General features: G+C 42.8%; 3 protein-coding genes across 13 annotated transcripts; all 3 read left to right on the forward strand.

The window, feature by feature from the left end:
• Nucleotides 1-19,924: 19,924 nt before the first annotated feature.
• On the forward strand, nt 19,925-28,669 carry LOC114862635 (uncharacterized). Of its 3 annotated transcripts, none has more exons than XM_029163171.3 (5): nt 19,925-20,157; nt 22,561-23,249; nt 23,547-26,111; nt 26,213-26,278; nt 26,424-28,669. In XM_029163171.3, the coding sequence occupies exons 2-5, from the start codon at nt 22,784-22,786 to the stop codon at nt 26,450-26,452; spliced, it is 3,126 nt and encodes a 1,041-aa protein (XP_029019004.1). In that variant the 5' UTR covers nt 19,925-20,157; nt 22,561-22,783; the 3' UTR covers nt 26,453-28,669. The 3 variants fall into 3 exon arrangements, with proteins under 3 accessions (XP_029019004.1, XP_040928302.1, XP_040928303.1); XM_041072368.2 differs by having other exon boundaries at nt 26,213-26,266; XM_041072369.2 differs by lacking the exon at nt 26,213-26,278.
• Nucleotides 28,670-28,957: 288 nt separating this feature from the next.
• Nucleotides 28,958-82,669, forward strand: LOC114861407 (DENN domain-containing protein 5B-like). 7 transcript variants are annotated; one of them, XM_055511419.1, is made up of 24 exons: nt 28,958-29,306; nt 45,976-46,035; nt 56,017-56,126; nt 59,308-60,001; nt 68,730-68,917; nt 70,592-71,179; nt 71,325-71,556; nt 73,038-73,185; nt 73,287-73,377; nt 73,636-73,770; nt 74,339-74,470; nt 74,578-74,730; nt 74,907-74,988; nt 75,065-75,146; nt 75,319-75,447; nt 75,994-76,115; nt 76,484-76,629; nt 77,668-77,709; nt 78,195-78,313; nt 78,530-78,717; nt 79,019-79,101; nt 79,205-79,331; nt 79,659-79,833; nt 79,943-82,669. In XM_055511419.1, the coding sequence occupies exons 1-24, from the start codon at nt 29,198-29,200 to the stop codon at nt 80,124-80,126; spliced, it is 4,119 nt and encodes a 1,372-aa protein (XP_055367394.1). In that variant the 5' UTR covers nt 28,958-29,197; the 3' UTR covers nt 80,127-82,669. The 7 variants fall into 7 exon arrangements, with proteins under 7 accessions (XP_055367394.1, XP_055367395.1, XP_029016392.1 ...); XM_055511420.1 differs by lacking the exon at nt 45,976-46,035; XM_029160559.3 differs by lacking the exon at nt 77,668-77,709 and having other exon boundaries at nt 28,959-29,306.
• Nucleotides 82,670-83,434: 765 nt separating this feature from the next.
• caprin2 (caprin family member 2) lies at nt 83,435-93,138 on the forward strand. 3 transcript variants are annotated; one of them, XM_029160564.3, is made up of 21 exons: nt 83,435-83,591; nt 84,139-84,376; nt 84,455-84,517; nt 84,590-84,676; nt 84,845-85,083; nt 86,483-86,565; nt 86,700-86,810; nt 86,933-86,970; nt 87,049-87,273; nt 87,378-87,410; nt 87,490-87,618; nt 87,689-87,773; nt 88,126-88,175; nt 88,282-88,389; nt 88,467-88,535; nt 88,621-88,758; nt 89,260-89,401; nt 89,484-89,657; nt 89,840-89,901; nt 91,594-91,645; nt 91,781-93,138. In XM_029160564.3, the coding sequence occupies exons 2-21, from the start codon at nt 84,152-84,154 to the stop codon at nt 92,353-92,355; spliced, it is 2,688 nt and encodes an 895-aa protein (XP_029016397.1). In that variant the 5' UTR covers nt 83,435-83,591; nt 84,139-84,151; the 3' UTR covers nt 92,356-93,138. The 3 variants fall into 3 exon arrangements, with proteins under 3 accessions (XP_029016397.1, XP_029016399.1, XP_029016398.1); XM_029160566.3 differs by having other exon boundaries at nt 89,484-89,597; XM_029160565.2 differs by having other exon boundaries at nt 88,467-88,490.
• Nucleotides 93,139-101,084: the final 7,946 nt, after the last annotated feature.

A 101,084-nucleotide genomic window follows, 5' to 3' on the forward strand; every position in this document is an offset into this window, starting at 1 on the left:
GCTTGTAAAGCCATTCCACAGGAATCAGACGACGTTTGCTCCACTGTGGACCAATTTAGCGGATTTTTGAAAACAATGTATATTGGACAACATGCAAACATTGTTTACACCAGGGAACAGCTGATCTCGTTGCGTAGCGCGGTTGTGTTCCCCAGAGACAGACACGCAGAGGCCGCCGCACTGGAAGGAAAGTTCGCGAGAAGAGCCGCCGCTTCAGACCTGTCCTCCCCTCTGTGATCATGGGGAACGTTGAACGTTGAGCGACATTGAACTTTTAGCAGTTAGCATGCAGCCACACTATCTGCCACGGGAGTTTACGCACGTCATCGTAACAGTGGCGCACGTGCCCCCTCTGCTAATGCAGACACAGCCTGCGACACGCTGCTCGCTACCACCAGCAGGCTGCAGACACACACTGCCCCTCATCCTCATCTCTGGTGACTTCAACCACGCATCTCCCTCATCTGTCCTACCAACATACACACAGTATGTGACCTGCCACACCAGAGATGACAGAAGACTGGACTTGTTTTATGCTAAGGAAGCACATTCTTCATTCCCCCTCCTTCCCCTGGGGAGAGCTGATCACAACATCATTCATCTGAAGCCTGTGTATAAACTTATTGTGCACAGGCATCCTGTGGTGCCATGAGTTGTGAAGATTGTGAGTCTGCCCTGAGAGACTGCTTCAATACCATTGTGTGGACTGAGCACTGTGATCCACATGGGGAGGACATCAATGCAATCAAAGACTGCATCACAGACTATATTAACTTCTCAATTACCCCTGATATTAAGACTCTACTTGTTGTAAAAATACTGTTGGAATTTATTTTGCTCATCTGCTGAAACCTGGTTAGCTGTGCTATGGCCTTGAAGTTTTCTCCCTTCTGCTCTGCAAGAAATAGGGAGTACCGGTGTGTAGCATCCTTATCTGATGAGCCCAATGCTTGCTTTGTGCAGGAAATATTTCCCACGTACTGTGTGACTATGCACCTCCCAGAATGCAATACATATTATGAGCTGAATCCTTGTCTTCTCTTCCGTGAGAGGAAGTTGCCTTTGGTGTAAACTGCTCACTCCTTGCAAGTAAAATCCTGAAGAAGGTCTCAACTGTTTGTGTCTGCTTTATTTAAGATTTGCAACGGGAACTAACAATTTTCCTAACACTACGAAAGAAAAAGAAGGGCCTTCAGATCAGGGAACAAGGAGGAGCTGAGGACTGTACAGAAAGAGCTGAGGAGAAAGAGGGGAAAAAAAGAGGGGAAAACCAGCTACAGGAGGAAGATGGAGGAGCAGCTACAACAGCAGGACGTCAGTGGGGTGTGGAGGAGCCTAAAGACCATGTCAGGCTTTAAAGAACCCCACACTCAAACAGAGGGGAACCGACAGTGGGCCAACAACCTAAATCTGCACTTCTGTAGGTTTGATCAGGCAACCCCTCCTCCCCCTACGCTGCCGCATCCTCCCTCCCAAACACCTGGACATTGCCCCACTCCCTCAGCCCTTCACACCTCTGGCCCATTACTTCACCGACCACCTCACAGCTCCATGAACCCCCCCGCACCCAGACCCCCTGCGCCTCTCTGTCCTTCACAGCAGCTCAGGTGAGACGTGAGCTGAGGAGGATAAAAACAAGGAAGGCAGCTGGGCCAGATGGCGTCAGCTCCAGGTTCCTTAAGTCCTGTGCAGATGAACTGTGTGGCGTTATGGAGCATGTCTTCAACCAGAGGCTCAAGCTGTGCGCCGCTAGAGACGCTCTTGGGGTTTCGGTGTGGGCCTGTTTCCTGAGTTCATTTTCTGTGTAATTAGTTGATCCACCTGTCTTGAGTATTTAAGGCATGTATTGGTTCTCACACACTGTTGGTGTGTACGTGGTTATAGCTTGAAAGCTACACCAATGTTACCTGTTTAAGAAGTGGAGTTCTTTTTGTTTCATTTGATTTTCTGTCTCCTGGAATGTTTGAGTGTGTCTTGTGTTTTATGTTTCATGTTTAGGATCTTGCCCGTGGTACAGAGCGTGTTTAGTTAGCCTGTTAGACAGTGCTGTAGATTAGTTCTTAGTTGTCTTGAGTCTTTAGTAGTACTTTTTACCTGCACTGCCATTGGTTCCATGTTTAGGTTTCTGCACGTAGTGCTACGGAGCGTTTAGCTTGATAGTGAGTTTAGATTGTTTATTAGCGTTTCTCCTGCACTGCAGTGATTTTTAGTTCTCACCTGTGTTGTGTTGAACTGGAACCTGCCACGCAGTGTATTTATGTTTGTGTCAAATAAACTGTTCATTGTTAACTGTAAACTCTGCGTTTGGGTCATGCACTTGGGGTCTCCCTCTTGTTTCTCTGCGACCTGGTCAGCCGGTAGGCAGGTGAGCGTGAAGGGTTACTGAGGGTTTTATTAGCGTGACGGGTTTGCAGATGTGTGCGGACTGCACGTTGGCCGCAGTGCCAACTCCTCTGCTCAGTGTGAGTGCGTTCTCCTCCCGGCTCTGAGAGAGCTGTAGTCTACCCACTCGGAGCGGTTGCTGTCATTGTTCCATCTCCACCGCACCTCCTCTCCTGCCCCCAGGGTTCTGTCAAGTGTTTAGTAGGTTTCCTGTCAAACCTCGGTCGGTTCGGAACTGACGGGGCGAGTTCGTAATAGCTGGGGTGGTACCACAGCTCTGGAAGACTTCCTGTGTGGTACCAGTGCCCAAGACAACGCACCCTAAAGACCTCAACAGCTTCAAGCTGGTAGCTTTGACATTACACCTGACAAAGACACTGGAGAGACTGGTTTTACATCAACTGTGCCGCATTGTGAGCTCAGCAATGGATCCGCTGCAGTTTGCCTACCAGCCTGGCATCGGAGTAGAGAACGCCATCATCTACCTCCTCCATTGTTCCCTGGCCCACCTGGAGAAGCCCAGCAGCAGTGTGAGGATTCTGTTCTTTGACTTCTCCAGTGCCTTTATTACCATACAGTCGGCTCTCTTTACGGACAAATTGGAGTCAGCTGGCGTGGACAGTTACCCGACAGAGTGGATTATGGACTACCTTACAAACCCCTAGGTTGTGAGGGTCAGGGACTGCGTGTCAGACACTCTGACCTGCAGTGTGGGAGCCCCCCAGGGGACTGTCCTGGCCCCCTTCCTCTTCACCCTCTACACTGCAGACTTCAGACACAACTCATCTGTCTGTGTTCTGACACAGAACTTTGTGGACTGGTGACAGCGCAAGGAAGACCCTCTACACCCTCCCCTCCCGTGAACATTCATGGAATGAACATCAAGAGAGTGGACTGTTATAAGTACCTGGGTGTTCACCTTAACAACAAACTAGACTGGACTAACAACACAGATGCACTATACAAGAAGGGTCAGAGCAGACTTTACCTACTAAGAAGGTTGAGGTTGTTTGGAGTGAAGGGGGAACTCCTGAGGACTTTCTATGACTGTGGTGTCATCAGCCATCCTGTACAGTGTGGTCTGCTGTAACAGCAGCATCACAGAAGGGGGGGAGAAGCTGGATAAGCTCATTAAGAAGTCCAACTTAAGAATTGTGGGCTCTTTGCATCACACCTTTCTGATGTGTACACTAATCTCCCCAGCTGGTCCCCAGCCAGTTTATTTGCAGAATCAACATCCTTGTTTTTGATATGCTTTCCCTATTATTTTTCTTTTTCTTTATTTGCATCACACAAAAGACAACTCTCTCACACAAGACTAACGCAAGTGTCCACCAGTCTGAGAGACTAGGCAAAAGAGACGTCACTCATCGTTTGCTGATCCCACGTTTTGTAGTACATTCAAAGTGTGAGACTACATGATGAAGCTAGAGCTTCTACAAACCCAGTTGAGCGAGATCCTTGTAGTAAAAGGTTTGTCGTGTATTTTCTTTTCTTCAACCACGGCAGAGATATCACACAAACTCAACTTTGAAGTTTAAATCAATAGCATACAGGTTTATTATATGACAAATCAAAACAATTAGCCAATGATTACAAGAGAGTAATAGCAAGAGAGGCAGAGACCGAATTCACCTGCTTGTTCCTCTGCAGTGAGAACTGAGAGGTGGGAAAAGGTCCGCTGTATGCTACCAGCGGACCCTCTGCGAAGTGCTCTGAAAACCCCAGTCTGTGACGGCCTGCTTTTAACCACCACCTAAAATCTTTCCACATGTTCAAATAAGGACGTGTAGATGTTTTTCTCGGCTACTCGGAAAGTCCTGGCGCTTGGCCGTGTTATCTGTCCAGCTCCCGGATCCATCTGGCTCATCATCAACCTCCTAGTTCCTTTCCCAGGTCGGCGTGACATTTTGAATATTTCCTTAAGAACAGCTCGGATAAACATTGTTAGGCAACACCAGACTCTGCAAACCCAGTTTAAGCAAACTCTTTAACCCCAGTAACTGAGGACACACATGAACCCATCTAGCCTCTGTATTTCTCCCATAAGCAATGATCAAATTTACTGCTAAAAGTAAATGTAAATGTCTGTTTCCTGGAGTCTATCCCAGATGCTCCCCAGACAACGACCCTGCCCAACTACAAGGGTTGTGGAACAGTCACTGCATCTTAACATGACCAGAACAGATTGTTCACTACCTACATAATAATATATGATATGGTACATAAATATACTACAGGTTTGAGCAGCTACTGTACAAGAAGTGTGTTCAGTCTCTTTCCTTGCATGTCTGCCTGCAGAACTGTGTTGTCTGACAATGTAGTGCAGCACAGGTCCTTCACAGGGGATAATCCTGTCTCTTTTCCTCCTCACCTTGTATACCTCAGACTTCCCTCAGAGTCCTGTCATCGCCAGATGTTCTCTGATGACTCTGCAAGCCTACATTGCTAACGTTAGCCTGTACATTAGCCTGGTTGGCAACAACTCTAATACTAATAAAACAATTGTTTTCATCCTTTTGTAGGCAATATCAGCCGGTTGTGTATTGTCACAGAGACTCTCAGAAGGGACAACCGTCTGTTTTGCCAGCCTCTAACAGCAGATGAAGAAAAAAAGAGGGTTTTGGCTAAATGAGGAATCTGTGGCTTTCTGTCTGCTTTGATTTAAAATAAAAAGCTGCTAAATGACTTAGAAACAATGTCTTCATTCAAAAACACACTCAGATATAACCTTTTGTTAAAATGGTTAAAATTTGTTAAAAGACAATGTTTGTCTGTTAGATTCAGTTATGTGTGCTTTTTTCAGCGTAGAGACATGATGCATCTGGCTCTCGGCTGTCTGTTGAATGGCAGCCTCGTATTTGTCACGGCGTTCAAGGTGGCTGACCCACATGCACAGCAGAGACAGAACTTAGAGATTAACGGTGTTTAATGATTTCACACAGGCAAAGGTTGGTACACAGCAGTGGCAGCCTGGGAACGACCGTTTAGCGGATGGAGACACAGTAGGAGTAAGGCGGAGATGGTGCGAAGAGGTGCTTTAATTTTCACCCAGTAAACAACAGAAGACTAAATCAACCAAACAAAATAACACAAAATTAAATTAAAAGTACAAGCGGGCCATAGCCCCTGTGCAGCAGCCTTCCTGCAACAGCCTCCCCCCCTTGGTAACGAGGAGCCCGTCCTTTTATATTGTGCCTGCCCGGTCCAGACTCCTCCACTGGCTGCATAAGGAAGCTCTAAACTCCAACACTCATACATAAATGTGCCTGAGTACAAACTTGAGTTCAATGTCAAACTTCTAAAATCCAGTACCTAGAACAGGAAATGTGCATTGCAACAGCATTATAAAATTGTCCTTCGTATATGACAATACCTACGTAAGCACTTAACCCTTACGCAGCCTTCGAGGGTGTCAGTCTGACCCCACGAGACAAACTATGAAACTTCTGATTCCTTTCTTTTGGCCACGAGGCACCTACGCGTGGCAGGATCCACGGCGGCTCGGATCACCTTTCCCTTCGTCTTCGTCACAGGCCTGTCCCTCGTCCTCCCGTGGTTAGCGTTAGCGTTAGCGTCCCGCAGCGTTGGTCGTGGCTCTCGCTCCACGGCCTTCCGCACACGACGCAGACCATCTTGTAGCCCACACCGACATAGCCTTCCACAGCCTCCTTCAGCATCAACTCTGGGAACGCCACGTAGCCCCTTCTGTAACGCTCCTTGCCTACCATGGATTTCCGGACGCTTTCTTTGCCAAAGAACTTTTTCGCCAGGGAGCCGCACTCCTCCACTCCGGCAACATGCACGTGATACACGTGCTCTCTCACCCGTTATCACCCGCTACGAAACGGGACAGCCAGACGCCGCACGCATCACACACGTGAGTGTCGACAGTGTCCAGCTGATACGACATGCCCTCTCTGCTGCCGAGTTCCCTGAACATGTTGTCCGCAGTGCGAGGGCCGACCACGCTCCTCTCGCTCGGCATTTTCGTGTACAGCAGAGGCTTGCGCTCGTAGTCGCCGTCCAGCTCGGTGTGGGTCAGGTACGTTGTGAATCTCTCACAAACTTCTTTACATCTGTCGCGGTGTCGTCCCCCCTCGCCGGCACAGATGACGCATCGGTTTACATTTAGCAGGTAACATTCGCCACCGCTGGCAAATAAGAGGGCGTCTGGAAACGCCACCATGCCGTGGGCGAACCTGAGTTCGCCCAGGTCCAAGGCCAATTGATCCGTTGGCACATGGCGTTTTTTGTAATGAGCCTTGACTCGAGCACACCGTCCGTTGCTGGCCAGGATGTGTTTGTCCAACAAGGTCCTCAAGGCACCGCGCCTGCTTTCTGGTCTGGGAATCCGGTATGATCCAACGGGCACGGGGTTCCCTCTTCTACCCGAAGGCGCAGACAGTCTGTGGTCTGTTCGAGCCGCGGTGCAAACACCACGCAGCCGTCGGTTTGCAGGTCATCTTCTTGAGAGGCCATAGCGTTGGGACCTTTCGACGAGACTGTGGATAAACGCTCGTTCCAAGTTTGTCGGGTGAAGTGGTACAGAGATGTATTCTCTCTGTGAGTTTTATGTTCGCCGCACCTCCATCCTCGCCACAGGCACCAAACCCAAAATCTGAACCAGCGAGGGATCCTCCAATCGGCTCATCGTCATCTCACCACCAGACAGCTCTGAACCATCCTCCTCTTTGTCCAACGTGGAAAAATCCTCCGACCTGGAAATTTATATATAATTTAAAAAAATATCCAACCTGGGGGGGAGTTGGGACCTGTCACGGGTTCGTCCAATGTGAAAAATCCTCTAACCCGGCAGTTTATCCCACCAGAAGGATCCTCCAACTTGGTGGAGATTCCTCCAACTTGGAAAAAAAAGAGACAACTGGTTTTACTTATGAGTTGGTGTTAGGGAGACGCCTGCGTGCCCGCGTTTCCTGCATGCTTGCGTGCCTGACCCCCTGATCATTGGCCTGCCTGCCTGCCTGCCAGCTTGCGCTCTCTCTTCATGGCCGCTGCTCGTTTCACCGCCGCACAGGTTCGAGAGCAGATTTTTTTAAGCCAGTCAAATGACGATTTTGAACCAGAAGAGGAATCGGAGGAAGATGTGTCAAGTGAAGAAGAGAAAGAAAAAGGAGAAGCAGAAGCAGCAGATACAGCAGAACCAGAAACAGATGAAGGACAAGAAGACAGCGAGGGATGGGATCTAAGGCTGGACACTTCAGATGAAGAAGTTGATGATGAAATAATAGAAAATGTACAACAACATGAGCAAATAGAACATGAGGAGGAGGAGGTTGAAGAAGAAGAAGATAAAACTTTTATCTCTAAAGACGGGAAAATAAAATGGTCAGCGTTTTGCAACGGCGAGGGAGTGAGGAACGTCCCTCTTACTCCTCTTTTTGCCCAGGGCCTCCTGATTTTGTCCGGCGTCCACAGGTCCCGAGGGGAGGCCGTGGCCAGCCTGTGGGACGCCGAGAGCGGCAGGGCCATTTTTCGCGCCACGATGTCGCTCAAGGTGTTTCACACTTACTCAAAGCTGTTGCGTTTCGACGAACGCCAAACGAGACAATTAACGGACAAGCTGGCAGCCGTGAGAGAGGTCTCGGACGTGTAGGTGGAGCGGCTACCCAGCCTCTACGACCCGGGTCCTAACGTGACGGTGGACGAGCAACTGGTATCTTTCAGAGGTAAAGCAAAAAACACTACTACTATCTCACACACACAGACATGCAGACACAGACATGCAGACACACACCCACACCTACACACACACACACACACACACACACGCAGACGCAGGCACACACACACACCTACACACACACACACACACACACACACACACACACACACACACACACACACACACAAACACACAGACACACACACACAGGCACACACACACACACAAACACACACACCCATACACACACACAGGCACACACACACACACACACACACAGACACACACACAGACGCAGGCACACACATGCAGGCACACACACACACATACACACACACCCATACACACACACAGGCACACAGACACACACACACACGCAGACATGCAGAAAACACATAGCACGCCAGCTTTTTTTACCTCTGTAAAAAAATATATTTTTAAAAATCTTTCCTTTGTTTTTTGTAGGTCGTTGCTCTTTCAGACAGTACTGTACATGCCTAGCAAGCCAGCAACATACGGCCTCAAGTTTTGGGTGGCGTGCGACGCCAAGTCCAGCTACGCTTGGAAGATGCCGCTTTACACCGGCAAGCCAGGAGGAGGAAGAGGAGGAGGCTATATATATATAAAGCTAAGCATTTGAATTTGGGTATTTTGTTTTTTTTTCTGCAACCTGGGAAATTTCTCCAACCCGGGGAACCCCTCCAACTTGGAAACACACAACGTCACGGCCCTCCCTGTATTCCCCCCCTCACACACACACACACACACACACACACACACACACAAACACACAATCCAACCTGGAGATTCTCCATCCTCTGACCTGTGGATCCTCCAACCTGCACGTCAGGTGTCCTCCTGGGGTCGAGCGTGACCCCTGACCCACCACCCTCCTCCTAACCAGCACATCAGGGGTGTGTTCCAGAAAGCGGGTTATGTGACATACCCAGGTAAGTTTGAGGGTAAGTTAGTGATTAACCTCAGCTTTCGGTTCCAAAAACGGAGGTAACTTTCAAGGTATGCATGTAACAATAGCAACTAAGTCTCTGACCATGACCTGCTCCGGAGCAGGTTATGTTTCGGGGTAAGTTCTGCCCACAGCAGAACACGAGCCAAGGTGGAGATGACCACAGGCATCCTGAAGGCGAGGTTCTAGTGTCTGCGTGCCTCAGCGTCAGTCCAGAGAGGGCACGTGACAATATAGTGGATTATGTTGTCCTTACCAACATTGCCACAATACGAGGAGAGCCACCGTCCTTGTCCTGCTGAAGATGAGCAAGAGGATCCAGTAGTGAACCAAGTAGACCACAAAGATGGAAGACTGTTAAGACACATGATTTGTCAGAATCATTTTTATTAAGGTTTCTGCAACACCCATACATTTCTTCATGTCCTGAAAAATAAAATGGAATATTATTTACATTGCTTCACACAATGTCCCAGACTATGGGGTGCCGAATGTAAAAGGAGCACCTATAACTGGTTTTCTCACATGATGATCTCAAATGTGCAAAAGTCTAAATGTAAATGTTAAATGTAAATGTTAAACGTTAAATGTAAATGTTAAATGTAAATGTTAAATGTTAAATGTAAATGTTAAATGATCGCCGAGTGTAAACTGAATATTCATGAATGTGCAAGTAGACTCCACTCCTACCCTCAAACAGCGCTGGTCTCAGATCAGATACGCGAACTCAAACACCTCAAACAGTGAACGCAAACCCTGCCCACATCTGATCTGGAAACTTTTGTTTTTAGCCTGGACGTAACTTCAGCTAGCTAGTAAAGTTAGCCAACTAATTCTCCACCGGCGCCACAGAAATATTTTATTTAAACCTACTTAACTCCCCGTTAATGGTGTTTACGACAGAACAGCAGTTTGAAGCGGAGCCTCAGCCCGCACACCTGCCGTTACAGCCCGTTCAATCTCCACCACCCTCCTCCTAACCTGCACTTCCGGTGTCCTCATGGGGTCAAACGTGAACCCCGCCGCTCCCCCTCCTAACCTGCACTTCCGGTGTCCTCATGGGGTCAAACATGACCCCCACCGCTCCCCCTCCTAACCTGCACGTAAGGTTTCCTCCTGGGGTCGAGCGTGACCCCGACCACCACCCCCCACTACACATCCTCACCCACTTGTGGGGTCAGATTTAAAACCCTCCTCCGTTGCCCTCGTGGGGTTTAAAAATCAGGGCTGCATGAGGGTTAAGCATGTGGTTAGATGTCAGCACAAATGTCAATGTGGTTACAAGTTACTGCAAATGCAAAGCTTTAATGATAAATGAAAATGATAAATGAAAATATATTTTCTCTAACAACTAACCACCCAGCAAATAATTCGCCAGGCTGTGTTGGAGTAGGAATGAATGATAATTTCTGTGCATAGATAATATGGAGGGCACAAAGTGTTCCTTCATTCTTAAATACTACCCAACATCGTTTTGGTCAACCCCCATTAAAAATTGGTGAAGTTTTTCTTTAAGAGGAAAGATAGTGAGACAGTAGTGAGACCAGCTCTGCTCTATGGGTTAGAGACAGTAGCAAGATGTTAAGGGGCACAGCCCTTTTATCAGTCTCAAAGCTTGTGCAAAGAAGCTGTTCAGCAATCTGCTTGATCTGCATCAGCTGCAGATCAAGCAACGAGGTCAGTCTGGCAGCAGAGCGTAGGACGACCCGGGAGGGTCGTGCAGGCCACCAGGGGCTGAGGCCAACGTGGTCTCCTCTGGACCACCAGGAACCAAGGCGGGCATGGTCTCCTCTGCACCACCGGGAACCAAGGTGGGCATGGTCTTCTCTGGACCACTGGGAGACAAGGCATGCGTGGTCTTCTCAGGACCACCAGGAACTGGGGCTGGGATGGTCACTTCTTAACCAACAAGAGCAAGGCAGGTGTGGTCTCCTCCGGACCATCAGGAAACAAGGCAGGCGTGGTCTTCTCCAAACCAAGGACAAGGGCTTGAGAGGGCTTGGAGTCGGAGCAAGGGCTAGAAGGCAGTACAGGAACGTTAGCAGGACTTGAAGACAGTGCAGGAACGTAAGCAGATCGTGATCACTTAGCTGGCCTTGGGCTGGGCTTGAATACAGGGCAGCAGCTGTTTGAAGCAGGGAAAAGCGAGTCTATCTAAAGTGTAACTCCAACTCCTTAGTTTTACTGATGGTCAGTTGGAGGTGGTTCTGTCCACCACTTCCTGGTACTGTGTGACGTTACAACCCTGGGTATATCAGAGAACTTCTGGAGATGACAGGACTGAGTTGTACTTAGGTATACAGGGAGAAGAGGAAGGGAGACAGGACCCCTGTGCTGCAGAACATGGTTTCAGACAAGTGACACACAGTTCAGCAGGCGGATATACTGAGGGTGGTTGGTGAGGTAGTCCATGATCCATGAATCAGGTGGGGCTCCACCTTTATGTCCTTTAGTTTCTCTCCCAACAGCGCAGGCTGGATGGTGTTAAATGCACTGGAGAAATCAAAGAACATTCAATTCAATTTGAATGAATTCAATTATTTATCTAGTGCCAAATCTCAACAATGTTATCTCAAGGCACTTCACAAGGTAAGGTTTAAGACCTTACACAACTAAACCCAACACATCCCACATACAGCAAGTTTTTAATTACATTTTGACAGCAACAGTGGAGAGGAGAAAACCCCCTCTCTAACGAGGAGGAAATCTCCAGCTGAACCATGCTGGATGTGGCCGCCCAACTGCCTCGACCATTTGGGGTGAGGGATAGAGAGAGAGAAAAGCACAGCAACAACAGAGCACAGGCAGGATGGTTAGACCAGGGACTGGACACAGGCAGGATAGTTGGATCCGCAGCTGCCCATCACAGATACTCAATGATCCTCACTGAGGCGCCAGGCTTGTCCAGGTGGTTGTAGGTGCGAATGAGCAGATGTCTGATGGCCTCATTCACACCTAGTTGTGGTTTATATGCAAACTGGAGGGGGTCAACTGAGGGTTTGACCAGAGAACGCAGGGAGTCCAGGATCAGCCTCTCAAAAGCCTTCATAACGTGAGAGGTCAGGGCCACAGGTCTGTAGTTGTTGGGACGTGGCATCTTATTCACTCTGGTGGGACAGCTCACAAACTGGGTGAATGTAAGAAGTGACTTGTCGAGGATGGTGTGATTAAAGTCACAGGAGATCATATCATATCATATAATATCATTTGATTGTCTTTGATTCATGTTCATATAGTCTACTGCGGCTGTGAATGCTGGAGTTGGATTGGCTGTTAAGCGTATTGCGTCACTTCCTGTTACTGAGGTTTGCTGCCGCTGTGTGTGTACGGCGTTACTCTCCGCTATTTTCTAAATATTATTGTTCTATATCTGGTAGCGACTGCTAAGAGTTGCAAAACAAGCTTGTAACACTCATCTGCATCCTTTCCTTTCATTAAACGTCCTGCTAATTTTCACTGTTATCTAAGTGTTTTCTCCGCTAGCGTAGCTCCTAGCTTACTTCCTGCTATGGCTTCCCCCTTTTCCTCTCCCTCTCGCTCTGTTCGGTGCTCGGTGTGTCTTATGTTTAGCTTATCCTCTGCCTCCTTTAGTGATGGTAATGGTATCTGTAATAGGTGTACGCTAGTTGCAGGGTTGGAGGCGAGGTTGTTAGACTTAGAGTCTCGGCTTCGCACCTTAGAAAACAGGCCAGCTAGCCAGGTCCCTTCAGCCGGTGCGGAGCCTCTTAGCTTAGCTGCTACCAGTCCCCCAGCAGGTCCCAGGCAGCTGGGTAACGACTGGGTGACCGCTCGTAAGAAACGTAGCTTTAGGCAGGCGCCCACGGTTCACCACCAACCGCTTCACGATTCAAACTGATTTTCCCCACTCAGCGACACAGCCGCTGAGAAACCCACTCTCATCATTGGTGACTCCATAGTCCGAAACGTGAAGTTAGAGAATCCAGCAGTCACAGTTAAGTGTTTGCCTGGAGCCAGAGCGGGCGACATTGAGTCTTATCTTAAGCTCCTGTCTAAGGATAAGCGTAAGTACACACAAGATCGTAATACTAGGAGCTAATGATGCCCGGTTACGCCAATCGGAAGTCACTAAAACTAACATGGAGTCGGTGTGTTCGTTCGCCAAAACAATGTCGGACTCCGTAGTTTTCTCTGAACCCCTCCCCAATGTGACCAGCGATGACATGTATAGCCGGCTGTCATCGCTCCACCCCTGGTTGTCTAGGTGGTGTCCTGCAAACAGTGCGGGCTTTGTGGCTAATTGGCGCACTTTTGGGGGAAAACCTGGGCTGATTAGAAGAATCCCACGTTGAACGGGGCCTCTCTGCTCTCTAGTAACATGGCCATGTTGCTTAGCCTCCCCACTCCGTGACAACTCAGAGTGGAGCCCAGGACGCAGAGTTGCAGTCTTACACGCCTCTCTGCACGTTCTCTACAGCCGCCACCCACTCTTAGTCTTAGTTATCGCATAGAGACCGTGTCTGCTTCTCTACCACCTAAACTATACAAGTCACACACGAATCAAAGAGGAGTGACTTACCAGAATTTAATACACATCAAAACAGTTCCTCTTACGGAACAAAGTAACAGTAAGTTAATAAAGTGTGGTTTATTAAATATCAGATCTCTCTCATCTAAATCCTTGTTGATAAATGACTTGATAAGTGACCATCACATACATCTGTTTATTCTTACTGAAACCTGGCTGTCTTGTAGATACACAGAGAACAGTCACTTTAATCCTTATGAACAGGTTGACTGTTTTGTAGATGATCCTGCAGCTTCTCTACGTACAATGTTAGACACAGTGGCTCCTCTGAAGAAGAAGACAGTAATTCAGAGGAGGTTAGCTCCATAGTATAACTCAGATATCCGCAGCCTAAAGCACAGGACCAGACAACTAGAAAGACAATGGCGTTCCAACAAAATAAATGTAAACTGCATTGCATGGAAGGACAGTCTAATAAAATATAAAAAAGTACTTCGTGCTGCTAGAAAAACACATTTTCCTCCCTAATTGAGGAAAACAAAAACAACCCCAAGTTTTTTTTTCAGCACTGTAGCCAGGCTGACTAAGAGTCATAGCTGTGTTAAGTCTACTATCCCCTTAAATCTCAGCAGCAATGACTTTATGAACTACTTTACTAAGAAAATTATCGCCATTAGAAAAAACATTCAGCAGCGACCTCTTCCAAATGACAGAAAGCACTGTCTAGATCCATCAACTTTAAATTTACCATTTAAATTTAAAAAAACATAATTTAATCCTCTGTCTTACCTAGACAGCTTCTTCCCCATAACTCATATGGAGTTAACCTCAATAATAAACTCTTCCAAGTCGTCCAGTTGTCTTTTAGATCCAATCCCAACCAGATTACTCAAAGAGGTTCTACCTTTAATCAGCTCGTCCATATTAAATCAAATCAATGAATCTTTACATTTAGGATATGTACCACAGGCTTTTAAGGTGGCTGTGGTCAAACCTCTATTGAAAAAACCAACCCTGGACCCTGGAGAACTAGCCAACTATAGGCCCATTTCAAATTGACCCTTTATTTCAGATTAAGATTTAAGATTCTTGAAAAAATCATGGCTAAACAATTATCTGATCACCTGAGTGGGAATAACTTGTACGAAGATTTTCAGTCAGGATTTAGAAAACATCATAGCACAGAAACAGCTCTGGTTAGAGTCACTAATGATCTTCTATTAGCTTCGGACAATGGTCTAGTTTCTGTCCTTGTCCTCTTAGATTTTAGTGCTGCATTTGATACAATTGATCATAAAATTCTATTACAGACACTAGAACATAGAATCAGGAATAAAAGGAACAGCATTGGGATGGTTTAAATCCTATTTGTTGAACAGATTCCAGTTTGTTTATGTTAATGATGAATTCTCCACATGCACAAGGATTAGCTATGGAGTACCACAGGGTTCTGTGCTTGGTCCAATTTTATTTAGCCTATACATGTCTCCTCTAGGTGAGATTATTAGAAAGCATTCTATTAATTTTCATTGTTACGCAGATGATACTCAGCTAGTTCCAGTTCCTTGGAACCAAATGAAACAGATCAACTAGTCAAAATTCAGGGTTGTTTAAAAGACATCAAATCCTGGATGTCCCAAAACTTCCTTCAACTAAATGTTGGGGGACCGCATCTGTATAATCTGTCATTAACAGAATTATTATTAAGGTCCCACATGCTCAAACAAAGGAGGCACTGCGGCCTGCATGTAAAGTCCTCATCCTGATAGTAGTGAGTGAGAACAAAGAGATTTCAAATCTCAGCGCCAGGCTGGGGACCCATACCTGGCTCCCCCGCTGAAATCCAACTCCCGCTGAGACAAGCGACAAACGGTGGAGAAACTTGGACCTCAGCCGGAAGAACTTGGACATCAGCCAATAGGACGGGCGTGACCAATAACATGGTTATAAAAGTTGCTGTGACCGAAGACTCGTCCCTTCTTCTTTCTGACCCTGTACCGGTCCCTTTCCCCTTGTTCTCTTTGATCTCGTCCTCCCTTGTTCCCTTCTCTCCTCGCACCCGAGACCACTGCAGACACTTCTTCTCTCCGACCTCGTCCTGGTCCCTTGCCCCTTGTTCTCTTCGACCCTCTCCATTCCCTCCTCTCTTCGCACACGAGACCACTGCAGACCTGTCTTCTCTCCGTCCACCTGGAGCTTCCCTCTGCACCAGCACGCCTGGAGCCTCCACCGCAGCCAGCAGCTAAACTAACGGGGACGTCGTCACAGAGAATGGGCCTGATCACCCAGCTACTTCCAGCCACCCGGCAGGAAACCGCCGTCTTAATCGCCTCACTCGCCGCCGCATCAGCTGATCACGATGCGATCACCTCGACTGGACCGGACCGCAACAATGCAAGCACACTACGCCGGATCTTCCCACCAGGATTAAGCAGTAAGGCAGAGGCATTCTTAGGTCTGAGCAGAGTAGAACTCTTAGGGTATCAGTAATTGTTTTATTGTTGTGTTGTTTCTTTTCCTGCACACACGATCTGACCACTGTGCATTTCCGCGATCACGTGACTGTAACGCTGTTATAGAGCTGCGTGAATCTAAGAGATGCACATTTAAGTGTTGTAATCGGTGATTTTGCTAGCTTACTGTAAGTGCTTTATTGTGTTACTGTTGCGGTGCTCTGTTTCTGCTGCGACCACGCCAAGCGCACGTTTCAACCACTGCACGCTTCCGCGATCACGTGACTATATCACCGAATATAGACCCACGTGTTTGTGTGACCGCAAGCCTTATCCACGCTAGTCCCACTTCACACTCCTTTACACGCTTCTTTGCCTGTGAGCGCCAGACACGCGCGCTCCATTCAAAGAGCTCACCGGCACACGCGCGCAGCTGTGCCACCTCACCACGCCCCTAAAGGGGGGCGCTCTCCCTCCTCCTTCTCTCTCTCTCTCTCTCTCTCTCTCTCTTACACACACACACACACACACACACACACACACACACACACACACACACACACACACACACACACCCCTTTTACCTCAGGTAACACGCATACACATACGGTACTTCCAGACGAACACACCATAAGATTAAGTTGTGAGTTGCAGAGTTATCTAAGATAGTGTTGATACCAGAGTTAACATTAATTGTTTAATAAAGCCTCATAATTTAATTGGTCGTTGTCTGTGATTATTTGTATATGGTTTTGCAGCACTGGTGAATTGAGTCGGCTATGGTACGGAGCTTATCCTTCAACCAACTTAAATACAATTGAGACTGTATTGGCTATTCCAAATTGGTTATTGGTCCCTGGAAACAGGGTGGTGCCCCAAAAATTAAGTAATTATTAATTCTATTAATAATTATAAAATCAATAATAGTTAAGTGTTTCACTTATCAAACTATAGACATTTGTCATATAGTTATATATATTTAAGCTAATAACCAAGATTTGTGAATCTAAATTATAAACATAACTGGTATCTCCAATCAGAAGCTATAAATCCAATTATTATAATTTGAGCTCCTCGCATATCCCCAACATAAATTCAGATAAAACTGAAATTCTTATTGTTTGCCCTAAAAATCACAGAGAGACACTGTTGAGTCAGATAGCCACCCTGGATGGCATAACATTTGCTTCAGATTCTACTGTGTGGAACCTTGGTGTCATCTTTGACCATGACCTCTCTTTTACATCATACATTAAACAAATCTCCAGAACCGCCTACTTCCACTGTAACTGCTTACTCATAGGATGTCCTAACAGCTTCTTAAAAAGCCTACAGCTTATTCAAAAAGCTGCAGCCAGAGTTCTGACAGGACTTAGAAAGAGAGATCACATTTCTCCTACATTAGCTTCTCTGCACTGGCTGACACACTCTCCACCTTTAAGATTAGGCTTAAAACCTTCTTTTTTTATAAAGATGAGATGTTTCAGGTCACTGGCAATGATTGTTAGTCACAGGAACCATCTTTTAGTTAAGCTGCAATAGACATAGACTGCTGGGGGACTTAATTTATACACTGAGCTCCTCTGTTTCCTTCTACCCTTCTACCTCTTCTGTCCAATAACCTCCCATCATTGTTCTATTTTCAACTAACCTTGTCTCTTTCTCTCCAGTTGTTGTGCTTCTCTCTCTCTCTCTCTCTCTCTCTCTCTCTCACTCTCTCCTCACTTACAGGTATCATTGGACTCAAAGTTTGGTGTCTGTGATGGGCAGCTGTGGATCCAACCATCCTGCCTGTATCCAGTCCCTGGTCCAACCGTCCTGCCTGTGCTCTGTTGTTGCTTGTTGTTGCTTGTTGTTGCTTGTTGTTGTTGCTGTGCTTTTCTCTCTCTCTATCCCCTCACCCCAACCGGTCGAGGCAGATGCCCGCCCACATCCAGCCTGGTTCACCTGGAGGTTCCTTCCTCGTTAGATAGGGAGTTTTTCCTCTCCACTGTTGCTGTCAAATTAAATATTTAAATGGTTGCTGATAGTGCACCTGAGCAGGAGGCCTGGTTCCCCTTTATCTCATCCAGTGAGGCAGTGTCTGACTTAAGGATGAGGAACAAGATGCCCCTTGAATGTTGGTGAACGCCAACTGCACCAACAAAGGTCCTTTTTCCCTCTTCACTTATGCAGACTTAGCAAAACGAAATGTCAAACATCTCGAAAATCTTGATGGACGTTTTTTTCTGTTTCCTGAAGATGAGCTAATGTTAAATACTCGGGACAGGAGAAGGAGGGGGAGAGATCTTTTGGTGTGCACCTTGCGTGAGCATCAACTTGTCCTCTCCACCCAGGTGCCATTCTCTGCTTTACTTATTGATTTCTTCCTTAGATGTTTGTTTTACGCATACTGTATGCAGAAATAAAATTGACAAAGACAACTTTTTGGATTCTTCTCTTTATTGAGTCGTCAGAAGCCCTCGTAGTAATTTTTTTCCACAACAATCATAAAGAAAGCGTCAGGATGTCTTGACTGCAGGTTGGAGACAACTGTCTGTACGATATCACGTGCTGCGGCAGTGTTTGTGGAAGGGGTGGGGGTGGGTTGTAAACTATGGCATAGTAAACAGCGATGAGTACAATGTGTGGAAACTCTCTGGGTAAATAATAAAGATGGAGGCCCACAGCCAGCAGTTCAATGTCAGGGCTGCAAATACACTCTTTGACCGCCACCCCTCCTTTTCGATTATTCCTGGTCCCCACTCGGTCTCTGTCAAAGCACAGGGCGATGAACCCATCAATATTAACCACCACCTACTGTAAATGAGTCCTGCTTGCAAGAGGGATTCTTGTGAGAGGTTGAAGGGGCAGCAGCATATACTCTGAAACTAAGCCACTGTGGGTCTCTTGTTTTATACATTCACCACGGCTATCAGCCTATGTTGCAATAAGGCATAAACAGAGTCTAGCTGTTAAACACTCACCAACCGAGGTCGGGTCAACCTGACATGAGCAGATGTTCTCTTCCCATACTCCAACTTACAGACAAAACAAGCTCTTTACCCCAGTTACAACCAACAGACATTAAACATTAAATGTGATGTTATTATATACGATACTATAACAAAAAGGATAGACCAAATTCCACTACAACTGTGGGAGCTCTGAGCAGCTCCTTCAGTGGAGACTGATCCACCTACAATGGAGGAAGGAGCAGTACTGCAGGTCCTTCATCCCCACCACTGTTAGATTGTACAATGTAGAGATCTGACCAGCTGAAATCTGCAGTGTTTAATTATTATTATTATAGTTGTTGTTATTATTACTACTACTACTACTACAACTATTTTTATGCTCGTTTTTTTTTTTATAATCCTACATTTTCAATGCAATTTCTTTGCTGTCTGTTCCAGCATTCCAGAATTTCCCTGGTGTGAGATCCATCCATCCATCCATCCATCCATCCATCCATCCATCCATCCATCCATCCATCCATCCATCCATCCATCCATCCATCCATCCAACCATCCATCCATCCATCCATCCATCCATCCATCCATCCATCCATCCATCCATCCATCCATCCATCCAACAGTGCATTGTCACAGTTTCTCTAAAAATCTGGGTTCCTATGTTTTTCATTCTATTGCATCATGCCACTTACGTCAATTTACTTAGTAAGTATATGTTAACAGATTGACAAGGGCCTTAAACATGTCTCACATCGCTGTGAAAACTACACACGACCTGGAAACAACTCACATAATACATAACATACTTGTATTACATACGTACTACAGTCATATGTAATGTGTGCAAATGTACATGTTCCACAAAGTAGAAAGTAGTGGATGAAAGTTGATAATTCTTCTTGCTGTAAAACTGACAAGAATACGCTGTGTAACACGCCCATTGCTTGTATCCACCAATCAGAGCTCAGGGTCTTCTGGCTATAAACCCAATCAGCCTGAGCTGCTGAGTCTTCAGTTGAATAGATTCTGTGGACTGCAGAAGAACGCCATTACATTTCCGTTAGGCGTGTTCCACTGACCTTTTTCCCTCTTGGATACAAACACTTGCGGATTACAACCACTCGGATGGGATTCCCTCCATATGCTTTTGCTGTAAAGTCTCATTGGGTAGAAAAGGGAGAACATCTAACCATGCAGATGCGCTAAGCGAAGAGGAATGTGTAGTGACGGTAAGTAACAATGCTAGTTTTTAGAGTGGGTGCCGACGGAGACGTTTACACTGTTTTTAACGGTGAACGTTTTAATTCTCCCTGCACCAAACACAGATCTATCTAAGTAAAAGGCAGGTTAGCTTTGTTTATGGCGACATGCTTCGCTAATGCTAGGCCCACGCTTCTCCGTGCGGTTAATGGACTGTTAGCTATCTGCGCCTGCAGCGTCGCACTCACGTTTGAATAGAAGTTCGGCGCGTTGTTTCTAATACTGCGATCGGATATGTGTCGTGCCAAAAAGTGACTGCCAAAAATCGGTTGCAGTACGTGGGAGCGCGCTTCGCCTCGAGGAGCACAGCTCGGTATTTAAACGATTGCAGCGGCGTATTTCAGTTTTAGCCCGAATCTGGAAGCACTACCCGCTACACGTTTCCAGTGGTCGTGGTGAAGCCACGCCTTTTGGAGTTTCTAAAAAACAATCGCCGAGGTCTCTCCTGCCTATTTGCAAGTCAGGTCACTCACTTGCAAACAGTATTTTTAACGAGTATTGCACACATCACGTTTTCTACAGAAGCCCTCGTGCAATCGTCGTTTGTGGAGCCGTCCGCGCCTCCGTGCGCTCTCGCCATGGCCTCGGGCGAGTGCGCACGGAGGCGCCTGTGGCGACGTCACGGAAGACGGTGGAAAGAGGAAAAATGTATAAAAATGTTGAATGCACTCTGGCACATTGTGCTGTGCACGCATTCGCGCACTTGTCGTTTACTATAAGTGAGCAAATTTTTGCCCACCTCTTAAATCTTCTCAGGAAAAGGCCTAATTCTGGACCCCGGCCATTTGGCGCAGTGATTAGTGCTTTGCGCTGCGGAAGCCCAAGTCGCGGCATTAAAAACCAAATTATCACCTGATGAAAGCGGTTGTTTTTGGCTGTTAACCGTAGTGTGATGATGATAAGAAAGTATGTGAGACATGTATTTACATTTGTACATTTAGTATAGACAATTGCATCACTAAGAATTAAAACATTATTTTACTAGACTTTGACCTGTTGCTAGGTTGTTTTTCTTTTTGGCCAGACATGTTTATCGTTAAGCTAATTAAATGGATAACACTTAAACTGGATTTTCCCATGTAACAATTACTGCTGGTAATGTCATCTAAGGCGGTAGTGGAGGCTATAACTGCTTAGTGCAAATGTCCAGTAACTTTGCATTTTAAATATAATTTCCTTGGACACTGCTTACTAAAAGTTTCTAGGTTACTGGTGCATTTAACTAATCCATTATTGTCTGACGGACCTTTTTTTCATTTAACATTAATTCTGGCAGAAAGTTGAGTCAGGTCAACTGGATACCTTGTTTTCAGGGTCAACATTTCGCCATGTATCCAGGTAGCTTCTATAGTTTGAGGAAGGTTGGCTAGAGTGTAGGGCTGCAACAACAAATAAATGGTAATCGATGACGGAAATTTATCGATAATGATTTGCCTTTATCGGTTGGTCAGGCTGCTCATTTTACATCGCAGCGCGATAGCAAAATAATGCAGCCACTGGCGAAGTGGGAGATAAAAAACACACCAAGCTGCAGCAGGAGAAAGGCTGCGTCCTAATTTCTTATAAGCAAAAAATATGAAACAAAGATAATGTTAACCTGCTAGTCATACAAAGTTCAATTCGTGGTTTGTAACTACTACAGCGACACAGGAAAACGTAAGAATCAAACACTGGTGTTCAAGTTAAACTCGTTTCCAGTTTAACTGGTGACCGACTTCTGAATGCCTCACTGGTTGCTCTTTAGTTATGGCAGATGTTCGAAGCAGAGTAAAGCGGGTTGGCGGTCCTCGCCGATGCCTTGACAATGTTTTGTTGTCTGTACACGATCTAAACAGTCTTTTCAAAACTTGAGGGATAAATAAGCATATAAGGAACACATTAAATCTTTTTTTAATTTTGTGATTATTGATTAATCAAAAGATAATAAACAGATTAATCCATTTTTAAAATAATCGTTAGTTGCAGCCCTAGTGGTATGTATCAGCAAGTTGATATCTCGTTCGTGCTTGCCATACAGCATGATGTCATCAATGTAGAACAGGTGCCTTATGGTTGTGCTATTCTGTAGTTGGTACGAGTAACCAGTATTGTTGGTGATCTGGCTAAGGAGGTTCAGGCCTATGCAGAACAGCAGTGGGGACAGAGCATCGTCTTTATCCATATGGTGTGTCAGTCAGTCAGGTTCAAAACACTGACCATGGTTCTTGATTTTCTGTGTGACCAAGAAAGCAGCATTATCCGAGTCTAATGTAAGGGTACTGGTATGTGTGTGGTGTACTGTATATGTGTGTCCAACTGGTCTGCACTCATATGGAGAAAAGGGACAACATGAGGTAGCAGGACTGCTGACAAGCTTTTGTTTTGTTTCCTAGACCCAAGAATCGTGCAGCGGATGGCAAGATTTAAAAGATTGCACTCCATGCGACGCAATCTGGACAGCCACACAGCCAATCGAGAAATCTGCCCTGTAATTTTGTGCTCCATGCAGAAGCAACAATCATAAGATAGCAAGAAGAGGAGTGGAGGGTGCTCATTGTCCAGATCAAGGGAGGCGAACATCAGCACCAGCGCACAGGCATTCTTCTCATTTTTACCATGAGTAACCATCATATTCTGGATCATAAAGAGGGAACTGCTGTCATGTGCCCTCAGTTCCAGGTTTTGTCTGACTTTCTCAGTGCTCACTTGCCCAAAGCACCTCCTACAGATGAGCAAATATTGGATTTTATTGAAAAAAGGCTTGCACCTTTTAGAAATCCTTCAACTCAGCAAAAAGGAGACTATGGTGCCACGCTCTTAAATGAGGACTCGCAAATCGGAGAGAACGCTGACTGCAACATACCAGAATCCAGCAATGCCATCAATCTCCCCGCATCCTCTTTTTCTAATGAAGAAAATGTCCAGAGGCAAGGTCATAATGTGTTGACTGAGAGGCACACTGCCACAGGAGGGCAAATACTTGACAACTGTTCAACTAGCAGCAAGTCAAATGCTGTGTTAACGTTCAAGCCTACAGTGACAAGGGATTGTGCTACAGTTACATCAGATACACATTCAACAGGTACTTCTAGGTCTGTTTTGAAACACTCGCAGCATGCTCCTAAAAATGAATTTCTTATGGAGAATACATGTATAGGTAATGATATGTCTGTGAGAAAAGACATGGATGTTCTTCCAAATGCTGCTGGCGTACAGAAGGGCATTGTCACTCTTCACTATTCATTAACTGCACTGAAGGAGCTAATTGCTAGTTTGGAGAATGCAGAGATTGTGGCAAACGTGGACAACTTTTCTGAAGTCATTCTGCAACAGTATTGGAATAAGGATTTAGATAACGTTCGTCTTTTTACATCCACAGAATATCCACAGATTATGAGGAATGTTGCTGCTGCATGCACAAAGACTGAAGATGCCATTCCAGTGGTTCTGACAGCAGTGGCTGAAATGAGCCCCGACTGCTCATCTGACAAGAGTGTCAGTAAAAGCTTAGTCACCTGCAGCTCAGCAAAAAAATACAGCTCTTCTTGGTTAACGCTAAACAAGAGTTTGGATAACACAGACAAAATGCCTGGTTTTTCTTGGACTCAAAAATCCACAAATAACCAAGAGAAAGAAGAAACGGGCCCAGAAACGTCTGAGGATGTACAACTGGACAGTTTGAAATGTGTGACTAATACCCCAGTGGGTCAAACCCATTCAATATCAGTGGTATTTGAACACAATACATTGAAACCTAAAACACTCAATGGAGAAGATGCAAATGGAGAAGTAGGACAATCCACTGAGCAGCCACAACATTTCGAAATAGTTTGTGAGGATGTCACAACTCTGTCAAAGATAAATATGGGGAGGAATGCACATTTTGTTGAATTTCCTGATCAGAAAGCACCTTCTGTGACAGGTCTAAAATATGAAGACATTACAAATGATCAAGGCGTGTCCCACCAGGTAACAAACCAGCCATGTGTCCAAGTCCCAGTGTATGAAGATATAAGTGAAGATGAAGAGCCACAGATCAAAAATATAGCTGTAGAAACCAGATCACCTATACCCACAAACCATGAGATATTTAACTTGGAAAATGATGGTCCTGAAAAGGGGGATGACGAGGGTGATGAAGATGAGTGGCTAGTCATCCCTGTGAGTGTGGAAGACATAGATTTTGAACCTGAAAATCCTGATGAAGAACAGGAGGATGTGGAATTGATTGTGTTACATCCTGAAAAAGCTTCAGGCGCAGGAAGATGGAATGCCACAAGACTTGCACAATATCAGCCAGATTCAGACCCGGCACTAGCTGTTGTGCCTTCCCAGATAGAAGTGTTTGATACGTTTGACAGCTTTGTAAAGGCTAAAAGTAAACAGCTTGGTTTCTGTAAAAGCACACCTCCAGATGAACTGCACCCTAATACCACACTATATAATGCTCAGGACAATAAAATGATTGAATCGGAGTCCGAAGACAGCTGTGAAACTGATGATAGTTGTGATTACTCATCTGCAACTGAGCGAAACCGTTTGACAGTGGACAGACGATTGCTGAAGGAAATTTCTGAACCTGCACCATCAGATCATTTTTTGTCTGAACACAAGGGTAGAACCAGGAGACATAAGTGTAAAGAAGTGCTGGATTCCAGAAAAGGATCAGGGCCAAAGGCTTCAGAAGCAAATGATGTAATAGTTCTCAATTCAGATACTGATGATGAAAGTGATCAAATGAAAAAGACAGCATTGTTCCTAAGCTCAGAGGATGGGGCTGCTCCATGTCACGAAAGTAGTTTGCCATTTGAATCCAACTTTATTGTTAAGCAGCTTAAACAGGGCACAAATAGAATAAATGTTTCAGCGCAACAAGATATTATAAACATCGACTCTGATTCGGACTCCTCTGGATCAGGAAATGGCCAGCTGACTGAAGATAGGGAGCATAATAAACAAGGGACCAGCAGACCAAGAATGGCAAAAGTGGTTAAAAAGGACAGTATATGCAAAAAGAAGCCATCTGTAGAGAGAACTGTCTCATTAGTATCAGGTGGTGGTGGTAGTACTTCATTTAGTGTGCAAAACAAACTTTCCACTAAAATGGCAAATCACCATACTGACAGTGAAAGGCCTAAAAAAAAGACATCTAAAAGCTCCTCAGACAGGCTTCCCCAGTCTGTGAGCAAGAAGGCACGCCCCGATGAGCCTGTGATTGGTCGTCTTTTTGTTGTGGGGTCTTCCCCACCTGGAAGTCACTTGAAACTTTCGAAGGAACCTAAAAACAGGCTAGGTGAAGAGGAACGAAAGAGCCACACAAAAACTAAATCTGCATCTGGACCTGACAATAACCGCACCGCAAATAAACCTTTGGCCAGCGTGACAAAACCTAAACTGGCCTCTAGACAGATGTCTAACCAAGAACGGCTGTCTCTTTCCATCAGCACCTCTACTACGACAAGTGAACAATTTCCTCAAGTCAGACAAAGATCTGCCTCTGTTACAGTGTCTGCCCTCTCTAGCGTTCCTAAATCTAAGCCAAGCACATCAGTAGCAACACATCACTTGTCTTCTTCCAAATTGAAGCGTTCTCACTCGTATAGCAGCGCTTCAACACTAGAACTTCCTAAAACACTCTCAAAAGACTTGGTGTCCTCTACAAACACACAATCCTTTGCAAAGAAACGGTTAAGGACTGAATGGCATGATAGCTTTGTCCCAACAAAGTTGGATAGAAGACCTAGTCCAGGGGCAGATAAACCATTAAGAAACAAAAGCTGTGATTCAAGTGGCCACGCAAGGCCAGGACCTAGTCATCAAAGCAGACCGACGGCATCGAGACATCAACACGTCAACAAATTTGCCACCCCCCTGATGAAAAGGACCAAGCAGGAAGCCATACAAAGGACAAAGGACATAAATCGGACCATGTCAAGTGGGCCAAGTGTGTTTTATTTGTTTTTGAGTCTGATGTATTTCTGACATTTTTAATAAATTCTTATTAAATCTGAAGCAATCTGTTTTTAACCCTGGTTCTTACCATAGGCAACATCGTGAGCAAACATTACAAGTGGGCAGAGGAGCAAAAGCCAGTGAAAGGTGATACTGCAGGTGTTGATTTACAGTTTGCTCCATGTCTTTAATGTATAGCTTTTTTTCTTTGGTAGACTACTGGACTGGCTGAAGTTTTACCAGGTGTTTAAGAAAAAGTTTAAAACTATTATCTCTATCTGTCTTCCCTTTTTTTCTATAACAGCTTCCGGCTGGAAAAGGAAAAGTCTGTGATCCCGAGTCCCCATCGAGGATGGGTGTCTACAAGTGCCTGCCAGACAGATCATTGAGTGTTGGATCAGCAGTTTTCACCTAGCAGATTGTCTGTCATTTTCTCAGTGTTTCTATACAATTACTGTCTTCCCAGTATTTTTTTCTTGTCATAAAATAGAATACACTGTATTTTAATAGTTTTTTGTATATTCACATGTTTTTTTGTAACATCTACCTCAATATGTGTAAATTGTGTAATTTAGTTAACTGTTAGTTTTTTTTTTTTCTAAAAACCTGTTTTTATTTTTTCTCCTCATTTTGAAACAGTTTTCTAATACCACAGTATGATAAGCTGTAATTTGAATGATTTGCTGTTTTTTTTACCACTAGATGGAGACGTTGTACAGATTTAGGCAGCAGGCCTGTACTGAACATGTACAAAACATTTGACCTGTAAAAAAAAAAATATATATATATGTATGTTTGTGTGTATATGTATTTCATTAAACATTTTAGATTAGCTATTATTATTATTATTATTATTAGCAAGAAAGTTTTGTCCATTTTAATAAAAGTTTGGTTGAATGTCAAACATACAGAGTGATACTGGAATATTCAGTCATTTATTCAGATTATCTCACCAATAAAGTCGTAATTATGGAATGGTTGCTTTATGAACATGTTAATGTTTGTTTCTTTTTTATTGTACGTAAACTGGGTGTCCTGCAGAAGCTTTTTCCTAAATGTATTAACCACTGATTTGATCAGATTGTTTATATTTCTGGAGTACTGATTAGCTATTCGGACCAGTAAACACAGGTTGAAGGAAAGCTTTACTGATTTTTTAATGGGGGTTGACTTACAGACTACTACTAGTGCTTTAAATGATCATTTCTATTTCTATTGGTACCGATTAGTGTACTCTTAAATTGTTGTACTTATTGTCACAAAACTAATGAGAATTGTCCTGCATACATTAAAACACCCTTGTGTGGTGGAGAATATTCATCACATTCTGGACGTTTGAGGTTTTTGAATGCCTCATCATGGAGGGGAAGAGATTATTCCAGGTTTGTAATAATGTCAGGGTTACTGTCCTCTAGAGCAAACCAAGTAGAACCTAAATGATGTGGCAGATCTGTGCCCTGAGGCATGAGCTCCAACAGCCATTTACAGATAATGTCCCTACGAGTTGTGGTAGCGGGGAAAACCCATCCTCTTATATGTGATGATGGATAGGACAAATCCAAGAACATGTGGCGAAAGCAGACATCTAACTTTGTGCTGCAGTTGAAGCACACAGAAGTACAGGTATTGAATACACAAAAAGATGTTCACCCATCACACTACATTACACACTTCGGTCATCTGTAGGTCAATGATAAAGCCTCAGTGACTGACAAGTGATGGTAATATTGATCATGATGTAATCCTCCTTGTCAAGTTTATTGGTCAATAGTCTTAAAATAAAATAAATTCCCATAGGGTTGATTGCTTTTTGTTTTATCTTTATATTTACAAATGACTTCTCACTCACTCCCATATTCATAACTCCATTCATGAGGCACTGGGGCGTTGGAGCGTAATCCATCTGTCATTCAGGCGAAAGATTCAAGATTAAAAAAAACTTTATTTATTTAAAAATCTAATTCCTGAGGGAAATTGCTATGTCCACTTGTGCTAATGATAGAAAGTGCCCCTTCCTTGGAGTGGTCTCACTCCTACAAGCTCGGGCTCGGGTCCTCTACCAGAGGCCTGGGAGCTTGAGGGTCCTGCACGGTATCTTAGCTGTTCCTAGGATGCACTCTTCTGAACAGAGATCTCAGATGTTGTTTCTGGGATCTGCTAAAATCACTCTCCCAACTTGGGAGTTACAGCCTCTAGTGCTCCTTCTTCCTGTTGTTGCCACATCACTACAGTCTTGTTCTCTTGTTTCTCGTTTGTTCACCACTATGTCGGGCTGGTTGGTCTGTATCTGGAAGATATAACAATTTATATATGTGTGTTTGTGTGTGTGTGTATATATACATATAAATATATATACACATATGTACATATGTCTACATAATTACTTTCTATGCTCATACATTTACAATTCAAGTTAGTTTGTATGCACATACAACTCCTACACACATATGTATGTACATATGTATGTAACTCCTTATCAGTTGGTATTGTCTGTTACTGTCTGCCACGTTCATGCTGCTATATATTTATTAAACTGCTAAATAAATGTAATAGTGCATCTGTGTTGTTATTAATTTACAACAGCAGAGAAAGTTGTAATTTGATATTCTGCGTCTCCAAGCCAATAATTAAATGGCTGGCTAAAAATGTACTAATAATTAGCAAAAATTTAACAAAAATTTATAATGTATAATAGTTGTATTCTTTCCTTGTTGCTGAGTAAATAGTAAAAAGAATGAAGATGTCTAAAACCGTTACATTGTTAGAAATAATGAATAACGTGCGAGCCGTGTGTCATTTGAATATCCCGCGTGAGATTATCGCGAGCTTCACGGGGGGGGCGGAGTTTACGGTGATCAGCTTCGGAGCGTTCGGCCATGTAACGTGAATCTCCCTTGGCACAACTCTACGACTTCGTCAACTGCAAAGCTATATGTATACTGCACGTGGAGGCTGACACAGCAGACACATCTGTGCGATTCGAGCTTTTTTCCTAAACACTTGGCCCTTTGTATTCGGAAATGTGTCGCATGGACTTACGTTAAGTGGGAGCGGAACGCGCTGCACACCGACGCCAGGATGAGTGGGAGATCCGCGGTGTCCCGCTCCGCGCCTTGTCGCTTTGCCCACTACTTTGTTATTTGTGGGATTGACACAGAAACTGGGCTTGAGCCGGACGAATTAGCAGGTAGGATCTCATCATTGTTTTTGTATTGTTTTTAAATTGTTTATGTCAATAAGTCACACATAAACAAACCCCCAGTTCACCAGGAGTAACCACCACCTCCATGCTAATTCAACATATTAGCTAATCATGGATGATACAGTATTGAATTTTAATGTACGACCATGCCATTTAAACGACACCGTCAACAGGCACGATTTGTTGACAGCTGTGGAGTGGCGAGGGGCACCGCTGTCCACCAAGCTGGGTTGACGCGTTAATAAGCTTTGCCTTATCAGCTTGTTTCAATCTGATTTTGGCTTCCTGTGCTCTGATCTGCTTCTATGATTCTATGGACGAAAAGTCTCTTTTAATTTATCGCAACAATATGAGATCGCCTTTGCTCTATCAAAAAAATTACTTAATTAGAGAAAAAGATTTCAGTCTCTGTGGGGAAGTGTTTCTGTGTAAAGTGATCTGTGATTGCTCTATGATAAAGACGATAAATAAATTAAATGCAACCTGGAGAGCTTTTGTTAGTGTGTGTGGGTTGTAAACACAGGTAAACTAGGTTTGCTGGCATCCAGAGCTACAAAGATATTCCTACTACTGCTATAGAAGAGGCAGTATTCGGATGATCATTGTTTGTCTTCTAATGATGCAGATGAGCTACTCTGTGTAGTATGAAGAGACTGGTGAAAAGAAGCTTTGCAAAATGACATTAGTGTGAGTCAGCTTGACATTCTGTGAACTGGTGTTTTTGACTGAAACCTTGTCTAAAATAAACTAGAGCGGGGAGGAGTCCCTAACCAGGTTAGATCAGGCCTGCTTGTTGTTTCCCGCCATGAAGATTCATCATCTTGTTAAGGTTAATACTGCCATAATTTATGTCATTATGTTGACTTAAGCACTAAATAAACTTTATCTCATCACCCCCAGATCATCTTGCAGCCTGAGTTGGTGGCAGCCACAATTCTTGCAGCCTTCTAAATCATATATTATGCCTTTACTTATTTTAGGCGGTGATTGTCCTTCTCCCTGCTCTTTGTGTGGCAGCATGACCTTATTTCCCTCTAGCCCATTGTCCTGTTCAGAGGGCCAGGCTTCCTGTAGACCTGCCTTGGATTTCATCATGGATTAGTGTCTTCTGTATGTCTCCTGTCTACAAAATTTTACAGTATTTGCATCCTTTGTGTTAACACATTTGGACATGGATGCCAATTGCCTTTTCCAGGTCAGAATGCCAATTAGCCTATTTATTTTCCACTGTAAGTTGTCCATCTGAATCTGAATCCATTTAAACGCCAAATGTATTTGTGGTCTGCAGCATTGTGCAGCTGAAATGTAAGAGCAACCAAGAGCTAATTTGGGCAGGGATGCCAGGCATGCCATTTTTAAATCGAGAGATTAGGTTAGTGCTGTGTGTACTGTCATTTTCTTTCCCAGCTTCAGAAGTGAAAATTGCTCTGTCAGGTTGACCAGGACATACATAGTTTACTAGATTTCATACTAATTATTGCTTTGGAATACCATGAGTATGCCTCACAGACTAGAGATTGCGCGGTAACGCAGTTGTTTCCTAAATGGTGATCGATCTACAGAACCCAGGCTATCTTTCTGGTTAGAAGATATATAGGGCAAAAATAATCAGCATTGTTGTGTCACATTCACAATGACACTTCCACCTACTACCCAATTAGTTGCGTATTCCACTGTATAAGTTGTCTAAGTGTCTTGCTCAAGGACATGATGTCTAACGGTCGACCAACTTCGCTGCCAGGCCTTTCAACACCTCTCAGCTGGTGCTTCTGAAAGACCAACTGGAGGACGCTTGTATGGACCTCCATCTGACAGAGTGGATTATGGACCTGCTCACAAAGAGGCCTCCGTTTTTTAGAGTCAGGGACTGTGTGTCTGACACTCTGACCTGCAGTGTGGGGGTCCCACAGGGGACTGTACTTTCAGACTTCAGACACAACAGAGCTGTGCTCTGCAGAAGTTCTCTGATGACTCTGTGATCATCTGACTGATCAAAGATAATGACGATGCAGAGTGAAGAGGACTCACTCAGGACTTTGTGGACTGGTGCCAGCGGAACTAGTTCCTCATCAATGCAAAGAAAATGAAGGAGATGGTGGTGGATTTCCGCCGATGGCAGTCTGCTGTCATACCACCGATGCACATCCAGGGAAGGGACATTGAGACAGTGGACTCTTATAAATACCTGGCTGTGAATCTGAACAATAAACTGGACTGGTCTCATAACACAGATGCACTGTACAGGAAGAGTCAGAGCAGACTCTACCTGCTGAGGAGACAGCGGTCTTTTGGAGTGAGGGGCCACTCCTGAAGACCTTCTATGACTCTGTGGTGGCATCAGCCATCATGTACGTGTGGTCTGCGGGAGCCGCAGCATCACAGTGAGGGACAGGAAAAGACTGGACAGGATCATCAACAAGTCCAGCTCTGTCCTGGGCTGCACTCTGGACACGGTGCAGGAGGTGAGAGAAGGGTCCTGGCTAAACTGACATCCATCCTGGACCAGGACTCTGACCCACTGGAGGACTCACTGCCTGCTCTGGAGAGCAGCCTTAGTAGTAGACTTATTGACCCTCACCCTCAGAGATAGATCTTTCCTACCTGCTATTAGACTTAATAATAATCAGCACTGTTAACAATCTCCCACACCACACCTGATAACTATCAGTGGTTATGTAGAAAACTGTACAATATTTATATTATACTTATACAATATAGAATAACCCTATCCCTTAATCCACTCTGACCACCTGTACAGTGTTGTATTGTGCCAAGTGAACCTAATTTGATTTGATTTGTTACTGTCTCATCTGTTGCTGTACTTTCTTTACTGTGCTGTGTTTTGCATTTGTGAGATGGAATTTCCCCACTGTGCGACTATTAAAGGCTTTCTTATGCTTATTCTTTTTTCAATAAATCAAGCCTAATTGAAGAATAATCCCATTGAAGCACTGGACCCGCTGCAGTTTGCATATCCACCAGGCATCGGGGTGGATGACACCATCATCTACCTGCAGCATCGGGTCCTGTGAGCGGCTTCGGACGTTATCACGCCATTCAATGGTCATTATCAGTGGTTATCAGCCCATACGTATGAGCCGGTAGGTGCCCATCTACCTGCTGGCAGCGGTGAATAGGTGCGGTAGATCGTTGTCAATGATCCGTAAGGTTGATCACGGCTCGGATGATTTAACCAGCAGAGTCAGTGGGGGCGCTGTTGAGCTGTTGTTGTTCCGACGGGAGGATCGAAGTTTTGGATTTTGATTTATTAGCGAGCATAACTTAGCAAGTAGCTAGCGGTATTGTGTTAGCTAACTATAACCTGAACCCCCCACCCGTTATCCAGCCCTAACCCTAACCACAATAACCTCTAAAGCTGCTTAACATAGCAACTTAGCTAGCTGTTAGTTGTTCGCGAGGAGGCAGAGCAGGCACCTACTGGCCCATTCGAATGCGCTGATAAGTTCTGATCAGCCCATTCGTAATGGCTGATAACATCCGAAGCGGGTGGTCCTGTCACCTGGAGTCTCCTGGAAGCACTGTGAGAGTCATGGTTTTTTGATGTCTCCAGGTGGTATTTCTTCTGGATGGTATTTCAATACGTCCAGCCATCACTGCTGAAGAGGAAGCTGGAGGTGGCAGGCATGGACCAACATCTGGTTGCTTGGACCATCAACTACGTCACAGACAGGCCACAATTTGTGAGGTTGCGAGACGGTGTATCTGATATGGTAGTCTGCAGCACGGGGGCACCTTAGGGGATGGTGCTCTCATCTATTCTATTCACGCTGTACTCCCACCAGTGTCACCTACAGAAGTTCTCAGACGACGGTGCCATTGTTGGATGTGTATCGTGAAAAGCAGGAGTACAGGGGGGTCATCACTGACTTTGTGAGCTGGTGTGAGAACAACCACCTGATACTAAACACCAGCAAAACAAAAGAGCTGCTTCTGGACTTCAGGAGGTCCCCTCCACCACACACACTAGTGGACATCCAGGGCTCAGACACTGAGACTGTGGACACTGTTAAATACCTGGGTGTTCACCTTGACAATTAACGGGACTGGTCAAAAATCACAGACGCTCTGTACAGACAGCTGCTGAGGACTGTGGTGGCTCAGTAGACTCAGACTCTCAGTAGACCTATATGAGGTTGTGTGCTGGATGGGGGGCAGTACAGGCAGAGACAGAAAGAGACTCAACAAGCTGGTTAAGAAAGCTGGCTCTGTCCTGGGTAACACACTGGACTCCATCAAGGAGGTGGCAGACAGAAGGATGTTGGCTAAACTAACATCCATCACGGAGAACCCCTCCCACCCCCTGCACCACACCGTAAAGACTCTGAGCAGCTCCTTCAGCACCAGACTGTTACACCCACAGGAGGAGCGCTGCCGCAGGTCATTCCTCCCCACAGCCATCAGACTATACACAGCACTGCAGTACACACAATATGTACCCAAACAGTGTATTAAATTTGTTGTTGCTGTTCTATTGTTGGTTTTATACTCAATGGTATTCACTGGTCCTGTGCTACACCTCTTACTTGATTGATTGATTGATTGTTTAATTTTTTCTTGTATAGTTGATACTGCTGCCGTTCATTGTTTTTACTCTTCCTCCAAACTGCTGTACTGATTAATGTCTCTTTCCAGGGATGAATAAAGTCTATGTTATCGCATCTTTAAGTTATCTTTTAATGATCTGTGCAAAGCACCTGCTGTTCTTTGTGGTTTGCTTGGTTGCATGTGCTGTTGGGTACACACAGATGTACAGTCCCAGGGGAGAGGTTCTAAGTGTGAAGCTCACTTTCGTAGCTCAGTTTTCGTAAGATGACTTAACTGTCATGCTCATCCTCCTTCTCTGCTTTTTTTCTTTCGTGTGTCTCCATTGTTCACCCCCTCCATTCATAACACTTGCATGACAATCACTGCATAGCGACACTGGAGGACCCTTCTCTTGGGTCTTGTTACATCAGAAGCTGCCTTTGCCTTTTGACACCCCACTTTTCATTATATTTAATCATCAGCCCCTCTGCATTAGAGGCACTGAATATAAAAAGCACATTATATTGGGTCACCAACATGAAGCAAGTAGACGCTACTACTAGAGGTGAATATTACAAACCAAACTCCTGTTTTTGAAACATAATACATAAATCTATTCCACCAAAGGCTGGCCAAATGTCTATGTGAATACAGCTTTAGTCTTAGTCTGCCATTAACCTGGGAGTGAATAAATAAATGTAACCTCAGTGGGAAATAAAGACCCAGCCTGGTTAAAGCGCAGAGGAATAATAGCCGCCTCTGCTTCTGAGCTAGGTGCAACACAACCAGTAAAGGCTTCTTCTATTCCTACAAGTTCCAGCATGTCTGTCTCTGACTTGTTGAAAGTATAGAGGCTTATGCTTACTAACGCAGAAAGCAGTCTCTGTTTTGAGACAGAGCTCTATGCCATTGTCTGCAGAAAAACTTGACTTGGTACAGTAGATGTACATTCTTTGTGATTTTTAACTCGTAATTCTATCTGTAGAATCTGACCAGCCAATTTAATATGGGACATTTGGCGTTTGGGATACTAGACGGCTCCATTTGGCCAGTCTGGTCATTTTTATGTAGTTAATTTTCAGAGCTCCCTTGCTGCTGATGATTTTGTTGTTTGGTCTAGCTTTAAATGAGTGTGGACCACAGAGGTGTAGCACAGGACACAAAGGGATTTAAGCAGATAAAGCTCCCTCTGGGTTCAGCCATCTGTCTGCACGCGGACCAACACGGGAGTCCATCAGCACAAAAGCTGCAGACTAGCACTGCTGACTGACATATGCCAATGTGTCCTGACACGCTCTCCTGTTGATTCGTGTGCTATATCTAGAATATAGACTCTGTAGTATTTAGAACATTGCAGTGTTAGCAGTTCAGTTTATTGCAAAGATTTCAGTTTTGTTCTACTGTAAGATAAATTTACCTTTGTCCCTTCATATTTTGCCACGCACTTAAGCGTCTTTAACCTTTACTCTTTCACATCTCACTGCTTCCTCCTCTCATACAATGTGATGCTGCAATGAATACTGAGCTCAGAAACATAGTTGAAGGGCTTGGGTCTGCAGTTTTATGCCAGGAACTTTACAAAAATATGTAGTACCTAAAATACATACAAGTAGGTTTTTATTGTAGATCCTAAATGATAGAATGGGCCTAAGTTAGAGGGAGGCCCAGGTAGCCGTTTCAGTGCCCCTCCCTCCAAGATAAGATAAGAATGATATGATAATGATATGTTTAGTCTGTTTAGTCTTAATGGGAGAGGAAGACTGAAAAAGGAACCAGAAGGCTTGGGGGTTGTTTTGGTTTGTTAGAACCCATCTGAGCCTTATTAAATGCGAAGAGCCATTGAAATCAGAAGCTGCATAGTTTGAAATTGCCTGCACCATCAGTGTACTTAAATGTATAGTTCTTAACAGGCACTAAAGCAACCCATGGGAGAGAATGCCTACTTTTGCATCATAAATGGAACGTAAAATACGTATCTGTCTCTTTGGGGTGGGTACAGTCAGCATCACTCACTTTACAACATGGTGTTATGTCAGACAGGCTATAAATCTCTTTACATAATGTCGATAGGCCACAAAGCAGTAACTAAGGCCCCTTATGACAGATTAGTGCTGGCATGGTACAGAGACCTAGCCGCTTACTGACAGGCCATCACCTCGGCGTAATACATTATGGTGAATTATGGTGATTTTTACTTCTTATATAATAACTCCTTGGGTTAAGACGTTTTTTTGATGAAGAGAACATACAAACTCAGCTTTATTCTCTTTCTGAAGTCAAATAATATTTAATTTCACTACCAACTTATTTGTTTAATTATGAGCAATTGTTGGTGTAGGTCAGTATTTTGTTTAATAGGGACACGTAATCACATACTTTTAAAGAGTACTCGTTAATGATTGAATTGTGCATCATTTAAGTCGTTTAAGGGATATGTGGATCCCGCAGCATTATTCATGTTACAAGAGTCAGTTTTTGCCTTTTTTAAGTTTGGTCAAGCAAGTAGATGTCAAACATTCGGGGAAAGAAAGGTGTGTGTATGTTTGTCTGTGTGTGTGTATACACATTTTAGCTGCCTAGTTAGCATGGACTTTAGTTAAGTTCCAACTCATCCACCGACCTCTGGTCTGTTTGATAAGGCTGGGTAAACGAAGCATGACTGCATCAGATAAGCTCACGCATGTCATAATAACCCTTAGGTATTTTCAAACTAGAGACAGAATTTAATTCTGCCATGTGGGGTTACAGACCTATATCCAGCAGGGTTCAAACCCTTTCAATTCTCTGTGACAGTGTCAAATTAAGTTGAAATACAAGACTACTCTCCAGACATGACACTATCACAAATTAATAGTCTGATTTATGTGTGTGAGTTTGAACCTTGGTCACTTTAACTTACTGCTCTGACAAAGCTGTCTCTCCTCCCATGAGAAGAACATAATGTTATGTAATTGAGACATCAGTGGACTTGTCAAGGCAGATTAAAGAGACTTCAGCTGTTTCTGAGCCACTGCCTCGTTTGTTTATCCCAGCAGAATGACTGGTAAAATGTGACAGGATAGCATATACGATATTAGAAATCTGATGTTCAAGTAACATGAGGGATGCAGGAATGCAAAAAGCTAAATACTACATTCCCTTCATATTGCAGGCCTTATATTAAAACCATATTTTGAGTCCCATATATAAACATACTTTTAGTCAAGCTGTTTTTTTAGCTCTTTAACGTGATAACTTCTCTAGCACTGTTGAAAAGTTGTAACTTTAGGAATATTCACTGAACCATGAAATAATGCCACCATGAGAAGTGGTTTAATATTAGATTGAAAGTGCTTCACTGCCAAATGCATTGCTTTTTCGATGTAAAGCAGGAGATTATTTCATATATAGAATTTGTAAACACTGTAAATCCTTAACCACAGTCCAGAGACTTTACAGCGATTTGGCACAAGCTTGTGTTATTCATTTATTTGTTTTTATATATAAATACTTGGAATTTTTGGCATAAAGAAAAATAAGTACTGTCTCTTTAATTCTCAGTGGTCAATGTGATTGCCAAACAAATTGGCTTCCACATTCATCATCATTACAGAAATTGGCTTAGCCATTGAAGCAAGTTTTCTGGATGTACTGTAATTGTTCCAGAACTGTTTCTCCAATTAATTGCTGCATATTTAGAATTTTGTGAATGATTAACCTATATTTAGACCTTGATACCATTTACCACCAAAGTGTCAGATAGGTACATAGATGAACTTGATCCCACAGCAGGGATATTCAGTTACTGGAATAGCAGCAAAGAAAGACAACAGTAAGGAGAAGACAAACTGACCCAGTAAGGAGAAGCTGACAAACTGACTGTGATCAGCAACTAATCAAGTCTCTAAATTAAACCACCGACTAGTATTGACGCTGAGGAGGGGATGATATTTGGCGGTGCACAGGTTTTATACACATAACAGGAATTAATATTAAGGCCATTAAAATATTTACTGATCCAGTACCAGCTTCATATCTGTTCCCATCCGCGCTATGCATTAAAATGAATGGATCATTGTTAAACCAGGCACCTCACCACGATGTTGCTTACTGTGGCTGCATTTGCGTGTCACAGATTATTTGTACATTGATGAAATAAAAATGTTTTCTGTTGACAGAAAAGTTATTACCAGTAATTTTTTATGTATTTTGTTTTCACGTAAGTTTCCCAGTTTCACCTCTTAGAGTCACCAATGAACTGTAGAACTGTAGAAAAGTACATAGATCTACGTACATTTCTAATAATTTTTAATGAACTGGTAGATGTGGTTTCTTTCAACAAAGAGTGACTCACTGCCTACAGGCATATCATCGTCAGCACCTGGTTAAAGCAGCTGCTGCGAAGACAGTTGTTTTTAGCTCACACACACACACACACACACACACACACACACACACACACACACACACACACACACACACACACACACACACACACACACACACACACACACACAGATATTGTGTACCCGTTCCTTAATCAAAGTGGTCAGCTCGAATAAACCTTCAGTTTTCACTTTTTATCAGACTGCAACAGGTCGATTTAGTTTGTTTCTCTGTATTTAAGAAAACATTTCAATTAGTGCGCAATGGTCTAAATTAATTCGATTTTCTTATACAGTCAGTGTGATACACAAAGACAATATTGTAACTGCACAACATCTGTTTTAAATATTTCAGTATACTTGCCATGACAATTTCATTGTCACTAAGCACTACTTTTGCTTTACTTTGTTATAGTCACATGTTGTCAGATGCACTACATGCTAATTTTCAGCAAAGCTTTTTGAATTTGTTCATAGCCAGACTGCTGCCTTAGGTTGGGTGATGAGTAAAGAATGCTAAAGGACATTTTCCCCTCCAAATCCCTTAGTGCTCAGTCGTTATTAGCACTGAACTTCTTAACATTCTCTTTATCCTTGAAATTGTTGTACATGATAAAGTAAATAAATACAATGCAGTGATTGCTTATTTGTGCATCTGATAATCTGTTATTACACTCGTGGCACTATGTCAGCTCCATCAAAAGCTTCTAGCAATGCAAGGACCCAGGGATACAGCTATAACTTGGGCTTGAATGAAAATGGGTTCACCAGCCTTACTGCCTCTCTCACAGTCTCTGTCCCTTTGTGTTTTTATACTTTCTTCTCTTCCCTTCTTTTACCATTTCTTCACCATCTTAAATTGAAAAAAAAAATAGTTTTGGCGGCATAGCACAGTAATGACCTCGCTATGGTAGCATCCTGTGACTGGACAGTAAATTTTTTGATAGGACTCATACTGGCCATTGGAACTGACACCGTTGAGTTTCTTTATTTTAAAATACAATGATTTGTTTAGAGAACCTGCATTTGGGCCCCTTTTTTATGAAGTCCTCACTACAGTCTATCTATGGAACCAGAATTATGTCCATACAACATGACAAATTCAAGTACAAAATACAGTTTCAAAAAACATATTTTTATAATCTTATTCCAGCCCCACCCAATCTTTATCATGTAATGATAGTAATGATAAGGAGGTTGTTGAGCTGGAACCCCCCCTTATACACTAAAAAAAACACTTTTGCTAGTCTCTTTACCAAGGAAGCACACTGGGTGCTCAAAGCTCTAACTTTGCCAGTGTCAGGCATTGGCAGAAAAGCTTGGTGCAGTGTGTGCCATCTCCATTTAGAGAGAAGAAAGCCAAGTTTGTACACTGTATGCGTGTGTGTTCAGGCTGAGTGCCTACTCGTACTAGGTGGAATATATTGGTGAAGCCAAGTGGGTGATGCTGTCTTGACAGTTGGTAGAATAGCTCCTGCTGACGTATGGGTCTTTTACTAACGGCAACACATGTGCTTATGACAGCACTACTTAGAAACTCAAAGCTATATATTTTTTTCAATATTTTGTAATTTTGCAGGAAATGTAAATAGGCCACTGAAGAGGCATAACAAGCAAAGAAGTTAGGTTGGATTTACCTTTTCTATCAAAGGTCTTCGTAGCAAATATGTCTAATTAGATCATAATAGATCTGAGCTAACAAGATTACAGGTGTCTCAAAGGACCCCTAAAGGTTAGCTGGTAGATCACTACCGCGTCCACTATTTTCCACACATTCAGGAGCCATGTGTACTGAAATGTATGTGAAAGCATGTTGTGTAGCTCTTAATGAGACTTTGTCCATTCAGACATCATTTCTGTTCGTTTAGTTTCCTATTTCCTTATAATTTTGGTCACTGTTGCTTTCAAACATGGCTGACTCTATATGTTTAAGGGTGATTTAATATATTTAGCATATGTGCAGGCAGATGCTTCTGAGGCAAGACACACACCCAACAGTATCACTAGCTGCAACACAGTCTTCAAAAGCACCAATACAGCATCTGTACGTTTGTGCTGCAGGTGAAGCACTATCAGTGTAGCTGCTGTCAAGTCTACTGTGTGACTAAAGAGGCTGCAACAAAGCTTGTCAGTCGTGCTCTCTAAAGAAGAGGTCCACAATGATCATCATACACTCTACAAAAGCACCTGGCAGGGTAACAGATGCATGCATTATGCATCAGTGTTGGGAGACAGTGTATGATTAGTTTGTCAATGTTTTGTTTATGTGCAATTAAGGCTGCTTCACACACACTTTCCTCATTGTGTGTGTGTGTGTGTGTGTGTGTGTGTGTGTGTGTGTGTGTGTGTGTGTGTGTGTGTGTGTGTGTGTGTGTGTGTGTGTGTGTGTGTGTGTGTGTGTGTGTGAGCTAAAAACAACTGTCTTCGCAGCAGCTGCTTTAACCAGGTGCTGACGATGATATGCCTGTAGGCAGTGAGTCACTCTTTGTTGAAAGAAACCACATCTACAAGTTCATTAAAAAGACAGACTGGTGTCAGGTTCAGATCTTAATTAATCAATTGAGAATGACTGGATTTGAATGTTAATTAAATTAAACAAACAACAAATAAACGGTGTATGGAAGATACATACAAACTATATGCGAGGTTGTCTGAAGGTTTATTGTTAAAGTGGCAATAGCTTCATCAACCTGACTTACATCAAAACTCTGTATGACAGAATAAATGAACCAGTTAGCTTATATTTTTATTATAGTTTGTTTAGAATCCATGATGACACAAAAACCCAAAAACCCAAACATCCATCCAAAATATTTTTTTCTGAGATGTGTTGTATGCAGTTCATTTTGTTTGGTTCAAATTCCGCAAATTATATTACAAAAACTCCTAATTGTGTTTTGTGAGTGTGTGTGTGTGTGTGTGTGTGTGTGTGTGTGTGTGTGTGTGTGTGTGTGTGTGTGTGTGTGTGTGTGTGTGTGTGTGTGTGTGTGTGTGTGTGTGTGTGTGTGTGTGTGTGTGTGTGTGTGTGCACTCCTTTGAATAATATGTATTCTAGGGATGTTCATCTGAGGACAATTGTAAGTAAATTAGATGCTCAATAGGTGATTTAGGCCTGTAACGTAATGTAAAGTGTGTGTCACAATACAACACAAAACAAAAACTACTGATAAGCAAAAGTGTTCTTATTAACTGACAGAGAAAGTGATGTGAGTGTAGACTGGATGCGCACACTTGCTGGCCGCGTTAATCTGAACTCTTAAGTGGCTCCCGCTGCTGATTCTGCTGTTTTGCAATTCAATTTGAGGAGGCACAAACAAGGGCTGTCCGAAGGGGCCCGATCAGCTCTCATCCTCCACTTACACCCTCATTCACTTTTAATGCTGTAGCTGCTCCCAGCGCATGCGTTCCCAGTCCTGTTAAATCCCAGGGCAACCAAATACTCCCACTTTAGCAGGAGAAAAAGAGAAGAACTGAGGAACCAGACAACCCCTAGTTAGGTTGTAATATGTCATGTATAAATACATGCTGTAATGTGAATGTCAAGTACTGACATTCTCAATAAGCCTAAAATGTTCAATTCCTATGTGAATGGTATAGAGCAGAGCACCTGTCTTCTTTTAATAGAATGAAGACAGGTTAACCAGGTTTTCAGAAAATTTGTAACACTAAGACATGTCCTTATAATGTAATCTACATGCATAAATCCACATATAACAAATATCTGTGTCTGTCTTTGTTTGTTTGTCAGTAGGTACCTGCCCAGCTAGCAAACATAATGTGACAGTGATCAAGCAGATGTTTTGAGGTGGCAGCATATACAGTCAGGACCATAAATATTTGGACAGAGACACATTTCTTCTAATTTTGTTTCTGTACATTACCACAGTGAATTTTAAATGAAACAACTCAGATGCCATTGAAGTGCAGACTTTCAGCTTTAATTCCATGGGTTGAACAAAAAGATTGCATAAAACTGTGAAAAACTAAAGCATTTATTAAACACAATTCCTTCATTTCATGGGCTCGTAAGTAATTGGACAAATGAAATAACTGAAAATAAAATGGTCATTACTAATATTTGGTTGAAAACCCTTTGTTGGCAATGACAGCCTGAAGTCTTAAACTCATGGACATCACGAGATGCTGGGTTTTCTCCTTCTGAATGCTCTGCCAGGCCTTTACTGCAGCGGCTTTCAGTTGTTGTTTGTTTGTGGGCCTTTCTGTCTGCAGTTTAGTCTTCAACAAGTGAAATGCATGCTCAATTGGGTTAAGATCAGGTGACTGACTTGGCCATTCAAGCATATTCCACTTCTTTGCTTTAATAAACTCCTGAGTTGCTTTTGGCTGTATGTTTTGGGTCGTTGTCCATCTGTATTATGAAACACCGCCCAATCAGTTTGACTGCATTCACCTGGATCTGCGCAGACAGTATGTCTCTGAACACCTCAGAATTCATTCGGCTGCTTCTGTCCTGTGTCACGTCATCAATAAACACTAGTGTCCCAGTGCCACTAGCAGCCATGCACGCCCAGGCCATCACACTGCCTCCACAGTGTTTTACTGATGATGTAGTGTGCGTTGGATCATGAGCTTCTCCATGCCTTCTCCATACTTTTCTCTTGCCATCATTCTGGCAGAGGTTGATTTTGGTTTCATCTGTCCAAAGAATGTTTTTCCAGAAGTGTGCTGGCTTTTTTAGTTCCTTTCTAGCAAAGTCCAATCTGGCCTTCCTATTCTTGAGGCTAATGAGTGGCTTGCACCTTGCAGTGTACCCTCTGTATCTACTTTCATGCAGTCTTCTCTTTATGGTAGACTTGGATATTGATACGCCTACCTCCTGAAGAGTGTTGTTCACTTGGTTGGCTGTTGTGAATGGGTTCCTCTTCACCATGGAAATGATTCTGCGATCATCCACCATTGTTGTCTTCCGTGGACGTCCAGGTCTTTTTGCGTTGCTAAGTTCACCAGTGCTTTCTTTCTTTCTCAGGATGTACCACACTGTTGATTTTGCCACTCCTAATACTGTAGCAATTTCTCCCATGGTTTTTTTCTGTTTTCTCAGCTTAATGATGGCTCGTTTCACCTGCATGGAGAGCTCCTTTGACCGCATGTTGTCTGTTCACAGCAAAATCTTCAAAATGCAAACACGAGTCCTCTAATCAACTCCAGGTCTTTTATCTGCTTCACTCATAATGACATAACAAGGGAATTGTCCACACCTGCCCATGCAATAGCATGGAAGTCAATTGTCCAATTACTTACGAGCCCATGAAATGAAGGGATTGTGTTTAATAAATGCTTTAGTTTTTCACATTTTTATGCAATCTTTTTGTTCAACCCATGGAATTAAAGCTGAGAGTCTGCACTTCAATGGCATCTGAGTTGTTTCATTTAAAATTCACTGTGGTAATGTACAGAAACAAAATTTGAAAAAATGTTTCTCTGTCCAAATATTTATGGTCCTGACTGTATATCCCAGTGCATAGTAGTCAAATAGATTATCAAGATTCAGTTGAAGAGATAGCGTAATATGAATGCAATTTAGATGCTACTAGAAATAAAAAAAAGGTTCAATAATGAATTAATCAATCTTAACTAAGGTGTACTTGTTGAAGACCAAAATGCAAACCAATAGCTAATCAGCGTAATGCAGGCACTTATTGGTCCTCTCTTCATTATAGTTACTTAAAATATGATTAGGGTTAATTAGGGCTAAATGATCCGTCATTTGAATTTAGCATGTTTTCTGTTTTCCTATTTTTGTGTTTGTCAAGGCGGTGTTTAAATTTTATTTTCAAAATATCAAAAGTGAGAATGAACTGATAAGAACTGATCTGAAGTGTTGTGATGTATTGATCAGATAATACCAACAGCACAGTACGAGGGATTTCCTGTCACCCAGCAACTGAACAACTTCCTCACTTCTGACTTATCCATCATCTGAACTGGCTGACACCTCAACTCTCAGAATGACTGCAGAGACTTTCAGGCTTTCACAGATCTTTGAGGTGTAAGAGGAGTAAAAAAGGAAACATGTATAATCTATTATCATTTTAGCTCGTTGATCATCAGTCCCATTGTCATCATGTACTGCTGATTGTTCGTCTACCTACATCGGTAGTAGTCAGCAGCTGTTATTCTGTGATCGATCGCCACAGCTTGTTAAACAGCTGACTGCAGGAGAAACTCCAACAAATGATGGAGCCTAAAGACAAGAGAGGAGGAAGCTGAGATATGATGTGTCTTTGTAGAGACACTGTATTGTACATGACAAAGAACAAAACATCAACAGATCGTTCACTTCTCAGTCTGTTAAAGAATTAAACAACCTATTATGACATTGAAATCTAAGCACCTGTTGTGTGCATTCAATTGAGTTTGGATTTAAAAAAAATGGAAGCAACAATACAATGCACTTTTTATGTTGCTGTTAGTTTGCAGAGCATTGCATCACTTTGTATAATTTATTGTAGCAGAGAACAGTTTTCTCGTCATATTCTTGCAATACTTTCTTCATGCTAACTGGTCTAAAACAAAACCCATCAGTTTAAAATACACTACAGGACTTGCCGCATTTTAGTGACTTGCATCACAATGCACAGACAGTCACACGGATTTCTTCGCTTGTCTGTATGTTCACATAGTAAATACATCAACAGATGGGCAGGTTTAGTTTGTTTATACTGTGCTGTAATGAAATTAGTAAACAACAGAAGCAGATTTGGCTTCAGTTAGCAATTATAATGGGCACTTACATCATTGTGAAAGTCTCAAAGGATTTAACTCTCTCTGCTTCTGATGCTGAACACATCATTTGTATTGAAGCGTCCTTTCCCACCCTGTTCATGTCTCCTGTCTATAAGAGTGGTGCATGGACGCTTTTAACACAATCATCATTCTGCTACTCAATTAACATTCTAAAAATATAACAATAAACGTATATAATGGTCAAATAGAGCTCGAGATTGGAACATTTATTTTACATTTCAGGCAAATGCACATTTACTGTATTTAATTTTTAGTTTGTTCAAGCCCTTCATGAATGCTTTCAGATCTGGAACACTAGAATGGGTGTAGTACCTGTGTAAGCAGGTAAGTTAGTTTTCATAAGAAAGCAGAAATGTTTACTTTCATTGAATAATTTGGATTTACATTCTAGTGTCTAGTTCTAATGTCACTCTGGTCTTCAGTTGTAACTGTATTAAAGTTGAGAGTGGATTATAAAATGAATGATTTGCAGCCTGGAACGGTTTATTTCTGAGAAAATACTGCTGCATGAAATGACCATAACCCACTACTTAACTCAATACTCATTATATAAGCAGATAGTGAGTTGTGGCATCTCTGAAATGACTTATTTTATTTGGCTGTCATTCAAGTTTTATGAAGTTAATAATGTTAAAAAAGTTAATAATATGTAACACTTTACAGGCAATGAATTTGTACCAAACACATTTGCAATTTGTGAAATTACCCCTTCTTTTCAGAATGTATGTCCTGTATTATTACACTTGTTTAAAAAAAAAAAAAAACAACCAACAAGTAAAAAATACTGTCTCAGAATGCCAACACTCAACACTCAGGGGGTGACATCTTGAATGCTATGCTCCGTGTAATTGTGAAACTTTGTGTCATGTTTGTACTCTCTCATTTATTAATTTGTTTGTGTGCATTCATTTGACATTGCTTCTTTTTTTCTTTCTTTCTTTTTGCTCTATGTTTTTCTGCATGTGATTCATCCATAGCTTTATACCAGTGGTTAGAAGCAGACCGTCAAGGCAGGGATCCAGATACTCCAGCCACAGGTAAATGTTGTTTGTGATCGACCGCTATGATGATTTTATGTTTTTCTCATGGTTGTAGTGCTTCTGCTTCTTTGTGTGTGCCGTAATTCCCGGCCCATAAACTGGTTACTAAAAAAAAGTGTAAAGAAAAGTGATCATAGGTACTGTACAAACAGAAGTAGCTTTGTCGACTGAGGCATAGGGCTACTGCAAATGCTTGGTAATACTGATGTTATAGCAGTATTTGAAGACATTTAGTGCTTTATTAAGACAGGATGTCTTCAAACGGTGCAGTTTTTTCCATTTTATTTTGTATTCTATTGTGATTTCTTTTAAATGTTCATGCATTAAGAAAAATAAATATGGTAATTTATCAAAATGAAACTGGTAACGTACATAATTGTAATGAATAACTTAATGTCATAAAAGTAAGTAAATTTAAAAGTCAATCAAAAGCTTATATAATAAAATATACTCTACTATAATACCAAGATTTATCTAATATTTTCATGATTATGAGCTTCATGTTCTAAAAAGGAGAATTAAATTTGCTTGCATATAATTAATAAAAATAACTCATTACTTAAGTAAAATTAAGTACCATTTAAGTCTCTTCAATAACATTATGTTTAATAGTAAGTATATTTTATTTGATCCTAGTAGGAACTTGATATCTCCCCAGTAAAATATAATAAAACATTTTGTGTGCAAATTGTTACAGAGATTTTATTAAGTAAGTCTTACAAGTTTTTTTTCAGTGTAGAGGGTGCAGCTCTAACTCTGGTCCGCCCTATAGTGCGGGATTTGCGGTAATTACATTATTTAGTGCGTAACTTTGTTGGCTGTGCATTTGGGTCCTTCCCCCATCTGTCTGTCTGGTCCCTGCAGGCCTAGTAGGTCAGTTTAATATTTCTCAACAGGAATTCTTGTTTGCTTTTAGAGACTAGGTATCATTAGCAGATTCAGTTCAGTCTTTTGGCCCTAGTAGCCGGAGCCCCTGGCTCCAGTGAGTTTAGAGTGTACTACTGCAACAATAGCAAGTGTTCTCAAAGACAAATCGGATTTTATTTATTTTATTTTGAATATATGAAACCCCACATACTTACAGCTCCATGAGACTAAGTTTGGTATATGGATGCTGTGACCTGACCTCCCATACATCATATGCGCTTCTGCAATGACGTGTGTACATCATGTCTCAATTGCATACTAAACAACACGTTGAAATGCAAAAACATTTAACATTGATGGTCTATGTCCAGAGAAAATGGCATAATTCTCTGTTGTTAATGAATTTTTCATATTGTACAAAATCCAGAATGCATTGCATAAATAAATGTTGAATGAAGACGTTTATAAGTCATTTAGCTACTTTTTAGTTTGAACCAATGCATTTGTTGGAAAGCCGCAGAATGGTGAAGTGTTACTTTAAGTACAGTGGATGTTGATTCAAATTTAAGATGAACCTATAGAAATTTAACCAACTACACCATGTAACCCACCCATTAAAAAACTACATTTGCAGCCTAGTTTATACAAAAGCCATTATTAAAAGGAATGTTATTTTAGTCCTTTTAATGCTGGAATCACTGTCATTGTCTGTGTATCACACTACCTTCACAGCATAAACCACCTCCACCTGGATTATCCCCTTCAATCCATTTCATCCTCTTAGACTTTCTGTCATTTCCTGTCTTTCTATTTAGGTCAACTTCCTCTTTGCAATACAAATCAGTCCCACTTTTTGTGGCTGACCCTTTCGTACTCTTTTCTGCTTATCCAAACACAGATGAAAGAAATTCATCCATCTTATTTCTTTAGCATTCAGCTTTTTAGTTAAAGACATTTAAACAACAGAGAATGGAGGCCCGCATACAGCAAGCCTTTAATTTGACAGCAACAGTGGAGAGGAAAAACTCCCTCTCTAACGAGGAAGAAATCTCCAGCAGAACCAGGCTGGATGTAGGGGGCCATCTGCCTCGACCGGTTGGGATGAAGGGAGAGAGAAAGAGAAAAGCACAGCAACAACAACAAGCAACAACAGAGCACAGGAAGGATAGTTGGACCAGGGACTGGATACAGGCAGGACGGTTGGATCCGCAGCTGCCCATCACAGACACATAGCTCTGACTCTGATGATACCTGTAGGTGAGGACAGAGTGCGGGAGAAGCACAACTACTGGAGAAAAAAGAGACAAGGTTAGTTGAACATAGAACATGATGGGAGGTTATTGGATAGAAAAGATCACTGCCAGTTCCCTGAACCATCTCTAACTATAAGCTTTATCAAAAAGGAAGCTTTTAAGCCTGATCTAAAAGGTGGAGAGTGTGTCAGCTTCTCGAACTTGAAGAGGGAGCTGGTTCCAGAGGAGAGGAGCTTTGTAGCTAAAAGCTCTGCCTCCCATTCTACATTTAAAGACTCTAGGAACCACAAGTAGCCCAGCGCTCTGAGAACGAAGCATTCTTCTGGGAGCATAAGGAACTATGAGGTCTTTAAGATAAGAAGGAGCTTTATCATTGAGTGCTTTGAAGGTGAGTAGGGGCGTGTATATGTATGTGTACTCAATAGTGTCTCTCTCTCTGATTTTTAGGCCCAACGATAAGAATTTCAGTTTTATCTAAATTTAGTTGAAGGACGTTTTGGGACATCCAAGATTTGATGTCTTTTAAACAACTTTTATTTTGATTAGTTGATCTGTTTCATTTGGTTCCAAAGACATATGTAGCTGAGTATCATCTGTGTAACAATGAAAATTTATAGAATGCTTCCTAATAATCTCACCTAGAGAAGTTAGGCTGTTAGGCTAAACAGAGTTGGACCAAGCACAGAACCCTGTGGTACTCCATAGCTAATCCTTGTGCATGTGGAGAATTTCTCATTAACATGAACAAACTGGAATCTGTTTAACAAATAGGATTTAAGCCATCCCAGTGCTGTTCCTTTTAATCAATAAAGGTTTGACTACAGCCATCTTAAAAGCTTGTGGTACATAGCCTAAATGTAAAGATAGGTTGAACTGATTTAATATGGACGATCTGATTAAAGGTAGAACTTCTTTGATTAATCTGGTTGGGATGGGGTCTAAAAGACAAGTGGGTGACTTGGAAGAGTTAATTATTGAAGTTAACTCCATATGAGTTATGGGGGAAAGGCTGTCTAGGTAAGACAGAGGACTTGGTAAAAGCTGATGGATCTACACAGTGCTGTCTGTCATTTGGAGGAAGTCGCTGCTGAATTTCTTTTCTAATGGTGATAATTTTATTAGTAAAGTAGTTCATAAAGTCATTGCTGCTGAGATTATAGGATAGAGGATAGAAGATAGTAGAATCAACACAACTATGACTCTTAGTCAGCCTGGCTACAGTGCTGAAAAGAAACCAGGGGTTGTTTTTGTTTTCCTCAATTAAGGAGGAGTAATATGTTTTCATAGAAGCACAATGTGCTTTTTTATTATTAGACTGTCCTTCCATGCTATGCAGTTTACATTTATTTTGTTGGAACGCCACTGTCTTTCTAGTTGTCTAGTCCTTTGCTTTAGGCTGCGGATCTCCGAGTTATACCACGGAGCTAACCTCCTCTGATTCACTGTCTTCTTCTTCAGAGGACCACTGTGTTTAACATTGTACGTAGAGAAGCTGCAGCATCATCTACACGACAGTCAACCTGTTCATAAGGATTTAGGTGACTGTTCTCCTCTGTGTATCTACAAGACAATGAGGCAAAAGAAGATGGAATCATCTGCTTGAATCTGGCAACAGCGTTGCTATAGTAAGATTTATTTCCAGCTGCTGTAAGGTCAATTATGGTAAATTCAAAAGTTAATAAGAAATGGTCAGATAACAGAGTTTTGGGGAAGAACTATTAAATTATCAATTTCAACTCCATATGTCAAGATCGCGGGTGTCAGGTCTTCTGAGGCTGCGGACCCACATGCACGGCTCAGACAATCGTGGATGATAGTACACAGATTTATTTAGCCAAAGGCAGGATCAGGCAAAGTTCAGGCAAGGTCATATACTGATAAGCACGGGGTCAAAGTACAGAGGTTTAGGCAGTTTCAGATCAGAGGACAGGCTGGGTTCATTAACGGGCGAGCTCATGCTACGGTACAATTCAGGATAGGAAACTGTGACAGAGGGTATGGTTAAAATGATGAGTGGGTTCATTTACCTGCTGAGTAAAACCAATATTAATATGTCTATTAATGAGTTGAAAGCTGTGCTGAATCAGTTGCTATTAACATCTACATGAATATTAACGTCTCCCACTACTATGACTTTATCTGTGCTAAGAACTAAGTCAGATAAGAATTCAGAGAATTCAGTTAAGAACTCAGCAGTAGGACAGTAAACAATACAAAACACAACTGGCTTCTGGGTTTTAGAGTCTGGGTGAGAGTGAGAGTGAGGCTCTCAAATGAGTTATAACTATGTTTAGGTTTAGGAGTAATTAATAAGTCTGAGTTATAAATTGCTGCTACTCCTCCACCTCTACCTGTACTTCTTGGAACATGATAGTTGATGTGACTCATTGGGGTCGACTCATTTAAACTAACATATTCATCCTGCTGCAGCCAGGTTTCAGTGAGACAGAACAGATCTATGTGATGGTCACTTATCAAGTCATTTATTAACAAGGATTTAGATGAGAGAGATCTGATATTTAATAAACCACACTTTATTAACTTACTGTTACTGTGTTCTGTAAGAGGAACTGTTTTGATGTTTATTAAATTCTGGTAAGTCACTCCTCTTTGATTTGTGTGTGACTTGTATAGTTTAGGTGGTCGAGAAGCAGACACAGTCTCTATGCGATAACTAAGACTAAGAGTGGGTGGCGGCTGTAGAGAACATGCAGAGAGGCGTGTAAGACTGCGACTCTGCGATCTGGGCTCCACTCTGAGTTGTCACAGAGTGGGGAGACTAAGCAACATGGCCATGTTACTAGAAAGCAGAGAGGCTCCGTTTAACGTGGGATGGACGCCGTCTCTTCTAATCAGCCCACACCGTTTTTAGGACACCACCTAGACACGATGACGGCCGGCTATACATGTCATCGCTGGTCACATTGGGGAGGGGTCCAGAGAAAACTAGTCCGACATTGTTTTGGTGAACGAACACACCGACTCAATGTTAGTTTTAGTGACTTCCGATTGGCGTAACCGGGCGTCATTAGCTCCTGCTTGTATTAAGAACTTACCGTACTTACGTTTATCCTTAGACAGGAGCTTAAGATAGGACTCAATGTTGCCCGTTCTGGCCCCAGGCAAACACTGAACTATGATCGCTGGATTCTCTAACTTCATGTTTTGGACTATGGAGTCACCAATGATCAGAGTGGGTTTCTCAGCGGCTGTGTCGCTAAGTGGGGAAAATTTGTTTGAAATGTGAAGCGGTTGGTGGTGAACCGTGGGCGCCTGACTAAAGCTAAGTTTCTTATGAGCCGCAACCCACTCTAGAGATGGGAATTTCGGTTCTTTTAACTGACATGGATCTTTAACTCTCGATCAGTAAAGTGAACCTATCATTTTGAGTCATTTGTTGATTTCGTTCATTTACAGCAGGTAGCGCTGTAATAATGGTCGCAGTTCCCAAACACTATATACTGAAAACAACATGAGCATTTGCTTCAGTAGACAAATTATAATCACAAAATGCCACAAGCAATTCAAGCCATGTAAAAACCTAGCGAATACACATGCATCTTCCCTGCCATTGTTGTTGAACAGCGCGACAGTTGCTTGGCAGTAGTCACGTGGTAAAAGAACGAACGAATGATCCGTAAGGATCTTTATGAATGAGTCGGGAACGAACTAGAGCGCTTGCTGTGGCTCGGCTGTCACGTGAAAAGTTAACAAACGAACGATCCATATGAACGAATCCCAAAAGAACTGTAGTACTTGGTGCTCCCCACAGAGCCTGAGCTGATTAACGAGAATGATGAACTAAACCGCGCAGCCCGAGCTGCCTCTTGCATGACAGCTGGTAGAGGATAAGTGAAAGTAAAACTTATGTTGACAATTCGTGAGACTTTTAAAACAAAACGTAACAATATATTAAAAACTAAAATAAAAAAAATATACTAAAATATAATAATATCTTATTATTATTATTATTATTATTATTATTATTATTATTATTATTATTATTATTATTATTATTATTATTATATTTTATGATTGTGGCAGAGTATACGGGAACAAAAAATTAACATGTTGATATAATGTTCGAAAGTATTGTATTTAAGTATTTACTGTACAAACACGCTTTACGCTATATACACAATGAAACTACACACATCTACAAAAATTAAAGAACACTAATTAATTATGATTCCAGGAATAAATAATGTATATCGGCTGTCAGGTGTAAAATAAATAAATGTCAGAAATCAGACATAGATCATTTCCTTGTTTATCAGTTTACACAGCACCGTAGATGAGCCACAGCTGTCACGTGACAAAAGAATGCATGTTCCATAAGGATTCGTAGGAACGAATCTGGAATGAACAATGGAGCGCTTGCTGCTCCCGTGACAAAAGAACGACTCATTGAGTAAGGATGCTCAGTTGAGTAAGTCCTGAATGAATCATTTCTATTTCCTGTACCGCTGACTGAACTTAACCAGCAGCTGCCATGTGGCGAGAAAAGGTACTGCATGGAGCTAATCAGGTCGTACACTGAGAGGACTCGTTCCTCCCGAGTCATATAAAAGATTAGTTCATGTTGAACGAATTGTTCATGAACGACACATCACTAACCCACTCATGACCCAGCCGCTTGGTGCCTGCCGAGGGACTGGTAGCAGCTAAGCTAGGAGGCTCCGCACCGGTTAAAGGGGCCTGGCCACCTGGCCTGTTTTCTAAGGTGCGAAGCCGAGAATCTAAGTCTAACAACCTCGCCTCCAACCCTGCAACTAGCGTACACCCATTGCAGATACCATTACCATCACTAAAGGAGGCAGAGGATAAGCTAAACCAAAGACACACCGAGCATCGAACAGAGCGAGAGGGAGAGGAAAAGGGGGAAGCCATAGCAGGAAAGTAAGCTAGGTGCTATGCTAACAGAGAAAACACAAGATAACAGTGAAGATTAGTAGGACATTTAATGAAAAGAAAAGCTGCTTGAGTGTTACAAGCTTGTTTTGCAACTCCTAGCAGTCGCTACCAGGTATAAGGCGATAATATTTAGAAAAGAGCGGAGAGTAACACCGTACACTTGTAGCAGCAGCAAACCTCAGTTATCGGATGTGACGCAATACACTTACGGTCAGTCAGCCAATTAGACTCAATTGACCCTATATATATATTGTGATCAGCAAAGGAAAAGGTAGAGATTTTCTTTAATCAGTTGTTGCAGAAAGGTAGGGGTTTGACCGGCAACACTAAAAAACAACAGTCAGTTTTTGGCTACTGTATTTTTTGAGCTGTCAGATGTTGACTGCACTCTAAAAACACTGAGTGGCCAGCTCCATTGTGAAAAAATATTTCAAAATAGCATATCAGGATAATCAGAAGAACAGAGACACAGACCCTGCTAAGCAAGTAAAGGAGGGAGCAGACAGAAAAACACGTCTGCATTCCATAAGGTCGGAAGTTCCTACTTCGTTTGTCTTTTGTCTTTGTCCTTTCGGTCATGACCCAAAGCTCATGGCCATAGCCAGCTGCTTCGCACTCAGTTGCAAACCACCATCACCACAGGTACCACTTGTACCTTAATCCTCCACACCTTCTCTATCTCTTCTTTTAGACCTTTGTACTTCTCAATGTTTTTGTGCTATTTCTTCCTGATTTTGCTATCATCTGGGATTGCTACATCTATCACTACAGCCACATTCTCTCGTTTGTCCACCCCAACTATGTCGGGTTTGTTTGGCCAATACCGGTTTGTCTGTATCTGGAAGTTCCACAGGACCTTAGCTCTGTCGTTCTCAACCACCTTTGGAGGTGTGTGCCATTTGGACTTTGGGAATTCCAGCATGTACTCAGCACAGATGTTCCTGTACAGGCATCTTGCATCCCGCTGTTATGTGTTGGATTGTTTCAGGTGCATCTTTGCACAGCCTGCACCTGGAGTCCTGCCTGGTATGGTAGATCCCAGTATCTATTAATCTAGTACTCAGAGCCTGCTCCTGTGCTGTCTTTCAGTCCAGCCTGGTCCAACCAATGATAATTGGTTGTACATACCGTGCAGGGGTTTGTCCTTCCATAAGGGTTCCTCCTCTTCCTTCTTCTCATCCCCTGGTCTCTGTTCCCTGAGGTATTCACTAAGCACGCACAGTCCCAGGGTGCTGGATTTGGGGTGAAACCCTCCATGCATTGTAAGTAGCCTTCCTTGTCTTGATGTCAGTGGCTTCCATTCCCTCTTTTGGCCAGGTTATTATATTTCCCTGATGACTGGTAGGGTATAGGTGTTGATCACCCGGACTTTGTTTTTCCCATTAAGCTGACTTTTCGGGACTTGCATTAGCCTTTGGAGGTTACTGTTTTCCTTGAAGCCTCCTCGTGGTTACCATTTGCCTGTGGGATTCTTTCTTGGCAGTTCTGTCCCCCCAGGCCTGACTACCTTTCCTCTCCTTGCTACCATCCAACCACACTTATTTAGTCTGAATGACATTCTTATGTCTTGGCTGTATATCCTAGTGGTATGTAAGTCTGCAACAACAAATAAAAACAATAATTGATCAAAGAAATGATCGATAATGATTTGCCATTATCGATTAGTTGGGCCGCTCATTTAATGGTTTTGACAACAAAATAATGCAGCCGCTGGCGAAATGGAGGAGAAAACAACCAACCGGCTGGAGGAGAAAGGCTGTGCCCCAATTTCTTCATATGAGCATTAAATATTAAACAAACAACCTTAACCTGCAAGTTATACAGTGTTCGGCTCGTGGTTTGTAAATATTACAGCAACACAGGAGAACGTAAGAATGAAACACTGGTGTCCCGGATGTAACAGCAGTAACAAACGCTGTTTATCCATCAAGTAAAGATGCTTCATTTTCAAAAAAAAAAAAAAAAAAAAAGTAAAGATGCTTCATTAAGTGGAGTTGTGTTAAAAGTTACTTTGTTACTTAATCTGTTCTGCCGCCAGCATCAGTTGCTCAATCATCTCGTTCGCTACACAGTAATGAATGGAACTACAGAACAGCACAACCTAAACGGTGCAGACACTAAATATAACAGCAGCATTAAAATATGACAACATGGTTTTTAGTAGTTGTCACTGTTGCCTGAGACAGAAGAAGCCCAGGAGTCTCTGCGGAGTTCACATGTTCTCCTGTGTTTTTTTACCTCAGTCAGGTTGCCTGGGGCTGCTGCAGATCTTCAAAATGGAAGAAAACTGTATACTTGCTTTGTTTGTTTTTTTTTTGGTTATTGAAGTCCTATTATTGTAACACTGGATTTTGTATTTAATTTGAGATTGAAAGAGTCCAAATTAAAATTTAGTAAAAAAAAAACTTAAGGGATTTATAATAAGCAAAACATGCAAACACATACAAATCATATATTTTTTTAATTTATCTGATTCTCAATTAATCTAAAAAATAATCAGCTGGATAATCAATTATCAAAGTAATCGCTAGTTGCGGCCCTAGTGATATGTATCAGCAAGACGATAGCTTGTTCGCTCTTGGCATACAGCTTGATGCCATCCATGTAGAACAGGTGCCTTATGGTTGTGCTATTCTATAGTTGGTACCAGTAACCAGTATTGTTGGTGATCTTGCTAAGGGCATTCAGGCCTATGTAGAACAGCAGCGGGGACAGAGCATCATCTTTATCCATATGGTGTGTCAGTCAGGTTCAAAACACTGACCATGGTTTTTGATCTCCTGTGTGACCAAGAAAGCACTTTTATCATAGTCTAATGTAAGTGTAGATATGTGTACTGGTGTACTGTATCCAGCTGGTCTGCACTCATATGGAGAATGTTTTAAAATATGTACATAAGCAGTACATGTCTTACGCCATTTGTTTAATCTTCTTATCTTTCCAGGTGAAAACTTTAAGCAGAGTCCTTTGAAAAGAACATTCAAGTCCAAAGTTCTGGCACGTTACCCTGAGAATGTGGCAGAAAACACATTCGATCAAGATGCTGTCAACATGGTAGGTGAAAGGTGTGAAGGGTGACTACATGAACTCATACCGCTAATTGTGCATGATGTCAAATGTGGTAAATATATTGTTATTGCTACTTACAAATGCTGTTTATTAGGAACATTATTAGGTCTCACACCTGACAAAGTAGCCCTATAAGTTAACAGCAATTGTATTTGAGCCCTTCTGGAAATCAAATACCTGAATACAATAGACAATAGTCTGCTGAATTAATACCAAAAGCAGCCTTGCTTAGTAGCATTTGAATGTACATTCAGATGTGTGTTGTCGCTCTCCTGTGATGAAAGGTCATCACCTATTTTGCCACCTGTCCTACATCCGCACTGCTGAATTATTCAGCTGTGGCTCTCGCCTTACTTAGGCATGGAAACCAAGCATTATGCAGCAGTGCACTGAGTGAAATCCAACCCCCTAAAGATTGCAAGCTGCAAATTGAGTTTTCTATGGAAACTGCATATTCCTCTTCCTTTCATTGTCCTGTGCCCTCCATAGCCCTTCACTGGCTTTCATCTTCCCACACATCACTCCCTCCTTCTCCTGCTGGGAGGTGAGACATGATCAGGATGAGACAGTTTAGCCACAATTCCTATACCTGCAAACAAATCCCAACAAATTACAAACCTAATGCCTTAATATTGATTCTCATGTTTCCTTTAAATAAGGATTTTTCTTACATGCTCTTCATTTCAGTGTCATAATTCAAATATTATTAAGATCGCTTACAGTTAATATGACATTCACAGAGTAATTTTGGACTGTGACTTATAACTTCTAAACTTTATGTAGGAGCCATATGCTACATTGTTGTTTGTTGCTTTATTTTGATCACCTGATGGTGACTCATGCCATTAACCTGCTCACCTGTGCTGTAGCCGTAATTTTGTTGACCCCTGTGCAACGAAAGCCAATGCCTATACTAACACTCTCGTTAATACCATCTGTGGTCGAATTTTGTGGTCCATAAACCAGACCTCCTCTGGCCCCTGGCTGAGCCTAGTAATTCTGTCCTTAAAAGTAATGAACAGAACCAGCGCAACGGGCCCCCCTGCCAAAGTCCAACATGCACTGGGAACAGGTCTGACTTACTGCCGGCAATGCGAACCAAGCTCCTACTCCGGTTATCCGAGACCGAATAGCCCTTAGCAAAGAGCCTTGGACTCCATACTCCCGGAGCACCCCCCACAGAATGCTACGAGGGGCGAGGTCGAATGCCTTCTCCAAGTCTAAAAAACACATGTAGACTGGTTGGGCAAACTCCCACAAACCCTCAAGCACCCTCCTAATGGTATAAAGCTGGTCCAGCGTTCCACGACTAGGCCGAAAACCACATTGTTTCGACTGTATCCGGGTTCGGCTTTTGGCAATTTTGGAATTTCTCGGGGAGGCTGAGAAGTGTGATCCCCTTATAGCTGGAACACATTCTCCTGTCCCCCTTTTTGTGAAGAGTGACAACCACCCTGGTTTTCCAGTCCAGAGAGACTGTCTCCCTTGTCCACCCAAGACAGCCCTACAACATCCAGAGGCGTTGAACAGTTTGCCAGAATCTCTTTGATGCAAGCACCAGAGACCCTGCATTCGCAGCTCTGAACGTCTGCATTGACAATGGGATGGAGGACATGGTCCACTCAGACTCTATGTCTCCAACCTCCCTCGGCATCTGGTTGAAGCTCTCCCGGAGGTGTGAGATAAAAGTCTCTCTGACAGAGGGTTCAGCCAGATGTTCCTAACAGACCCTCACGATACATTTGGGCCTGCCAAGCCGTTCCAGCCTCCTTCCCTGCCAGCGGATCCTACTCACCACCAAGTGGTGATCAGTTGACAGCTCAGCTCCTCTCCTCACTCGGAATGTCCAAAACATATGGCCGAAGATCAGGTGAAATGACTACAAAGCCTATCATCGACCTCCGGCCTAGGGTATCCTGGTGCCATGTGCACTGTGGGACACCCTTATGTTCAAACATAGTTTGTTATGACCAAACTGTGACTAGCCCAGAAGTCCAATAATATAACACCCCTCGGGTTCAGATCAGGGAGGCTGTTCCTCACAATCACGCCTCTGTAGGTATCATTGTCGTTGCCCACGTGGCTGTTAAAATCTCCCAGAAGAACGATGGGGTCCCCAGTTGGAGCACTTTACAACACTCCATCCAGAGACCCCAAGAAGGCCGGGTACTCCACACTACCATTTGGCCTGTAAGCACAAATGACAGTGAGTGACCCATCACCCACCTCAAGGCGCAGGGAAGCGAACCTCTCCTCTCGAAAACTCCTACACATGGCGGCTAAGCTAGGGAGCTATGAGCAAGCCCACACCACCCCGCCGCCTCTCACCGTGGGCAACTCCAGAGTAGAAGAGAGTCCAGCCCCTCTCAAGGAATTGGGTTCCAGAGCCCAGGCTATGTGTGGAGTTGATCCCGACTATTTCTAGCTGGTACCGCACAACCTCCTGTGCAAGGTTCCTTCCCTCCCAGTGACATAACATTCCATGTCCCAATAGCCAGATTGTTTATCCAGGGATTGGGTTTGTGAACTGCTCTTAGTCTGACCCGTCACCCAGGACCTGTTTGCCTTGGGAGACCCTACCAGGGCATTTATCCCCGACAACGTAGCTCCCGGCGTCATTCAGGAACACAAACTCCTCCACTACAATAAGGCGGCAGTTCACGGAGGAGGGAAGAAGTGGATTATGTACAATAAATGGAACTAAACAGCATTGAAGCGTACATGCTTCTTTGAAGCACATCACATAATAGGACGACCCAAAGCTTACACTTTCAAGCGATTTAGGCAGGAGAAAAAATGGCTACTTTCACTCCAGTTGTTTACTTGATCATACAAGGGCATCATATCTATTGTGTCACATTGTTATTGTTCCTTCAGGTCAGCAAGGCTCTGTTTGATTTAATTACCTTTCCTCAGCTCCACAGTTGTGGTAATGATGATCTGTCCATTCTGATAAGTGGGACATGATGAGTCAGGTCACCAGCATCTTCATCCTATTCGTTCTTATTTAAAACAATCTGCGTATAAAGGAGAGCACAGAAAAGACAAGCAATGTCTGGTTAAAGACATCTGATCCATGATAATAAAATATGGATATTGGTAAGGAGTGTTTAGAGTTGAGAAATTTGTCTTTGACTCACTTCTGTTCCCTCCCCTCTCCCTGCAGCTGTGTATGCCCAAAGGCCTGTCGTTCAAGACCCAGGTAGACCAACGCCATCCTCAGTTTCACTCATTTATCATCACCAAGGAGGATGGCTCTAGAACTTATGGTTTTGTCCACACCTTCTACGAGGAGGTGACCAACCCACAGATCTGCTCTGCTATGCAAACTCTATACCAGATGCACAGCTTAGAGCATGCCTCGGCCAACCCCCCTTCCTCGTCTTCCTCCTCCTCCTCCTCCAGCATGGACTCTCTGGCTAGCAGCTTAGATGAGGCCGACTCTCCCACATCCTCGTCCTCTTTGTCGCCACCTCGTTCAGTCGGCAGCTATGACTCATCACGGGACACCCTCTATGTGTCCAAGGCCTTGTGTCTGATCACGCCAATGCCCTTTATGTATGCCTGCCGGCGTTTCCTATCTCAGATACACAGGGCTGTTACAGCAGTCACAGCCCCCCCACTGCCCTTAGAGAGCTATGTTTACAATATACTGTACGAGGTGCCACTGCCTGCCCCAGGGCGCTCGCTTAAGTTTCATTGTGTCTACGAGCCCATTGTGTGTCAGAGGCCTAGTCTGGGGGAGCTTCCACTGGCTGACTTCCCTCTAGCTGAGGCCTTCACTCTACTGGGAGTGGAGAACCTGGTCCAGGTGTTTACCTGCACCCTCCTGGAAATGCAGATCCTCCTGTACTCACAGGGTAAGTCTACACACTACTACACTTTTTGGCATCTCAGACTTGACTGTCAAGACTACTACAACAGAAGACAGCAATGTGTTATTCAAATGTAGAGGCATCTGTCATCTTCTATGTGCTTGTTTGCCATGAGACTTCTGTGTCTTTGTGTTCCAATAAATTTCAGTTGTTCACAGTTTGAATGAAAAATGATAGGGAAAAAAGTGATTTTGAAAAATTGCTTTAAAATGTTCATACTCTCTAAGGCGTTATGAACTGACTAAGTTCTGATGCACAGCAATCTAGTACTGTAGGTTTTCCTTTATCCATTATTCAGAATGGCAGGAAGAGTGTGATGCCCCCATGCCCTTACAAAACAAATATTGCTTTTCATCTTATACTGCTGTCCTACTCTTTCTCGGTTTCACTTTGCCTCCTCCAGTCGACAGCGCACTCTGAAAAACTTTTCTGCTTTAGCAGCCCTTTTGTTAACTTATGCAGGGTGAGTCATATAAATAAAAAAAGGCTAGCGCATACACAAATCCACAGTAACAGAAAATAGACATGGAAGAGGTCCCGTTTCTGTGGTGTAAACACAGTCACTTTGGCTTTACACATCACAAATGTTGTAAGACTCACCACTTTGTTGACCTAATCTCAACCTAATCAGTTGTTGAGATGTTTCTAGCAGAGTGTTTTACAATAAAGTTTTGCATAGTAGCTTCAGACTGTGTGATTTGAGGTTGTTGCATGATGAGACTGATGAAGACAATCGACTTAATTTTTAACTAATGCTGTCCAAGGTAATCGATTGTTCTATCGCAGAGGTGGAAAACCATCTGCTTGCCATGTTTTCCTCTTCTCTGGCTTGCTTTACTGTTGGAGTTTTTTTCCAGACGTTGCAGCAGATCTGTTCTATGTTCCACTCTTCTATGTGTTGTTTACACTACAATTAGTTATTCAACTACACCAGTACTTTTATTGTGCTGCAGAAAACACATTCTCCAGAATGCACTTGGTACCCAAACGCTTAGATCAAATGTCATGCCTAAATTCCCAACAAATGTTACGCATAGTTTTGCAGCATTTTGCATTTCATTTTTCTGCCGTGGATTTATTCGTTAGTGTGCTCAGAAGTAGTGAAGGGGGCACATATTAACACATAATGTGGTAGAGTGGTTTAAAATCTCTACTGTTCTGACTGTGTTATGTTTAACTTTCAAAGTTATTTGGAATTTGTTGAAAAGAAAGAAAGACTTAAACAATGACAAGAACATTCTATCGATGTTATTGAAAGGGTGCTATAATATTTTCCCATCCTTCTTACTGTATGATTGGTCAACAGACAATTGTATAAAATCAGAGAGGGGATCCTACCTCCCCCTATTACACAGTTGTTGAGTCTTGTGAACAGGAGAAGAAAGTGATGAACAATGTGTCTCCTCAGATAATGTGGCATGGGTAGAGCATTCACTGCTACGTATTTCACCTCACTTTTCTCTCTCTCTCAATCATGCACTGGCAACTACACACAATAGCCAACCTGTTACAAAGCAGCGAAGAATAAAGGATGCACAGAAGAAATTAAACGTAACACAGATGAGATTGTGATTGTAAGATGTCCAAATATTTTGTTTGTAAGACCCATGTTGTTACTGGCGAGGGTCAAACTAGACTGAACGGTTAAAACGAGGGTCGAACTGAACTGAGAGGTATTCTAAACCATGCTCCTAGAGCGGGGAGACAGACTACAATGACCTACAAACTGGAGGTAGGACCCAAATGCACGACCCATAGACAGGACTGGCAAATAATGATTTAATATATTAAACATGCAGACAGAGGACAACACGAACTAAGGATGCTGCGTATGCAGGGTAAGCCAGAAAACAAAACATGCAAACTAACACAAAACTCACAGGTAAACTAAAGATCGCTGCAGAGCAGGAAACTAAATTACTATCCTAAAACACAAAACATGTAAACAACAGTATCTAACATAATCAGCAAACAAAAACACAAACCTGGACAGAGCATGATGGCACTGTAACAAGTAACACATAATGTGACGAGTAACGAGTAATAAGTAACAAGTAATGAGTAATGCACCAACAAAGACTGTGCACAAACTGAGACCTTAAATACAAGACAAGACAGGTGAACCCAATCAAACTAATACAGGAAACACAAGACAGGAAACAAGGACACAAAGCCAAAAGGGTGAAACCAGGCTGCCCCTGGTGGCGTGGAAGCCGAGTCACAACAGAGCCCCCCCCTCAAAGCCGGCTCCCAGACGGCGAACGTGCACGAACTAGACGAGCCGGGCGGGCGGAGGGAGGCGAGGAGGAGGGCCAAACGAAAAAACAAAAACACAGACAGAAACGAGAACCCAACATGACAACCAGACAGTAAACACTCCAAACAAAAATAACCCATAACATCACAAACACTTGTACGATCCTGATGATGATCAAACATAAGTTTTGATCAAGTCCAAAACCAATTAAGGTTGTCCATGAATAATAGGTCCTTCCCAGTTTCATGGTGGGTGCCAACGAGGCAGGGTCCGACTCAGCAGCCGCTGGAAGTCCACTGGCACTCCTGGTGCCTCCAAACATGAGCCCAGCTCTCTGGGAGGGCGCCGACGGTAGAGGCAGGGCCAGCATAGCAGCGGGAGGTTATGGCGGCAAGGCGACCAGTCTGGTGGCCTAGCCCCCATGAGGCCCAAGGCCACTCGTGGACCACCGCGACGACGAACAGGGACCAGCGGCATCCTCCTTGGACCACCGCGACGACGAACGGGAACCAACGGCGTCCTCCGTGGACCACCGCGACGGCGAACGGGAACCAGCGGCGTCCTCCTTGGACCACCGCGACGACGAACGGGAACCAGCGGCGTCCTCCTTGGACCACCGCGACGACGAACGGGAATCAGCGGCGTCCTCCTTGGACCACCGCGACGACGAACGGGAACCAGAGGCGTCCTCCTTGGACCACCGCAACGAACAGGAACCAGCGGCGTCTTCCATGGACCACCGTGACGAACAGGAACCAGCGGCGTCCTTTGACCTCAAGGGTCAAACGTGGCTTGGCGACAGGAACCTTACGTGGTGCTGCCCTCGGGGAAACAAGAAGCAGCCCCACCCTCAGAGAAGCGCCCTTCTTGGAGGGCAAACGTAGAGCCGGAACCGGAGCCAGAGACGAAACCAGACGTGGAGCCGGAACCAGAGACGAAACCAGACGCGGAGCCGGAACCAGAGACGAAACCAGACGTGGAGCCGGAACCAGAGCCAGAGACGAAACCAGACGTGGAGCCGGAACCGGAGCCAGAGACGCAACCAGACGTGGAGCCGGAACCGGACCCAGGAGTGAAGCCGTACCAAGCAGATCGATTGGGCTGGGAGGCTGAAGAGCCGCCGCTCCCAACGACGAACCAGAAGAGTGGAGAGCCGCAGGCCTAGAAGGCGTAGCTGCGCCAGGCAGCGAGTCCTCCACTGCAAACAAAGTCTCAGAAGTGGGCGTCTCGGCAGGCCAGCAAACAGAATCCAACTCCACAAACAAACACCCCATACCCGGGATTGAAACGAGCCCAGGAGTCTCCAAGATTAGGTCCATAGCTTCTAGACAAGCCCTTCGCTTGGTCTGCATGTTTTGACTGTCAGTAACCTCCATGACCAGCTCACTCAAACGAACCCAAACCATAGGGGAAATCGCCCTCATGTCACTGTCCAAACTCAGTTCAGGCAAAACAGGGTAATCACTAGGCACTGGCTCCGCAAAGCGGAGCACAGGAACATGTACCGGTTCAGCGATGCAGACCACAGGAACGGGAACCGGTTCTGCAACGCAGACCCCCGGAATGGGTACCAAACTTAACCTGCCCCCATCAGCTGAACTGCACTCAAGACCCGTTGTGGTGAGCTGAGCTGCTTCCCTACTGTCACCATCCGGCACAAACTGCGGTTCCTCAACCTTTATGCGGTGATCAGGGGCAACTGCAGCGCTCTGGGAGTTTACTGCCTTACCAGAAGCGAGCTCCAAACGCTGCGGACTACACGCCGCGAGCTCAAAGGCAAGCTTCTCCCTTAAAACAGGAAACCTGGTTACAGCCTCCGGTACCTCTGGAACAAGGAGGAATTCAGGAACGATTTTAATTAGATCCTCCAGCTTATTCAGCGCTACCAGTCTGACCAACGCATTTACACCCGTACCAATCCTGTCCAACAGTTCATGGAATAGTGCCATCGTTGCTCCGACAAACAAAACAAACAGTCACAAGCACAAGACGATCGCAGACAGACACTTAACTACAATAAAACACACTGAGCTACACTAAGCGGGTCGACTGGGTCCAAAGTGGTTGGTGCATTCTGTTACTGGCGAGGGTCAAACTAGACTGAACGGTTAAAACGAGGGTCGAACTGAACTGAGAGGTATTCTAAACCACGCTCCTAGAGCGGGGAGACAGACTACAATGACCTACAAACTGGAGGTAGGACCCAAATGCACGACCCATAGACAGGACTGGCAAATAGTGATTTAATATATTAAACATGCAGACAGAGGACAACACGAACTAAGGACGCTGCGTATGCAGGGTAAGCCAGAAAACAAAACATGCAAACTAACACAAAACTCACAGGTAAACTAAAGATCGCTGCAGAGCAGGAAACTAAATTACTATCCTAAAACACAAAACATGTAAACAACAGTATCTAACATAATCAGCAAACAAAAACACAAACCTGGACAGAGCACGATGGCACTGTAACAAGTAATACATAATGTGACGAGTAACGAGTAATAAGTAACAAGTAATGAGTAATGCACCAACAAAGACTGTGCACAAACTGAGACCTTAAATACAAGACAAGACAGGTGAACCCAATCAAACTAATACAGGAAACACAAGACAGGAAACAAGGACACAAAGCCAAAAGGGTGAAACCAGGCTGCCCCTGGTGGCGTGGAAGCCGAGTCACAACACATGTTTTATTTCTCTACCACTTTAGGAAAGACATGGCAGCTTTATTTAGAGAGACAGTTTACAGCATTCAAAACTAAAGGAAAAGAAGAAAGAAATACATAAATCAAGTATAATACTATGATGAAAATAAAATGGCATTAAAAGCAATATTAAGAATACTGAAACAAATTTATATTGTAATGTAGTTCCTGAATACTTAAGGTTACTCAGAGTGCAACAGAAACAGCAAAACAGAAAAGAGTTTTCAGTTCAGAATTAGAAGTGGTTACAGGTGGGGCACATTTGAGTTCATGTGGACTATCTTCAAGGAAATCTGAGATGTATTTAGCCATTCAGAGATAGTCCTCAGTTCTTCTCATTTGTGTATTGCGCTGGGCTATGGGGGTCTTGGGGTGTGTAACTAACTAATTTTAAACTTCTAACTTCAAAAATACCACCATCTTTAGGCACATCTTTCTTTAACTAAAGAAAATTTGATCGCATTTAGTTGTTTGTCAGTGTGACTGACCTAGCTCGGTTGGGCAGTATTTGACAACATAGTTCTTATAGTCCATTTATTCTAAGACCTTTGTCTTGGAATAAATGGATTCCTCTGTTATGCTGCAACCAGCTCATTCAGCTGTTTACATCTGTCTGTTGGCTTCTTCCCTTGTAAGTGAGCTGTCTATCAGTTGCTGATGCACAGTTACAGTTTCAATATGACTCAACAGTTCCCTTCCTGTTTTTCAGAAGCGTGCAGCATCCCTGAGCCCTTTCTCAGCTGGGGCTTTCTGCAGCTCCACATTCTGCAATATCTGATGCTTTTTTTTGCATGATGACCTGCCTACGCACCCATCACAGGCATCAAGGCATATATTTTAATATTCCACTCAAAAGAGAGGACTAAATTTGAGTCACTTGTATAGTAAGACTCATTCCCTAACATTTTATTATAGCCACAGCGCTTCTCTGTCTTGACTGGCCTGGTTTCTCCCTGTTTGGTTTGGATGACAAATGTCATGGTTGTGCCAGGAAGCAGGTGTTGAAATAACTGAAACTGATGCAAAGTAATCGGTAGCATCATATTTTAACGGCCGTTGCTACAGAACTGAAACTGAAAAATGCTTTAATAATGTAGTGACTCAATTTCGGAAACAAACATCTGCGTTTGTGACTGATTCTCTTATCAAAATACCCGAACCTATTTCCATTTGACATCGATAAACCAATTTTCTGCATAGTCGGTTGGTGCTGCCACCTCGCATGATAAAAATCAAGCACTTTTTGCAGAAATCATGGGACGAGAGGCAGTCAAGATTGAAGTCACTGACTTATGTTGCTTTCCTTTTTTCCCAACTGTCCTACACTGTAATTACCAAGGCTGTGTGTTTAGGCACAAACTCGAATATGAATATTTTATTTTATTTCCTAACACTGTAGCTGTCTGATTGAATCTTCCAGTTTTTACTTTAATTGTAATCAGCAGTGTGTAGGGCAAGGAGTGTTCCAAAACAAACAGTGGCTTGAGAACCAGGGTTTGAGAACTGTTACAAACTTACTAACTTGAAGACAGCGACAAGAGAGTGGCTTCGGACGTTATCACGCCATTCAATGGTCGTTATCAGTGGTTATCAGCCCATACGTATAGGCCGGTAGGTGCCCATCTACCTGCTGGCAGCGGTGAATAGGTGCAGTAGGTCGCTGTCATTGATCCCTAAGGTTGATCACGGCTCAGTCAGTAGGCGCGCTGTTGAGCGGTTGTTGTTCAGACTGGAGGATCGAAGTTTTGGATTTTAATTTATTAGCGAGCATAACTTAGCAAGTAGCTAGAGGTATTGTGTTAGCTAACTGTAACCTGAACCCCCCACCCGTTTTACAGCCCTATCCCTAACCACAATAACCTCTAAAGCTGCTTAACATAGCAACTTAGCTAGCTGTTAGCTGTTCGCGAGGAGGCAGAGCAGGTACCTATGAATGCGCTGACAAGTTCTGATCTGCCCATACGTTATGGCTGATAACATCCGAAGCGGGTGGAGAAGACTGGCCTCGGAGATTATTCACTGGAGGCCGAGAAACAAACTAGATATTTATAAGATGCCTGCTCAAATTAGAGACTTGGCCAGACTGGACTACTTAATCCATCTAATAGAAATATTATATATATATGTAGCATAAGAATATATAAAAAATTATATCACCTGTGTGCTCCAAACTGGTTAGGCTGTAGATGAAACAGTAAATAGAACAAGTGAAAACAAGTTCCCACAAAACATGATGCACAAAAAGAGAAAGATACATAAATCATCTTGGAGTCCAGTTATGGCACCAAACAGAGCTACAGGTACAGACGCCGTTCCTGTCCTGACTTGCTCCATTTCTCTAAGCTTCCTCAAGTGAATAAAAATCAATGAAAGTGAGTGTAATGCAGACCCATAGACAAAGGAGCCACTCGTGGCCTTGTTTCTTTTTGAAGCGCCTGGTTTAAAATTATTTATTTAATTTTCTAAATTTCTCCCCCTGTTTCTTCAACTGCTGTCAATAAAAATTGTATCTACCTTGGAGGAAGACACGATAAGGGAAAGAAAGAAAGATAGAAGCTCAGCTTGTAAGCTAGACTGGAGGGAAAGGTGAGAAAGGATGAAAATAATAGGCCAATGTAGCAACAATTTAATGATCCAAGATTAATTTGTCTAGATCAATAATCAAACTCGGGGCTCCATCGCCTCTTGCAGGTCTGTGGAGTAACTGCGACATCCCCTCAAAAAAAAAGTTGTTTCTGAGCACAGCCAATACGTAAGGGGGTGGCCCAGCTCAGAAGGATAAATTGGTCTCTAGTCAACTTTTCCTGGAACTGAAAAAGCTACCACATTCTGAATTTTCTACCTGGAGATATTTTGCCAGGCCTTTACTTACTTACTTACAGGCTTTATCAGTTCAACGATTCTTAGTCCAGTGGTTTGCACATGGTTGTAAACCTTCTGTATTTATGTTTATAAACAAATCACTTGATTGGACACTTTACAGTATGTTTTTTTCTTAACCAAGAAAAGGGTTATGTGATTATTCTTTCAAGGGCATGTGTTTACATATATTCAGACTATGCTGTCCTTGCTAAAGGTGCGTTTTTAGCTGTACAGCTAGCTTAACAACATACCCTCAGCATACTATCCTCCAAAGAACAGAGAGAGTGTTGTGTTTGGCAGGTTTATTGCTGAAGATATTTCTTTTCTTTTTTGTAAAACTGTAAACAACACAAAATACATTGAAATAAATGTATGTAAACAGTGTACACAACAACTGCATATGCACTATCCAAACAACAACCAAAAGTGCAACTGTCACATTGCAGGAAACATCAGAACAACACTGCGTACATTTTCCACATACTGTAGTTCTCCAGTTACATAAATTGTCTTACAAGCATATTAATACACATGCAAAAAACGTTGTAACTTATGAATGAAGCCGTTTCATGGGTTTTGAAGGAAGGATTGCTAAGATTGTCATGCTGACAACTTCTTGTTAACATGTGCAGCTGAAACACTTCCTGTTCTGCCACTTCCTGTTCCGGGTCGTAACTACACCTTTACTGTTGCCCCTGCATGTACTGTACAGTACCACCATTGGGCAGTAACAAAACTTTACCGGTTCCATGACACAGATTGATTATAAATAAATATTGACTTAATTTTTGACCCAAAGGAAAGGAAGTGTTTCCTTTCATAATTCAGATTCATGGATACCACATGATTTAGGACTAATCGTTAGTCTTTCTCATTGTCTCAGACTACCAGCGGTTGATGACAGTGGCAGAGAGTCTCACCACACTGCTGTTTCCATTCCAATGGCAGCATGTGTACGTACCTATCCTGCCAGCCTCCCTCCTCCACTTCCTGGATGCACCTGTTCCCTACCTAATGGGCCTACAGTCAAAGGAGGGTACTGATCGCTCTAAACTAGAGCTTCCTCAAGAGGTATTTATCCATCCCATGTATGAGGTTATGCTTGTTAGAAAATAATTAAGTGTATTTACTTTTAAATACTATTTCTTATTGTGTGTTTCTTTTTTTGTTCAATTGTAAAACTTTAAATGTGAAATGTAGAGTCCCCAACAACAAATAATAAAAATTCTTTATTTGGTTAAAAACATATTTAAACCCTTTTTCTTAGTGAACAAGTTCCATTTGAATTGTGTAGCTGCGCACCTACAGTAATTAAAATCATGCAACACACAATTTTTTACCTATAAATTTAAATGAAGGCATCCTTTTCATTTTTTCTCTTCTATTGCCACTTTAACCCCACTGCTCCTCAAATAGCAAGGAATAAACTGGTCAACCAATTAGATCGTATTTAGCCCTGCACTGCATCTGACTGTACATATTTGCATGTTAATGAGAGATAAGACCTTATGAAAGTGAAACATGCAGGCTCGTTGGCCTCCGTCTTTGCTCACATCCCTATGAATCCCGACACCTGTTAATGCTAATTATCTGAGCCAGCTCAGAATGCTGCCGCAGAGCACCCACAGGCCAGTCTGCTTCTGCTCCCCTCCTTTCTCACTGGGGGTCTTCACCCTGCCTGGCAAGATTGAAGAATTTTCCTGTGTTTGTGAAAAATCCTTTGAAGTGCCTGTGACCTAGAATTGAGTTGATGATGAAAAAACCGCTTGCAGCAAAAAGAATAGCTGATGAGAGAGAGGAAACCGTGAAATCTGATTGGTGCGCTAATGCTCCAGTTGTTTGTACCTTTGAAGCCCTAAACTTCAATCTAGGCCAATATCTTTAAACCTATATATTTTGACATTGTTATTACATTTTTCATACTTTTTTCCTACACATACTACACATACTTCATACTTACGCATACTTTCCATACACATAATTATTAATAACTTTTGTATAATTGCTTGAGTTACTCCAACAACACATCAACATATAACCTCACATTTCCCCTTTCAGTTGGGGCTAAACTGCTCACTCACTTACAAGAACATGAATTTTACATAATTAGGTCCATATATATTTGGATGGCTTTTTACACCACTGTAGACTGAAAATATAGTGGAAAAAGAACTACTAAACCTACAAACAGAAACACATGAAGAATGTCTGTGGTCAAAATTTATCTTTTATATATATCCACTACAAATAAATAACAGGGTAATTATGCGGATGCTACCAAACTCATAAGGTCCTATCTCTATCATCTATGTTTGTTTGTCATTCAAGTTTAGCTTTGATTGTTACAGTGATATTGACGGTTTTCCGCCTCCTCACTTTTCTGTTTTGAATTAGAACTTTTCATTTCATTGCTGAATTATTTCCCAATTGCACAAATTTTTGGGATTAGACCTGCATAGATGCAGATCAGAGGTTTTGTTTTAATCCCATATGCAGTTGAGCTAATTCCATTATATCAGATGTAGGTTGATCTCCAACAATGTAGTATTATCAAACGCTGACCTACATTTTTCATACACATACACAATATCTCCAATCCTCAACTGCTTCTGTCCTCAATATGCGTCCTAAAAATATCCTTCATGAAATCATCATTTTTGTTTGTTCTGTCAACTAATTCATTTCATAAAAAACAACTGTCTGGTCCTCATTTCTGCTGGTATAATAATATCTTTCCTGTCACAGGCTAACCTGTGTTTTGTGGACATTGACAACCATTACATCGAGCTTCCCGAGGACTTTCCCCAGTTCCCCAACAAGACAGAGTTCATTCAGGAGCTCAGCGAGGTTCTGCTAAGCTTTGACTTTTCTGCGAAAGCAGGGGCCCTACCACAACCAACCCTAAGCAGTCCTAACACCACGTCCTCCACACCGAACAGCGAACGCAAGACTGCTGCCCTCCAACAGCTAGAGGACGATGGCCGTAACGGCAACTTAGCAGGGGAGGAGCTCACCGTGCTGGGGTTGCTGCAGGGAAATGCCACCCTAGAGAGACTACAGGCACTGACCAAACGCACCAGGGTGACAGTGGCTCACATAGATGCCCTGAGGGCTAGAGTGAATCCTCAAGGTACTGAGGGCCAAGGAGGTCAAACCGCGGCAGCAGCTAAAGATGAAGAGCTAAGAAATGCTAAGCTAAATGTCCAGCTAAGAGAGGTGTTTGCCAGTCGCTTCACCACTATGTTTGCTGACTATGAAGCTTTTGTCATCCAAAGCGCTCCAGACCTAGAGTCGTGGCTCACCAACAGGGAGCAGATGCACAACTTTGACAAGGTGCAGAGAAGGAGCTCCTAATTGTTGATTTGTCTGTTTTTTGCCTCAGGTTATGTAATGTGATAACAAATTTTAAAATGAATTTACTCAATCTACACAATGTCGACAATTGCTGACCTCCTGCTTGTGATTGTCCCTGTTTCAGGCCTCGTTTCTTTCCGATCAGCCGGAGCCCTACTTGCCCTTCCTGTCACACTTCATTGAGACACAAATGTTTGCTACCTTCATTGATAACAAGATCATGTCGCAGTGGGAGGAAAAAGAGCTGCTTCTACATGTCTTTGATACTCGCATTGACAAGACCCGCCTTTACAATGTTCGTGCTCCCAGCCTCCGATCCTCGAACTACCAGAGATGTTCCATTCTTAAGGAGTCTGGTAAGCTCAGTTATGGGATATGTCACAAATATTCTAATGTGGTTCGACCTTAGTGGAATGGAAAATGGCACATCCACAGGGAGAAAAAAACTGTAAGGTATCATGTCTCATCAATCGTTAGCCAAGGAAAGACAAGCATGCGCTCTGCCATACTAACAAAAGCCGCTTTGCATCCAGTCCTATGCCTCCTTCATTTCTTCTTCCTTTCTACTTGTGTGCTATATATTGTCTGGAATCAGCTTTTTTGGCATTAACAACAAAGCACACACACACACATGGACATGGACACTGTACAATTGTGTACAACTAGTGCAGTTTGGGTTTATGCTTGTTAGCCATTAAACTGGTGCTGATTGTGCAGTGAGTGGTAGGAGGTAGGAGGTCACATCCAGAACTTAGTCCTGACCTGTTAGTCCTGACCTTAGTCCTGACCTGTTTGTTCCTGGTTTGAGAAATCAGAAAAGAAGATTTTTTTTTAATTAAAGCAAGTCATGGCAAATATGTTTGATAGTCTGCAAGATTTATTTGCTTTTTGATACTGTCATGACATTTTTTTTTTGATCTGAAGGTCATGTTGTACATTAAGAAAAGGGCTTAAAGCTACAGTAGCCACCAACCTTTATTTGGAAACATACATTCAAGCCAACAAAATATAAAAAATATATTTTCCCAAAAATTAAAATACTAGCTATAATTCCACAATATTAGCCGGCAGATATCTGCCAAGTGCACACACAAATTTAAATCGGCCCTAATGAACATTATATACCCTTGTGTAATATTTTGGAGTTTTATAAATTCCAACCAAAACTTTGTGTATATTTTCAGATTCACATATTAGACAGATATAAGGAGTTCTACAAGTTCTACAGTTCTTTCATCAACTATCAGTTTAGCAGCTTTGAGTATTACCTTCTTTTGGTAGGAAAGATTAGAGGTCTGCCTAATCACCTCATTAATTGGTGTGTTTGAACCCTGTCATTCCTCTGTGACCCACACTGTTTCACTCTAATAGGCCGAGCAACGTAAAGCTTCAAATGTCGACTGTGAATTCATTTGTGGGTGACAGAAGCTGCTTAAAGGAAAACGTCACCGATTTTCAATGGGGGTTGACCTAAACAATCTTGGGTAGTATTTAAGATTAAAGGGACACTCAAATTCCTCCATATTTTCTATGTAGAGAAATTATCATTTAAAGCACTAGCTGTAGCCTGTGAGCCCAAGGCTAAAAGGCTTTTAGCCTGTTTCAGAGGCTTTTTGCAAAAAAAATAAATGATAATTTAGTTTCCCTTCAGTTAGAATAAGAACGTCCAGCCAGGCTTTCTGTCTAACAAATGAGCAGCTGTTGCAGCATATTATGCTTCATTAGGTTAGAAAAGAGTGTGAACATACACACACACACACACACACACACACACACACACACACACACCTACACAATAGTTTTTGCACTAGCACTAAACACATTGTCTCTCCTTCAGCTCAGACCATAGAGCAGCGTCTGATGAAGATCGATCACACGGCCATTCATCCACACCTGCTTGACATGAAGATTGGTCAGGGCAAATACTTGCAAGGCTTCTTCCCCAAACTGCAGGCCGATGTGCTCAACACTGGGCCAACCAACAAGTAAAACCTGCCTGATAAATCTCCAGATCATGCATCAAGTGGTACTCAACCAGGAGAGGCTGAAAATATTTAGTGAACTTATTACAGTTCTTGATCTGTAGGTGGTCTCACAGGACAGCAACAGCTCAGAGAAGGAAAGATCGCCATCATCAGCAAACAGAGTATCTGACCCTTGATAACGACCTGAAAGAGGTAAAACATCTGTTCATCAACATCTCTAGGCACAACCTAGCTTCTGAATGCCTTGTCCCCTTACTACTTCAATTTTATTTTCTCTTTATTTTTCATGTCATATTTTTTGTTAAATTTACATTAAAATATAAATTTGTTTTTCGTGTTTTTTATATGCATGCTGTTTTTTCCATTCCTCTGTTTTGTTTCTGTCTGCTTTTTTCTGCCCGTGTGCCCTTGACCGTTGGTTGGTTGGTGGGTTGGTCGGTCGTGAGGTAGTGTTGTACCGCTCCTCTTCCTCAGCATGTAGAGGGCTGTCTGGTCCTGCAGAACTCCATGGCATTTTGGGAGTGGGACAATGCGTCCCCTCCACCTGTCAAACCGCCTAAAAAGTCTGCCTCTGCATCCTGCCTGGTACGTGGCGGAACTCCCCGTGTTGTGGACTCCCCTCACCAAAACCCCTCACCTTTTATATACACTATCCATACTCTCAGCTGGGATTCACGACAGCTCTACTAATACTTTTAACATTGTTGTCCCAGACTGCAGAGGTCACCGACCTGCTGAAGAAGCTTCCAGACTTGGAGCGTCTTTTAAGTAAAAGCTTTTAGTGTTGTGTGTGCAGAGTACAGCACAATAACACAATTGTTAGTTGATAGTTTCTGGGTTTGAAAGCATCATGTAGAACTTTGCTGGTTTTCACTCATCTTCTGTTATCGCACCCTTTCCTTCAAATAGGCCTCCTCTTTTAAGGTTTAATGGTATGGAAAGGGAATCCAGTCACTAAGGGAATTTTATCCCTAATCATCCTTCTGTTTATCAAGAGCAAAGTAAGATTAATTGTAAGATTGGTTGTGTGTTACCGAGACGCTGTTAACGCAAAAGATGTCTTCTACAAGCAACAGAACTTGATAGCTTCATCAACTCTTTCATTTAAGCCTGTGTGCGTGTTCTCCCCTAACTGGTTGTGTTTGCTGTTCAGAAGTACATGCAGGAAGCCCGCAGCCTGGGGAAGAACCTGCGCCAGCCCAAACTGTCTGATTTGTCTCCTGCTGTAATAGCCCAGACCAACTGGAAGTTTGTGGAAGGACTGCTCAAGGAGTGTCGCATGAAGGTGATGCTATATGTTCAAAAGTACACATTATTATCCACTGATCTATGCTTTCATCTTTTCATGTCATTCATTCCAGTTAATTGTCACTATGATTTTTGTGTGTTTAGACTAAGCGTATGCTTGTGGAGAAGATGGGCCAAGAGGCAGTGGAGCTGGGACATGGCGAGGCCAACATCACCGGGCTGGAGGAGAACACTCTAATTGCCAGTCTGTGTGACCTGCTTGAGAGGATCTGGAGCCATGGGCTGCAGGTTAAACAGGTGAGTTCACATACACTTAAAACACTTTTATGAATCACTTTATGTTTTGTCTGGTATTTATTGTAAACTGCCTGGTAAAAGTGAAAATAAAGCTTGTTTAAGCTTTATTTTCACTTTCAGTGAATGTATGTGCTGTTGTATGTATTGTATTGTGTATTTTCTGTTATCCTTTCCAGGGGAAGTCGGCTCTGTGGTCCCACCTGTTGCACTACCAGGCTCGAGAGGAAAATGTGGAGCAGCACCAGGCTGAGCCACCAGGTAACTCACGTCTGTAATTGAATACACAGTTTGTCTTGGTCTTTTAACAACACACATTAAATATTTCTCTTTTTAGTGTCTTATGTTCCTGAGAGGAGAAAGTCAGATTGTTCCATATCGTTGCCATCTCTCCATGTGTCTCTCATACAGGACATGAGGTATGTGCTGCTAAAACTAGGACAATATGTATAAAATCACTAAATGAAAAAATCGAACGAACGTTTATGAAAGGAAGTAAATTACCATAATTCATCACTCACACAACGTGATAGATGCAGGTGGGTTTTTATGACCTTCCATCACCTGTTTCTCTATCGTCTGTCTCGTCAGGCACATCCAGAGTATGTCAGAGATCAAGACGGATGTGGGCCGAGCGAGAGCCTGGATCCGTCTGTCCCTGGAAAAGAAGCTGCTCTCTCAGCACCTCAAACAGCTGCTGTCCCAACAAGCCTTAACCAAGTCAGCACGCCAGTGATAAACCCAACCTCGCACACATGCAGATTGACCTATGAGCTTGACCCCACAATTTTCAATTGTCCACCAGTGTAAAATCACTTGATAGCTTCAGCAGCTCTTTTAAACAGTATTGTATAAAATGTGTGATGTTTGAAATTAAAGCGTTTGGCCTGTTCTACAGTATAAACGCTATTAAATGAAGAAATCTTGATTTAAGCTGATGACGATACAGGAACAGAGAACAGGTTTTAAATCAGTTTAACTCAAACAAGTCATGGACAATTTTAAGCAGAGGAATTTTAAATGTAATTTTCAATAAAATATTTATAATAAAAATCAGATGAATGTCTCTGGTTTTAAGGGCCGTTTTAAATACATTTCATACATAAACATAGGGAAACTAGTGAACTTTTTACACAATTTTTACACTGCAGAGACTAACTCTGACTTTAACTCGCTGATGTTGATGAGTGGATAATGTGTTTGGTGATGTCACTTGATGATTTCCTGTATTTGACTAGGACATATCCTCCATGTGTTTACTCACAGAAAGCTGTACAAACGTTACGCTTTCCTACGATGTGAAGAAGAGAAGGAGCAGTTCCTGTTCCACCTGCTCTCCCTTAACGCTGTTGACTACTTCTGCTTCACCAGTGTCTTCACCACAATCAGTGAGTTCTGTCACTGACATGCATCACCCTCCAGCCTCGGCTCACCCAACTTTTTCACGTTACCTTCTTACACAGACTTATAACGCAATGTATAATTCAGCTCAATGAGAGCAAAGAGACCAGCTAAGCTACTTATTCAGATAAATGAGCACGCATTGTACATGGAGACATGGACAAAAGCGTGTGTGTGCTAAATGCACCCACAGGTGATGATTTACTCTGATCTGATTCTTTTCCTCTCTTGTGGCTGTTTGTTTCACTTACAATCTGTGATTTCTTGATTAAATTGACCCAGTTAGTCAAACTTGGTTTTAGGTTTTTTTCTCTCTCTCTCCCTTCTCTTGCTAATATCTTGTTTCTTCCTGCAGTGATCCCATACAGGGTCGTCATTATTCCCATCAAGAAGCTGACCAATGCCATGACCACCTCTAACCCCTGGGTGTGTGTCTCAGGAGAGCTGGGAGACTCAGGCATCATGCAGATCCCCAAGAATGTCCTGGAGATGACCTTCGATGTAAGTAGCGCTGCCTTTGGCCTTTTCCTGTCTAAGCACTTTGACAAAGGAATGTGGTATGCAGGCACTTAACCATCATTTGACACGTCCCTCTTCTACAGTACTCACTGCTAACATCAGGCCGTTTTAAAGAGATCTACAGCCACTTGCCATCAGACTTCTATTGCTGTAGCTTAGTCTGCTTTGTTTGCAGTTGTTTTCTTCTTGGACACCATCTGTATAGTTTGACTTTATTAAATGTCCCTCACATTGTCTGATCAGTCACAGAAACATGAGTATTCACAGGTAATCCTTGTACTAAATTATAAGCACAGGCTGCTAGCTGCTCTTTTAACCCGTTAGTTTATAGTCCATCAGCCTGGTTCAGGCAAATCCTTAAGATATAGAGTCATTGCATTAGACCAGGGGTGGCCAACCCTGGTCCTCGAGAGCCACATTCCTGCTGGTTTTCCAACTCTCCCTGTCCCAGCTAATACTGATTACCACAGCCAGGTATGTTCAGTCAATCAGCAGCTAGCTGACAACACCTTATCAAGGTAATCAGCAGGGAGAGTTTTATACTTTTCACCATGTTGGGTTGTGACTGACCCTGAAACTGTATGAGCAGATAAGAAGTCACATTTTGTCTTCCTAGCAAAAATAGAGTTATTTGAGGGGTGCTCAAGGACTTTGTGCTATTTCTGTGTTCTTTATGTACACATTTCAGGTAAAAAAAAAAACAGGCATGGACCAGGTTTAATTCAACGTGCCTTAAGACTTAATTTTTTATAGCAGAATGTTGAGATGATGATTGAGTAAGTATTTAAATCAGTAACCTCTAAATAAATTTGTCACAGTTTAGAACTATTAATAAACCCCAGTACGACAAATGTTGCATCACCCATCCTCTCACACTGCTTGCCCGTGTAGCTCCATGTTTTTGCTGGTTCACTGTCAGTTACATGAAGAATGATGCTGTTGATTTAGTTCTGTGATTACTGCATTTTTATTGCCTGTCCATTTATTATGTGTGTAACAAAGTGTTTCCATCTCACTCAGTCTGCTTTCAGGCCCCACACGCAAATCTCTGCATTATTCAAGGTTAGATGATGCCCCTGCCGTATTCCCAAGATATCCACGGCCTCTTGTTTGTTGAGGCTGTTATGTCTTTCTAGTACCCACTGTAATCCTACAGTAGAAAACTAAACTAATTTTCTTTAGACAGGATCATATTTTGTCTATCATCTGTTAGATGAAATTAACAGATCAGAACATCGCTTTTAATTCAGTCACAGATTTGGCTCTAAATACTATTAAACAGTAGCAGAAACATTGGCATCATGTATGCTGGGACAGGTACCTTGACAACAATGTTAAAATTTGTTGGAAAGGTATTAAAAATAAGAAAAAACTCTTAAGGACTGTCTGTCAGTGTAAACGCTGGTACTCGTGTTAATGGGAGAACTGTAGTAGTAATTGTGTTGAAGACCAGTATGATTTTGTGGTATAGTGGAAGTACAGTTTGCCCAATATTAATTACTTTCCTCTAACTAGATGCTGGTTCTACCATGTATGCCTATGTTTAGTGTCAGAACCTTGGGAAACTTACCACAGTGCAACTGGGCCATGACAACGCAGGTCTCCTGACTAAATGGCTTGTGGACTGTGTTGTGGTGCGCAACGAGATCACAGGGCACATGTACAGGTGAGGGTTTCTGCTTTCGCTGCTATTTTATTTCTCCTCCCATTCAAATAGATTTTAAACATGGATTTCTTGGTCTGAAAAACTAAACTTATTGTCTTCACTAAAATCTCTCTGAACTAAAACATGAGTTCAGATTAGAATGCTAATGCACTTAGTAGACTAAACTTGATGAAATATGGGAAACTAAGTAACTACATTTTCTCCTGTCCCCTTTAGGTTCCCATGTGGTCGCTGGCTAGGTAAGGGCGTAGATGACGGTAGCCTGGAGAGGGTCCTCTTTGGCGAGCTGGTGGTGGCCACACTGGAGGAGAATTCTGGAAAAGGCTGCTGGACACCCCCTTTTCAACGCTCACCAACCCAGAACAGACGCATCAGCATCACATCGTTGTCTGGAAAAGGAACCAGTCAGTATCTGTCGGGATGGTCGAGCTATGTTCAGATCAGAGGAATAACATTAGGGGTTTTAGCTATAAGCAAAATTTGCATGTATTGAAACATAACATATTAAAAAAAATTTGTTTTAGAAAATTGTTGATTTTGAAATTTCATTCGTTCAGTCTAAAATATTATATATATGTTCATTTTAGATTCTTAGGTCCCCCTGGTCCCTAATGTTCACCAAAACATAAGCAGTTTCAGTGGTAGCTGCAGAAACTGCGTAATATAATACCTGTGCACTGATGATGGCTGTTTTCCTGATTATAGAGCCAACTTCAGCTCAAATCCAAGAGGCCATTGGGGAGGCAGTCAACAACATCGTGAAACACTTCCTCAAGCCAGAGAAAGAGGTTAGTGAGTGGTCTATCGTAATCACTGCTCCTCTCTCACAATCACGGAACAGTCTGTTGTGTAGTGTTAGTTTTACATTATGTGTGTTATGTGTGTGTCCAGAGGGGCAGCCTGACGACTCTGTTGTGTGGAGAGAGTGGCTTGGTGGCTGCCCTCGAACAGTTTTTCTACCACGGCTTCAAGTCTGCCCGGCTCTTCCAAAAGTGTGTGTTCGTGTGGGACTTTGTAGGTGAGTGTGGCACCGCAGTGCCCTCTGCTGCTGTAAAATGGCTATAGATTAACTGGTATAGGTAGGAAGTGCTAAAGAAACTTACCTTAACATTCATTTAATTCTATTTTACCTGAATTTGCACCACATTATGAACGACAATTTAAACAACACATAAGTCACATCTCGGCATGTTCATTTAAGGTAAGGTTTATTTAGGGTAATTTTCAGCAAACAACTCGTTTAGCTGGTCTGTGGTCAGTCTAGTGCTCACTGTTCAAGCCCTAAAAAGCAACACATAGACTTAAAAACAATCAAAGGGACATATTGTTTCTTCTCCCTATACAGAGAAGACCATTGTCTACATAGAGTCAGCTGACCAGATGGGAGATATTCAAGAGACTGCAGCCCATATAGGGGTGACCTGTCAGTCACTCTGTCATTATGTCAATGCAATCAACTCCACCTCCAGGAACATTGGCAAGGATGGCAAGTTTCAGCTGCTGGTTTGTCTTGGAGCCAGGTCAGTGTCAGGACCATAATATCACTGCCTGCCTTTGACAATGGCTGGCTTGGCAGGAAATTTGGTCAAATCCTTGTTTGATTCTGTTGTGTCTCTGACTCTTTTATAGAGACCGTCTGCTGCCCAAGTGGATCCCCCTGCTGGTGGAGTGTCCGGTGAGTCTGCGGATGTACGAGGATGCTGCTCTACTAAGAGACTGCACATCTGTCAACACCCTTATCGGAATCCTGGAGACGCTTCATGAATTCTCCATCACATTAGAGTCCTCGCTGGTAAAAGGCATTAACCTTTAGGCACAGTCCAACAGGCAGCCTCATAATGTACTCCAATCGCTCTTTCAGTACCACTGCTGATTTCACATGCACTGGAAATGACTAACAAACTCTGGAATCTTAAAAAATTACCAAGGAAGGAGGGGAGACGTTACACCTAAAGAGACATTTGGTGACCAAAGCAAAAAAGTATCCACAGTTTGAGATGGAACAAGTCAGAGCTTTGGATCACCTGTAAGCCTGGATGCAGTATTTTGGCCTTACCTGAGGCTCTAAAAGACTTGTCATGGTTACACTTACATCAAAAACAAATCCCATTCCAATATATATCATGCAGACTTTTTTAGACATCACATTACTGACAGAATTTTTTTTTAAGTTTAGTGCAATTTGAAAATCTCACAGCATGTGCAAGCCAATAGGTTCTACTGAAAGTAAATAGCAAGGGACCACACAAGATGATTTCAAGAAAAGTGGCTTGGTTGTTTCCTGGAACAGTTGCTTTCTTTTTTGTGTGTTAGGCATAACAATTCTAAAATACTATTCTGAAACAAATTGGGGGTTTGGTTCTTCAAAAGACACACAATAGACTACACAATAGAATGTAATAGGACTGAACCACACCCACTGCAATAGGCTAGCGACCTGTTTGGGGTGTACCCTGCCTCTTGCCCTAAGCCTGCTGGGATAGGCTCCAACACCCCCGGTGACCCCACACAAGGTTCAGCGCTAGAAGATGGATGGATGGGTGGATGCACAGCACCCGTTTAGACCACACCCCAAATGGTGGGGCCCAAAAGGTTTTAATATACTACTTCATACTGTAAGTAACTAGAGGACAACTTGAATCAATGCATTTAATCTGTCTTCAAGGCCCACTGCCTTTTGCTCGCACTAACCATCTGCTAATTAGCTGGATAATACTAATTTGTTTTGTCTTTCCTGATGATTGAGTAAACCATCATGAGATGCTATCTTCACCCCTGATCCAGGTAAAACAACAGTGGAAGTTAAAAAAAATAAACCCAGCATTGGTCCTTGAGGATCAACGCTTGACTCAGTTTGAAGTATTAAACTGTGGCTTCTTGCAAGATAAATTAATCTAGAGGAAGAGGAAGTTGCAAAAGAGAGATCAAAGATTTAGTAACAACAGCAGACGTTTGCCTTTGTTTTACTTGTTAGCCTAGCGCCACTTTCGTGGCGATTTCTGTGTGAAAATGCCTATGCCTAGTACCTAGTACCTCCCATAATCTAGTTAGTGTTCGCAGTAGCAAACGTGCCGACAGGAGGTGATACCAGGCAGAAAATGAGCGTTCGGCACAATTGTTGGGGACTTATTAACTATATTGGAGTCTTTTACCTAATTGTCATGTAGCCTGTTACTGAAGATTCACCAGCTCTTCAAGCCGTAATTTACTATCTGTTATCTGTTTAAATTTAACATAAAAACAGGTCAGTGATGACATTGAAAGTTGTGTTTGCAGTGAAGGTCAAATAATCCTATAAAAACACTGTCCACACCTACAGAGAAAGTGTAACAAAAGCAGAGCTTCTGCACTGCTTGTCTAGGAAGGATTCAATCAGGTACAGTGTAAAGCATAGATCAGTGTGTGGTTTCACTTGAACATACAGTAAAGCACACAAACATGACAGGTGGGTAAAAGCTAATAATTTTGGTTTTTGGATCTTCTTTATTTTACTCCCTTAAATCCATGCTGCATGACACAGCGGTTGTTTGTTCTGTAAATATTCTCATTAATGCATTTTCACACTTGTATTATATGTAATGTATTTAATGTGTTTTTTTCTAATGGGTTTTAGAGTGAAGAAGTCTTGAGAGAAATCAAAAAGTTGTCACCTTTGCAACCCCACCTTGTGTTTCTATTAACAAGCATGAATGACACATTGTTGTCATGGTCAATTTAAATGTGTTGATTTCTTTTATTTAATATTTAAGTTCATAGTTGAACACAGCACTGGTATTTTAAGTATGATAAATTCTGTGGAATAACTGGAAATATCTGTGTCTGTAAACCACTGTTTCCTCTTGTTGAATGTATCTCTGCTTTTTGTTTCTACCCCTTTTATTCCATCTGTGTTTACTCTGATTCACCTGCAGGACTGCACAGATTCCTCCATCCTCTACTGGATTTGTTACTGTACAAACTGTACAGTGCATAGGATCCAGAGTTGTCCCTAAACTAGCACACATGCTCTACTTACTGAATGTGCTTGTTATGTGGACTTAAAGCGTAGTAAGTGGCAATAACTCCAGAGAGGATCTGGTGAAGCAGGAAATGCAACTTACAGTTTTGATGGTGGAAGCTGTGTGTTATGCTAATGACAACAAAGCCGGCGGACAGTTTGACATCTGTATTGTGCAGACTTATCAGTTCTGATATTTATTATAAATATTTCATTAAAAATGCCCAGTGTGATAGCTATACATATCTGTCTGTGTGACTACTGTACATGTGTCCACAACTTGCATCTCATGAATACACCATTATCCCTCTAGTGTATGAAATGCAACTAAATTGAAATAAATTTCTGCTGCTTAAGGATTCATTTTTATCAGAAACAGCCAGATGTCTACTAGGACATTACCAAGGTTTGTATGCTAAATACAAACTCGGATAAATACGGTAATATATACTAATGAGCCAACGCTTCCTTCAGAGACTGTGTGGCCTCATGTGGTGAAAAATTATTAGAACACTGAGTGGTTCCCAAACTCAAATCCTCCATCCAACCAAGGAGGTTTGAGTATGTGTGCTAAATTAGGCTAGTTGCGGTGTATGAACTGTGCATGCTAACAGAATGTAGGCAATAAGTAATGCAGTTGTCATGTTCATAATTATAATTTTTTTCCATTTACGTCAAACAGCTTTTTGCATTGATTGATGAACTGGTAGGACCTTGATGAGCAAAGGTTAAGGTTATTCTGAATACTTTGGAAAAAAATTGAATAAAGTAAGCTCCATCTTTGCACAGATTCCATCTTCCCTATTCAGTAACAGAACTCATCATATTATATAGTATCTTTGCATCAAATTTTCATACGTATGCTCATCAATATATTTTCATTAAGAAGATGTAAAAGTAACTAGTAATTATTTTTGTTTAAAACATGAATCAAGTAAAAATGTATTAACATAGATATATTATACAATAAAATGCACTGTAAAACAAAAAGCGCAGAAGTTCACAAGTGTTCTAGCTACTGACCAGCTCTGATTTTACTCAACAAGTTCACTCACTAATTGATTATTACTTCTACTGATTGTCTACTGATTTTCCTTTTTTATATTATTCTTCATGTGCGCGCGCCATGACAGCTCCCACAACCGGATGTGCCCCCCCGTTTACTCGCGTGTTCGGCAGGCTATATAAAGGTACGAGCGTAAACCGGCCTGTTGGAGCTGAATTGAACGGCTGAAGACGGGTCGGCGTTTCACAGACTGTCACCCCTCAGAAGACACCAAGGTGGGTCAGGTGTTTAATTGTGTGTGTCTCGACGCTGCGTGTTGGATGAACGCATGTGACATTTTAAGTTAAAACGCGCAAAGCAGGAAAGTTCGGATCCGGTGTCGTGTGTGGATCAGGATGGACTGTGTGACATCTGGGATCGATGCAGCGCAATTATCTCCGTGCTCGCTCTTTTATTGCTCTCCTTTTTCGTAATTCCTCAACTTGCGTTTGTTCTGACCTCACTCCCCTGGCAGTTGGTGTGAAGGGATGATGGTGCGTGACACGCCTGTGTGCATGGGTGGAACGCGCAAAAACGCCGGTTTCCTACGTGCTGCTTGCGTTGTATTTCCTTCGAGCTGTTGCTTGTTTTGCTTCTGCTGCTTTCCTGATTTCTCTAGAGATAACGCGCTCAGTGCCCGCCGTAAATGCAGTGTCACGGGGTTGGCAGCTGCCCAAAGTCGACAGCTCAATCTCCATCTAAACACTTGGATGGTGCCCCAGCAGCATCTTTCCTTTGCTGCAGTTGCAGAGAAGAACTAAATATTAGTCCCCTTTCTTCCAGTGTGGACTTCAACATGGTGCAACTCTCTCCTTCTTCTCTCACACTGGACACTAACACTCCACTGAAGTCCCCTGAAAACCCGGTGATGCCTGGCAGCCCCAAGATGTGCTCTCCCTGCCCGCCTGACTCCCCACAGTTCAACCTGGAGGTCTCCACTGCCTACCTTGGCTATGAAACCTACATAGAAGATGGCCTCATCTGCCTCAAACACAAAGTCCGCAACCTCAGGAAGAAAAAGGTGGGACGGTTAGGACAGACTGAACAGCAGGGAATGTAGGCCGTGTGGGGATTGACTTTGTGTAACTTGTGTCCACAGCTGAAGCTGGAAGACTACAAGAGGAGGCTGGACCAGGGTGAACAATTAAACAAGGATCAGTTGGTAAGACATGGCACCTTAAAGCGTGAATGGAAATGTGGGTTTGAGGAACCGGGTGCATTTGTGACTTTTCAGGAGGCTGTGGAATCATACAATGAGGTGCTGCATAACCTGGAATTTGCTAGAGAGCTACACAAAACCCTGGATGGCCTGACTCAGAATGTGAGCGTCTGAACTCTACACTGTAAAATTTAGCGTCCAATTTTCTTTTCTTTCTTTTAAATTCTAAAATAAGAGACTATTTCTGCAGTTTGAAAACTTCAACACTCTGGGTTCCAAGATCTGGTTCAGTGTTTTATTTTCAAACTGTCCTTGAATCATTCACTGTAGTTGCTTAGAGCCCAGAAGAAAGTGGCGAAGACAGAGCAGATAGCAAAGGTTGATGTGGAGAGGCAGCGTCTGAGCACGGTGCTCCAGGTGCAGCACCTGCTCCACTGCCTGCAGCAGGACCACGTCAGGAAAGACCTGCTGGCCGGACACAACCAGGCACCTCTCGTCACTGCCCAGCTACTGCAGAGCCTGAGTCAGCTCGCCACACTGCTGGGAGTTGAGAGGGACGACAGACTAAGGTGAGGGTCACCAGTGGAACAGCACAACACTGAGCCTGCTTCAGTTAATGCTGCATAATATAGTGGGTGAGTAACTAAGGTTTTGAAATGGCAAGGTTTTCAGCAGTTTGTTTTTCAGCTTGATCTTTGTTACATAATATTGGCAGTAAAGTTTGCAAATACAGGTTTTATTAACTCTACTGTAAAACTCAATTGTCCTGCTAAAGATTAAATTCCCCTAAAGTCCTTTTTATTATATGCTGTTCAGGCAGTGGCGTGCAGTGAGGTTCATGGCTGGTGAGGCACTGACTTCTCCAGATTCAGACTTGCAATAAAAGAACTTGAATGAGTATCTTTATGTTCACTTTTGGCAAACACAATTACTTTAATTATCAGAGGGGACCAAACAGCGATACTAGCTTTAACTTGCTTTACTGAAAACAGAACTTGGACTTTAATAAAAACCACAGGACCTAACACACTTACAATGGACTTTAATAAAAACATGAGACTTTGCTTTCGGTTAAAACAGGACTTCTGCCTTATTTAGTTTACACAGCACTAGTACTGATTTCTGATTTGCAGTCCTTTGTTAAAAAGGACTGCAAATCAGAAATCATCAAGACTTTGACTTTACTTGACTTAAAAATCTAAGTTGGTGTCATCAGTTATTGTTTAGAAAACTGAAAACCATTTGTGGTCTTTTTTTATATATTAGTCCTGACGTTATCACAGGTTTAAAAAGAGTAAGCAGGGAAAACAGTCAGTTTGCAGAAGCACAGCCCCACATCCAGTCTTTTCAGGTGCACCAGTCTGTTTGAAAGGAGCGAGTTGTCTTTTGTCCCGTAGATTGAAGCAAATATTTAAGCTCCAGCGTTTCTTCCATCAGTTATGAGCCTTTGTTTTGACCCATTGATTCTCCATCTTGAGAGTTGGGAAATAAGCTAACTCAGTTAGTTCGCTAACTGACTGAAGCAGCGCCAACGTCACTGCCGTGAAGGGTCGCCAGTCAAAACAAACAATCGCCTGATAGTAGCAGCCAAGCACCTGTCGGCTTCCATAGAGGCTATTTCCTGTCTTGCCTCATTTCGAGTTTTCTTTGACACACATTGATCGCGTAAAAATGGGCAAACACACATCGATAAACGCATTAATGAGCTTGTAGAAAGTGACGATAAAAAGAAAATCTGCATTTTGTTGGTGACACGCTGTGAAACAGGAAGTGATCGCTCCACGTATTAACCAATGTAATGACTGCCGGAAAATGGGAGCTGGAGCCCTGGACTGAGGCTCGGCTCATTGATGCCTCTCACCCCGTTTCTCCCCATATTAGTGGCGGAAATGCGCATATTCAGCGATTTTACTTGTGGAAATTTTCCCTGTAAGCTCATTCATTCATTCTTTGCCTTCCACCTTGTAGTCTAACCACACAGATGGAGCAGGCAGCCCTAGCCTACATGGACCTGCTGGAGGGGAGAGACAAGCCAGTTGCTGGAGCCACATGTAAGTATATAAGCCATGTGAACAGACGTCTTTCTAAACATCTAACATTTTAAAGTTGAGTTTCAAATTATCAAGTCAAGCAGACTGATTATTTAAACTAGTCTTGTTTGCTGTTTCTGCTGCTGTCTTTTCAGTTAAATTGTTGAAAGAGGAGCTCACCCGGCTGTTAAATTGCAAGTACTTCAGTTGTCTTCCATGCCCCCCTAACAACCCGAAGTGGCTGAAGACCTCAACTATCTGCAGTGGTAAGAGCACCTGCTAGAAATAACTTGGGCACATCATACGTTGAACTACTGTGCCAATGAAACCTATAGATCTTTGTATAATCTCAGCGATCAATTAAAGATTAAAAATTTGTTTGTCTTAGTTACCCTGAAGTCGAAACCCAGCGAAGACTCTCAGGAGGTAAGGTGTCTGTGTTTTGTTATGCTGGTTTCTAAGCATGTGCCAGGATGCACTGATACTCTGTTGGTGATATACCAGTCTTTCAACAGACCGTACCTGAGTGACACAGGAACTCCTTCCAATAAGAACTGGAAGCAAGACTTTCAGGCTGCAATGGAGCAGGAGCCTCCCGATTCGTGGGATATGGAGTCCCCAAATGGCTCCTCTTTACATCAAACAGTAGTATGTAAACCGTGGAGAGGGGCTGCCGTTTTAATCCCCAAAGTCTCAATCGCCAGCAAGAAACGGTCAGACTTCAACCAGGTGAGGATATCATTAAAGTTAATGCTAAGGTAATTGTCGCAGTGGACTAATTGACTATGAAGCTGTGGTGTCTGCACACTATGAATTTTTTTTTTTCTCTTCAGAGGAAAGAGAGGAAGACTAAAGGAGAGAATTCTGTGAGTACAAACCAGTTGTTTTTAAAAAGGCACTGCTATATCTACGCTTTTGGTGTCCTATCCTTTCATGACTTAACAGGCAGATCAGATGGTTGTGCCCGGTGACGTATTCAACTGTGCGTCTGACTTGCCCAAAGACCCCCTCCTGAGGAAGCAGCACCTGGAAGAGCTCATGACAAAAATCCATGGCTGCTTCAGTTTTGTGCAGGTGAAATTTGGTTATTTCCAAACATAGGAAAAATCTAGTATTGGCTTTTGTAAATGGCCTGTCCATATAGGACTCCCTTCTGGACAATGATGGCTCCCCCACTAATGGCCACTCTATAATGCTGAGACAACCGTCTGGATCTCCATCTCATTTGGGTAACTTGAGACTGTGTAAAGCTTTTACTACTGTCTGAAAATATACAAATGGATTTGAATTGGTGATTAACACAGGAACCTTAAGTAGTTTCCAAGGTGTCCGAGCTGTGCTTACTTAGGTTGGCCTTATAGCAATTTGTCTGGTTTCCTGGCTTGTATCTTTTGAGTAAACATATTTGCAGTTTTATTTTCAATTTAGTTTTCTGATGCGATGATTCCAGAACAGACTGGTCTTGTGTGATATGAAGTACTGAGGTCAATGTGCCTCAAACTTTTAGATAAATGAATACCCAATTTGTATTTATCATGGTATGTTCTATATTATGTATTAAGGTTTTTTTTTTCTAACCAGATCAGACAGATTTGAGAAACCCAGCTGAGGTCCTGACAGACATAATGCATGTGAGCAGTTTTTTTTTTTTTTTGTTTGTTTTTTTTTTCTTCACTAAATCAGTTGTTTTATGTAAGAATCCCTTAAACCTGATTTTATCCTCATTACTCTATTCAGTCTACACCACTGCCTAAAAGGCTTTTGGAGCGCAAAGTCAGTGTGACGAGTGGGGATCACTGCTTAGATTTGTGTGACCTGGAACTTTCCCCAAAGGACCTACCTTGTGTAAGAAGCATGTTTATGACATGCAGTGAATTTTAAAACCCTATGAAGTTGCTCTGCATGTTTTCTTATCTCTGCAGGAGTCTAACAAGTCTGAAAGTAAGGTGATTTCCTCACCACAGCAGTACTGCAGGGACTCTGCCATGTCTGTTAGTATGGAGAAGAGCCATTGTAGTGTAAATCAGCTAAACAGCAGAACATGTAATCTTGTTCTTAACTCATTTTGTGTTTTAGACACCCGTAACAGAGTCAAGGAAGCAGTCTCCATGTAACAGGGTAGCACCTTGCACTTCCACGCCCCCTCAGGGTCAGATTTTTTCCACACCTCCCACAAGGAGATCACTGACCTCACCATTTCAGAACATCAAATCAGTAAGTCTTCCTAAACATGAACCCCAAAAGTTTGACAGAATCCAAAGAGTCCCACTGCAGTTTACTTAGTGGGTTTTCAAACCTGCCTTAATAAATGCAGTGAAAGGGAAGGTCTGAAGACTAAGAACTATTCTAACAAAGACTTCTACTAAATCTATTGTGGGAAGGTTGTGTACTTCCCTGTATCGAATTGTAACATTTTTAAAAATGAATTAATTAAATGGTGCAGCACAATCGCATGATGGTAACTTGACTGGGACCTGTTGGCCAAAGACTAACCGGAGATGCGGGAGCTTGGTGCCTTTTCTGTGAAGTTTGCATCTGCTGCTTGTTGCTGTGGATTATTTTTAGGTACTGTCTTCCTCTCAACACTTCAGGGTAATTGACAGCTCTAAATTGCCCAGGAGTATAAATGGGTGTCTGAGACCCTGTGGTGATCTGTCACCAACCCACCTAATTGAGTTCTTCCATATTGTTCAAACTACACTGTTTTCTTGTTAGGTCTTCAAGGTGGCTTCCTCATTACCCCAGAATGGGACACTAATCTACAAAACGGAATCCCCTGTTTTCTCTGAGGCAAGGTATAGCACTGCCAGTACCCAAACTCCACCTGAATTTGCGCCCTTAGAAGATGAACATTCAGGTACCTCACTTAAATCACTCGTCCTAAAACTAACCAATTCTGTGGACTGTGTCATCAGAGACCGGTTTTATTATTTCTCTAGTGTACCCGTCGGATTGTGCGATGGGTAATGGTGGACAGATCTTCCAGTCCCCCAACCCGTCTGGAGTTGCGGTTAAGCATGGTCAGCCATACTACAGCAGAGCATCTGTGAGAGGTATGGCCCGTGGCAGCAAGGGACTAGCACAAACCTTTCGCTCTTCTGGTTGGCATCGAGGTATCTATCCTCTGCTTTCCTTATACTCTTCTGTTCTCACTATTTCCTTGTTTCTGTCATGTTTTGTGTTGGGCATCTTTTCAGGGTGAAAAAATTGTAGGGTGGTTTGTCACATACTTGCTGAGGTTAATTTAATACTGTTTCATTACGTATGAACCCTAACGTCAAAGTCTGTTTATTAGGAGGGTCCTACATTCCCCACACTCATCTGAGGGACTCTGGTCAGCTCCCCTATGCTTCTAGAGTAAGTAATGTCTCTTTTTGCTAATGTAGTACATGTACTTTAACCACCAGCATTGCTTGGAGTATGTTGTATGTTCAGCATTGGAATTGACGCACTTTCTTTACGTCTTTATGAATGAAATGAATAGCAAAGTACTATTTCTTGGAATCCAGCAACTTTAACCACCAGCTTCTAAACGATAAACAGTCTGGGTTTGGATGCACTTCAAAGGTGGCATAATACATGATACTCTAATTCTTGTGACTCGTGGTTGCTTTTAAGGTCTAAGGGTTCTGTATATTAAAAGGCACTTCAGCGTGTACACATGAACAGACCCAAGCATAAGACATGCCAGTGCTCTGCCAAATCTGATTCTGCCATTTTGGGGGGATGGGGGTATAGCTGCTACAGAGTATATCTCTGCAACCATAAGGGCTATTTGAATGTATTTGGTGTCATAATGTAGGACAGTCATTCTTAACTATGGGGCCGCCGCCCATCCTTAGGCCCCAAGCAGCAGCAGCAGCAGCAGCAGCAGCTGGTGGGCCGCAAAAAAGTCAGCTCTGCGATTATGGGCCGTGGGACCGCAATGCGGCTTCCTGCATTAGGTGGCAATGAGTTCTCAGACAGTTGTTAACACGCTCCGTTAAATAGCAGAAGACAGCCGCAAACGCTTGGCTGAAGATGGACAAGTTTTAAAAACAAACAAATGAAGGTGACAGTAGTGCCGACCTCTGGCTTCAAAGACTGAATTTGTGCACAAATACAAACCTGAATGTTTGGGCTCTGATCTTTGGCTTCTTGAGCGGAGGTAGCAAGACAGTGTGTTGAGTGTGGGCTAACGCTATTTAACAAAGCATTGAAGCGTGGAGGCTACCATGAGTGAGCCTTTCCACCATTCCACCCAGACTGGATCAGATCATGTCTAAGGCAGCCCACATGTCTCATTAAGTGAGACACTTGAGAGAGTTGCGTTGTGATTATTGTTACAGTTAATTTGTCACAGATTGGGAGAGTAAGATTTAGTTCTGTTAAATCCAATAGCAGGTTCAATGTTAATCCAATGTTTTCAATTGCACTTTATTTTAATTTCATTTTAATTACTTTGATTTTTTTAAATTATTTTTTACATGTATTTTATTACTGCAGAATTTCATTCATCAGAATTTCTCGTTTTAAAAAATATATATCTTTTGATAAATTAAAATGTGCATTTACACACAAAATAAATGCTTTGGAGATGATAATGGTGTATCATTCATAAGGTTTTAGCTTGTTAAACTTAAAAAAACCTAAAAAAATCTTTTTATAGGATTACAGCACAATTTATTAACATCTCTCTCATCAAAATCGCAAAGGCTTTTTGTAGAAAAAAAAATCAGATTTTTAGATTTTTTTTTTTCATGCCTATATCTATAAAAGTAATTAATATAACCAAAATAACTCTTGTCTGTAAATATCTAACTATTAAATCATATTGATCTAATATTCATTCACCAGGATCAAAAGATTTTGACCAACTTTTCCTTTTTACAAAACTATTATATACATATATATGTGTGTATGTGTGTGTGTGTGTGTATGTGTGTATATATATATATATATATATATATATATATATATATATTTTTTTTTTTTTTTTTTTTTTTTTGCTGCTTTGGTCTATTCCTAAGCATTCTTGGTCTATTCCTAAGCATTCTTGTATTTTTGCAGGACTCTGGATACCGACATGCCTACAGGCGTGGAGGGAGGCATAACTCCAGTGGTAAGAATGCAAGCTGTAATTTGTATATTGGCCAGGCCAGCTAACATCTGTGTGTTCTTGTTAGTAATATTGTATTTTTTTTTTTAGTACCCAGACTTTAAGTGGAAAAAAGTATTTTCTCAACATTCTTTGCAGCGGCCTGGAGTGACTCTTCCCTGGTGAGCAGTCCAGATCGGGAAGGAGCCTTCACAATTTTCGACTCAGGCCATGGGGATTCACTGTCTGTCTCTACTGTGGAGGTGCCGCTTACCCCTCACGGCCACCACCACACCACTCTGCTTCCCATGCAGCTCTACCCACTTTCCCAGCCACTGCGAGTGGCTTTCACTGCCTCTCGAACTGCCAACTTTGCCCCAGGAAACCTGGATCAGCCCATTGTGTTTGACCAGCTCCATAGCAACCTGGGAGAGATGTACGACACCCACATTGGCCGCTTTACCTGCCCTGTCAATGGGACCTACGTCTTCATCTTCCATATTCTGAAGCTTGCCATTAACGTGCCGCTCTACATCAACCTTATGCGCAATGAGGATGTAATGGTGTCTGCATATGCCAATGATGGAGCCCCAGATCATGAAACAGCCAGCAACCATGCCATCCTCCCTCTCTTTCAAGGAGACCAGGTTTGGCTCCGTTTGCATCGTGGCGCCATTTATGGTAGCACCTGGAAATACAGCACCTTCTCTGGCTTCCTACTGTATCAGGACTGAGCTGATGTGAGCTAAACAGTCCACTTTACCTGTAGTTTGCACTGTTTAATTGCCACCAGTGCTAAATTAGATAACTGAGTGTTTTGTTCAGACTGCATGCCAGTTGAGAACGCTTATACAGTCACATTGGTGGTCAAAAGATTTATTTATTAACATCCATAAACTTGAAATTCGGGAATAAGATTGTTTAAAATCTACTACATAAGATTCATTGTGTTGATGTGATGAGTAAAACTGCTTATTCCTACTTGCTGTGCAGCAATTTCAGTATTTTGAGCCTTTTTTGTTTTCTGAATTGCTTTGGATGACTAAGCGCACATTAAGCTAACGACTGAAATGATTTGCTGGATAAAATACATGTTTAAAACACTGGACACTGCTTTACCAGTATACTGGACTCTATCTTGCAGCTAATGAGAAGGATGGAAATTGTGTTCTGGGTGGTGGGCATTGTGAAACACTTGAGGGCACATTTGTTGCACGGACGACTGAGATGAAGGGGTTTCCTTGATGTACCTAATATTGAATAAAATATGAGCAGAGAAGTTTGGCAGCTTTTTTTTTTTGTCACAAACCTCACGTTTGTCTTATTACAGCAGTCGGTGACCTGTTTTAGAAATGCACATGGTGACATTTGTACTAATGGCTGCAATCTAAAAATGTAACTTAAATTTAATTCAATTGGAAAGTTCAGGTTCTCTTAATGTTGTAATTTGCATCAAAGATTTAAGAGTTACCTATATTAGTAATAGCATGCTGTTTGTCTGTTAATCTTGGCATACTTTTAGAAATAAACCAACGTAGCCAGGTACAACCAGAAAGTGGCTCTTTTGATCACAGCAAGTTAGTGTCTGGCTTGGCGTTTACGGGTAAGATGCAGAGTGTGGAAAAAGTTCTGAAATTGGAACTGATGTCATTATCACTATTGAAAAATTTTAAAACATTCTAAAAGTATAAATGATGGCATTGATTAGTTGAGTATTAGACTTTTATCACAGAAACATAAATACAAGTTAATGATGACTGATTATCACAGATGTGCTCAGTCTGCAAACTGGTTCACATTTGACAGAAATGGGTTAAATTTATTGACAAGAAACTTGAGCACATAAAAAAACACTACAGGCGCGCGCACACACAGATTCACTGCTGTGATAACGCTCAGTAGTATGTGTGGCCTCCACGTGCCTCCCTACAATGCCTGGGTATGCTCCTGATGAGGTGGCTGATGGTCTCCTGGAAGACCTGTACTAAACCATCTGCCACCAGTCTGTGGTGTTGGTGGATGGAGCGAGACATGTCCCAGACGTGCTCAATTGGATTCAGGTCTACGTGGGCCAGTCCATAGCATCAATGCTTTCACCTTGCTGAAACTGTTGACACACTCCAGCCATGAGGTCTAGCACTTTTTTTCTAAAGAGGTACCCAAGACCAACAGCACTGGCATATGGTCTCACAAGGAGTGATCTCATCTCTGTACCTAATGGCATTCAGGCTACCTCTCGCGAGCACATGGAGGGCTGTCCGGCCCTCCAAAACAATACCACCCCAAACCATTACTGAACCACTGCCAAACATCATTGAACTTTTTGTCAACTTTCCTCTTTTCATTAGCTTCTGTCATTGTTATACTTTTGTGTAGAAATGTAAATTAAAACCTCATAAATTTTGTGTAAATTAGCGTCCTCGTATTGTCGTTCAACAGTAAAGTTTTTCAATTTTGTACTCCAATCTGACTGAGCTTATAAATCCAATAGGTGTAAATTATCCTTTGAGATGATAAAATTCTAAATATATAAATTCCATAGATTAAATGATAAATCCCCAAAAGAAGAAAAATGAACTAGTAAGTAAGGTTCCAGAAAATTAGTAACTTCTCAAGGAGGTGAAAAGATAACTTAATCCATAGTTTATTTTCCACACTTTGGGAGTTTACAAATTTTATATAATTTTACCTTATTACTAAATACCACCAACAAGATCCCAAAATTATGTATATAGTCCCAGCAGCATGGCCTCAAAAACTGAATGAAACTCCAGAGAGGTAAGATCCAGGGTTAACAAAGCGTTTATTCCACAGAAAAGTGACAGAAGACAAGAAAGACTGAAGATCTTTGGTCACAACATCACCTTATATACCTGTTGCTCGCGGGGTGGGATTCAACTCCCTCATCATTTTGACATTTTAGGGTGTTTTTTGTTGTGTTTTTTTATTATATTTTTACCCAATCATAATCCCAAACAAAGTAAAGACACTTGTTGCTCTGCCCTTTTCTCCCAGGGCGGGGCAGCTCCCCTCCAAACCTTCACTTTCCCAAGGTCAGGTTACTGTAGGTAAGGTGCTTGCAGCAGAAGCTGCACTCCTCCCACCTGCCTTATCTAGGTCAGTAAAACACACTGTAGTTTTAATGGTCTTGGTGGTACTAGACTTCTGTTTCATAACAGGGTCTCCTCACACACGTGACCGAGTGAGTGCTATTATCCATACGTGCCCCTGTGGATGCTGTTGTATTACAGCAGGTGCCGTATTATTCTCTAACCTTATCTTCTTAAATCTCAACAGTAATTACTTTGAATGATTACACAACAGTATCCTCTAAAGTTAGAGTGAGCATTTAAATATCATATAATATATATTAAAAAAAACTCCCTTCTCACCCTCCGCGTGTGGTCTCATCCACTTTCCAAGCTCGGGTCCTCTACCAGAGGCCAGGAAGCTTGAGGGTTCTGCGCAGTATCCTTAATGTTCCTAGCTCCTAATGCTCAGTGTCCACAGCAGCTCTATGCATAATACTGATGAGTTCATTGCACTGTTGATTCCCCATAAGAGCAGTTGTATATTGCATTTTGTGTTAAAATATTCATTTAGGTTTGCATTTTTTACTTTGTAGCAACATTCAGGACTGAACCAGTCCTTCTGGACTGATTGGAACAAGAGTTCAATTCAGTTCAATTCAATTTTATTTATATAGCGCCAAATTACAACAAAGTTATCTCAAGGCACTTTACAAAGTAAGGTTTAACTCTTAACTCTGCGGAGCTGCCCATCACAGACACAGCTCTTAGTCCAAGGATACCTGTAACTAAGGACAGAGTGGGAGAGAGAGAGAGAGCGGGGAAGAAGCAAAACTGCTGGAGAGAAAGAGACAAGGTTAGTTAAACATGGAACAATGATGGGAGGTTATTGGACAGAAGAGGTAGAAGGAAACAGAGGAGCTCAGTGTATAAATTAAGTCCCCCAGCAGTCTATGTCTATTGCAGCTTAACTAAGAGATGGTTCCTGTGACTAACAATCATTGCCAGTGACCTGAACCATCTCTAACTAATAGCTTTATCAAAAAAAGAAAGGTTTTAAGCCTGATCTTAAAGGTGGAGAGTGTGTCAGCTTTTCGAACCTGAAGAGGGAGCTGGTTCCACAGGAGAGGAGCTTGGTAGCTAAAAGCTTTGCCTCCCGTTCTACATTTAAAGGCTCTAGTAGCCTAGCGCTCAGATTTTTAAAGAGCTGTTAAGACCTATGAGTAAGGAGTTACAGTAGTCCAGCCTAAAGGTAACAAATGCATGAATCAGTTTCTCTGCATCCCTCTAAAAGAGGATGCTTCTGATTTTAATTATATTTCTAAGATGAAAGTAGGTGGTTCTGGACATTTGTTTAATGTATGATGTAAAAGAGCGATCTTGGTCAAAGATGACACCAAGGTTCCTCACAGTAGAATCTGAAGCTAATGTTATGCCATCCAGGGTGGCTATCTGACTCAATAGTGTCGCTCTCAGATTTTTAGGCCCAACAATAAGAATTTCAGTTTTATCTGAATTTAGTTGAAGGAAGTTTTGGGACATCCAGGATTTGATGTCTTTTAAACAACTTTGAATGTTCACTAGTTGATCTGTTTCATTTGGTTCCAAAGACATATATAGCTGACTATCATCTTGACTATCATCTGCATAACAATGAAAATTAATAGAATGCTTCCTAATAATCTCATCTAGAGGAGACATGTATAGGCTAAACAGAATTGAACCAAGCACAGAACCCTGTGGTACTCCATAGCTAATCCTTGTGCATATAGAGAATTTTCCATTAACATGAACAAACTGGAATCTGTTTAACAAATATGATTTACAGTGTACGCCATCCCTGTGCTGTTCCTTTAATTCCGATTCTATGTTCTAGTCTCTGTAATAGAATGTTATGATCAATTGTATCAAATGCAGCACTAAGATCTAACAGGACAAGGACATAAACTAGACCATTGTCTCAAGATCATTAGTGACTCTAACCAGAGCTGTTTCTGTAATATGATGTTTTCTAAATCCTAACTGAAAATCTTCGTACAGGTTATTCCCTCTCAGGTGGTCAGATAATTGTTTAGCCACATTTTCTTCAAGAATGTTAGAAATAAAGGGTCAATTTGAAATGGACCAATAGTTGGCTAGTTCTCCAGGGTCCAGGGTTGGTTTTTTTCAATAGAGGTTTGACCACAGCCACCTTAAGCCTTAAGTTAGATCAATTAACTGACTGTCCAGTTAATTCCTTTGCTTAACTATAGATAAAAATATGTTTGTTTTCATTTGCGTAAGTTTACCCTTTTGGGACTGTTGCAACTCTCAAATTTTTGTTTGAACCAATAAATATGTTAAATTCACACACACTTCTTTCCATGTGGAAACAGCTGTTCAGCTACGTCCTCTTTCAGCTGGTATCCTGTGGCTCACTGCTTTCAGTCATTGGTTTGCACATTTTGTTTTGCAGATCCAATTAGCTGCATTCAACAATATATGCAAATTTAAAGCACAATGCATTGTGGGTGATGCACCATAACAGAAACTGGTGTTAATAGGAGTGACCCTTGCAATGAATAATGTACAATTTTTGGATTAGGCTCTTCATGTTTAAATAAGAGATTAATCTTTATATTTAATTACAATATTTTGAAGTATGTCAATCTTGTCAATGTTTTTTTTATTTTATTTTTTTAATTTTTTTAATTTTTTATAAATCACAGAATGCTTGTCCACTTTTCCTTTTCCTTATACAGTACATTAAATGATTGATGGATGATTTTGTATTAAACAATGCACAGTCAGCTAAAGTTTACACTTCCTAGGCTAGAGCAACATCCATCCATCCATCCATTTTCTTAACCGCTTACTCCCTAGTGCAGGGTCACGGGGGTGCTGGAGCCTATCCCAGCTGGCTGCGGGCGAGAGGCAGGGTACACCCTGGACAGGTCGCCAGTCCATCGCAGGGCAACACATAGACAGACAACCATTCACTCACACACTCACACCTACGGGCAATGGAGAGAAGCCAATCAACCTAATGCACGTCTTTGGACTGTGGGAGGAAGCCGGAGAACCCGGAGAGAACCCACGCAAACACGGGGAGAACGTGCAAACTCCACACAGAAAGGCACCAGGGCCGCCTCCGGGAATCGAACCCAGAATCGAATCGAACCTTCTTGCTGTGAGGCGACAGTGCTACCCACCGCACCCACCGCCGCCCCTAGAGCAACATTCCATTGAAAAAAGAGTCCCTCTTGACACACAAGACTTGAGGCCAATTGAAAATCTTTCAACTGCTTCAGCTTTTTCTTCATCCACCACTCATCCTGTGGCTCAATGGTATAAATCCTTGACTCGGGATTAGGAGATTTGGTGTAATACCTATTAAAGGCATGTTTATGCATTCAGTTCTTAATATAACTGCATTGATTTCCTTCACCTAAATTGAGTTTTAAAATAAATATATGAGCAACTTTTTGATTTCACAATTTCCATATTTACACATTATTGATCTTGGTAGTAATAAGTATTAGTAATACTTACAGTTAGGTTTAGAAAGCCTGTTTATCAGCTCAGGTGTTGATTGTCCCACTACAAGGTTAGTAAAGCTGGAAGGTTAGTAAAGCTGGCAGCGGACCACCGTGGGTCAACACTGTCCGCCCCATGAGAGCCAGGGGCAAACACTCCCCAGTGGCAGGGTCGGCCTGAGGGAGTGGAGCCCGAGAACCCACGGCCCGTAGGGGGCCCGCCAGGAGAAGCCCCTGCGCTCAGAGTGGGCCTCTACCCCAATCCACCACCCCCACACGAGCGTCCCAACTACATTTCTCCACATTCATCCACTTAGGTCTGCAAGAGGCGTCCTGCTGATGGAGGGACTGGGGCTACCGGGAAGTGGTTCCGTCCCTCCCAAGTGGGATGCTCTGCAGTTTTAATTGCATGAGTCATACACACTCGTCCAGGAATCTGGGGGCTTCCTCCGGGGGGGCCAGTGGACGGAGCCTTCACAGTGATGGCTCTGTCTGCTGGACCCCTCAGAGAATTGGCGATCTCCCAAAGTTCCTCATACTTAGCCACATACACATACATTTAGGGCCGGGGGTGGGCTCTTTCCCTGGGGCCTGAGGCTGAGGCCAGTTGTGGCCCTGTTGGAGAGATCACCACCCAGTTTTAACTGCAAAAAGACATTTATGGTGGGAGGGGGCACTGTTCGGGGGACACACCATCAGCCAGTGGTCGTGCTCCTGGAGGAGTCACCCACCTTCAGTGCACTTTAGTTCCACACACTCACATCCAAGCTGGGTTGCAGGGTTCCGGGGTGCCTTTTCCTCTGCCCTCTGCTTCTCCTGGGTTGGGGGAGTTGGGCGGGGCTGGAGAGGAGCTGCGGTCCCTGCCTGGGGCCACATGGGCGGCAGGCCGGAGACCTACCCTCCCCCCGAATGAGATCAAGTAAATGGTGTGGGTGCGAGAAAGTATCTGAGAGTGCATTGGTTCACGTATGATTGACTAGTTTGTTGTGAAAGAGTTTATGCTGTATGTGTGTTGATGTGACGTGAGGTGACGTGTGACACCCACGTGTGGGTGGGTGTATGCGTCTGTGTTTGTGCGAGTTTGTATGCGTGTGGTGCGGTTGGAGTGTGGGGGGCCTGGGTGGTCTCTTTTCTGCTAACCCTCACCAATTGCTGGCCTTGTGCTGCAGGCCCGGTCTGGTGCCAGGGGATGTGGTCGGGCCGATGGGGTCGGCCCCGCTCCGCTCGTGTAAAGGTGGTGGACTGGGGGTGGGCCCCACTCTGGGCACGGGGGCATCTCCTAGCGGGCTCCTTCTGCTGAGGAAGCAGGGGCAGGGGACTCAGAGGTGGACATGCCTATCACCCAGGCCAAGGTCATCGAGGTAGTTTGTAAGCTCTTCAGTGGCAGGGCAGCGGGGTGGATGTGATCCGTCCTGAGTACCTCAAGTCTCTGGATGTTGTGGGGCTGTCTTGGGTGACCTCTGCAACATCGCGTGGACGAGGGGGACAGTTCCTCTGGACTGGACAACCGGGGTGGTTGTCCCTCTTCACAAAAAGGGGGACAGGAGAGTGTGTTCCAACTATAGGGGGTTCACACTTCTCAGCCTCCCTGGGAAAGTCTATGCCAGGGTACTGGAGAGGAGAATTCGGCCGATAGTCGAACCTCAAATACAGGAGGAACAATGTGGTTTTCGGCCTGGTCGTGGAACGCTGGACCAGCTTTATACCCTCAACAGGGTGCTTGAGGGTTTGTGGGAGTTTGCCTAACCAGTCTACATGTGTTTTGTGGATCTGGAGAAGGCATTCGACCGTGTCCCTTGTGACATCCCATGGGGGCTGCCCTGGGAGTATGGAGTCCATAGCTCTTTGCTAAGGGCTGTTCGGTCTCTGTACAACCGGAGCAGGAGCTTGGTTCGCATTGCCAGCAGTAAGTCAGAACTGTTCCCGGTGCATGTTGGACTTTGACAGGGCTGCCCTTTGTCACCGGTTCTGTGCATTATTTTTATGGACAGAATTTCTAGGCGCAGCCAGGGGCCAGAGGGTTCTGGTTTGGGGACCACAGGATAGCATCTCTATAGCAGCTTTTTGCAAATGATGTTATCCTGTTGGCTTCATTGGGCCAGGACCTTCAGCGTGCGCTGGTGCGGTTTGCAGCTGAGTGTGAAGTGGCTGGGATGAGAATCAGTTCCTCCAAATCTGAGGCCATGGTCCTTGACCGGAAAAAGGTGGTTTGCTTGCTCCAGGTTGGAGGAGAGTTCCTGCCCCAAGTGGAGGGGTTCAAGTATCTTGGGGTCTTGTTCACAAGTCAGGGAAGGAAGGAGCATGAGATTGACAGACGGATCGCGGCCGCAGCTGCATTAATGTGGTCGGTGTATCTGTCTATCGTGGTAAAGAGGGAGCTGAGCTGAAAGGCAAAGCTCTCAATTTACCGGTCAATCTACATTCCTACCCTTATCTATGTTCATGAGCTTTGGGTCATGACCAAAAGGGCAAGGTCACGGATACAAGCAGCTAAAAGGAGCTTCCACCTTAGGGTGGCTGGGCGCTCCCTTAGAGATAAGGTGAGGAGCTCTGTCACCCAGGAGGAGCTTGGAGTAGAGTCGCTGCTCCTCCACATCAAGAGGAGCCAGTTGAGGAGGCTCGGGCATCTGGTTCGAATGCCTCCTGGACGCCTCCCTGGGGAGGTGTTCCGGGCATGTCCCACAGGTAGGAGGCCCCCGAGGAAGACCCAGGACTCGCTGGAGAGACTATGTCTCTCCCCTGGCCTTGGGGTCCTACCGGAAGAGCTGGAGAGGGGGTCCAGTACTCAATCGTACCTGTCTGTCTTAAGCGCCGTGCATGTGGGTCCGCCATTCTGCATTAAGCCGCCTGACATCTGGTCCATGCTGGCACCCAGCTTTTATAAAATGGTAGTTGAAGTTAAACAACAGCATTCATTAC

The sequence above is a fragment of the Betta splendens genome, chromosome 9 (genome assembly GCF_900634795.4).
Source record: "Betta splendens chromosome 9, fBetSpl5.4, whole genome shotgun sequence".
Lineage (NCBI taxonomy): Eukaryota > Metazoa > Chordata > Actinopteri > Anabantiformes > Osphronemidae > Betta > Betta splendens.

Excerpts from the sequence above, each read along its gene's own strand:
- LOC114862635 (XM_029163171.3), top strand. The coding sequence starts at position 22,784 with ATGAGTAACCATCATATTCTGGATCATAAAGAGGGAACTGCTGTCATG. Across the intron at positions 23,250-23,546 it reads ATCAGATACACATTCAACAG|AATATCCACAGATTATGAGG; the intron begins GTACTTCTAGGT and ends TTACATCCACAG. Across the intron at positions 26,112-26,212 it reads GACCATGTCAAGTGGGCCAA|GCAACATCGTGAGCAAACAT; the intron begins GTGTGTTTTATT and ends TTCTTACCATAG.
- LOC114861407 (XM_055511419.1), top strand. The coding sequence starts at position 29,198 with ATGAGTGGGAGATCCGCGGTGTCCCGCTCCGCGCCTTGTCGCTTTGCC. Across the intron at positions 29,307-45,975 it reads TGAGCCGGACGAATTAGCAG|CTTTATACCAGTGGTTAGAA; the intron begins GTAGGATCTCAT and ends ATTCATCCATAG. Across the intron at positions 75,448-75,993 it reads TCCCAACAAGCCTTAACCAA|AAAGCTGTACAAACGTTACG; the intron begins GTCAGCACGCCA and ends GTTTACTCACAG.
- caprin2 (XM_029160564.3), top strand. The coding sequence starts at position 84,152 with ATGGTGCAACTCTCTCCTTCTTCTCTCACACTGGACACTAACACTCCA. Across the intron at positions 88,759-89,259 it reads CATTTCAGAACATCAAATCA|GTCTTCAAGGTGGCTTCCTC; the intron begins GTAAGTCTTCCT and ends TTTTCTTGTTAG. Across the intron at positions 91,646-91,780 it reads AGGGAGGCATAACTCCAGTG|CGGCCTGGAGTGACTCTTCC; the intron begins GTAAGAATGCAA and ends CATTCTTTGCAG.